At 47.2% G+C, this 121896-nt stretch overlaps 1 protein-coding gene across 5 annotated transcripts; it reads right to left on the reverse strand.

Annotated features, from left to right (window-relative positions):
• Window positions 1-18928: 18928 nt before the first annotated feature.
• On the reverse strand, window positions 18929-120775 carry DENND2A (DENN domain containing 2A). 5 transcript variants are annotated; one of them, XR_016037083.1, is made up of 21 exons: window positions 120483-120775; window positions 89908-90007; window positions 85422-86579; window positions 68671-68798; window positions 66985-67106; window positions 59558-59755; window positions 54581-54674; window positions 54153-54203; window positions 52865-53052; window positions 47480-47589; window positions 46229-46298; window positions 45089-45166; window positions 41553-41693; window positions 40070-40218; window positions 27026-27203; window positions 25310-25351; window positions 22270-22387; window positions 21637-21888; window positions 20170-20256; window positions 19429-19570; window positions 18929-19271 (listed from the first exon to the last, which is right to left on the reverse strand). XR_016037083.1 is itself a non-coding variant. In XM_055421371.2 (20 exons), exons 3-20 carry the CDS (start codon window positions 86447-86449, stop codon window positions 19240-19242), a joined length of 3069 nt encoding a protein of 1022 aa, XP_055277346.2. In that variant the 5' UTR covers window positions 86450-86579; window positions 89908-90007; window positions 120483-120762; the 3' UTR covers window positions 18929-19239. The 5 variants fall into 5 exon arrangements, 2 of the variants coding, with proteins under 2 accessions (XP_055277346.2, XP_088690820.1); XR_016037081.1 differs by having other exon boundaries at window positions 59558-59758; window positions 120483-120773; XR_016037082.1 differs by lacking the exon at window positions 89908-90007 and having other exon boundaries at window positions 59558-59758; window positions 120483-120773.
• Between the last annotated feature and the right edge of the window lie 1121 nt (window positions 120776-121896).

Raw genomic sequence — 121896 nt, forward strand, 5'->3', positions numbered from 1 at the left:
GAAGTGCAATACTAACTTTCCCAGCATCCCTTGCAATAAGTGGTGGCCATAAGACTGTTCATGCGTGCTTAGTTGCTCAGTCATGTCTGACTCTGTGACTCCATGGACGGTAGCCCACCAGTTCCTCTGTCTGTGGGATTTCCCAGGTAAGAACACTGGAATGGGTCATCATTTCCTCCTCTAGGGTGGATTTTCCTGACCCAGGGATCAAACCCACATCTCCTGCATTTCCTGCATTGGCAGGCAGATTCTTTACCACTGAGCCACCTGGGAAGCCCAGTCACATGACCAGCTCTGGCCAATGAGCTGTGAGGGGACGGATGTGAGCAGGCCCATTGCAAAGATGTCCTGTGTTTTCTGGATAAGTGACAGCCTTATGTTTCGTCGTGTCTGCCTCCTAACTTTGAAAACCATCCTGATGTTTAGAGCTAGACCGACAAGAGACCCAGCTGGAGCACAAGAAGTAACATACAGAAGACGGTGGAACAGAGAGTAGAAAAGCCTAAAAGACAGACTGCAGCAGCTGGCCCAGTGCCAGCAACACCAACTCCATATTTCCTGTTGTGGCAAAAAATAAAATGGTTTAAGCCACTGGCAGTCAAGATATTCCATTTCTAACCAGTGTATATGACGTGAGGCTTTGAACATGCTGTTCCCTGTTTCTGGAATGTTAGTCCCTCCTCTCCCCAAGCTCAGCTCAAGTATCACTTTCTTGGGGAAATGTTCTGTAAGCTCCTGACCAAGTCCCACCCCTCTGATCCACTCTCACCCTCCAATTCCCCATCCTTCATAACACCCATTATGATGGCCACAGTATGTGTGTTTGTATACAATTATTTGAATGTCAGTCTTACCCCCAAAATCTCTTGAGAGTGTGACTGTATTTATATTTGTTCACTGCGGTACCTCCAGTATCTATCACTCAGTATGTGTAGAAAGAATGAGTGAATGATAGTCAACAAGGCACAATCCCCGGGCATGCTTTCATTCAAACTAGAACGGCGTGAGGCACGTCATTGCCGTTCATGAGTATGTGTCTAATGAGTGAATGAATGGGAGAAACAAAGGCCAAAAGAAGCAGCACCTGTTTTCAAGGAGTTTAGAACTGACCCCAAAGCAGGATGTTTTACTGGGAATGTGCAGCCCTAGAGGCATCTGCAAGGTGCTTCAGGAGTCACAGGGGCAGCCTTGATGCCAAACTGGTTGAGAGCAGGGTTAGCAGTGGCGGGTGCTACCGGGGCTGAGTTTTGAGTGAGCTGAGTCAGATGGCAGACATATAGGCGTGGAGCTCAGGGATGAACTGGTGGAGGAGGAAGCTGTGAGGAGTTCCACATTCACTTTTGGAGGCTGCAGCCAGCCTGTGGGGAGGTGGGGAGGACACGGCGGGGGTTGGACACGGTCCTGCAGGCAGTGGGGAGCCCCCCACCCCGGAGCCTGGTGCCAGTGGACAGATCACAATCTAGCGGTGGGAGAAAAGGACCTCCGAGTCCTGCAGCTGTTAACATTCACCGTGGGTACCTACCCTTTTAACTGGATGGTTCCGAGTCCCAGGCAAGTTTTCTCCATACATGCTGTCCTGGAAAACAGATTAACCCTGTTAACTGAGGGAAACAGGGCCTGACCGTTCATCAGAGACTCTGGACTTGCCCTGCAGTTTCTCTTCCCCAGGCCAGACCAGAAGGCCAGGTCTCTTTAAAATCCACAGGAACCATGCTGACTCCAGTTTTCCATGCATTCACCCTCAGGGGTTATCTCCTACCTTAAAAAAAAAAATCCCTACTATATATAAAGTAGATAACTGACAAAGACCTTCTTATAACACAGGGAACTAAAAAAAAAAAACACAGGGAACTACACTGAATATTTTGCAATAACCTATAAGGGAAGAGTCTGAAGGAAAAATAGATACATGTTGTATAAGTGAGTCACTTTGCTGTACACCTGAAACTGACACAACACTGTCAGTTGACTACTCTTCAATAATATTAATATGCATCTCTCCGACTTAAAACAATCCCAGATATCTTTTGTATGTTTGTTTGTTTTAATATTTATTTATTTTATTTGGCTATGTGGGATCTGATTTGTGGCATGTGGGGTCTTTAGCTGTGGTATGTGAACTCTTAGTTGCGGCCTGAGGGATTTATAAAGTTCTCTGACCAGGAATGGAACTCAGGACCTTGCACTGGGAGCTTGGAGTCTTAGCCAACGGACAACCCAGGAAGTTCTTCTCTACTGTTTATACCCAGGCCTTTCCAGAACCCATAATTGCTGCGCCTCCAGCCACTGCTCTTATAGCCCATTCTCTGACCACAACCTGTATCTCCCCTTCAGAATTCTCAATCCTGGGGATTCAGGGACAATAATCCTGTGAGCCTGAGACACCCCCCCCTGCTCCCCACAAAACTGCCATTTGTCATAAAATCTTCTTGCTAGGTGATCAGTTACTGCTGTTTACTTGTGTCTGACTCTTTTGTAACCCCATGGACTAAAGCCCAGGCTCTGCTAGCCATGGGATTTTCCAGGCAAGAATACTGGAGTGGTTTGCCATTTTCTTCTGTACTGCTTATCAGATCCTCCCCTAAATCAATGAAAGGCTGCAATCTTTAAATAGAAAGCTGTCTGATTCCTTTCAATTATACTCTGGTAGAGGGGATTCTGGTTCCAACGCTGCATTTGAATTGCAAAAATGTGTGGTGTGATCCTAGTGTCCATCGACAGATGAATGGATAAAACAGAATGTGTTTTACATTCCCTGGCAGTCCAGTGGTTAGGACTCCACACTCCGACTGCTGGGGGCACCAGTTCCATTGCTGGTCTGGGAACGAATACGATGGAGCGAATATGATTCAGCTTTATTATTTTCTTTAATATTCATTGATTTATTTGGTGACATTGGGTCTTAGTTGCAGCACTTGGACTCTCTAGTTGTGGCTTTCAGGTTCAGTAGCTCCTCGGCATGTGGGATCTTAGTTTCCAGACCAGGGATCAAACTCGCATCCCCTGAATTGCAAGATAGATTCTTAACCACTGGACCACAGGGAAGTCCCTGATTCAGCTTTAAAATAGGATGAAATTCTGACACATCTCCAGCGTGAATGTACATTGACGTTATGCTAAGTGAAATGAACCAGTTTCAAAAGGACGAATACCGCATGATTCCACTTATATGAGCTACCTAGACTAGTCAGATTCATAGACAGAGTGGAGAATAGAGGCTGTAGGGCCAGGCGGAAGGGAGGAGAGGGGAACTGGGAGAATGGGTACCAGTTCTCAGTTGAGGATGGTGAGAAGGTTCTGGGGATGAAGGATGGTCATGGTTCCACAGCAGTGTGAATATGTCCACCATTGGGAACTCCACACTCAGGAATGGCTAAGATGCTGGTTTTATATTCTGTGCAATTTTAAGTATTTTTAAAATGTTATTTTTGTTTATTGCTTTTGGGTGTGCTGGGTCTTCGTTGTTCTACAGGCTTTTCTCTAGTTGAGGAAAGCAGGGGCTTCTCATCGCAGTGGCTTTTTGCAGAGCCGGGGCTCTAGGGCACTCGGGCTTCAGTAGTTGTGACAAGTGGGCTCAATAGTTGTGATTCCTGGGCTCTAAGCCCAGGCTCAGTAGCTGTGGCGCATGGGCTTAGCTACTCTGTGGCGTGTGGCATCTTTCCGGCCCAGGGACCGAACCCACGTCTCCTGCATTGGCAGGAGGATTCTTTACCACTGAGCCACCAGGGAAGGCCCTGTTTTGTGTAATTTAACACATTTAGAAATTAAAAACTATGAATGGGTTTAGGAGTATTTGGAACAGACAACACACACAGTTGCATGCCTGTTCTGTGCAAAGCCCTGTGTGAGTTAGACCTGCACAGGAGTCCGGTGTGCTCGCTTGGAAGACAGACATCACGGCAGAGAGGATGCAGCCGGTGCACTGCAGGCAGCTATGAAACTCGGAGGTGCAGGAGCTGTAAATAGCTGCTAAGAATGGCCGAGGCATGCCCTGACTTCCAGATCAGCTCAGCTGTTCACTGCCTGGGAGACACTCGTGTTTCCTCCGCCTCACGCCCCAACCTGTCCTGCCATGGTCCCCAGGTCCCCCTCCCTCTTGCATCTTCCCAATGGCCCCATTAGCTGAAAACCCTGGGGTCCTGCCTTGACCGGGCTTCCAGGCCACTTTTCTGGGTTGCGGCTGCAGGCGTTGCAGCAGACAGTCAAGTCTGGGGTCAGAAGGGACCTCTTCACCTACTTTACAAGTGGCGAGACGGAGGGGCAGGAGGTGAAGAGTTGTCCCCCAAGTTCCACAGTCACTTGGAGGCAGAGCTGGGGGAAGATGCTCTGTGCCTCCCTCCTTCCAAATCTCACTGTCCCTTGGGTGCCAGGGCCTCCCCAGGGGACAGGCCAGGATCTGGAGCGGTGGCTGAAAGTAATCTCTTTCTCTTCCCCAGGTGAGGCTAGGACGCTATCAGTTTGCCGTGAGGAGTCCATCTGTTCCCCACCCCCGCCCCAAACTAGTGCACACATGTCTGTGTGCTGTGTGCTCAGTCGTGCCTGACTCTTTGCGGCCCCATGGACTGTAGCCTGCCAGGCTCCTCTGCCCATGGGGTTTTCCAGGCAAGAGTACTGGAGTAGGTTGCCATTTCCTCCTCCAGGGGGTCTTCCTGACTTCTGGGTCGAATCTGCGTCTCTTGACTCTCCTGCATTGGCAGGTGGGTTCTTTACTGCTGGCGCCACCTGTCCATTTTGAATTGAAGGCAGTTGCCGAGAATGAATAGATGCGGGCAGGGTTCTCTGCCCTTCTGCTTCCTCTCCTCCCAAAAGCAGGGCATGCATTTCCTTTGTGAAGTTTCTAGGAAGAGGGTGCGACTCTCATTCTGGAGATGGAAAGGTCAGCGCGGACATGAGTCTGCACAACCAGATCGTATAAGAGAACCCCCATCTGTCATTAGTTTCCCGCACGCATTTCCTAGTCATTTCTCTACAGTTTATCGTCCCTTGAAGCCCAAGCCATGTTTCCTTTGTTACAATGGCATATGAACCCCTGAGTCTCACCATTTCTCTAATTTTCACTTACTTTTGTGAACTTTCATGCACATAAATATCAACAAAAATGGAGTGTCTTTTATCCTGTCCATCTGCCTTTTGCAAGTCTAATTCACAGCCCATAAGAGTGTAGAGAAAGTTTTTCCTCCAACAAAATACACCCAGACACCCACATCAAGAAGTAGAATGTCATCATGTTCGAAAAGTCCAGTCCTGTGTGCCTCTGGTGTTTTGCTTTTCTTTCAGGTACGCTAGCTTAGCTGCTCTGAGGCATGTGGGATCTTCCCGGGCCAGGGATCGAACCCACGTCTCCTGCATTGGCAGGTGAATTCTTTACCACTGAACCACCAGGGAAGCCTGTTTTCTTTTTTAAATTAATTTATATTGGAATGTATTCATAGCTAGTTTACAATGTTGTGTTAATTTCAGATGTTCAGCAAAGTGAATCAGTTGTACATAGACATATACCCCTTCTTTTAAAGATTCTTTTCCCATCTAGGCCATTACAGAGTATTGAGTAGACTTCCCATTTTTTTGAAGCTATCTTTAAAAAATTATTTATTTAGTGCTGGATCGCTCTCTTTTTTTTAAATAATATTTATTTATGTGGCTGTGCCGGGTGCTAGCTGCTCTCTGGACTTTTCTCTAACTGCAGAAAGTAGGGGCTGCTCTCTAACTGCTGTGCATGGGTTTCTCCTTGCCACGGCTCCTCTTGTTTTGGAGTGCAGGCTGAGAGCATTTGGGCATCAGCAGTTGTGGTACACAGGCTTAGCTGCCACATGGCATGCAGGATCTTTCTGGCCTGGGGATTGAACCCAGGTCTCCTGCATTGGCAAGTGGATTCTTTACCACTGAGCCACCAAGGAAGCCCGGCTGTGCTGGATCTTAGTCATGGCATGCAGGATCTAGTTCTCTTACTAGGGATTAAACTGGAGGTCCCCTACACTGGGAGCATTGATTTGTAGCCACTGGACCACCAGGGAAGCTCCCACTGCTGCTGCTGCTAAGTCACTTCAGTCATGTCCAACTCTGTGTGACCCCATAGACGGAAGCCCACCAGGCTCCCCCGTCCCTGGGATTCTCCAGGCAAGAACGCTGGAGTGGGTTGCCATTTCCTTCTCCAATGTGTGAAAGTGAAAAGTGAAAGTGAAGTCGCTCAGTCGTGTCTGACCCTTAGCGACCCCATGGACTGCAGCCTACCAGGCTGCTCCATCCATGGGATTTTCCAGGCAAGAGTACTGGAGTGGCTTGCCATTGCCTTCTCCGGGAAGCTCCTAGCTACCTATTTTATATTTGAAGTGAAGTGAGGTCGCTCATTCGTGTCTGACCCTTTGCGACCCCATGGACTGTAGCCCACCAGGTTCCTTGGTCCATGGGATACTCCAGGCATGAATACTGGAGTGGATTGCCATTTCCTTCTCCAGGGGTTCTTCCTGACCCAGGGATCGAACCCCGGTCTCCCACGTTGTAGGCAGACGTTTTACCGTCTGAGCTACCAGTATCTAGTAGCATGTATATGTCAGTTCCAAGCTCCAGTTTATCCCCTCTCCATCCTGTGTGACTCTTCTATAACACATCCTGATCCTAAGCAAATCATTCTCCTGAATCTTGAGTTAATCTTTTCTTTGGTTTTCTTTACATTTGCTTTTACCTACACATGGATTCCTAAATAGTACATTACTAGGTCTGCCTGTTTTAAAATTCTGTTTAAGTGGAATCTAACTCATATCCTCTGTTTCTTGCTGCTTTATCTTGTGTTTGTGAGATTACTCTATATTGATGCATGTGGCATAGTTTATAGGTTTTTCACTGTTGCATTTGAAGACTTCCCTGGTAGCTCAGATGATAAAGTGTCTGCCTGCAATGTGGGAGACCTGGGTTCGATCCCTGGGTCAGGAAGATCCCCTGGAGAAGGAAATGGCAACCCGAGGAGTCTAGTAGGCGACAGTCCGTGGGGTCGCAAAGAGTCGGACCCAATTGAGAAACTTCACTGGTTCACTGATAGCCCAGTTGGTAAAGAATCTGCCTGCAATGCAGGAGACCCTGGTTCAAATCCTGGGTTGGGAAAATTCCCTGGAGAAGGGCTCGGCTACCCACTCTAGTTATTCTTGGACTTCCCTTGTGGCTCAGCTGGTAAAGAATCTGCCTGCAATATGGGAGACCTGGGTTTGATCCCTGGGTTGGGAAGATCCCCTGGAGAAGGGAAAGACTACCCACTCCAGTATTCTGGCCTGGAGAATTCCATGGACTCTATAGTTCATGGGGTTGCAAAGAGTTGGACATGACTGAGCGACTTTCACTTTCACTGTTGCATAGTGTTCCATTGTACGTCAGCCCATTTTACAGTTGATGAACATTTCATTGCCTCCAGTTTTTGGCTATTACAAATGATGCTGCTCTGAATATTCCTGTACATGTCTTTTGGTGCACACATGCATGTGTTTTGTTGGGTGTATGCTTAGGAGTGGGCTTCCCGGGTGGCTCAGTGGTAAAAAATCTGTCTGCCAATGCAGGAGTCGCGGGTTCAGTCCTGGTCTGCAAGATCCCCTAGAGAAGGAAATGGCAACCCATTCCAGTATCTTGTCTAGAAATCCCATGGACAAGAGGAGCCTGGTGGGCTACAGTCCTTGGGGTCGCAAAGAGTCAGACATGACTTAGTGACTAAACAACAATAGTGCTTAGGAGTGGAATTACTGGGTCATTGGTAACCCATTAGTTGGTAATGTCAGTTTTTCAGTGTCGATACTATTTAGTCCTGTCATATCCTGCTGCTCCACATTCTTACATTTTAAACCGTATATCCCAGAGAAACTGAACGCTCCCAAGTCCCTGTTCTTACTCCAGTCTATGGCCCAAGCTGCTGCCCTCAGCAGTTTAAAAAAGATGTAATCTTTCTCAAGTGATCAAAGTGTTCTGGAGTTAAACAGTGCTGAGAGTTGTACAACTTTGTGACTGTGCTAAAAACCACCAAACCCTGTACTTGAAAAGGGCAAATGGTACAGTATGTGAAGTGAGTTACATTTCAATTAAAAAAATTGTCTGACTTGAACTTTTGATCATCCATGAGGTTGGCAATGGTAACATATAGTGGTTTGAATATGTATTTTTCTGATTAATATTGTATTTGAAAACACTTTCATCTGTTTATAGAACATTTGTGGGGCTTCCCTGGTGGCTCAGAGGGTAAAGCATCTGCTTACAATGTGGGAGACCCGGGTTCGATCCCTGGGTCAGGAAGATCCCCTGGAGAAGGAAATGGCAACCCACTCCAGTACTCTTGCCTGGAAAATCCCATGGACTGAGAAGCCTGGTAGGTTACAGTCCATGGGGTCGCAAAGAGTCGGACATGACTGAGCGACTTCACTTCTTCAGAACATTTGTACTTCCTCTTCTTTTGCCTATTTTTACCTTTTGCCTATTTTTCTGCTAGATTGTTTGCCTTTTCTTATTGATTCCTAGGGGCTATTTATATATTTTAGGTCCTAATCCTTTGTTGATTATGTGTACGTGAGCTCAGTTTCTCAGTTGTGTCTGACTCTTTGCGACACCATGGTTTGTGGTCTGCCAGGCTCCTCTGTCCATGGGATTTCCCAGACAAGAATACTGAAGTGGGTTGCCATGCCCTCCTTCAGGGGATCTTCTCAACCCAGGTATCAAACTTACATCTCTTTCTTTGGCAGGCAGGTTCTTTACCACTAGCGCCACCTGGGAAGCCCCCTCAGCCACAAAAGAATGAAACAATGCCATTTGCAGCAACATACATGAATTTAAAGATAAATGAAGTCTGCCAGACAGAGAAAGACAAATGCCATATTATATATTAATGCATATGTGTGGCCTCTAGGAAAATGGTACAGCTGAGCGTATTTGCAGGGCAGGGACAGAGACAGACATAGAGGATGGACATGCGGACACAGGTGGAGTAGGGGAGGGTGGGACGGATTGGGAGATTAGGATTGACATGTACACACTGTGTTGTGCTGTGCTTAGCAGATTCTTTGCAACCCCGTGGACTGTAGACCACCAGACACCTCTGTCCGTGGGGAATCTCCAGGCAAGAATACTGGAGTGGGTTCATATATACAATATTATGTGTAAAGCAGATAGCTAGTGGGAAGCCACTGTGTGACCCAGGGAGCCCAGCCCAGTGTCCTGTGACAACCTGGGGGGTGGGATGGGGTGTGGGAGGCTCAAGAGGGAGGTGATACAGATACACTTACGGCTGATTTCCATTGTACAGCAGAAACTAGCTCAGCGTCGTAAAGCAATTATGCTCCAATAGAAACTATAAAACAGTGAGGGGCCTGTGGAAGTGTGGGGTGTGGTCTGGGACAGAATGTTCAAGCTGTTTCAGGTTTTATTTCAGGGCCAAGATTCAGCGAACTATTTGAAGTCTGGATCCAGCCAGTTGATGAGTCTCTGGGAGGAGGATCCATCTGGGAGATACTGCTGGGAGTTTGGTGTGCGGAACATGCGGTGACGCAGGGAGTGGAGGGTCGGAGGAGACGATGCTATCAGCTGTTGCAGTGAAAACAGGCTTCTCTTTCTCTCTCTTTTTCAATGTGTTTTTGGCCGCTCTGCCCAGCTTGTGGCTTGTGTATTCTTAGTTCCCCTACCAGGGGTTGAACCTAGGTCCTCTGCAGTGGAAGTGCCGAGTCCTAATCATTGGCCGGCCAGGGAATCCAGAAAACAAGCCTAATGAGCAGCGTATGAGGGAACTGTTAGTAAGACTTTGTGGTAATTACGTTATTGGTCACAGGAGTTGCTGTGACAGTAGCCACCCCACTCCCAGAGCCGAACACTAAGAAGGTGGAGGAGGGGTTCTCTCTCCTGATAGTGGGGTGTGAGCAGTGCTGTTTCTAGTTTCTGCAGCCCCTTGGGTCCTGTAACCTGGGGTGGCTGCGGGCTCAGCTTACCCCATGCACCAAGCTTACTCCCCTTTGTCCCCCAGTGGCTGCTCTCGTCTTTTAACTGAAATATAGTTTACACACTACAAAGTTCACTTTTTTTTTGGTCTTATTTATTTTAAATGAAACAAAGATGAATCTTTTTAATAATTAAAGTGTACCCTCTGGGGACTTCCCTGGTGGTCCAATGGTTAAGACTTTGCACTTCGAATGCAGGGGGCACACGTTCCATCCTTGCTCGGGGAACTAAGACCCTTCAAGCCTAACAATAAATAAATAATAAAACTAAGGGTACAATCCGGTGGTTTGTAATATAGTCGCAAACCTGTTGCGACCCTATTAGTTGTGTAGCCATCACCACTGTCTAATTCCAGAACATTCTTTCATCACTTCAAGAGCTTGCACCTCTGTTCAGCTGCTGTGGCCAGCAGCTTGGGCAATGCTGCAGTGGAGGAGCAGGGCTTCGGGAGGGCTCAGACCCTCTCCCCTATTCGACTTCAAGTGAGGAGGTTTCAGGGCTGCCCTGAAGGTCATTGGTGTCTGTACGGGGCACCCAGGCAAGCTGTGTGGCCTCAGACTTTGGCAGGTGTGGGTGCTGGGAAGCTGCTTGGCGAGGCAGGCATGATGGAGAGCGGGGTGGGATGGCAATGTCCCAGTGGGGGCTGACCTTCAGGACAGACCCTCTCACCAGTGACATCTTCCCCCCTCCCCCAGCCCTGGTCTCAGCTCTGGGATCCACACTTGTGGGGTTATAGCTTAAGAGTCAGCAGTTGAAAATGCCTTGTGGGGGTCATTCTCTAAACAGTTATCACCACAGCCTGATTCTCTGAGAGAGTTTAACTCTGGGCCAAGGGAAGGTGGAGCTCTGAGGCTGAGAAAGGAAGGAGGAGGGACTGCCTTCTAGAAAGCAGAGGAAGGAGGGAAGATCAAGGGTTAGCAAAAATTCCGCTGGGCCATGCAGACCACATGCACTTGGTCTTGTCCTCAGCCTCCATCTGTCATCCCCACATCTCTGAAGAAGTCATTAAAGGGCTCCTTTATCATCTCCTGGATCAGTCCTGCAACGGTAAGAACTCAAAGTTTTAAGAAGAACAAATATTACTTTCCTGGGCTTCCCAGGTAGCTCAGTGGTAAAGAATCTGCCTGCCAGGCAGGAGGCACAGGTTCAATCCCTGGGTCAGGAAGATCCCCTGGAGAAGGAAATGGTAATCTGGTCCAGTATTCTTGCCTGGAAAAATCCCATGGACAGAGGAGCCCAGTGGGCTACAGTTCATAGGGTTGCAAAACAGTCAGATATGGCTTAGCGACTAAACATCAGCAGCAACAGTATTTCTTTCCCACGTAGACTTAGAAAGTGTTGCCAGGATCAGCCTCTGCAGAGTGAAAGGAACCAGTTGCATAGAGGAAGAAGTTGGTGTTCATCCTGTAGAAGTACTGTGTGGATGATACGCGTGTGTGTGCTCAGCCATGTCTGACTCTGCATTTCTATGGACTGTAGCTCCTCTGTCCATGGAATTTCCCAGACGAGAACACTGGAGTGGGCTGCTATTTCCTTCTCCAGGGGATCTTCCCGACCCAAGGGTCAAACCTGCGTCTCTTGCATCTCCTGCATTGGCAGGCGGATTCTTTACCACTGCAACACCTGGGAAGCCCTTGGATAATATATTTGTTGTTGTTTAGTGGCTCAGTCCGGAGAAGGCAATGGCAACCCACTCCAGTATTCTTGCCTGGCAAATCCCATGGATGGAGGAGCCTGGTAGGCTGCAGTCCATGGGGTCGCGAAGAGTCAGACACGACTGAGCGACTTCACTTTCACTTTTCACTTTCTTGCACTGGAGAAGGAAATGGCACCCCACTCCAGTGTTCTTGCCTGGGGAATCCCAGGGACAGCGGAGCCTGGTGGGCTGTCTATGGGGTCGCACAGAGTTGGACACATCTGAAGCGACTTAGCAGCAGCAGCATTGGCTCAGTCATGTTTGGCTCTTTGTGACCCCATGGACTGCAGCCCACCAGGCTCCTCTGTCCATGGGATTTCCTAGGCAAGAATACTGGAGTGGGTTGCCATTTCCTTCTCCAGGAAATCTTCCCAACTCAGGGACTGAACCCAGGTCTTCTGCATTAGCAGGTGGATTCTTTACCATTGAGGTTAATTTAATTGCACGGAATATAAATCCATTGCAAAGTTATTGCTATGGGCTTTTTAATTATTTTTCTAAGACAGCAGACACATGACATAAAATCTGATAGTTTAATCATTTTTAAGTTTACAGTTCAGTAGCGTTAAGTACATTCACATCGTTGTGCAATCATCACCTGCTTTCTGTTTTTAAAGAGCAACGTTTTGATGTGGCTAGAAAGTGCACGACAGGGACCGTCCCCCTTGGTATGGCAGGACCCTTACCTTCCTCATACCCCCAGAAGGCAGAGGGAGTTTTCGACAGCCATCTGCTTCTACAGCTCCACCTCCACACAAAGTGAGGCTTGACCAGCCTCGTGGGGCCATTTGGGTGGCCAGAACCAAGGATGCAGAGCCCATGGACCCCACGCTGCTGGGAAGGCACCGACCCCTGACCCTGTGAGTCATCCAACTTGGCTGACCCTGGCTTGGCCTTGGCAGGGCTGCGTGCCACCTCAGCTCCCGCCCAGAGCTTTCCCAGGCTGGATAAACCAGGGCAGAGAGGGGAGAAAAGCGTCCTCAGCCTGGAAATCACTGGGGCTCCGGTTGCCCAGGGCAGCTGTCAGCTGGCCAGGCCCTGCCCTTCTCAGGACCCACGTCAGCTGCCCCCTGGCTTGTCAGGTCCGCTTATCCACCCGGAGCCCCTTCGGATAAGAAGCCCTTTCACACCTGTCCAGGGGCCACGAGAGCGAAGGGTGGATCCGCCTGAATCTGCCAGAAAAACAACTCGGCCCACATTCCGCCCATGCAGGTCAGGGAATTAGCTCCGTGGTAGGAAGGACAACCCCTTGTGAGGTTTGGTTGCAGGACTCCTGAACTGTGGGCTCTCGGGATTATGGTCAGGTGAGGAGGGGAAGGTTGTGGGCAAGGAGAGTCAGAGGGGCAGGTAGGGAGCCCAGCGTTGATCAATGGTGAGATGGTTCCCTGGCCCAGTGTCAGGGAGGTTGGCAGCAGGCCTCTGCTCACTGTAGCCTGGAAGAAGTTACAAGCTGGCAGCGCAACCCCGTGCAACAGCCGGGTGGGGGTGAGGCGCGGTTGCTGGACAAGCCAGGGAGGGAAGTTAATTGGCCTTGACAGGTGCCAGCAGTTAAGCGGCCCTTCTCACCTGCCTGTTGCTTTCCTTACTAACCTTTGCTCGGCCAGGCATCTCCCCTTCCTCCTCTGCCTGTTCCAGCCGCTCCCAAGCACCCAAGTCTGAACTCTCAGCTCATGTCAACCCCCCTGAACTCTGAGCTGAGGCTCCAGCTTCCGCCCGCCTTGCCCTCCTCTGAGTTCACTCTCACAGCCATCTCTCCTCAGGATTTTGGGGCAGTCTAACCTGTACTGCGGTGGGCTTGCTTTTAAGCCTTGGCAAGATGATTAATGTGTGTGCTCAGTCGTATCCGACTCTTTGCGACCCCGTGGACTGTAGCCCATCAGACTCCTCTGTCCATGCAGCTTCCCAGGCAAGAATACTGGAGTGGGTTGCCATTTCCTTCTCCAGGGGATCTTCCTGACCCAGGGATTGAACCTGGGTCTCCTGCATTGACAGGTGGTTCTTTACCACCGCACCCCCCAAAAAAACATAACCTGAATTTATCAGGTCTGTGGACTCTTGTAAGCTTTCATCAATATTTTTGTTCTTTAAAGCATTTCAGCTCTTATGTGGGCTTCCCTGGTGGCTCAGAGGTTAACGCCGTCTGCCCCCAATGCAGGAGACCCAGGGGAAGATCCCCTGGAGAAGGAAATGGTAACCCACTCCAGTATTCTTGCCTGGAGAATCCCATGGATGGAGAAGCCTGGTAGGCTACAGTCCACGGGGTCGCAAAGAGTCGGACACGACTGAGCGACTGAACAGAACAGCTCTTATGTAATACTGAACCTGGGCCATGCGTGCAAAAGTCTTAATTTCAAAACTTGGCTCTAAGATTACTCTCTGTCAGTGAAACTTACAAGATAATTTACATATAAGGGAGGAGATTGGGTCATCTGAAGAAGTGAGTCATCTAAGACAGAGACCTGTAAGTACTTGAAGATATTTGGGAAACTTGCAGCCAATCAAGGGCTCTAGGGCCTTAGTCCCAGATAAGTCAAGGTGGATTCCAGGCAGCTGTACTTAATATCCCAGGTGGATCTGATGCACGTGATGCCAATCACCCCTGAGAAACATGGTGTCCCCTCCGAGAGGTATGGCTGGAAGGTGATGGATATAGCTAAGAAAGCTGGAATCTGTTTGAAGAAAGGGAGGGAACATAGGAAAAGCGGGCAGGAGTATAAAATCCTATAACCTCTGTGGAAAACACTTTGATGGTGCTTCAAAAATTTAAATGTAGATACTAACCTATGACTTGGTGATTCCACTCGTAAGTGTATACTTAAAGAAATTGAAAACAGGTACTCAAACCAATGGGTTTCCCAGGTGGCTCCGTGGTAAAGAACCTGCCTGCCAGTGCAGAAGACACAGCCGATGTGAATTCCACCCTGGGTCAGGAAGAGCCCCTGGAAGAGGAAATGACAATCCACTCCAGCATTCTTGCCTGGAGAATCCCATGGACAGGGCAGCCTGGAGGGCTGCAGTCCATGGGGTCACACAGTCAGACACAACTGAGCACGAACAACTCAGTCCACTATTTAAACAAATACATGCGTGTGTGTGCATTAAGTTGCTTCAGTCGTGTCCGACTCTGCGACCCTGTGGACTGTAGCCTGCCAGGCTCCTCTATGGAATTCTCCAGGCCAAAATACTGGAGTGGGTTGCCAAGCCCTCCTCCAGGGGGTCTTCCTGACCTGGGGATTAAAACTGTGTCTCTTACATCTCCTGCATTGGCAGGCAGGTTCTTTACCGCTAGCACCACCTGGGAAGCCCAAACAAATATATGAACACATGTTTGTTGTAGAACTATTCACAATAGCCAAAAGGTGGAAAAAACCCAAGTATCCATCGAGTGATGAATAGACTTCTGTGTTGTGTGAATTTCCCCCCAGTAAAATAAAGAAAAAAAATGGAGGGCAGGGGTGGGGGCAGGAGAAATGTCCAGGGGAACAGACACTCTGTAAGACAGGGAAGTTTGTTGAGCTCCCCTCCCCTCCTGGGGAGATGTCCCTGCAGACTCTCCAACACCTTTGCTCTGCTTTCCTACTCACCAAGCAACTTTCTGGTTATTAATGTGGTCTCCTAGGAGCTAGATGCTTGTGCTGAAAACAAGAGCTACCGGAAGTGGCTGTTACAGTCAGGAGCAGGCTGACGTCTCCTGATGAAGCACTCCTTTGACTTGGAGGGGTACCCATGCATCTCTGCTGAGCTTGCTGCCTGTGACAGAGTCAGTCCAGTCCCACCTTAGTACTACTGTGGGAATCATTGCTTTGATCAGCAAACATTTATTGAGAGACGACTCTGTGCCAGGCACTGATTTGAGGTTCTGGGAATTCAGCATTGAACGTGATGGACACAGTCCCTTCCCTCATGATGCTTACATTCAAGTGATCAAATAACACACATGAACTGAACACGTGTGCATGCACGCATGCATGCAAAGTCGCTCAGTCGTGTCCAACTCTGTGTGACCCCATGGACTGTAGCCCACCAGGCTCCTCTGTCCATGGGATTCTCCAGACAAGAATACTGGAGTGGGTTGCCATGCCCTCCTCCAGGGGATCTTCCCAACCCTGGGATTGACCCGCGTCTCTTGCATCTCCTGCACTGGCAGGTGGGTTCTTTACCACGAGTGCCACCTGGGAAGCCCGAAGTGACCATAGTAATGGGCAAAAATAAATAATAAATAGCAGATCTTCTCATTGTTCTTGGTCTGCGTGAGAAAAGGTTTGTGTGATAATTTCTAAGAACTCACTCTCCCTTGTCTCAGCAGTGGTGACAGCTGCCTTCTCTTTCAGATTCCCTATCTCCGGCCAGGTACCAAGACATGCCAGCCACACCTGCTCCCACTCATCCCTTCCCTTGCCCACCAGTGTCTCGGATGGTCTACAGCAATGGAACCCTCCCAGAAGTCCTGCTCCAACGGGTTTTCGTGACCATGTGACTGACCCTGAATTGAAACACGATGATGGAATGCTTCTAAATACACATTCTTCTTGGAAAATGTATGAGGTTTTTGCCTTAATTTTTAAAATGGAATCTGAGGCCTTGGTTCTTGGATGGACTGTTGGTGAGAGGTAAGACGAAAAGGTTGAGTGGCTATGTTCTAACACACTCATGCTTCCTGGCCCCACATGGTTTCTAAACCCAAATAACATTGTCCATCCAAGGTCTGCCCTAGACCGTGAGCAGGGAATCATAACCCTATTTTTTTCTCTGGTTTCTGATGCTCCCCGTCCTCAATTACCACTTTGCAAAATGAAGGCACTTCCTTAGCTGATTTAAACTTATGGGAGGGAGGGAGGGATATTGGTAAGGTGAGCTGCATCCAATGACGTTCTGCTCCTGGACTTGGTACCTGGATGTGGTCCTTTGTGAAAGTTTGTCAGGCTGTGTATTCATGATCTGAGTACTTTTCTGTATATATATTTTACTTCAAGCAAAAATGAAAATAGAGGGCTTCCCTGGTGGCTCAGTGGTAAAGAATCCACCTACCAATGCAGCTGACACAGACTGGTTTGATCCCTGGTCCGGGAAGATCCCACAAGCCATGGAGCAACTAAACCCGTGTACCACAGCTACTGAGCCCGTGCTCCAGAGTCCATGCTCTGTGACAAGAGAAACCGCCGCAAGAAGAAGCCCGCGCACCGCAGCTAGAGAGTAGTCCCTCCTCGCCACCACCAGAGAAAAGTCCGTGCAGCAACAAAGACGCAGCACAGCCCAAAATAAGTAAATAAATAATCTTTAAAATTGAAAACAAGGCATATGTACTAAGAAACTTTTACAAAGATGCTTTTCTTAATGCTCTTTATGATATTAAAAATTGGAAATATCTTGCATTCATGAGAGGATTGGTAAAATAACGTTTATCATACCTGCAAAACAGAATATTACATAGCCATTAGAAATATTGACAAAAGTGTATATTTATTCACTGAGAGGTGTTGAGTAAACAATATAATATGAAATAAGTTAGAAAAGAAAGTATATTCCAAAATATTAAGGAAGTAATCATCTTTGGGCAGAATATTGGTGTTAATAAAGTTAACTAATCTGAGGCGCTTGTTACAAATTCCTGAGTCCCCACACCCAGAGATTCTCTTTCAGTCTTCCCCTACCCCCAACCATACACGTCTATACACCTAGGTAATTGTTATGTTCCTATCCTTTTGGGGGCCCTTGGACTCCTTTCAGAATCTATGGAAACTATGGATTCTTGCCCCCAAAATGAATGGACACGCCAAATCTTGGATACAATTCGGTGGACCATGCCTTTAGTTAAGAACCCCTAGTATGGGGTGAGAGGCTGACCTCATTTTCCTCTCGTTCTTATTTTTTCTCGGAAGACTCTTTGCTCCCATCTCCTTAAAGGTCAAGAACCTCTGCCAGGCAGCCCAGGCCCCAGGGTCATTGCCAGGGTCGGAGCACATTCCTTTTGTGTGTTTTTGTAGGGTTCCTGGAGCCACCCAGAGGGAACCTACCTGGTGGGATATTAGGCAGCGGGTTGGCTGCAGGGTGGCCCTGAAGCCTGCTTTGAGAGCGTGCCTGTGTCACCCAAGGCTGTCTTCCCACCCGTGCAGGATAGCGCCCCCCGGAGTGCGGCCTTCTCTGCTGTACAAGTCTGAGGAAGCCGTCTCCAAAGTTTTGATGCTCCATTTTTTCTTTTTCTTTTTAAACTTTATTTTGTATTGGGGTATAGTTGATTAACAAAGACAGTTAGTTTCAGGTGAACAATAAAAGGACTCAGTCATGCATAAACGTGCAGCAGCCATTCTCCCCCAAACTCCCCTCCCGTCCAGGCTGCCACATAACACTGAGCAGCGTTCTCTGCGCTGCACAGTAGGTCCTTCGTGGTTATCCACTTTAACTATAGCAGTTTGTACATGTCTGTCTCCAACTCCCTAACTGTCCCTCCCCCACAACCTCTCCCCGACCTCTCCCCGACCTCTCCCAGCAGCCACAGTTTCGGTCTCTAAATCTGTGAGTCTCTTTCTGTTTCGTAAGTTCATTCGAATCATGTATATACCCTACATTGATGCTGCTTCTTGATGACAACAGAAGTCCCTCCATTCATCCTACATGTGTGCTGTTCTGGGCCCTACACGGAGATGGGAAAATCTCCTGCAGTAAAACAGGAATGGGGTCGAGGCCGTGGCTTGGCTTTAAGGTGAGCAGCAGCGTAAACTTTAGAGCCCTAAGAATATTTTATTAACACCTTACGAAGAGAGAGCCTCTTTTTGTGTATATCTGTAGAAGCCATGGACTCGCAGGCAGGGGCAGGCTCTGTGGCCTCTGAGGGGAAAAGAGGCCGTCCAGGAGAGTCAGGTCTGTTTGGGACCAGAGGCGTCGGTGACGTGAAGACAAGCGGGCTCGGCCAGCAGGTGGCGTCACCGGCCGGGCTGGGAGAGCAGCTCATCCCAGGAAACCAGATCCTGCTGCTGTCCTCCTTTCCAGCACAGACCTGACTCCACTACTTGCGAGCCGATCCTTTACCCGAGAGGACTACCGCCCTGACACCCGCGGCGTGGGGTCTGCAGTGCCCGTGGGCGTCACCACGGTGCTTCTCCCTTGACCCCCCAACATGTCCCCAGTTCTACCCCGGGGAGCATCTCGGTTTCAAGTCCCTGGGGGCCGCTCCTTCCCAGTCTCCTCCTCTTGGCTCCAGGGTGAGCTGCCAGGCAGGATGAACTGGGAGGGCAGGACAGCTGTCTTAGCCTTGGCATAATAAAAAGAAAACCCAAACACTTTTCTTCTTTTTTAATATCTAAAATTAAAAAAAAATACCAAACACCCCAAATCCAACAACCCAAAACAATCCCTTTGAACGTGCCTGGTCCCAGGTCCCATTTCCAGTGCTGTTCTGAAGAAGCTGCCTGCTGGCAGCTCTGGGGTCCTGTCCCTGGGGAGGACCCAGGGGGTGGGCGGAAACCATCCGCCTTTATCCCAGCACCTGGGACAACCAAGGACCTGACTTCTCAGGAAGACTGCCAGGACTGTTTTAAAGACATGTGGTTGCCCTGGGAGGAAGTTTTCCCTGGAGTCTGGGTTGAGGGCTATTTCTTGTGGAGAAACTTCATTTTATTGCCTAAAAGAGAAAATAAGAACATTGCACCAGGCAGACAAAAGAGCTGAGTTAAAATCCTGCCCTTTGCACACCAGCTGTGGTGTGGACAACTGGGGCTCCCACACCACCCCCGAGCTTCACCCCAGGGCTCAGGAGAAGTTGGGGGAATTTCCCTTGCCTGGGTGCCCCCTGCACTCCTCATGTGCCTCCCCTGTGAATAGGGATCTTTTGAAGGGAAGACTGTCAGAGCTGCAGACTGTCAGTTGCGTCTGAAATGGTGACACAGGAAGCATATGGACTGTCACGCCTCCCTGGGAGCCCTGAGGGGAACAAACACCCGGCCCTGTGGAAGGTCAGTGGTCTCTTCCCAGGCACCGGCCCCCCTGGGTGAGGCTCTAACAGGTCCTCCGAGGGGCTGTCCTCACCGCAGCTCTTCCTCACTGGGGCCTGCTCCCTCCCCCTCTCATGCTTTTTGCTTTCTCCTCCTCCATTTCCTACCAAGGGCCTTTTTGGCTGGTTAAACTGCAGTCTTTGTTGAAATTTTTACATTTCCACTTCTCAGGGTTATCTGGAGACTGGCCCAGGTCTCTACCGCCAGGCCCCCTTCTCTGGTTCCATTCATCATACTTCTAAGCCCCACTCCCCGGAAGACTGAAGATGTGGGAGGTAAGAGTGAAGGAAGAGCAACACAGCCAGGGCCCAGGAGGGCAGGGAGAGGGCCGTGTGTCCTCAGCTTCTGCTCCGGGGACAGGGCAGAACAGGAGGGTGGGAAGATGCCGACTGGGCCCAGTGGGCGCAGGCCTCAGAGTTCAGCATCATGAGCCCTGGCTCCAGTGGCAGGAACTGGCCTGGCAGGAACTGGCCAAGACCCCGTGGCCCCGGGGGGCTGCTGCCAGGAACCCAGGCCCCTGGGCCTCACCTAGTCCCTTCAGGAACCTGTTGACACCGCTGTGCTCTCCGCTGGGGAGTGTTTCCAGGTACTCCTGGGCTCGGACCTCAAACAGACCTGTTGAGAAATCCCCACCACTTTAGCTCCCTCTCTTGCTGCTCCTACACGTGTTCGGTTCCTTACTGCCGCAGACAAGAGAAACCTTGCCGCTGAGACGGAGCTGCTCTAGAAACATGCTTTGAATCGTAACATTTAAAAGGGTTTTTTTTTCTGACCTTATAATTGCCCAGCCTCGTGCAGTAACTGTCTTTGGAAAGCTGTCAAGCTAGCTCGTACGTGAAGTCCTGCTTTTCCTCGATGAACACCTTCCAAGCACCCGCCCTGTGTCAGGCCTGTGGTTTCAGAGAAGAACCAGACGGTCCCAGCCCTTCCCTTCTCCTTGAGATCTCCCGTAAGAGGGCCCCTGGCCAAGCGGCCTGCCTCCTGGGAGCCTGGCTGCCATCTAGGGGCTCAGCTGGGCGGGGCATGCAGGTCACCTCAGCGGGCAGGGACCGTCAGTTCTCGCCCAGGGCTGGAGCCTCAGGCTACTGTCTTCATCTCCCTCTGATCTTCTATCAAACAGTGATCCGTGTGTGTACCCGGCAGGTCTTCTAGTGAATTCTTTCCTCAGGAGCTGTGTGCCTCCTCCTAGGCTTTAATCCACCTTCTCTTGTCTCTCTGGATACCCTCATCAGAATCATCCGAAGCCCCTTTCTGCATTGCACAGAGCTCTGGGGACGTGGAGCTTTGCTGCCTTAGCTCAGGGTCTGCAATCGCGGCACCAGAGGACACCCAGGCCTGGGTCAGCTGCTCCCACACCCCAAACCCTCGTCACTGGGTGGCCTCTCCTCAGGGTTAATCATCTATCTCTCCGGTCCTCTGGCCTAGCTCCTGCCTGGGCAGCCTTTCCTGCTATTTCTAGCTTTCAGATTCCCCAAAGGACTTAAAGAGCATGGAAGAAAGAGACAGGAACGGCTTCATCCTCTTCCGCACACTTCCCACTCCTGATCCCTAGCGGCGTGATGGAACCCAGCAACAGGGACAGGGACACTGAGGGAGACAAGGGGAACCTGAGGAGCAAGGGACGGGAGGGGGTGGAGAGAGGGCCCTCAGACTCCCCAGGCCGGGGAAGGGGGTTCTCTGCCGTCCTCCTTCCCCATGTCCAGCCCGCTGGGCACTGGTGGCAGCACACGGAGCGGAGGGTGCGGGCCAGCCTCTTCTCCTGTGCATCCCCAGGGCCCTGCGGAGAGGGTGAGGAAGGAGGGCAGAAGGGACAACAGGAGGCCTGAGGAAATGGAGGAGAGACGGCCCAGAGAGGGGAGGGAAAGGGTGTCCCTGGGAGTCTGGTCAAGCTGGGGAGGCGTGGACACAGGAGAACTCGCACTGAACCGGAAGCAGGGTTCTGGGCGTGGGGAGCAGAGGGAACGCGACACCCGAGGAGACGGCAGGGCCCCCGACCTTTGGCGTCCTGCCGGCGCAGCTCCCGCTCCTGGATGAAGCCCCGGAACGTCTGGGTCTCCATGAAGACCTCCAGGAACCGGCGGAGGCTCTTGGAGGAGACGGCCTTGCGGAAGGCCTCTCGCTGCAGCTGCAGGGTCCTCTCCTCGCGCTCACCCGCCGTCAGGAACAGCGAGTAGTGGCCCACGATCTCCACGAAGAAGCGGACAAAGGCTTCAGACACCACCTCGTTCAAGGGGCTGGACTCAGGGCCTGAGCAGAGCAGGGGAGGACCAGGACCGCTGAGGGTGGAGGCAGAGCCTCTGGGACGAACCAGTCAGAAAAGACAAGGATGCTGTTCCAGGCCCCTGGAAGGCCGACTGTGATGATCCATGAAAGAGGTTCCCCGCAGTAAGCCTGTCATTTCTTCCTTACCTTTAAACAGACCTTTTAGGGCTAAACTGGGGGTGGGGTGGGAAAGGTTTTTCCTACAACTCGCTGCTGAAGGGGATGAGCGCCAGCCTTTCCCCTTGGACACCTTGCTGCTCGTTTTCCGACTTAACCCCATGTCAAGTGGACATGCCCATAGTCCATTGCTCCCTGACTCCAAGGATGGAGGCGGGGGTGCAGTCTGGGAGGTGGTTGAGCATTTACCTCGCTTGCCGTCCGGGGGCCCGTCATCCTGCTCACTAGCCAGGTCATTTCTCTGCTCCAGAATGTGTTCCAGGGCTACCTGAAGCTTCCGGGGCAGAATGGAGTCTTCATCGTCCATCTGTAAAGCAGAAAAAACGTGAGTCATTGTCCCAGCATTTCTTGGGACAGTGGCCGCACCCTGGCCAGAAGGACACAGCGGATTCTGCAGGGCAGGCCCGGCACGATTCCTGGTTTAGTGGAAAGAACACAACTTCGAACCAGAGGCTTGAATCTTGATTCCACTCTTAACAAGCTACAGGGCCTCAGCTTCCTCATTTGGTAAAACAAGTTACCTCTCTGTGAAGATTATATGCAACAAATAAGATGGCGATGAATGAAACTGAAGAAGATACAAAATAAGTGGAAAGATATTTTGTGTTCATGGATTGAAAGAATAAATAGTTAAAATGTCCATGCTACTCAAAGCCATCCATAGATTCCATGCAAATTCCTATGAAAATTCTAATGATCTTTTTCACAGAAATAGAAAACAAAAACCCTAAAATGTGTATGGAACCATAAAAGATTCTGTGTAGCCAAAACAATCTTAGGAAAGAACAAAGCTGGAGGCATCCCAATTCCTGATTTCAAACTTTATCATGGAGCTACAGTAATCAAGACAGGATGCTTGTTACTATTGTTCAGCCGCTCAGTCCTGTCCAGCTCTTTGCAGCCCCACGGACTGCAGCATGCCAGGCTTCCCTGTCCCCGCCCCCCCTTCCCCGCCCTCTCCTGGAGCTTGCTCAAACTCACGTCCATTGAGTTGGTGATGCTATCTAACCATCTCATCCTCTGTTGTCCTTTTCTCCTTCTGCCTTCAATCTTTCCCAGCATCAACTGGCATAAAAACAGGAACACAGACAAACAGTGGAGGACAGGGAAGCCTGGCGTGCTACAGTCCATGGAGTTGCAAAGAGCTGGACACGACTGAGTGACTGACCAACAAGATAAACAGAACAGAATCGAGAGGCCAGAAATAAACCCATTCATATGTGGTCAACTAATATTTGACAAGGGAGCTGAATATTCAATGGGAAAAGGGTGGTTGCTTACCTAAATGGTACTGGAAAAACTGGACATCCACATATGAAGGAAAGAAATTGAACCCCTATCTTGTACCTCTCCCCCAAATTATGTGGATTTAAAAAAAATGGATTACAGACTTAAATGTAAGACCAGAAACTGTAAAACTGCTGGAAGAAAATACAGGTGAAAAGCTCTTTGACACTGATTTTGGCAACGATTTTTGGGGATATGACGACACCAAAAGTACAAGCCACAAAGGCAAGAATTAACAAGTCAGAGTCCACACTGAAAAGCTTCTGCACAGTAAAACGATCAATCACCAAAACAAAAAGGCAGCCTCCAGAATGGGAGAATGTACATACATAGACACAGACATATACACGCACGATGGAATATTATTCAGCTTCAAAAAGAAAGACACACTGATGGACCTTGAAGACACAATGCTAAGTGAGGTAGACCAGACAGCAAAAGATAAATACTGCACCTTCTCACTCATATGTGGAATCTAAAATGCTGAACTCAAAAAATTAATTAAAAAACTGAACTCATAAAAACAGAGAGTAGAGAGGTGGTTACCAGGGGCGAGGGGTGAGGAAAAGGGCAAATGTTGGTCAAAGGGCACAGATTTCCAGCTATCAAACGAGTACATTCTGAGAAGTCTAATGTCTAGTTTGCTGATTATAGTTAAAGCATACTTAAGGTTGGTCCAGTGGCTAAGACTCTGACCTCCCAATGCAGGGGGCCCAGGTTCGCTCCCTGGTCAGGGAACTAGATCCCACATGCCATAACTAAGAGCTAGCAGAGCCAAATTAATAAATTAAAAAAAAAAAAAAGTAAACTTAAAAGTTGTTAAGAGAGTAGATCTTAAGTGTTATCCCCCCATACAGAAGTAATTATGTGAGGGGATGGAGGGGTTAACTGATCGTATTGTGGTTCTAACTTCTCAATGTATACATATATCAAATCATCATGTTGTACATCTTAAATTTAAATATGTTATATGTCAATAATAGCTCAGTAAGGCTGGGAGGAATTAAATGCAACACAATTAACTTGTGAAAGTTCCCTGCACCTAAGTGGCTACTCAATAAATGTTTCCCAATGCCCCACCCCACAAGGTGGCTAATTCTTATCAGGGGGCTCTGGACAGGGCAGATGACCGAATGATTGAAAGCTGGCTTTATGATCTGGGTCTCAGAGCAAGAGGGCGGTGGGGATGGGCCTACCCAGAGGGCCCTTGGAAAGTGAAGGTAGATGGAACTAATGATAAAGAACAGCATTATCATGCATAACTTTTCAGTGGCCACTCCAACTTTATTTTATTCATTTGGCTGAGCCAAGGAGCATGTGGGTTCCCCTACCAGGGACTGAACTACACCCAACCCTCAGTCTCTGATAATGAAAGCAGTTTATGAACATTATAGAAAATGTATGAGAATATTAAAACAATCTAAAATTGCTCATAATCTGTCTCCTTTTCAGTCTCCCACTCTAAGACAACCAGAATTGATGTTTTGGTGAGTTTTCCTTTCTATCTTTCTATATATATATATATATATTTTTTTTTTCCCCCTCATTTCTATCCTTCAAAAAAAAAAAAAGATCAGCAAAGTAATGTATATAATTTTTATCCTGATTTTTCCTCTTCATATTATATCATGAACTTTGCTGTCAAATATGTAAAGACATGTTGAAAAAGGTTAAGTGTCTACTGTTATAACCTACACAAAGATTCTGTCAGCAAACCATTTTGTGACAGAGCCCACGGGAATCAATCCTTCGTCCAAACCCCTCTTCTCTGGCCGCTGCCTCCTGTCCTGTCCTCAGTCAAGCCCTGGCCAGGGACCGCCCCGGCCTGCTGGCCTGCCCTGTGATTCCAGGCCTACCACAGGGCTGGAAAGGTGAGCTCCAAACAACAAAGAGGTGAAAACAGAGCAAGCAGTGGGTTGAAGCTGGGAGGCTGTTTACTCACCTGTCTGAGGAACCGATCGTTGACGAGGTCGACCACAAGGACCTAGGAGGTGAGGAAGAGGGGCTGTTACTGCAAGCAGGGAGGGCTTCCGGAGTAGAGACGGGCTGTGAGCCTTCTTCCTGCCTGGCACCGCATGGGGGTGGAGGGGGCCAACTGTGGTTTCCTGACACTGCCACCGAAGCCACAGATGATGACGGGGGAGGAGGGAAAAGCTTTCCAGACAGGCATGCTTTCAACGCTGTAACCGCAGGCTAGGACACGTGTGGGCCCAAGGCTGGACTTCTGCCCTGTTCCTGGACTGGCTAAGGCAGAGCCGCTCCGGCTGGTTTTTAGCGTGTGGGTCGCTGAGACAGAGAGACAGGCGAGAGCCCCAGCTTGTTCCCATTCCACTGGACTGTGCCACCCCCGCCAGGCCTCCCCCTCCTACCTCCCAGTTACCCACTTAGTCTTGTCATTTCTCTTAATGGGATAAAAGGGGAGAGACCCAGAGGACCAGACCCAATGGGACAGTAAGCCAAGCTGCAGGAGCTGGGCTTCCATGAGTCAAGGCTTTCAGGTAAAGCACGTTCGTCTTCCTTGCTCAGAGTGAGGCTGAGACCCGGGGCCACAACTAGGGAGAGACAAGTGAAGGTCCAGGGCGCAAAACTTAAGAAGGTGGCCACTCACGGGATCACACCGTGTGGACCGCTGGCTAAGATGGAGGATGAGCAGGGGGCCTGCGTGCCCACCATGTTTCCACAATAGCAGGAACCACGGGCTCTAACACAGGGGCCGGGAGCTGAGAGGGGCTGTCCTTCCTTCTCACACCCTCTCCTGGGGGTGGAACTGAGCCGTCTGCAGGCTCACAGGGCACCCAGGGAAACCCTCTGCAGTTCACACTCACACACTCAAAGACCTGAGTCTGCTGGTTAATCTTTAACGAGACTGTAGGACCACCTTGGCAATTAGAGGAGCTGCGTCTGGGGACACTGGGAGGGTTCAAGCCTGGCGGTTCTGTGCAGCATCACTTAGTCCTCACGGTTCTGCTCTGACTGCTGGAAGCTCTCAGTACTGGAGACAGAAACCGTTTAGAGGAAGGGGCTGGGACTCAGGAACCACAGAGACGCTAAGCAGGACTTTTGTCATTTGGATACAGAACTCAATCACTGAACACATTTAGCTTATTGCCTTTTTAACTGATATGAAAAAGGACCTACTTATAGGGACACAGTCCTTCTCAAGACTTTGTTATTGGCCCAAAGATGAGTTCCAGTTACCATTAGCTCTTCATGTGCTTTCTTCCCATGGCAGAGGGGTGGACAGGGGAAGGATAGGGCAGATGGCTCTTTACCGACTAGGTGTATTAAAATCTAGTAAATCGTTGGTTAGGCTTCCCTGGTGGCTCAGAGGTAAAGAATCCACCTGCCAATGCAGGAGACATAGTTTTCCATCCGTGGATCGGGAAGATCCCCTGGAGAAGGAAATGGCAGCCCACTCCAGTATTGTTGCCTGGGAAATCCCGTGGACAGCAGTCCGTGGGGTCACAGAGAGTGGGACACGACTCAACAGCGACAAACTGTTGACTGCAGCCCTTCTCAATGGGTGCTGGTTCCTTTAGAGGGGAAACTGAGTCTGCAGTCAAGAGGTTCTGCTGAAGCTGACTTGGTGGGGGGGTGCTGACTCACGGACAAAGCTGTGGGGTCCCTTCCCCCGCCCCTGCCCCCACAGGGAGCTCACCTCCTCCAGCGGCAGCTCCCTGAGCAGCGGCAGCGAGCTGGTGAGCAGCCCGATGAGGAAGGGCGTTGGCGAGCACACGATGTCGATCATGGCGGGCGGCAGCACGGGGATGTAGGTGTGCTGCCAGGCGAAGGGGTAGATGGCCGCCACCATCGCGTGGCAGCAGGTGGACAGGGTGCTGCGGCGGGGAGCGGGGGAGAGAGGGCCGCTTCAGGAGGGCGGGCCGCCCCCACCAAGACGCCAGCCCCCTCACCTCCCCCACCCACCGCAAACCCCCGAACAGCGAAAGCCGCCTTCCTCATGGGTGCTGCTTCTCTTAGAGAAGAGGCTTTGTACTGGAACCCACGTCCTCTCCGCCGAGTGTGGACACCTAGGTGTCGCCAGGGCAGACAGGGTGCGTCCTTCAGTGCTCAGGTGCAGCCGTCCGCTCCCAAGGGCTCAGTTGTGTAAAAGGGAAATTCACATACTTCTTGCCCAGGTTTCAAAACACAGAGAAATAACGACGTTGAGAGGCAGACTCAGTCTCTCTTAAAGCGGGATGATCATAATGTAGCCATGTACTGGCGAACGCTGGGCCTGACAGTTGTGTGGGATCCACAAGGCTTTGCTGCACGTGTGCTCGGTTTGTGGAATGAACGGGAGGGAGCATCGCCTTTATATCATTTCTGCGGAGCTGCAGCGCTGTGACGACTGGTGGCTTCCGAGAAGAGTGAGGGCAGACTTTCTCTTCTGCCTCGAAATCGCTTCTGATCACTAAGTGAGCCTGCCCCCAGCGGTTCCCCCTCCTCTCATCCCGATATGCTGTTTCTAAAGTGGTATGGGCTTGGAAACTCTAGAAGCTTGTTAGAAGTGTCTAATGCAAGAGTAAACCAAAGTGAGGGCCCAGTGGATTCGCCGGAGTATACCGGGTCATCTTCGGTTCCCTGTAACCAACACCGCATCTGTTAGGACACCTTCTGAATGTTTGCCCCGGCTCTCAGCTGCGCTCTGTTCACGTCAAGTTGCAAGGAAGCTGAGTTCTGGATGGATGAATGCTCCTTTACTGCGTTCCCATGATGTCACACACCTATAATCTCGTTGCCATAAAACTTTCCTGAACCCATCGAAAAAATCACTTCGCTCTGGTTCACTTAAGAAGAAGTGGACTAAAAAATAATGGCTAGCAAGTGAACTCCACCAGGCAGAACGAGACACGTACTGTACGATTCCAGTTACATGAGGGACTTAGAATCAGCACATGCATCGAGACAGAGTAGAAGGGAAGTTAGCAGGGGCTGGAGGAAGGGAGAGGGGCACCATGTTGCTTAGAGAGGACAGAATTACAGTTGAGATGATGAAAAAACTCTGGAAATGGAGAGTAGTGATGGCTGCAAACACTGTGAATGTGCTAAATGCCCCTGAATTGAACACTTAAATATTATTAAAATGGTAAAATTTATGGTTATGTATATTTTACTGCAATAAAAAAGGAACCCTCCCCAAATCATTTAGATTCCTCTGAATCTAGTAAGTTCCTCTGCATCTAGCACCCCCTGAGACATCCTTAACATATGCACTAGCCCTCGTTTCGATCCTGCTTCCATTTGGGGGCTCCTAACCTAATAAGTGAAGGCAATGGCAAGCCACTCTTGCCTGGAAAGTCCCATGGATGGAGGAGCCCGGTGGGCTGCAGTCCATGGGGTTGCTAGGAGTTGGGCACGACTGAGCGACTTCACTTTCACTTTTCACTTTCACACATTGGAGAAGGAAATGGCAACCCACTCCAGTGTTCTTGCCTGGAGAATCCCAGGGACGGGGGAGCCTGGTGGGCTTCCGTCTATGGGGTCACAGAGAATCGGACACGACTGAAGTGACTTAGCAGAAGCAGCAACCTAATAAGTGAAAGTGAAAGTCACTTAGTCACGTCCGACTTTTGGCGAACCCATGGACTATACAGTCCGTGGAATTCTCCAGGCCAGAATACTGGAGCTGGTAGCCGTTCCCTTCTCCAGGGGATCTACCCAACCCAGGGAGCAAACCCAGGTCTCCCGCATTACAGGCAGATTCTTTATCAGTTGAGCCACTAAGGAAGCCCAACCTAATAAGAGCCATGTTGAATCTTGTCAATTTATCAGTATGTCTCCTGATCTTCCTGTTCTCTATCTTAGCAAATAATCAATCTCCTAATACTCACTGGAGTCATGAGATACCTCTCAGTACTGGAGCAACCACATATTTCACTGATACTTGGTCTTATGTTTTCTTTCAAATGATCACCCTCAAAATGAGAAAGATGATACCCCAACGTTTTGTTTGTTATCACTACAATGGCTTCTTTATTAGCTGAGTAAGGGTGAGACAGACTAAAGTTTGGACTTATACCAAGAGAGCAACATCAATAATTCAGTCAGCAGCGTGCAGTGAAGTGACTTCTGCCTTTTAAAAGATCTTCTTGTACGCCATTTAGCAACTGAATAACAACAGACACCTCTCAATAGCACTCTGAGGCTGCAACTATTATTATCACCATTTACTCTTTAAGAACTACTAACGGCCTCTTTCCACAACTGAAATATTAGGTTACACTATAAAAATACTAGCAAATGTAGTTTTTAAACCTGTAAATAAACCCTACCCATTATGTTAAATTAAATCCTAAGGCATTGAGACATGATACACACTTTTTTTTTCCATTCTGTAAATCATTGTTTTCTCTCTGGATTCAATAAACGTAAAGACTTTTTAAAAAAATCGTCTTGAAAAGCACAGGAGCTTTATTTCTTAAGGCATCACTTTCTACCAGATAAGTCAAGAATGTTGATACTTTTAGTGAATTGCTGATCATTTACGTTTAATTTCCTTGATCTATAGATCACTGAATGTGCTGAGTTTACTTTGTTCTAAAACTTTGATTTTTTATGGCTCAGAGGTTAAAGCATTTGTCTGCAATGCAGGAGACCTGGGTTCGATCCCTGGGTTGGGAAGATCCCTTGGAGAAGGAAATGGCAACCCACTCCAATATTCTTGCCTGGAGAATCCCATGGGCGGAGGAGCCTGGTGGGCTACAGTCCACGGGGTTGCAAAGAGTCGGACATGACTGAGTGACTTCACTTCACTTCACTTCAAGCTGTATTTGTGTGTGGCCAGTCTACAAAGCTGATCTGCTCAAGTACTATGGGTCATGACTTAGAAAACTAGAAGGACATCATAATATAAACAAGAATAGTCATGTGTAGAGCAAGTTTTTGCAGACTATAATTTGCACCCTATTGGGGGTCCTGAAATAATTTCAGTGGGTAGTGATCAGCATTAAAAACAACTACAACAAAAATAATGTAATAGAAAATAAGAGAGTATGATGCATTTTTCCACAACTGTAAATGACTATATGTATGTATTATGTGGGGTGTATATTAGGTCTGAATATAAAATGTTTTTCTAATTGTGGACTGTAGTAAAAAGGCTTGGAAGCCAACGATTTTGACTAGAGAGCTGGGGGTGGGGTGTGGAGGGGAGTGGGTAGCAAGTGATGGTTGAGCTGGAATTTTGATATGTTACACCTTTTACTGGGATGTTGGCTTTCATTTCCAAGTGGCTAGTAGGAGTTCTTTAAAAGAGACCCTAAGAAGGAATTTCCTGAAGGAAGCCTTGTGTATGAAATCCACCGCTTTTTATAGCACATTTGTTATTAAGCTCCTAAATAGCACTTGGAGAAAGAGTGGATCATGCAATGGTGTAGGTCGTGGACTCCGTCATCCATGGTCCCTTCAGCAAGTTTCTGAAATTCTCACTTTTTTAGTCAAGGGCTCCTCAAGTGGCACTAGTGGTGAAGAACCTGCCTACCAATGCAAGAGATGTGAGAGACTCGGGTTCATTTGCTGAGGTGGGAAGATCTCCAGGAGGAAAGCCTGGCAACCCATTCCATTATTCTTGCCTGTAGAATTTCATGGACAGAGAAGCCTGGCCGGCCACAGTCCATAGGATCACAAAGAACTGGACATGACTGAAGCAAGTTAGCACTTTAGTCAAGTCACTAAAGGAGAATAAAAATGCAGCACTCCTGTTTAAGAGTGCATTTACATTTCAGAGGTGTGGTTTAAGCATTTCTGACTCCGGGGAAGTTACAGAAGCACAGAATTTTAGAGCTGGAAGTGATTTTAGAACTCCAGATGGTGAAGGACAGGGAAGCCTAGCATGCTGCAGTCGATGGGAATCGGATGCTCCTGAGCAACTGAATAACAATAACGAACCCCAGACTAAAAGAGGTTAAAGTAACTTCTGCATTGGGGTGAGGGCAGGGTGGGGAGCGAGGAGTATTGCGGATGGGAGAAGGTAGAGAGATTCAAACTGCGGAATGGAGGCACAAAGAGGCATAGCCAGAGCCTTTGGGTTTTTCTTGATTAATGCAATAGAAAAACAAATCTGTGGATTTTGCTAACGGTCCAGTGGTTAAGACTTTGGGCTTCCAATGCAGGGGGCATGGGTTCGATCCCTGGTTGGGGAACTAACATTCCACATGTCGGGTGGTACCACCAAAAAACCCCAAATAAAAAGTTTTTTTAAAAAGTCCAATTAAAAATGAAGAAAAAGAAATCTATATAACATTTAAACCAATTCAGAGGAATGGCCTCCTGCCCTTTTGCCTTCTTTTGGCCTCAGCCCTGGAGGAAGCAGGTCTGCGGGGAATCTCCCCTTCTCTCCAATGCTCCTGTACTTTGTGTCTCTGGCTGAAGCCCAGGGGTCTGGGGAGGGGAGGGTGTGTGGCTCAGCTGCAGCGAGTGTGAACCAGCTGGGAGGGGAAGGTAGCTGGAACAAGTAGAGAATACAGTGATAAGCAATGGAGCAGTAGATGCACAGGGCAGGTAAAGAAATGTCATGGAAAGAAGAAATGCATTCATTTAACTGGAATGCAGGGAGCTGAGGGACACTGGTACTCAGTCTGCTGTTGCTGTTTAGTCGCTAAGTCCATACTCAGTCTTGATGGGGACAAATGACAACTCAACTGTGTCATCTGTTGGCCATGTAGGTTGGTACTGCTGCTGCTGCTGCTAAGTCACTTCAGTCGTGTCCGACTCTGTGTGACCCCATAGATGGAAGCCCACCAGGCTCCCCCATCCCTGGGATTCTCCAGGCAAGAACACTGGAGTGGGTTGCCATTTCCTTCTCCAATATGTGAAAGTGAAAAGCGAAAGTGAACTCGCTCAGTCGTGTCCGACCCTTAGCGACCCCACGGACTGCAGCCCACCAGGCTCCTCCATCCATGGGATTTTCTAGGCAAGAGTACTGGAGTGGCTTGCCATTGCCTTCTCCAATGTGTGAAAGTGAAAAGTGAAAGGTTGGTACTACCACTGTTAATTCCGCTAACAAGTGTTTTTTATCTGTTTGCTTTTTAAACAGTCTGATTGCTGTTGCAGCTGAGTCCCAATGTTTCCCACCTGGTTTCTACTGCCACCTGGTTAGGTGGCACCTGTGGAGCACAGGGGTCAGGAGCCACCCAAGAGGTGGGCGGTGCAGGCAGTGTCGCATCCCTCTTGTTCTCCAGCCCTGTCCAATATTCTAAAACAAAATTCTGCCTCTTGAAACACTAGAAGGAAAGGTCAGATTCTGCAAATTATACAGTAAGTGGCAGCTGTTCCTTCCAAATAAATGGTAGAAGAGGGGCTTCCCTGGTGGTCCAGTGGTTAAGAATCTGCCTTGCAATGCAAAGGACACCAGTTTGATCCCTGGTCTGGGAAGATCCTACATGCCGATCCTACATGCCACAGAGCAACTAAGCCTGTGCGCCACCCACAACTACTGAGCCTGTGCTCTAGAGCCGAGAGCCGCAACTACTGAAGCCCGAGTGCCCTAGAGCCCGTGCCCTGCAACAAAAGAAGCCACTGCAATGAGAGGCCTGCACACCACAATGGGAAAGTAACCTCCGTTTGCCATAACTAGAGAAAACCTCCGTATAACAACGAAGACCCACCACACCCCAAAAATAAGTGAATCTTAAAAAAAAGAAGGGATTATTCTGAGTGTAGCTTGTTGAGATTTTATTCCCCCACCCATAAAGGCTAGAGGAGCTCCCATGGGGGTGGGCACTGCTAGGACTGGTGGTTTCTTAGGAACACGCAAAGTACAGTCTACAGTTCTAGGGATGCTAAGGATGACTTTTCAGGCTCGCTTGCCACTTAATGTGGAGCCTTACTGAGCATCTGCTGGTTGGAGGAGAGGCAGAGTTTTTGAAGGAAGTTCTAGGAGGGAGCCCTGGCAGCTGGCTCGAATTACAGTGGGGGTGGAGGAAAGGAATGCTGCGCGCCCCCCCCCACCCCCGCAGCTGTGATCAATTTGCACAAAAGCGAGGGAGGGAGGAGATGCCCCAGTGGGAGGTTGGCTGGGCCACAAGGTTAAAACATGGGCACAGGGGAGAAGGGTCAGGTCCCAGAATGCTTTGCTACTTGGTGGTGGTTCCTGAGGGTTTAAGCATTAGTCCAGAGACACCAGGATACAATTCTGAGCACTCAGATTCTCTTGGAGAAGACGCTTCGGTTCTGGCTGCTACAAAGCCCTTGTGCCCTATGTGTTGTTGTTGTTTAATCCTCAGTCGTGTCTGATTCTTTCCGATTCCATGGACTGCAGCACGCCAGGGTTTCCTGTCTCTCACCATCTCCGGAGTTTGCTCAAGCTCACGTCCATTGAGTCAGTGATGCCATCCAACCATCTCATCCTCTGTCTTCCCTTCTCCTCATGCCCTCAATCTTTCCCAGCACCAGGGTCCTAGCCCAATTTGCAGTTAGTTATTAGGATGCTCAGCAGCCTCCCAATTCACCCAGCAACCAGAAAGAGTCAAGCACAGAGCCTTCTCTAAGATGCTACCAGAAAAGCGAAGGATGAGTTTCCAGAATTGGAGAGACCCCAGGAATTTGCAGGATGAAACCATCAGCATCCTTTAGGAGTCCTGGCAAAGCGTCTCTCCCTTTGTGCATGGTTCCCAGGAACCAGAGCGAGTGGTGACTCTGATGTGGTCTGGTGCCTGCTGAGAGCTAGTGGGAGGTGGCTGCCATGCTTCCATTACTGTACTTTCAGACCTTGAAGAAATGTGTCACCGAGTTAAAAAAGAACCCAGGCTGGACCTCAACAAAACTGGGTCTGCTACTCTCTGTGTGATCTCAGGTAAAGCTCTTCTCCAGGTCTCAGCTTCCTCATCTGTAACATAAGTGGGCGTTCCAGCTTTAATGTCTGCCAGCTACGAACTATGAGAGAGAGACAGAAAGCCAGGAACTGGAAGGAGGAGCCAGGAGCTGAAAGTAACTGACGCTGAAAAAACCCAGGCCTGGAGGGCAATTCTGGAGCTCACTGATGGAGACAGGACAGAAGAGCAATGGTGACATCTCATCAGAGGAATTAGGGGATACAATGTTGGACAGTTTTTAAGTTGTCGCAGTAAGCCCCGCAGTAAGTGTCGAAAGACTGCACTTAGAGCCCGCACATCCTGGAGGGACCTGACTCCAGAAGAGAGCTGGAGTATGCTATATCTGAGATTCTGTTGGTGATGGGTTTGGAGTCAAAGACAATTTGTGGCTATGCTATTGTCTAAACCTTGCTTCAAAGTTATCTTGGTGTTCATAGGCGAAAAAAAAAAGGTAGTGAATACTTAATGTGTAATCAGTCTGATGGCATTTTCATAGCACTCTGCTGAACTAAACATAGGTATCTCCCTGTTAGCTTCTTGAGGACCTCTGAAGTAGTACTCTAGAGGTCGGACCACCAAGGTGGCGGCTACTCACACTCTCAAGTAGCCCTTGGCAAAGTCACTTGCCTGGAGAGGGTGTGCCACAAACCCAACCTTTTTCTGAAACACTATGGTGCAGCTGATTGAGACAGGATACAGGGCCCCATTTAAACCTACAGAAACTGATTAAAAATGAACTAAAAGGAACACACAACAAGATGTAGGTGTACAGCTACACATGGACTTATTTGTGTAGTCACCCCATGTCAAGGCCAAGGTTCAAGCTCTACTATTTGTCTAGATTTGACCACCTAATCCCACTTGTCATTAGCTAGAAGTCTGTTGTTTAGCTTCTGGTGTGAATGCACTATGGAAAGATAAGTAAGTTTCTCGAATATTAAAAACCGTTGTCCTGCCTAAAACTTTTACACAAATTTTTTATGTGCAGCTCTGACTCTCTTATTCAGCCTAGTGTGTAGATTTGGCCAAAACCTTGGGAACTGAAATTAATAAACGAAAAAACAAAATGTTTATCATCAGGGAAATGAAGAAAGGGGTATAGGGAAATATTTATTTAGGTTGTTATGACAACAGAACAAGCGATCACAACAACATTCTTTCTTTCCCATCTGCTAAACTTTGGCTTGACAGAGCCTTAAGAAACACTCAACGTCCACTGTAAAGATGAAACGGAGCAAGAATGTTATTCTAAATTTGATAGATTTTTGGCTCCACTTAAAACCCTTTTATAACTCATACAATATTTGCCACAACTCCCAGCTATTTCCTCTTGCAGTGGGCAGATGCACTTGCAATGATGAGGAAATGAATTGTGTGGTGGGGGAGGGTGCTGGTGGCAGTGACCACAGGCCTCCGCTCCGGCAGGCTGATGCTCACCCCGGGATGTCATGGGGCCACTCACTGAGTCTGCGGCGTGCCCTGTTCTCATGCCCTGCTCCGTGGCCTCGAGAAGATGGGGGGCTACAGATGGGAACCTGGAGCAGCAGCTGCTTCCACTTCCAGCTGAGCAGGGCTAGAAATCAGGGCATGCACAGCCCATAGAGAGCAAGTGGTGCCCGCTGATGAGGATGAAAGCGCGGGCTGAACTTAGGCTGAAGGTTTTCTTCAGAGACTTTCCCAGGTCAGACGACTTGCAGCCAGCCACTGGTTTGTCATGGCCTAGCTGAAGAATGCTTCAATTCCCTAGAGCTATTTTCCCATAAATCAGAAGTAGGTGGAGGCTGATTCCTCCCAGAGGAACCCCTTAGGTGGAGCAGGCTGGAGAAGAGAACACGGGTTCTGGCTTTCTCACTCAGGAACTTCACACGCACCATGTTCTCTGGCGGCGTTTCCGTGCTCTGATCATTAGCGAGGTCCCTGTTTCATAGGTGAGCCAGACTTCCTGTGCGAGCTCTCTGTTAGGGGAGGGGGCAAGTCTGAGGGTCAGAGAGACCCCCAAAGAGGAGGCTGTGCTGAGGCCCCCTCAGAAGAAAGCACTTAAAGCTGCAAGAGGAGGTAAAGATGGTGCCCTGACATGTGAGCACAGGCTAGCGCAGAGGCCTGGGAGTCCTGGGAGAGTGGATCCGTAACACAGGGTATATTTATTTATCTTCAACCCAGATAAGGTTAAACGGGGTGTTAGAAGGGTACTCACAGTTAGTTACCTTGGCATCTCACCATCCTGAGGTGCCTATGTTTAGAATCACTCTCAGGAAAATGCTATCCAGATGGTTTCTACTGAATCAGACCCCCTGGGAGAGGAGTGGGCCATGTGAGGGTGGGATCCTGCAGCATCTGAGCTGGAGGGGTCCTATGAGAATCACACAGCTGTCCCCTGGGGGACTGGAAAGCACAGGATGCCTGAGATGGATGAGTCCTGGGTCAGGAATGGGGGCAGGGTACTTCAGCAGGTCCGGGACCAAGATTGCTGGGTGGGCAGACACCAAGGGGGTATGGCAGACACCTGGGGCACCCCAGCCCATGGACTCGGAGAAGGTCAGAACTGGGAGAGACTCTGGAGGTTCCCTCAGCCACCTGCCTCCCGGGGGTCCCGGAGGGAAGGGTGGGTGGGGTGGGTGGACCCAGGAGAGGAAAGCACAGATGTCTGAGCTTCCTCAGGAGACAATTCTGGCTAGACTGCCAAGCACGTTGTGATGGCATGTTTTTAAAAAGACTGTCCCTATGTATCTAGGTAGACAGACAGCCTCACAGATACTCCTCTATTCTACCCAGACCATTGGCGGCCTGCTCGCCGCTCATCTTCTCTGGAGCCAGCTACCCGTCTGATCCCAGCTCTCCCACTGACCCTTCCTTGAGCAAAGTGACTTCACTTCCGTGTGCTTCTTAGTCTCCCACTAACAGAACCGAACTGATGAAATTCTCGAGAGGCTGAGAGAATGGGGGAGCCCAGCCCAGGGCAGCTCCCCAGTTCCCTATCTCAGGGCTCAGCTATTGCTATTCTCATTAGGTTTACGCACTGTGCTTTCTGCCTCAGTGCTCTCAAGGCCTTTCTTTCTCTCTTTTCCCGCCTCTTCAGATCTGCACTTAACTAGTGTTGGCTGAAAAGAAATTTATTGAGCGAGAGAGAGAACACTTGAAGCCATTTGTAATGGGACAATCATGGGCTACTTCTGGGGACAACGAGACACCGGAGCCCTAGCAATTCAGAGCTCTGAGTGGCTGGGCACTTGTTTCCTAAATGAGGAGACCCAGGGCCAGCAGCTGAGGACGTTCAGGCCTCCCCACTGCCTGGGAAGGCCCCTCCCATGGGATGGGATGTGTCAGCCTGAGTGTTGTCAAGGGTCTGCAACGTAATTTCAGTATTTCATACACATATGCATGCACATGCCCACACTGGCTCTGGACCCAAAGAGGGCACCCAAGTTATCCACGTCCCCACCCCCCACCCGACAAAAATCCTGCCTCCTCAGTGCCCCACGGCTGGCAGCTGCTGCAAAAGAAAACAGCCAGTGGGCAGTAAGAGCCTTACGGCAAGAACAGCGTCCTGAAGCCATGGCTGGCATTTTACCCTCTTGTGGGTGTTTGCTGCTCCAAGAGACTAAATCTCTCAGGGCAGAGTGCCAGGCACCCTGGGAAGCGGGGTGATGACAGAAATCCCAAAGTCCCTCCAATCAGACCACTGCAGTGACTTGTCTCCTGCCAGGGCAGGAGGGGAGGGGGCTGGGAGGACTGAGCAATACCCGGCAGTGGGTGGGCCCTATGCTCAAGGAGGGCTTCCTTTCATTGTCTCTCATGACAATAGCTCTGTGTGAGTCCCACCTGTCAACACAGAAGTCTCTCCAGGGACAAGGTGGAGTGGCCAAGTCCTTCTCCAGAGGTCTCTGTCCTAAGCCCTTCCGGGGCTTAGCAAGCCTCTGACATATGCCTGCTGCTGCCCTTCAGGGATGCCTGTCTTTGATGTGACTCCCTTCCTTTCTATTCCCACCTTCTCTTTTCATCGTCCCTTTGTGAGAAAAATAGATGCTATTATCCCTTCTCCTTCCCCCCTGAAGAAAGCCTGGGTTAGAGCAGGGGGCCACAGGTCCTGGTCCCCTGCTCCTCTTGAGTCACGTCCATCTTCTCAGATATTTGGGCAGGCGGGACCCTTCCTGAGCCAGACATCTTTAAACCAGAAGCAAGCGCCCCTCAGGACTATTTGCCCCATCTCCACTCCCCAGAGGGCCTTTCACTCCTGACCTGGGTCTGTCGGAGATCCATCACTTTCCCGTCCTCCCAAGGAAAGCCTGAGAATCCGACAACTATAAAAACGGTGGAGAGTGGGGGATGGTGAGGCTTCCAGAGAATACAGAGAGTCACTAGAACACTGTGAAATCTGATCCTGGTCACGGAAGGTTTATTCCTCATCCTCAGCTTGCAGGCCCCCACCTTGAGAACTCCCTGGTCCGAATCCCCCAGTGCCCAGGGATCTTGGAGGGCTGCCCGCAGCACCAGCTGCAGGCTAGAGGCAGGGCCTGCTGACAAGAGTGCACAGAGAGTACAATACCTGTGACATTAAACGTGAATAGCTAACTCTCAGGCAGGCCGGGAGCAGCCTGGGAGGAGCCCGGTGGCTGCGGTCCAATGACCAGCGTGAGCAAGGTGACCAGATGGGCTGCGGTGGAGACAGGGCTGGAGTCCATCTCCCACCGCGCCTCCGGACGGAATCCACATTCACACGCTTTGTCCTTTGCACTCTTCTTTCCCTTTTCTTCTTCTTCCCTTTTGTTTTCTAGAGTCGAGAGTCATTATTTCCTCTCCAAGCCGATTTTTACATGTTTTTGGCACGGCTTCTTTCCAGATGGAGTCTCAGCTGGCCTCTCCCGCTTGGCCGGCTCATCTCGAGCCAGAACCCACGTCTCAGCCCTCCCTGGAGCAACAGCCACCACTTGTGCCTCTGCACCCTCAGTCCCAAAGTGAGGAAGGCTCTGATTCAGTATTTTGAAATGATGAAAATGCCAAGAATTCTTTTTCTTTTTTAAAATTCAGAATTAACCCCAATCCTTACCAGCATCTTCTTCAGGATCTTCTTTGATTTGTGACCTGGGCTTTGCCAATCACCAAATGTGACCACTAGGATGTGGGTGCACCCTGCTGGGCAGCGGGTCCGTGTGTGTGTGTGTGTGTGTGTGTGTGTGTGTGTGTGTGTGTGTGTGTGTGTGTATGTGTGTGTGTGTGTGTGTATTCTGTTAGCATGCGTCTGGCTCTGTCTGTGCTCCCGCCTGATCCTGCAGCCCTCCCGGGAGCCGGGCCCTGCCTGCCTCTGCCAGTTCCTGGCTCTCCTTTCTATTTCACTACACTGAGCTGCTCTGCAGTTCCTGAGGAACTCTAGGCCTCCCCTCTCCCTGCTGTTGTACCGACAGCTCCTTTTGCCTGGAACATGCTTTCTACTTGCTCTTGGCCTTAAGATGCAGGGAACTCGTCTCGTCTACGAATGAGAACGCTGTGCCTCTAGTCGGCCTTTACAGCATGGTACTGGGTGGTCTCTCTACTTCTCCATCCCCACCCTGGACTGAGGCCTCTTGAAGCACAGCTCTGTCTTTTCCCCGTTTCCCCAGCACACGGTAGGGTGCCCAGCACCTAGCAGAATTAGTGAACAGCAGGCCAAGTACCAGATGAGCAGAGTGCAGAAGTGCAGGCTCAGCTCATGTTACACAACTCGGGGGACTCACAAGCCTCCAGCCTCAGCTGCCCGCTGATTCTCACTCCTGCAGAGGAGCTGCCTCTGAACTCCAGGCGATCCCCCGCTACAGGTTCCACCCCGTGCGAGACTGATGGTCATGCAAACACTTTGGAGACAGTGCGAGACTGACCGTCGTGCAAACACTTCAGTGGCAGTTGCCAAGGTTTGATACCTGAGCTTGTCTGCGATGAAGATGACCCTCCTTTCCAGGAGCAGGGAGGCAAAAACGCAGAGCAGGTGTCGGATGCTGAGAGAGGAAAAGAGAGACTCAAAGTCCACGTGTTCGAGCCGGGAGTCCAGTGGACGGCACAGTTCAATCACCTGCCGGGGAACACGAGCAGCATGAGGGGGCCTGCCTGGTCAGCCAGGCCTCTCACGCACCAGGCAGGCCTGGGGCTCTGTGGTCCTCAGCATGGAGGCCCACTGCCAGGGGAGGAGGGAGAGAAAAACAGGAAAACCAAAGGGACTGGGGAAAGAAAGATGTCAGGAGATTGGGAAAGGAGGTACGTTTGGTAGGGACTCGGTCTCACAGGTGCGTGTGAGGGTAGCTGGCATGGAGGCGGGGAGACAGGACACAGAACCAGAGCCCCTCGGGCCATGATGGCTGGGGTCCACCCCCTCCCACCCCATCGATGACACATGTGAGCCCCCACAGGGAGTTTTGAGGGCCGGTCCCTTGCAGTCCCACAGCAGAATGTCTATCTCACAAGGGACTCCCAGGCTCACAAAGAAGGACGAGCAGATCCAAGCACTTCTTTCAAGGCTCCCCTCCTCTACAAGGCAATTCTTAATGAACTCAACCCCGCTCCAACCCCTCCCCAGGGATGGCTCCAGCTTGTACGCTTAGCGTGCACATATCTCCTAACTCTGTACTTGTTGGCATGTTCCTGAGTTCATCTCAAGTCACTGCTCATGTGCATGCTCTTTGTGGTGAGCAGAACCTGGCTTCTGCTCTCAGCGTGCACCGGCCTGGTGCTGCCTGGACTGAGGGGCTCACTAGGGTCAACATCCCCGTGGCCAAGTCACCTGCATCCGTATGGGGTGGTTTAGGATTCTCCAGCAGCAGGGAGACCGCTGCTCTCTGTGCTGGGAAGTTGAGCGGTTCCAGAATATCCCAGACACATCCTCGTCCTGCCCCCGTCCCCAGAGGTGACCTGCTTTTCCGAAGGCCTTTAGAACTGGAGGCTCAAGGCTGAACAGGTCACATACAAGGACAGGAAGATGAAAACAAGCTCTGGTATCAAATCCCACCCAGCCAAGGAAAGGGACATGCTTCAAAGTCTGGGATGAATGAAAAGTAGCACCTGAGCTTGTCTTCCCCTAAAAGAATCTGCTTTGCATATTAAGTGGTAGTGGTGATATAGATCAAAACCCGAAAAAGGTTCAAATACGATTTATGAAGGTGGTGGGCTATTACGAGAAGCTAAAGATGTTCATTTCCCTGGCACAGTTTTCTCATCCAGCAACCAACGGATGGACTGGAGTTAGGGTGGAATTTATGACTCTCTCACAGATGGATGATCTGGGCCAGCTTGAGGAGCAAGAAGCCACCACTGAATGTGACAGCCCACTGAAAGCCAGCCCACAGGATCACTGGGACCTGATCACTGTCAGGGCTACGCCCTCTGGGACAGGAGAGGACTCTGACGGCATACCTCAGTTCCTGATCCGGGCAAGAAGTTCTTGACCACAATGGTTTTGCCTAGGGCTGGGAAGGGGGCTTCCATAACGCTCCTCATGAGAGGCTGGACGAGGGCAGGAGAGATGCCTCGTCTTTTTTCCACCTCATCCAAGATCTGCAAGGGACAGAAAAGCAGCTGAGCTACCCTGAAGTCAGGCTGCGAGGTGGAGCTCTCTTCCAGATGAAGGGGGCCTGCCACCGAGGCTGAGGAACCGTGGGGAAGCCAGGGGGTCCTCATCAGGCCAAACCTACAGTCTCTTTCACCTTGTGCGTTAAGACCCGGGCTCACCCTCTCTGCAGCCACTCTTTTTCCATGTGACTCTATAGCTTCTCCCACTTAAAGGGTGAAGTATAGTTCCTGGCCCCCTTGACTTTGAAAACTGTCCTGTTCGTCAGTTTGCATACCCCTGTGACATTGATTATGATCTACATTCTCAATGGGAAGAATAGCGCCCCCCAAGGGGTAAAAATTGGTTGGGGGCTCGTGAAAAAACTTAGGTATCGTGAGGGTTTGTGCCCTTCTAAGGGGCCAAAGTACATAAACAGGTATGTGATATATCTATGGAATTGAATTTTCTCTGGGGGGAAGCCATTAGGACAACACAAACCAAAACCAATGAGATACCACTTGACAGCCATTAGGATGACTGTAATAAATAAACAGGTAACAGGTGTTGGTGAGGAAGTGGAGAAACTGGAACCCTCATACACTGCAGATGGAAATGTAAACTAGTGAAGTTTTTCTTTTGAAAATAGTCTGGCGGCTTCTCAAGAAATGAAACATATATGACCCAGCAAATCCACTCCTAGGTATTTAACCAATGGAAATGAAAACATGTTCACACGAAAACTTGAACGTGAATGTTCCCAGCAGCGTTATTCACAGTAGCCAAAAAAGGAAATAACCTAAACATCCATTAACTTATGAATAATAAGCAAAATGTGATATCTATAAAATGGAATATTATTTAGCCATGAGATGGAATAAAATATTGACACGTGCTACAACATGGATGAATTTTGAAAATGCTGCTAAGTGAAATAAACCAGACACAAAAGGGACAAATATTATGTGATTCCACTTACATGAGATCCTCGAGTCAAACTCATAAAAGAGACAGAAAGTAGAGTGGAGTGGTGCTTGCCAGGGGCTGGGGGAGGAGAGGACAGAGGGTTAGTGTTTAACGGGCACTGAATTTTAGTCTGGGGAGATGACAGAGTTCTGGAGACGGATGGTGGTGATGGTGGTACCACACACTGAATAAACATAATGCCAATCAACTGTACACCTAAAAATGGCTGAAATGGTTAATTTAATGTCATGTATGTTTTAGCACAGTGAAAAGAAAACAATATGACAAAAAGTTAAACATAATTTCATGGGGAGGAGAGGCAATTGAGGAAAAAAACATCTAAAACGGCTGCTCACTAGAACAATAATGAAAAAAATGTTGAGGACCACTGGGCAGGCAGGATGAGGCGGAAGTGACCATGTGCCAGTGCTAAGCCCAGAGCTTAGGAGGCAAGCAGAAACTTGCCTTACGTGTTTCTGCTTGTCTCCCTGTGCATGCATGGGACAGCTTCCTGTCTCAGGGGGTGACAGACCCGCATCCAGACTTGCAGCCTGAAGCACAGCCCAGCCAACCCCCAGCCTACTGGACGCACAAGAGTGAGTGAGCCACGGAGTCCAACAGAGCAGAAGCCCAGAGCCCTGTCCCTCTGTGGGAGTCAATGGTAGCTGCTTTAAGCCACTGTGGTTTGTTAACACAGCATCATTGCAACAATACTTGTGCTTTCTTCAGAGATTCTGAGAGCTGTTCTTATCCATTATCCTTTTGTTTGTACTGAAGGACAATTTGCCATAATGGTCCTTGCCCCTCACCTGGAAATAGCCTGAGGCCTTGGAATCAGTTAGCCAAAGCTCTGTCTTTGGTTCTATGCTGAATATTTGCTGTGTGGTCTTTGGCAAGTCTTCATACTATATTCTTAAAAAATTCAGTCACAAAACTGACATGAAAATGCAGGATTGTGCATCACACGAGTATGTTAGGATGTTTGCTTGCTCTGTATCTCCTGCCCATGACACAGCAATGCAGCTTATACGAACTTCAGAGCCGCCGCTGGAGGCTGGCCTACCTCGCAGGAGCCGTTTACTCCTAGATTCATAAGCGTTCTCACAATAGGGTCTCTGACCTACAGCCTCCTTCCCACGTTGAAACAAACCCTGATGAAGACTGGCATGAGCAGCAATGCAAATCTGAGCCAGAGCTTGTGAATGACTGACTGTAATGTACAAGGGCCACCTTCTCACGTGGAGTGAAGGCCACGACTCAGGTGACACTGGTACCATTAATTACTTCAGACTTGCGTACAAGTGCAAGCTCTACCACAGCCAGAGCTCACACTGCATCAGTCTAATTCAGGCTTCCTCTGAGCTCAGGACAGAGTGGGCAGGAGCGGGAATTTTGTTTCAGAATGCTGAGGAAGTGCTGCTTTCATCCATGGACAGTAGATGCAGGACTTCAATTTTCCAAAAGAAAACTTGGACTGAAATACATGCTTAAGGACTTAAAATACATGTGTAGATTATATATTTATGTCTCGTTAACAAAAAAAACAAATGTTGAGTTATACCTAATTTTTGAGATTGGCATCAAACAGCATAGTAATTATATCCTACATGCCAATCCAGAATACTGGGGTTGCTGAGCCAATTCACCATGGCAATTCCTATGTCCTGATATATTGCTTCATTTTCCAAAAAGAAGGACCAAATTATACTAAGATTTTGATAGAGGGTTTCCCCGATAGCTCAGTTGGTAAAGAATCCACCTGCAACACAGGAGACCCCAGTTCGATTCCTGGGTCCACTGGAGAAGGGGATAGGCTACCCACTCTAGTATTCTTGGGCTCTCCTTGTGGCTCAGCTGCTGACGAATCGACCTGCAATGTGGGAGACCTGGGTTCGACCCCTGGGTTGGGATGATCCCCTGGAGAAGGAAAAGGCTCCTCACTCCAGTATTCTGCCCTGGAGAATCCCATGGACTGTATAGTCCATGGGGTTGCAAAGAGTTGGACACGACTGAGTGACCTTCACTTTCACTTTACAGACTTAGAGTAGTCTTACAATAACAAATCTCACACACACACAACAGACACACACACATAACACACATATACAACACATAATGTGACAAAAGATAATGCTTATGAGAGGGGAAGCAAAACACATGGAACATTCTGGGGAGAGCTTTTGCCCCTCCATCCTCAACTGCAATTAGTTTGTCCTTTTCCCCTCCCTCACTTTCTGGGCCACAGCCTTCATCCACTCAATTCCTGTCCCAGTGATTATCTCAGTGAGGCTCAAGGAAGGGAGGAGGAGGATGTGGCAAGGAAAATAGTTGGGGAACAAGAAGATAAAAAGTCCTGGGAGTTGGGGTGTCTCCTGAGTCCTCCTGGGCCCTGCAACTCCCACACGCTCTTTCCCTTCTCTGGGGCCCAAGTCCTCACCTTTGAAAAGAGGCTGAAGCATCCCAGACGGCTCACGATGCAGTAAACTTCAGGGAGACGCTTTCCTTTGCCACCAGGCTTTTGGGAGTGAAACACAAGGAGATTATGAGTGACCAGTCTCAGGGGAGGAAAGACCCCAGATGTTTTTAACTTGGTGCCGACTGTTTCCACACACCAGAGTTTTTGAAAATCAATAAGGTAAGCAGTTACCAATACCCCGTCTTACAGGTGGAACCACTTCTGGTTATGCAGACATGTGTTAGAATTCTCCCAAAGGGACCAAATCAAGAGTTTTGTGCACACAGTAGGAGCTCAATGTGGCCCACAGAACCATAAATTGAGGAATCTTAACTTGTTTACTCATATCACTCACATCTCTGTGGTTTTTCTCAAGGAACTTATTTATTCCTTTTATAACTCCAAATGAGAAATCTTTTCTAAAAATCCTTTTTGGAAACTATTACTTTTCAAAACAAAAAAGGAAAACAATCTCAATACTTAAACTCCAAAGTAGTTATAGTAACAGAATTTATTATCCCACTTAATTTTTTCGATTATTATCCATACATTTTTTATTCACGAATTCAATAAATATTTACTGAGCAGCCACTATGTGCCACCCATTATTCTTGCTCTCAGTGGAAAATGATTTGCCACTACTGAAGGTGCTCCCAAAAATGGGCCTCAAAAAGACAAGTTCTATTGGCATGATCATCTCACTGAAGTAAGTGTCTGACTTTTAAAGGTTAAATGTTCTGAAGGAGACACTTAATTATTTGCGTCATGAACCGTAAAGCCATCCTTCTTCGGCCCTTACCACTATGATGAAAGCTCTCTGTAAGCTCTCGGAGTCTGTTGAGCATACTTTATTAGAAAAGACACCTGCCTTAAGGGGGAATGGTCATTTCTTTGGCAGGGAAAACAGTGGAGAAAGAATTTTCTTTCCAAGGGAGGCAGGCAGTGTTTCTATCCACAGTGAGGCTCATGTGACCCCCAAACACTCCTCCCTGTGTTTAATGGCCCTGACGAACTCGCTACACCTCCTGTCCCTTCTCTTGTGGCCTGTGGCGAATGAGGTCCTAGGAGGCCAGTGGGGGCTCTGCACGGAGCTCTTGCTGCCGGAGAGCAGGGGATACTGACCAGCAGTCTTCGGCAGTAACCAAACCTTCTGCTCCCATCTTCTCCAGTTAAGACAAACGAGAAAGTTTCACTGTGGTTGGGAAAATGAAAGGAATGCGTTACTGTCCGACCACAGGGCTATGAGACTAGGTATCAATTACAAGAGAAAACTGTAGGAAACACAAACACACGGAGATTAAACAGCACGTTTCTAAATACCAGCAGGTCACCGAAGAAATGAAAAGGGAAATAAAAAATTTCTAGAAACAATTGACAATGAAAACACAACAACTCAAAACCTATGAGATGCAGCAAAAGCAGTTCTAAGAGGGAAGGTTATAGCAATACAATCCTACCTCAAGAAACAAGAAAAACATCGAATAGACAACCTAACTTTACATCTAAAGCAACAGGTAAAAGAAGAAGTGTGTTACAAAACAGAACAAAAGTCGCATCATGCTGAGCCACCAGGGGACATTTGGGAGGAGGTTGTCAGAAAGCGCGGCTCCCTGTCCCACCTGTCCAACTCTGGGCTGTGGCTCCGGAGTCTGTCAGGGACACGGGGATCTCAAGTGTCGCTGTGTCCTGAGAGGAAGTGAGGACTTTTCTTTCCACCCTCAGCCCTCATATAATCCTATCACCTGGGCCATCCCATCGAACAGACACAGTGGTCATTGATCCTCTCCTGGGGTGAGCCCGGGAATGACTCAAGACTGGGGGGCGGGAGGGGAGCTGGGTAGCAGTAGGCAATGGTGGTGCCCTTCCTGGGCACTGAGGCTGCAACTGTCCTTAAAGACTGCTGGGCCAACTTGGAGGTACTCAGTGTCCCTCAAACACTTAGGATTTGGAGCCTCCTGAGTTTGGTCAGTTGTTGAGATCTCTGATGAAAAAATATTTCCACCCAACAACATGCGCTAAAGCAGAAATGTAAACTTGATCACAATCTGAGTAACGGCTGGATGTGTTGCTGAAGAAATATTTTCACAGCACTGGACAAGGTTTTCTTAGACTACGAATTACCTTATTGCCCATCACGTCAGTTTATGAAACACATTCCAAGATGGAGTGGGAGGTCTGGGAACCTGCACATTTGGCAAAATGAGTCTTGTCTTCAGACATGCTTTATAAACACCCGTGGGGGAAATTTATACACTCAGGATCACTTACCAGGAGGACTGACTTACGTACAGGGTCTGCCATCAATGACCTCTCTCTAGCTCTCACTTTAGTCTTGGCGGGGCCAGGGGAGGGCGGGGAGATGCCAGCACATACCTGGTAAACTGCTGGACCGGAGTCCAGTCCTTGGCATCGGGGAAACAGAACTGGGGGATAGCCTTCAGCTGGTCCTCAGCTTCTCTCATGAACTTGAAAGACCTTTCCAGCTGCAGGGAGAAGGGCGAGAGGAGGCTGGAGAATAAGCCCCGGTGTGAGCAAGACAGATGCTCATCTTGCTCGACAGGCGCACAGCCCCCACAGCCCTGAAGTCATAACTCTCGCCTTAACCTCCACACTGAGGAGGGGCTTGCAGCTCAGGATTAAGCTATTTTCTCCCTCAGGGCAGTTTCAACTATAGTCTTATGCGGGAACAAGGAGAAAAAAATAGTGTGCTTTAGAGAAATGTTCTCTATGCCTAACATTCTGGAATATAAGCATTTTAATCAATAAGAAAGAGCTGTCATAGCAACAGCTTCCGAATCTGAGACTCACAAATGTGCAAGGCAGAGCTGCAAATCTAGTCGTCTGACGTCTGGACCCAGGCAAAGCTGGCCCTCTTCAATTTCGGCAGAGACGTTTTACAGCCCTTTTTAGTGAATCCATCCAGGTAAATTACATTATACAGTGAAATTTAATTCATTTCAGGAAGTCTTTGAATATCATTATTAAAGGAAAACTAGACACGAGGCTGACATTCTTAGAAGGAAATAAGCCCGGAGAAGTTAAGTGATTTGTCCATGATCACACAGCTAGAACGGAATCCAGGAAAGAATCAAAATGATCTTAATTTCTGTCTTCTTCTTGTTCTCTGATTTATCTGACACATCACAGACTGGAGGAATATCATCTCACTTCAAAATGGAACGAACGGGTGAAGTCTGACTTAAGAGATTATATTTAAAGCCGTGACTCTGCTTGTTTTGTGTCTGAATGGGTATCTACTTCAAAAAGTACTCTGTTCTGGGGAATCTGTTGGACAGCAATGCACCTGTAGTTAACCACACTGTACTGTACATCTGGAGATGTTGGGATGCTGAATTTTATGCCACGTGTTTTCTTGTTTTACTTCAACTGAAAAAAAAGGCACTCTAGATATAAAGTTTGGGATACAAAAAAATAGTTTATCATTAGCATAGTTTGCTTATAAATTGATGCTTCTAAAGTGCTGGGAAGAATTGTTGGCTTTTTGTTGTGTTGTTGTTGATAGGTTTATACTTGTTACATTTCCCTTATAAACAATTAAAGAGAAAATAAACCATGATAAAATTGCCTTCAGTCATCTAAAATATCAGCTACTTGAACTGAGTGGAGTGTGAATTTCTAAAATTAGGAAATTGTAACATCTAACTTAAAGTCTTAATATACTATTGTCCATAATTTCTTATTTTGTTTCTCATATCTTTCTACTCACCTTCACCTTAAACCAGGGCTTCCCAGGTGGCCCTAGTGGTAAAGAACCCACTTGCTAATGCAGGAGACTTTTTAAGAGACGCAGGTATGACCCCTGAGTAAGAAATATCCCCTGGAGAAGGAAATGGCAACCCAATTCAGTATTCTTGCCTAGAGAATCCCATGGATGGAGGAGCTTGACACGCTACAGTCCATAGGGTTGCAAAGAATCGGACACGACTGAAGTGACTTAGCACCGCACTACCTTAAACCAGCCTGGCAGTTTCTGAGGTCTGTTGGCCAACGGTACTCCTTCACAGAGAATCCGCAAGCCTTCCCAAGGCCATGAAACGTCAGAGAGAAGAGGTCTCTGCAGACAGACAGCATCCAAAGGAATAGGACATTGGGCTGATGGTTTTCAACTTGAAAACCCACTTCTAGTATGATCCTTATTCGGCCAGATCAGAAGGCAATGGCACCCCATTCCAGTACTCTTGCCTGGAAAATCCCGTGGATGGAGTCTGGTAGGCTACAGTCCATGGGGTCGCGAAGAGTCGGACACGACTGAGCAACTTCACTTTCACTTTTCACTTTCATGCATTGGAGAAGGAAATGGCAACTCACTCCAGTGTTCTTGCCTGGAGACTTCCAGGGACGGGGGAGCCTGGTGGGCTGCCATCTACGGGGTCGCACAGAGTCGGACACGACTGAAGTGACTTAGCAGCAGCAGCAGCAGTGGCCAGATCAAATTTAACTGAAGCTGCTGCTAATATAACATTCACGCTCGAGACGACTGTTGATGAAGGAAACACTGTCGCCTTCGTAGACGTGGAGCCAGTCATTAGGTGCTCCTCAGTCTTTCTTCTGCAGGATAAACATCACTCTTTCTTTGCTGTGTAACGGTTCTCTTCCATCCACGACTCAGAAGGTTCCAGCTGGTACTGGAACAGTCTTTGAGTTGACAATTCACTAGCTCAGACTGTTGCCAAAGCAATAGTTTTTTATTACCCTCGGACAGTCTTGCAAAGAAGGAAATACCAGCCGGCTGTAGTTGTTGGGGGGGGATCATTAATCACCATGGAGTGATGGACCCAAAACAACAAATAATACAAAAGGAAGGAACAATGACATTTTTCCACAGTGGAAACAGCATTAATTAGAGAACTGAAGAGCCAGCCTTGTAGGAGAGTGAGTTCCAGTGCTTTCAACATGGTCCAGTCACCACCTGAACACACCTGCCCTCAGACCACATGCACGACGCCCACAAACATACACACACATGTATGCACATACACACTGTCACCAGCACACGAGTTATCAACCCATATGTGCACGTACGGGCTCGGACACACACAGGAGCACATTTACAGGAAGAGACGCACAGAGAGCTCTCTTACAATCAATCGCAGGTGGCCAGGAACAGCCTGATCTCCGTGAGGTGTCACGAAAGGTAACTGTGAGGTGTCAAGCATTTTAATGGAATATGGCAGGCGTGATTGCTAGTGCACAAATATGGAGTGGAAACCTGATCAAGATGTCTGTAGGAGTGGGGGATAAAACTCAAGAAAAAGAGTTAAAAATGAGGAGAAAGAAGAAGAAAAAGGGGCTTCTGAAAGACGGAGCAGGTGAAGGAAAGGAGATATATATAGGAGCCTGGCATGCAAAAATGCCTACAAGAATGATCACCAGAACATCAAAGATAAACACCTAAAGAAAAGCTGGTAGCAAGATGCATTTCCAACAGAAAGAGAGCTGCTAAATAGATCAGGGTATACCCACATAATGCGGCATTATGGAATTTCAAAAATGAGGTTTTAGAATTTGTATGAAATATGTTTGTAAATAATGATAGGTTTGCAAAACATGACACGGAAATTACACAATGTCCAGCCTCAGTTTTGCAAGAAAATTCTACTCTGAGAAGACTGGAGAAAGACAATAAAATGCCAACAGAAGGACCTCTGTGGGACTGGAGATGACTTTTTCTCTAAACATTTCTGTATTAGTCTCCCTTTCCACAGTGACTAGGCAACTTTCCACTCAAAAAAAAAGCTTTAATGTGATGTCTAGGAGGCTGGAGAGTCCATGTTGGAAACTCAAGCATTTGATAGGTAGGGTGGTTCATTAATTAATTCATGGGACACTGACTTTATTCCTGGAACACTAAGCATCACCGTATGTGTAACACTGTGCTAGGCCCCGAGGGAAGTAAATAAAATAACAGGACCGTCCCTCGTGTCTTGGTGCTTGCTCTGTGAGGTCCCCAACTAAACAGGGGCATACGTAGCACTGAGTTTTCAGGGATCACCCCTGGAGGAGATGGAGGAAGTGAGTCAGTGCCCATGTGGAAGGCTGGTGCCTATGGCTTATCTCCCTTACACATATTTCCATCCTAAACTCCAAGCTGAGGACACGACTGCTCTGCTGGTCTCCAGTGGGCAGGATGGAAGGAAGTATGGCTCAGGAGGAGGAGAGGGACAGCTGGACCCTAGGTCTTGGCAGATGCCGGGGTTATGCTTGGGTGGTGGCAGCGAAGGGAGGCTCTGAGGGGACCCGGACATGAGCGCCCCTCCCCTCTTCCCGTCTCTGAGCAACACTGTGTGCACTGGGCAGAGACTGGCACACTTCACCTCGTGAGGCTCTGAGTCTCTCATGCCCTCCTATCAGAGGGTAAGCTCCCCAAGGACAGGAGACACATTCTGCTCATCTTTGTAATCCCCTGGAGCCAAGCAGAAACCAGCTGGAATGTAACAGGGTCTCAGTAAATCCTGGCTGAGCTGCATCAGAAAGTGATGAAAGCTCTCTATCACTGATGTCAAAGCCTACGGGTCATTTATCTATGATAGGCCATGGCAATGGCAACCCACTCCTACTCTTGCCTGGAAAATCCCATGGATGGAGGAGCCTGGTAGGCTGCAGTCCATGGGGTCGCACAGAGTCGGACACGACTGAGCGACTTCACTTTCACTTTTCACTTTCATACATTGGAGAAGGAAATGGCAACCCACTCCAGTATTCTTGCCTGGAGAATCCCAGCGATGGGGGAGCCTGGTGGGCTGCCGTCTATGGGGTCGCACAGAGTCGGACACGACTGAAGCGACTTAGCAGCAGCAGAAGGCCATGCCACTTTAGGATTTATTGTGCACCATTTCATTTTAGGAGCCATGATTAATAATACAGGATGCCTTTCCTGGTGACTCAGACAGTAAAGAATCTGCCTGCAATGCAAAAGACCCAGGTTTGATTCCTGGGTTGGGAAGTTACCTCGGAAAAGGGAGTGGCTATCTACTCTAGTATTCTTGCTGGAGAATCCCATGGACAGAGGAGCCTGGTGGGCTACAGTTCATGGGGTTGCAAAGAGTCGGACACAACTGAGCGACTTTCACTTTAATATATGGCAAAGCCAAATCTACACAGGAGTGACCCATGTGAGAACAGAACAGGATTCTTGCACGCACACACACACACAGAGGCACACAGAGAACACGGGCATGTACAGCATGGACACAAATGTGATACTCCTTGTGCAGTTGATGGGGAAGAGGCTTCTAGGGTGGGCTGCGGAGAGATGTGGCCGGATAAGGAGACGGGGAGAGTGGATAGAACGGTACCGTCAGCATAGTGACCACAGGAAGGGAGTATTTCTGTCCCTGCTTGAGTCATGTATTGAGGGCAGGAGGAGAAGGGGACGACAGAGGAGGAGATGGTTGGATGGCATTACTGACTCAATGGACATGAGTCTGAGTAAACTCCAGGAGTTGGCGATGGACAGGGAGGCCTGGCATGCTGCAGTACATGGGATCACAAAGTGTTGGACATGACTGAGCGACTGAACTGAACTGAACTGAGTCATGTATCTCACATCCCTCGGACTTCCCAAATTCTCCAGCAGCGTTTTTTTTAATTGATATACTTTAATTAGGACCCAGTTTTGAAATTCTGCACACTGAATGTTCCTTGGGCTCCTGCACCTCCTTGAACCATAAGTCCCAGTAAGATCTTCCCAAGAAAGCTGCAGTCCGTGCAGGCCGCGGAGCCTGGCCCACCCCATACCTTCAGCGGGAACTGCTGGGTGAGTTCGGGCACATATGCAGCCCCAGCCTGTTTCTTGTGCAGGGACACGACCACGAAGTACTCGAAAAGTTGTCTCTCCTGGTACTCGACCAGCTCCCGGTCCAGCGGTGGGTATCTCGGAGCCTGCTTCAGCCGTGACTTCACGTTGACCAGGCGCTGGCTGTGGGCTGGAGAGGCAGCAGAGAGAGGCAGAGAGCGGAGGACCGCCTGAAAAGGACTCACTCCCAGTGTCGAGCTGCACAGAGCTGCGACAGGTTATGGAACTCCCAGCTCAAAGGACATTTCCTAATCCCACAAAAGCGTTCCCACATTTAATAAATTAGTACAAAGCTCTTTAATGGGGATTCTTGCCAAACTTCTAGGAGCAGCAACCCGCCAGCAGCCTGGCTGGGGTGCAGAAGCCTGGAACGTGGGGCCTCCATCCCACCATGGATTTGCTGTCTGGACTGGGGGCAGGGCCTGAGTGACCCTTGGGCTCCTGTGTCAGATGGGGTGGGGACTCCTCCCTCTAGTCACTTCCTTCACATTTCCTCTTGAGGGATGTGACAAAATCCAGACCCCAGAGCTTTTGGAGCTGGGAGCTTTGTAAACATCCCGTGTGGCTCAAGAGGCAGACTCCCATCTGCCTTCTCTCCTGCCAGTGTTGTGAGCTGCGGACGGTCGGCCTCATTCCCGAGATGGGTCGGGGAGCAGGTGGGGGCAGAGGCCGTAGAGGCAGGGCCACTGAGCAAACGGGTGGGGCGCCATCACCTCGCTGAGCAGCCCTGGACTACAGCGTTCCCGCTTGCCCCTGGGGTTCTGCAAAGTTGTGGAGAACTCCTGAGACCTAGTCTAAGATCACCAAGTTTAGGTCCACAGGGACCAATAATTTCAGCGACTTCATTTAACAGATGAGGAAGGAGAGGTCCCGGATCTCAACGATTTCCTCCAGATCACAGAGCCATTTTACAGGAGTAGGGCAAGGGCCCCAGGTCTCTGGAGTCCCAGGCCAGCACGCTGTACCTTTCACAGGTGTGAAGAACACCCATAACATAACGGATCAGTGCGGGGACAGGGAGTCACCACAGCGGTAGCTACCCTGAGTTTCTGGAGTGTAGCCAGAGGCTCAGGGACTGGACAGGCCCACCCTGGCTGGTTTCAGACATCCACGCCTTGCCCAGCAAGCTCCTGCAAGGACGCTGTGTCCCCCCTCACACTGAGCAGGAAGGGCCACCTTTGCACCTTCCCAGTCACCAGCACACACCACGCACAACACGGCTCTTCTCACCTTTCAGCTTCTCCTCGGTGTCGCTGTCAGACTCACTGTTCTCATCTGTCACTAGACAAAAAAACAACAAAAAATCGCAAATGTGGCTCTTCCTAATGCAGGAAACTTTTTCACGTGGTGGCACAAATCCGTGCGTTCTAGTTCAGAGGGGCTGTTTTCTATTTTTTCTGTTTAAAGGTCATGAACAAACTATGTCTTTGCCCAATTGCATGTGTTTCCAGATTAACTTGGCTGTACTTTAGACGGTACCTCTAGCAAATCCAGTCAAAGATATTGGCCCCTTCGTGCAAATTAAGCAAAGAAGGTGGCTCCCCTGCTGAGGTCAGAGCATGCAGCCCTGGGCTGACATGATGGATGGACAAGGAGAGGGGAAGGGAGATTCTGTTTTCAGATTCTTGGGGGAGGAGGGACAGTAGCAAGGCCCCTACCTTTTCCTGAGTTGCTCTCTGTGGACTGGGACAGCCTCTTCACGCGTTTCTTTCCTCTCCGGGCTTCATAGATGGCATTGATTCGCAATACCAGCTGCCACACATGGGGAGAAGGGAAGCCAGTGTGAGCAGTCTCCTCCCTGAGAGTGGCTGGGATGTCCTCGCTGCCCATTCTCTTTGAGGACCGTGGTGGGCCAGGGCCAGGGGGCAGGAGATGGGGGAGACATGTCCCACTGGCCCGCTGGCATCTTTCAGTCATTCTTCTTGGCCAGATAGAAGCCCGACCCGTCAGGAGCACGGCCAGCCTCTTTGGTGGGGGGTGCTGTTGTCAGAATCTAACGCATCTCTCAGAGACACAGAGGGAGCCATTTCACTGGCCAATGGTGTGATGGCTGCGCCCCTTCCGGCAGTGCCATCTCAGTGTGGTTTGGGAAGGAGCCTTTGCCCCCAAAACAAAACAAGAAAAGGAAGAGACAGGAAAAAAGCTGTTCCCAGGCAGGGCCCCTTTCATGGGAACCATGCCAAAGTGCGTCTGAGCAGCAGGCAGGAAGGGAGCAGGGTTGTCGCGGCTCTTGAGTCCGAGCTCGGGTCGGCAGGGAGTCAGGCCGGCCCCCAGCATGCTGACCTTCCTGCAGGCTGGCCAAGGCCTCTCAGAACCACCCTGGTGCTCAGAAGCTGAGCCACTCAGCAGATGCCTTCCTAAGCGGCACAACCTCCAGGCTGACTATGGCAGAGCCGTTGGGTGATGGAGGCCCCCAGGTCACTTTCCGTCCGGCTTTACAGCATCACCTGTAACTTCAAAGAGCAGAAGCTTCCTGGGTTCCACCTGGTTGGGAGAAAGGGAGGTCTACCCATGCATAATCGAGGCGAGCCAACTACTGATGTTAAGGGGAGCGGGCTGTAAGCTACCTTGGAAAGCCTGAAATTCTTTTGTGCATTGGGAAGAATGGGGGGGATGTGCTCTGGTAATCTGGGTGATGGGTCCCGGGTGGGCACAGTTGCCAGTATCCATCTCTAGCCTCCGCTCTTCTGATCTGTTCCCTAAAGGAGCTTGCTGGTTCTTCTCTGTAAGCATGGGCCTGGCAGGGAGTGGGGGGCTTATCCTCAAGGTGGTCTCGTGGTGGGTCTGGGTTTCACGCCCCCAGCTCTGCAGAGTGCTCCTGACACGGCCCTGCTGCATCTCCGGACACCTGTGTTCTCTGGCTCCTGACGAGTAGCCCAGCCCCGGCCTTGCCCACTCTGTGTCCGCTTCTCTCCCTAACCAGGAATCTGACCTGAATGAGGCCTCTGCCTTCACCCCCAAACCCCTGCCATGTGGCGGCTCTTTCTGTTTGCTCTCACTAGCCCTCCATCTCCTTGACAGAACACCCGCTCTGATGTGGACTTCTCTTCTTTTCAAGCATGTTCTGACTGGTAGGATACGACACTAACCCCATTTCTCCAGCTGTCACACAATTAAACTTCAGCAGGAGATAAATTTTTGTTTTTTTGAGTGTTCTGAAAAAAAATAAAGTGTTCTGTACTAGAAGTACTGGCCTCTTTAGAAGCCATTTTTAAGTTGAAAAAAATATTTTTAACTATAAGCTCATTTGGAAGATGGTGTGTTTCAGAGAGTCATGTGGTGCTTAATTCTGCTATGGTGGCTGCCAAAGAAACAGGGCTCCACACAAACCTGCCGTGTGCGCTGAGCAGGAGCTGGCTTCATTAGAAAGGCCAGCGCCGTGATTCATGAATCCTGAGGACATCACACCGCTGAGTAAAAACTGCTTGGTTTCAGCTGCGGCGTTAATGAAGGTACAGGGCTGCTAGGAGAACACGGGAAGGATCTCTTTCTCTCTCCCCTCCTCCACCAGGACCTTCATTCCTCTTAGGGCCAAGGTGGGAGAAACCAAGCGGAGCATCCATGCTTCCAGAAGGGACTCTATGTCACACGGTTCAGCAGAGGCAGCTGAAGGAATGCCAACCAACCCACTGTCTCATCAGTTGTGAGTAGACCGTGAAGTCCTTTTTGCTAGATCAAAACACAACAGCCAGGGTTTTGGACAGCAAATGCTTTAAGGGCCCAAAATCTGGAAGTCATGAATGTGCCTGAAAAAGAAACTTTGACTTCAGGAAAAGGATTCAGAGTATCTAAAAAGAAGCTTCATACTCAAGAGACGCAGTAAGTCTAGGTTAAGATTAAGTAGCAAGTGACAGAACTGAGGATTCATGAAACTTAGAATAAACTATAATTAGTCATTTGTTTTCTTTGTAGACATTCCTTGGGACTTCCCTGGCGGTCCAGCGGTTAGGATTCTATGCTTTCAATGCAAAGGGTGTGGGTTTGATCCCTTGTCAGGGAACTAAGATCCTACACACTTTGCGGTGCAGCCAAAAAGTAAAAAAAAATAAGCATTCCTTTGAAGAATTGTGTACTTCACCTTTATGATTAAAGTTTTAATAGGATTTTGTTGTTGTTGTGAAAGTGACAGGTAAAACACGGTGATTTTTCTCTGGATTTGATCGTATCTTGTCAAAGCTGATTTTTTTCCAGATTTGATTATATCTGTCAAAGCCTATTTGAATAAATGCTTGGGCACTATTTAAGTGGGTGGCAATTCACTTTAATTTCAGGCAATAAACTAAGAGGAAACAAACTGTTGCTTGTAAATTAAACACATAGAAACTGGAAGAAATAATTCTACTTTTCTTTCTGCCTCTCTACTTTCATATAAAATATGCACACATATTTTCCTCTCCTTAATAAAAAAATCTTTTCTAAATAATAAAATAATATGAAGACAGTGGAAGACAGAGGTTAAGTACTTATTAAGAGATCACACAGTCAAATTTAGAGTTGTATCAAAGCTCTTTTAACCTAAAGCTGATTCATTTGATTGTTTCTGTTTTATTTGCTAAAATAATGGTGAGGTTGTATAGATGTTATTATCCATTTGTGCAATTATTCCACAATAGCAGGTTTTTGACAGTACAGATATGTGTGAGCCTTGTGAGAACAAGAAGAGAAGCATTAAGGGAGTGATTCAAGACCCCACACTTTGGGGTCCCCACGAGCAGCCACAATGACAGCACAGAGCAGTGACTCAAAGTCAAAATGAGACAGAGAGTGACTCTGCCAGGGGCGAAGGGGACTGGGATCCACATGCTAGTGGGAACTCATCCAGCAAACATGCGCCGATCAATGTGCAATGTGCACTGCGCCCTGGGTGGGGCAAGGCAGAGCCAGGAGACAGGGAAGGGGTACGAGCCCTGAGTCCTGCCCTGGGCCCTCTCTCTGCCCTCTCCCAACCGCCGGCTGCAGGTGTTAGGTCACCTGACTCTAACTGCCCTTACCCTTCAGAATGCACTCTTGATTATCAAGGTGACTTAATTTCACTTGAAAAAGAATGTAAGGGATGGAGGTGGTATTAATTGGCTCAAAATACTGATGAACCAAACTGAGTCAGAAGGGACCAGCTGGTGAATATGTCCCTTGACTTTTAGGTCAGTGGGTCACTTTGAAAAATCTGATGAAACCTATAGACAACCCACCTCCCTTCCTTTTATCCCCTCAAACTCATCCATGCAGCTTTACATGATTTAATGTGTTTCATGATCCCCTGAAGTCCATCGGCGAACTCTGAAATGAAGAATTCCTTCTCTAAAAGTTCCTGTAGTGGGGGCTTCGCTGGTGGTCCAGTGGTTGGGACTCTGCCTTGCAATGCAGGGGACACTGGTTCGATCCCCCTGGTCGGGGAAGATCCCACACGCTCTGGAGCAACTAAGCCCGTGCACCATAACTACTGAGCACAAGAGCTGCAACTGCTGCAGCCCGTGTGCCTGGAGCCCATGCTCTGCAATGGGGAGGTCACTGAAATGAGAAGCCAGCATACCACAATGAGGAGTGGCCCCCATTCACCGTGAGAGAAAGTCCACGTGCAGCAACAAAGCCCCACCGCAGCCAAAAGAGAAAAATTCTTTATATATATTTAAAAAAAGCTCCTGTAGTAAGTTGGTACCGAAGTGGCCAGTATGGAGTGACAGGCATTGCAGGGGCTGGACTGAGCAAAAGGAAATATAACACCAATGTAAGAAAGAGCAGCCACAGCTCATGCATACCCAAGCCATTGGGGCTGTTTTGCCTTTGGGGCTGAAAAGAGCCAGAAAAGATACATATATATTTTAATATATATGTTTTAAAGAAGAGAACCTTGTTCACATAAGCCCTCCATTGTTTAATTATTTTTTTGGTCATGCCACAGGGCATGTGGGATCTCAGTTCCCCAACCAGGGATTGAACCTGCACCCCGTGAAGGGGGAGCTGCACAGAGCCTTAACCACTGGACCATCGGGGAAGTCCCAGAAAAGATGCATTTCTGACAAGAGCTCCCGCAGAGCACAGGCTCCATGCGGTGCCCCTCTGCAGTGGGAAGTGAAGGAGTCTGAGTCAGAGCACAACGGATGGGGCTCTGCTTTTGAGGCCATGAAGGAAGGAGATATGGCCTTTTTGAGGCTGGGCATTGGAAACACAGTTTGGGATCATGAGTCGTTAAGCAGGGAAAGGAAGGGCTAAGAGGAAGGCTGTGTGTGTGCATGCTCAGTCATGTCCGACTCTTCGAGATCCCATGGATTGTAGCCCGACGGGTTCCTCTGTTCATGGAATTTTCTAGGCAAGAATACTAGAGTGGGTAGCCATTTTCTTCTCCAGGGAATCTTCCTCACCCAGGGATTGAACCCATATCTCCTGCTGTGTCTCCTGCATTGCAGGCAGGCTCTTTACCATTAGCACCACCTGGTAAGCCCTACAGGACCCCAATTATTATGACCAAGGCCCAGCTAGCTCAGCTTCTGGCTTCCCCATGTCTACCTGGCCTGTGCTGAAGCAGGTAGGGGGGCCCAGTGATTTGATCTCTGCCCAGACTCCTCTGTAGCCTTCCTTTGCAGAGAAGTGAGTGTGTGGGGTGCACCCCCGAACAGGAAGCTTGTTGCAAGCCTTACCTTGGGTATTTTTCTCTTCTTCCTGCCATTCTGCAGGTCCCCGAGGTTAAAGAAAGTGTCATCAGGGCTGCTGGGGGTGGAGGGAGGGCTGATTTTGGAAGGGGACCCAGTTCCATCCCGACTCAACTTCCTTGTGTCCAGCAGTTTGAAGTTCCTCCTTTCTGAATTTTGCCGTAAAAAGGCAGGTTTGGACAAGGACTGCTGTGAGGGGAGAGGAGGAAAGAAGAGCAAATAAATACAAAGAGACCCCCTGAGAGATAAGTGGTGCTGCCAATGACGGAGACCAAGAAGGTCAAGAGGAGAAGCTAGTCTAAGTCCCCAAGGGTACGCTGAGGTCGTCCATGCTGTTAAGGGCCTAAACACTTATCATCCAATTATGGAAAATGAGGATGATAAAGGATGCAAGTCTAATCCACTCTCTCTTTTTAGACAAGTGGAAACTCACCTGGCTCTATGCCTTACCTTTACAAATGAGGTTTTCTGACACCATGTACTAGGGGTTACAAGACTTAAATTTAGCTTTATCCCTGTCACTGGCAAGTGAAATTCCTTCTAATACAATTTCACTTCTCTGAGCCTCAATATCTGATTTTTAAAAATGAGCTGTTCTAAGGTCAAAAGGCCAACAAAAAAAAATTTTTTAATCTGCAACTTATAGAACTCATTGTTTCTAATACATGCTACAAGTTAATGAGAAGACTAACAATTCAACAGAAAAACAGGCAAAAGATAAGGACTGAAGGTTTACAGGAAAGGAAACAATAATTATCAGATATATATAAAAGATTCTTAGCTTCGCTCATCAGAAAAAAAAAAGAAAATGCCATTGAAGAAATATTTTTCTTTTCTCTGGAAATCTTTATTGGAGTACAGTTGATTTATACCGTTGTGTTGCTGTACAGCAAAGTGAATCCTTATTAATTAGTTATCTATTTTATATATAGTAATGTGTATGTATCAATTTCTGTCTCTTAATTTATCCCTTCCCCCCGATCCCCCTTAGAGAGGAGCGGGTGGCGAGGAAGCTACGTGCCTTGTGCCTCGAAGACGGAGCTGACCTGGACTCAGCCAGGGGTCATTCACCCTTCCTGTCTGTGAATGTGGCTGGTGGCTTAACCCCTTCCAGTCCTCGCATGTCCCTGTCTTACTGCCCCAGGAGACTGACAGCAGGAGACTCAAAGGGTCCTTGATATAAAATATCCCACCCCCTCTTTACCTATCTCAACCTCACTCCTCCGCTCGCTTACAGAGGACTCCCCCAGGAAGCACGGGGATGCCATTCACACACATACAGTTGTTCACCTGCGCCCACAGGTACACACATTCACATGAACACTCAGACTATACACCCACAGGAATACAAAGGCAGGAGTGCGTGTTCTGACAACTGGGGACACTACACTAACGTACCACTGTGGCATTACATTAAAACAATGGCATACCTTGCAGGCAATACAAATCATTTTTTAAAAGAAATTAATGGCTTGGGGAAATATTCATGATAAATGTAATAGATCAGCAAAAAAAGTATATACGAAAAAAATGTATATACAATATCGTCTCAAATCTTTTTTTTATGTACACACACATGCATATACACACATGGTGTGACATGGTCTGGAAGGAAGTAAACCAAAGTGTCAACAGTGGTTTTCTCTGGGTGTTGGGATTACATGCAATTGTTAAAAGGCTTTTAAAAATCACATACACACACACACATATATACATAATACCCATCTGTTTTAGAAAAAAAATACAGGTGAGTATAAAGAAAAAATACAATTTCCCAATTACAGATGATTTTTTAAATTACACTTCTTGGTATTTAAAAAGAATTTTACAATGAGAATGTTCTGCTTTTAGAAAATGAGGTAATTTTTTAAAAGGACATATATTGAAAGCCTAATTCTATAGCTTAAGCAAACATACATAAATAATAGTTATGCTGCAGGCACTAGTCTAAGTGGTATACAAGAATTAATTTGATTACCCTTCACAAGATCCCTCAATTGTTCGGTCGCTCAGTCATGTCCGACTCTTTGTGACCCCATGGAGTGCAGCACGCCAGGCTTCCCCATCCTTCACCATCTCAGAGGAGTGTATTATCATTCCCAACTTTTACCGGTGACATACGGATATCTAGCGATTAGATCATTTGCTCACAATCACACAACTAGCAAGCAGTCTAGGTGAGTTTGAATGGAGGCATTCAGGCTCCAAGACCCACACACTTGAGCAGACACTGCCCCTACATAGCCACACGAGGTGACAGATGGTTTGTTGGTGGAAGATGGTGTGGGTGAGCTACCCAGGTCAACTAGCAAAGAGTCAGACACGACTGAGCGACTGAACTGAAGTGTCAATACATAAGAAAGAACATTAGGTTACCTTTATTACAAAAAATAGTTTCTACCATATTCGCTGTGCTGTTCTACATGGGGGAATAACAAGAAAAGAAAAGTAAACAGCCCCTTCTCAGGAGCTTGCCTCGTGTGTTTGTAAGCGTCAGCATCGGTCCCCAGCTGTATATCTCTCGAGAAAGAGGCACAATATAGTTAAATAACCGCCTCCTCCAAGATGTCTTAGGACCCTTCTGTGGCTGGTAGAGGAGGGTGTCATGGAAAGACTGTTTCAGTAAGTTCTAAGTCCCAGATGCAGCCCAGATGTGGCAGACGCTCCCTGAATACTGGTGCGCTAATGGAGGTGGTTGAGAGGACTGCAACTGTGCCCCAGGACAGGGACACAAACCAGACACCCAGATGTGGGAAAGCAGAGGACTGCACATGACGCACAGTCTTCCTGATGACTTGCAAAGGCCCCAACGGCCTGCACATATGAGTGGCAATCAGATGTGCATTGGGCAACTGGGTTATCTTTCTGCAGGACAGCGCCTCTGGACTTCAAGTTCTCATTGACAGGATTACTTACTGTGTTTCACTGCTTTAAAAAATTTTTTAATTATTAAAAATTATTAAAATTTAATTATTTTATTTTTGGTTGCACTGGGTCTTGGTTGCTGCATGCAGGCTTTCTCTAGTTGTGGCTCAGTAGTTGCAACTCTCTGGGTCTAGAGTGCAGGCTCAGTAGCTGAGGTGCACAGGCTTAGTTTACCCCTGGTACGTAGATTCTTTCCAGACTAGGGATTGAATTTGTGTCCCTTGCACTGGCAGGGAGATTCCAACCTATTGTACCACCAGGGAAGTCCTCTGTTGCACTATTTTAGGGACAGAGGACCAAGCTTTTCTCTAGCTTGGTGGGAAGGGGAAGAAAAGAGCTGCTAAGGGACTTCCCTGGTGGTCCAGTGGATAAGACTTCACCCTTCCAATGCAGGGGGCCTGGGTTCGATCCCTGATTGGGGAATTTGATCCTGCATGCATGCTGCAACTAACAAGCCTGCATTGCTGCAACAAACTTCCTGAGAGCTGCAACTAAGATGCAGCACAGCCAAAATAAATAAACATTTTGGGGAAAAAAAGAGAAAAGGGCTACCAAGCCTTTATTTTCTGATACTAGGGAGAATCACCCAGTTCTGCAGGCAGGTCTGCTTTGGGTAGATGTTTTCCATTGTTCTCAAGAGGCCACAGAGTTCACTCCCTGCATGAAGTGGGGTAGAGCCGAGTAAGATACGAGCGGGTCAGACTGGGTGTGACAGCCTTCTTTTTCCTTTTTAAAAGGTTTTTATTGGAGTATAGTGGATTTACACTGTTGTGTTAGTTTCTGCTGTATAGCAAAGTGATTCAGTTATACATATACATATATCCACTCTTTTTTAGATTCTTTCCCCATCTTGGTCATTGCAGACTATTAAGCAGAGTTCCCTGTGCTATACATAGGTCCTTATTAGTTAACTGTTTTATACACAGTAGTGTCTATATGTCAAACTCAACCTCCCAACCTATCCCCTACCTTTCCCCCCTGGTAACCATAGGTTCACTTTTTACATCTATGACTCTATTTCTGTTTTATAAATAAGTTCATTTTTACCTTTTTTTTTAGATTTCAGTTATAAGCAATATTATATGACATTTGTCTTTCTCTGTCTGATTTACTTCACTCAGCACGACAATCTCTAGGTCCATCTATGTTTACTGCAAATGGTTATTATTTTGTCCTTTTTGTGACTGAGTAACATTCCATTGTATACATGTACCACATCTTCCTTATCTATTCGTCTGTTGATGGACTTCATGACCGAGCTATTGTAAACAGTGCTACAATGACCATTGGGGCATGTATCTTTTCAAATTATGGTTTTCTCTGGATATATTCCACTCCAGTACTCTTGCCTAGAGAATCCTGTGGATGGAGGAGCCTGGTGGGCTGCAGTCCGTGGGGTCGCTAAGGGTCGGACTTGACTGAGCGACTTCACTTTCACTTTTCACTTTCACACACTGGAGAAGGAAATGGCAACCCATTCCAGTGTTCTTGCCTGGAGAATCCCAGGGATGGGGGAGTCTGGTGGGCTTCCGTCTATGGGGTCACACAGAGTCGGACACGACTGAAGTGACTTAGCAGCAGCAGCAGCAGCAGCTGGATATATTCCCAGGAGTGGGATTGCTGAATCATATAGTAGCTCCATTTTCAGCTTTCTACAGAAACTTCATACTGTTTTCCATGTGTGTTAGCTGCTCAGTCATGTCCGACTCTTTGCAACCCCATGGACTATAGCCCGCCAGGCTCCACTGTCCATGAAATTCTCCAGGCAAGAATACTGGAGTGGGTTGCCAGTTCCTGCTCCAGACTGTTTTCCATAGTGGTTGTATTGATTTACGTTCCTATCAACAGTGTAAGAGGGTTCACTTTTCTCCACACCCTCTCCAGTACTTATTGTTTATAGACTTTTCTCCAAAGAAGAAAGACAGATAGCCAAGAGGCACATGAAAAGATGTTCAACATCACTAATTATTAGAGAAATGGAAACCAAAACTACAATGAGGCATCACCTCATACCGGTCAGAATGGCCATCATCAAAAAGTCTACAGACAACCTTCTTCTAAGCCAGACTCATTCACTGAGAGAAATGAAGGATTCCCTAAGTGCTGAGCACATCCAAATTCCAGTGAAAACACAAACAACACATTTCAAAGGCAAGCAGAAACTATTCGTCAATTAACGGTTGTCATGGATTATTCATGATCATGCTCTTTTCCACAGGAGGAGAAGACAGCAGTTAATTGGTTCTGGCAAGTACTGTAGCAATTGATTTGGGCCAGTAAGATCCAGCTTTCACGAAAGGTTCAACCTTCCACTCTCTTGAGGAAGATTCCCTTTGTGATTATCAGGCCTTATGTGTATACCCCCTGCCTGCCAGCCAGTGCTGACCTTGAGCGGAGCCTAGAGAGGAAGTTGGCTTCTTTTCTTAGGCTGGAAACAGATCCTTTTGATGGGATTTAAACTGACACTTGTAGCCTGGATTTGGTCTCCATTTAATTTCTTCAACAACTAAACCACTGTATAACAACTACTTACGGGAAACACAAAGAAACCAAATACATACTTTCTGACCTTGAGGAGCCTACAGTCTAGTTGAGGAGATATTTTTAAGACATGTTATATGAATTAATAGATGGTTAGATCGCATCACTGACTCAATGGACATGAATTTGAACAAACTCCAGGAGATAGTGAAGGACAGGGAAGCCTGGCGTGCTGTTGTCTATGGGGTGGCAAAGAGCTGGACACGACTTAGCGACTCAACAACAACATGACTTAAGTCAGACTTCAAACCATCAAAGTAAGAGATGTCATAAGACGGAATATACAAATTAGTGTAAAATGAATGCTTGGCCTACTGAGTGTTACAGGAGAACAGAGGGGAACAAGTCCCAGGGACTAAGGTGGCCGGGAGGTTTTCTGAAGGAGGCATGGTTGAACTGGGCCTTACAGGAAGGGAGAGGTCCAGGCACGAGCCAAGGGCAGAGGTAGAAATGACCCAGCGCAGGGGTGGGCAGAGTACAGCCTGTGGACCATATCTGGGCCACCACCTGTTTTTGTACAGGCCATGAGCCAAGAACAGTTTCACTTTTAAATGACTAAATATATATTTACGTGACTTGTGAAAATTATATAAAATCAAATTTCGGTATCTGTAAATAAAGTTTTATTGAAACACAGCCTTACTGACTGGTTTACATGTAGTCTGTGGCTGCTCCACACCACAATGGCAGCGCTGAGCAGTCTAAACAGAGACCATATAGTCACTCCCTGGCTCTTCAGATAAAACATTTGCTGCTCGTGGGGCTATGGCTTCAGAGGCAGTTAGCAGGCTTTGGCTGGAGAGAAGATTTTATATGTAGGAACTGTGGGAAATGGGTGCCCAGGGATCCATTATGAAGAATGTGTAATGTTATGTTAAAGAATATGAATTCATACCAATGTGTTCTCTGTTTCTTTAACTTTGTCATTTCAAAAGTATATCAATGAACTCATGCAGTATGTAAACCTATGAGAGTGGCTTTGCTCCCTTGCCATAATTCTCTGGAGATTTATCCAGGTTGGCATACATCAATAGCTCATTCCTTTTTAATGCTGAATCATATTCTATCATATAAATGTACTGCACTATATATAACCATCCACCCACTGAAGGACACTGGGGTTGTTTCCAGTTTGGATCATTATGAATAAAACGACATGTGTTAAAAAAGAAGAATATGAATTCAGTTCCCAGGCAATGTGTTGAAGTTATCATGTATGAGAATACAGTAATATTATCTATATGTGCATACTGCTGCTGCTGCTGCTGCTAAGTCACTTCAGTCGTGTCCGACTCTGTGTGACCCCATAGACGGAAGCCCACCAGGCTCCCCCATCCTTGGGACTCTCCAGGCAAGAACACTGGAGTGGGTTGCCATTTCCTTCTCCAATGTGTGAAAGTGAAAAGTGAAAGTGAAGTCACTCAGTCATGTCCGACCCTTAGCGACCCCATGGACTGCAGCCTACCAGGCTCCTCCTTCCATGGGATTTTCTAGGCAAGAGTAACAAAACTGCAAAAGGTTCAAAAAGATATTCTGAGAAAATGTCAGTGTTCTCTCCTGACCTCTAGATACCCAGACAACTCTGCAGAGGTACCTGCTAACTCATTCTTAGGGACCGTTACAGAGACATTCCTGTGCATTCACAAACATACATGAGTTTGTTTTATGTCTGGAAGTTCTTCTTCACAGCTGTGTAACGTGGATGTACTATCTTATTTACAGCTGGGGAGAATTCTGAGCCGGAAGCTACAACACTACTTTAGGAAGCCTTGCTGAGCAGAGGGTTCCAGGAGAACTAGAGGCAGGAAGTGGAGGCAGGCCGCTGACGGACAAATCCAAGAGCCTGCAGTGAGGATGCCTGGCATTCCCGTGTAACCCAGAACCCCAGCCTGCTCAAGGCCACAGTGCTGGGGACCCCCTCCCTGCACCGTTTCTCTGGGGGCTCATACCTTGGCAGGTGGGTCAGGGATGGGAGAGGTGGGAGAACCTGGAAAGTTCAAGACACACTTCTTCCCGAGGCAGCGACCGTGTAACTCAACGTCCTCATACGGGTTTTCCTTCATGGGCGGATCTGCGGTCAAAGGCAATGAACAGATCAGAAACTGGGAGCACCAAGGAAGCTCTCCTTATCAGATCTCTAGCCAACACCTTGGTCTCTCCTTGTGGGGACGCGTGTTGTCCTGCTATGCATTTAGCCTTCCTCTTGGTAATGGATCTCGGTTTTCACTGGGTTAAGTCTCTGCCTCCCCATTCTCGGAGGTGTGAGCAGAACTCCACTCCCGGTCTCAGAGCTTAAGCCAATCTGAATATTCTGAATCCTGGCCTCGGTGGCCACTCATGGAAGGGCTCATGTTCCAGGCCTAAGCCCACTGTTGCATGGCATTCCTGGACTCTGAAGGTGAACAGGGACCTAACCCCGCCTAGTGAGAGTGAACCTCGGGGTGTTTGCTGGGACTTGCAGGAGACAGGCTTTCCTTTTCGCTGCAGGCAGGGGCCCTGGGGAACTGATGGCAGCCATCATGGAGATCGTGGGACACCTGTGGAGAAGGGAGCTAAGCTGAGAGATAAGAAGGAAGAGAAAGCCAGTTCTGGTCCCACGAGCCAACGAACTCCCTTTGTTGTTTCAGCTGGGTTTTCTGTTCCTTGTAACTGAAAGCTACCCTGCCAGGCACACACTAACAGAAATCCAGATCTCATACCCATTTTGGATCTGGGACATCTACTGCATTGGCAGGAACCTGTCTCTGGCAGCTTGGACTCAGTAATTCAAATAGCTCTGCTTAGTATTCTGGCTTCTTCAAGTCTCACGTTTCCTCCCACCTAGGAGTTTATTCCAGTGCTGAGGACTGTGTGCATGCAGGAACGCATGTATCTGCCCAATCTGCCCCTTGTATAGGCACACAGATGAGTTTTTCCCTCTCACCAGCTCGTTTCTTCCCTGACCCATCCTGCCCCAAAATATGCAGACATGGTCTGAGTGTACATCTTACTGAAACTGTGATCCTCCCTGAAGATTTTAACTCACCAAATCTAAATGCACACAAGCTCTGTGAATCTGAGTCCCATTTTGGAATCAGAGAATCCTTGGGAGCAAGGCCAAAGTTACTTTTCAAATACATTTCAGTCTGAAGTTTGATGGCGTTCCTGCCACACCTACAGTTTTGGAAAGAGTGCGGTGGTCTTCAGTTTTCCTTCATTTCGTAATCACTACAATTCACCAAGAGTCTGTCATAAGCCAGATATTTTACATACCATCTTCTCCAGTCCTCTAACAACCCTGTTAAGTATCTATCATCCTCCTTAGGACAGAGATGAGAGAAACGAAGTTCAGAGACGTTAAGTCACCGGCTTAATGTCACACAGCTAACAAGTAGCAGAGTCAAGATTCAGTCATAGACACTGAGGCTCCAGGTCTCGTGTGTTTCCCACTGTTATCTCGCTGCCTCCCTGGACATTCATCGCCAGTCCTCTCATTTTCTCTCTCATATTTCACCCTGGGTCACTCGTCCACCCACCTACCTGGCTCTCTCACTTGAGGACATGTCTGTCTTCCAGTGTGTGTGTGATTCAAGCAGACGGCCCCACCTCCCCGCCCCTCCTTCTCACAGACTCACGCAGGCATTTCGGCCTCTTACCTAGAATGTCTTCGTAGACGTTCTCCTCCGATAAAGTGCGTGTGAGCCCCAGCTTCGTCTGTGCATACCAGTCCACCCTGCTGTTCTCAGAGGAAGACTGAAGTAAGTCTTCAAACTCATAGGACTTCCTGGGTTGTACAAGGTGAGAAGAAAAAAACCCAAGGCTGGTTCAGAGAATATATGCCATAAAAGTTTTTTTTTTCGTGTAAAAATTTCTAATGCCAAAATCAACTCTGTTTCTCGTGAGACAGTGTGAAAATCTTCAAATATGAGATGTGGCTTTTACTTGTGAGAATGTTTATGTTATTATGCCAACTAAAGATTGTAGAGTATACATTTAAATACAAACCCAACTTTGTAAGTAAACATATGTAAGGAGGAGATAAAGAAGAAAGGAAGTGAAACACAGAGCTGCTGTCTCAGGACTGAGGGATGGCCTCTCTTCATTTTTGCTCTTCTCGATTTTTCAAATGTTCTACAGAACACACATGAATAACCAGAAAGGAGCAGTGATGGCCAGTTCAGAGCAGAGGAGAGGCCTGGGTCCCTTCCCCTTTCTTTCACCTAAGTGGTTATAATCAGACACCCATAGGTCACCTGAGGCACCCCACCGAACTCTGAGATCTGTATAAACATGGCTGGGTCTCTGTCTGGGGCCTGGCTTTTTACCACTCTCCCCTCATCCTACATCCGCATGGGCTGTTCTAGGATTGAATAAATCTAGACACAGATCCTGAATCCTTCATTCACAAGTTTTTCCTTCTTGGATAAACTACCTGTGCTGAAACCCGTGTTCTGATTTGTAGATAGTAATTAGGACAGTAGATAGGACTGTCCAAAAAATAGAAAAGAGAATGTTTATAAAATCCTTGGCACCTAATAAGCATGCAACAAATGTTAGTTATAGTGGGAGGGGGGATAAATTGGGAGATTGGGATCGACACATCCACACTACTATATACAAACAAGGTAACTAATAAGAACATACTGTACAGGAAACTCTACTCAGTGCTGTGTAATGATCCATATGGGAGTGGAGTCTAGAAGAAAGTGGGTATATTCATATGCATGGCTGATTCCCTTTGCTGTACAGCAGAAACTAATACAACACTGTAAATCAACTATCGTCCAACAAAAAAATTAAGACCTAAAATGATACTATTATTATACCTGCAGTAGGAATTAGCAACTTACTCCAGTATTCTCACTGGAAAGTTCCAATGACACAAGAGCCTGGCGGGCTGCAGTCCTATGGGTTGCAAAGAATTGAACCCAACTGAGTACCTGAGCACACCAGCTATTTTTATTATTGTTGTGGTGCTACTAATTATTTATGTAGCCAGTGCTGTATTTACTGAGGGAGACACTGTGCTCAGGGTTTGAAAATGAAGGACTAAAACAGTCAGAGTCCTTGCCTCAAAGAGCTTACATTCTAAGGAGGAACACAGATGTTCAACCAGCTCACACACGAATAAGTTCAATGACAGAAAAGCACAGGTTGGAAGGATATGGAGGAAGGTTCAGTTCAGGTTGGGGATGCATTAGGGGAGCTCTCAAAGAGAAAGTCACTAACTGCAGCTGAGATTTGAAGAATAAAAAGAACTTGGGAAAAGAGTATCCCCAAAAGAGGGATGGGCGTGTGAGAAAGTTCTGAGGTTACAGAGACCTCGGCACATTTCAGGGAACGGCAGACAGACAGACAGTCAGCTCGCTGGACTGCAGGAACAGGGTGGAGAGTGCCGTGCAACAGAAGGGCAGAACCAGGCAGAGGCTATCTGCCTACTTGCCAAGCTTTGGGGATTTCTTGCATTTAAAATGTTTCCTTTTCCACTAGCTTCTTTCTCTTTCTTTAAACACGCATGCAGCACTCTTCTGTCATTGGAACTTTCCAGGCAAGAATACTGGAGTGGGTTGCCATTTCCTTTTCCAGGGGATCTTCCCGACCCAGGGGTTGAACCTGAGGCTGTGGAATCTTTACCACTGTGCCACCTGGGAAGCCCAAACATGCATGGGACTCCTCTACCTTAAAAAGCCTTCCTTTGAAGCAAAGTCCCTTGCAGTTCTGCTATTTCTCACCTTCCTTCCTTGTCAACACTTTTAGCTGGGGGGAGGGGAGAAGCAGAGGTTATTCTCTTAGTTTACCATAGTTCTCTGGTTTTTCTTTCCTTTACTCTCTCAACCTGTCCGTGAGCATCCTTTTTCTGAAATTTCTCCTAAAGGTCACTAGTTTCTGGTAAAACCTAACCACTCTGCTCCTTTCAGTGCATGATACCACTTTACAGTGAAAGGCAGCAGTGCTCAAAGTGTGACCCATGGGTCAGGCCTGGGGTGCCAGTTCTTACCAGTCCTTGCTAAGGTAAGTACAGAAATTGACAGTAAGTGTTTACAAGCTTTTCAAGCAATCTGACAGAATGGACTTACAAAAAAACAAACTGAGGTTTGTATACTGATGAGAGTTATTTTCATTTCATACCTCTTGTAATCCTTTCTTACTATATTTTACGAAAGTGTAGTGTCAGACTTTATTTTTTTGGGGCTCCAAAATCACTGCAGATGCTGATTGCAACCATGAAATTAAAAGACGCTTACTCCTTGGAAGGAAAGTTATGACCAACCTTGATAGTATATTAAAAAGCAGAGACATTACTTTGCCAACCAAGGTCTGTCTAGTCAAGGTATGGTTTTTCCCATGGTCATGTATGGATGTGAGAGTTGGACTGTGAAGAAAGCTGATTGCCAAAGAATTGATGCTTTTGAACTGTGGTGTTGGAGAAGACTCCTGAGAATCCCTTATACTGCAAGGAGATCCAACCAGTCCATTCTAAAGGAGATCAATCCTGGGTGTTCATTGGAAGGACTGATGCTAAAGCTGAAACTCCAATACTTTGGCCACCTGATGCAATGAGTTGACTCACTGGAAAAGACTCTGATGCTAGGAAAGGTTGGGGGCGGGAGGAGAAGGGGACGACCGAGAATGAGATGGCTGGATGGCATCACCGACTCTGTGGACATGAGTTTGAGTGAACTCCGGGAGTTGGTGATGGACAGGAAGGCCTGGCGTGCTATGATTCATGGGGTCGCGGAGAGTCGGACACGACTGAGCAACTGAACTGAACTGAACTGTTCGCATTGTTCAGCAAAGAATGGGGCACACCTCTGGAGGGTCTGAGGAGGCGGATGCAAGGCGGCCCTAACTCCACACGCCCTGTCAGACCACTCTTCCTGGCCTGCACTGGCAGTTCTCTTCCTCTTCCTCTTTCTGGGTGTAGGAGGTTCCCAAGGCTTCTCCTCTTTAGGATCTACACTGTTGATTGATTGATTGGCTGTGCAGCTTGCAGGATCTGAGCTCCCTGACCAGGGATTGAACCCAGGCCCCAGAAGTGAAAGTGCACTCCTAACCACTGGGTAATCAGGGAGTTGCCTAGGCCCTATACTTTTAACCTGCACATCTTAATTCATCGCCCCTTATCTCCACTCCACCCTCATCCCTTAATACTTTCGGCACTTAGGAGTACAAAGACAGGCTTCTAGGCTGGATCTCTATGGCCTTAAGTCAGGCTGGGAGGCTCAAACTGTCACCTGGGGTTCTGGGCTTAGGAACAGAAGGTCACGCCCCAAAGGAGGGGATATCAACCCACAAGCCCCTTCTTTTTCCCCTTGAGGTGTCCAATGAGGAGAAGAAGGACTGAGCTTCAGAGCTCTGGTAGAAGGGGCTTGGGGAGGGGAAGCAGGTCTGAGCTGTTTCTCTAAGATGGGACTGGGCTATGCTGTGAACCCACCCTGAACACTTCCTAGTCTGGGCGCCGTTAGCCCAGGCTGGCAACAGCCAGCAGGTGGACTGGGGCTGGAGGTGTGGCCCAGAGCACAGTCAGGTAACTGGCCTAGAGGGGCCAGAACTCCTGGGTTTCCCCTGCTGGGCAGAATAAAGTTTACATCAGCTAGAGTCCTTAGTACGTACACTATGTGGTAGGGAAAAGGCACACTGTGCAGAATCATTCATTTAGTACTTACTGAGAGCTGACCGAGTGCCTGTCTTGGATCAGCACGTTCAAACTTCACAACAACCTTGTGGCGGATTGCTGTTATTACACACATGTTATGCATGAAAAAACAGGTCCAGAGACCTAAGATAAACTGTTCCCAGTTACAGCAGGAGAACCCGGGGAATCTGGTTGGAGGAGAGCTGCAGTCACAGGCCCCAAATTAAAATAGGCAGTTTCCAAAGGTTTTTGTGTGGAATCTGAACTAATTTAAAAAATGTATTTGCTTATTTATTGGCCTCATGACTTGTGGGATCACAGTTCCCCAACAAGGGACTAAACCTGGGCCCTAGGCAGGGAGAGCTCGGAGTCCTAACCACTGGACCACCAGGGAATTTCCAAATTAATTCCTATATAAAATGACATTACGCATTACTGAGCACTGCCCAGGTAAGCCCTCTATCACCCTCTATTTTCCATAATGCAACTAAACTATATGATGAAGAGATGCTATGAACCCTCACAGGGAAGAGGGGACACAGGCAGGGGGCACTTCACTGGGAGCTGAGCAGTTTCTGCCACAGCGGCAGGAAGCTCTACTCCCAGAAGCAGAGGGACAGGGTGGTGGCCACTGCCCACAGGTAAAGCCTTGACTGCCTGGGATTTCAGCACGACCCTGGCTAAGCTAGGTCTTTTCTTTGGTCGCAGAAAGGGGCTACAGCTGGGCCTTGCTTTGCCCTGTAGAGAGCTCTATCACTGTCTGCTGTTAAACACCTCGCATCTCATTTGAGGTATCAATGAAGCAGTATTTGTATAGGTCAAATCTTAAAATAATAAAATTATTATAAAGTATTTATGAAATAGGGTGCTTCCCAGGTGACATAGTGGTCAACAATCTGCCTGCCAATGCAGGAGACACAAGAGATGCTGGTTTGATTCCTGGGTTGGGAACATTCCCTGGAGGAGGGCATGGCAACCCACTCCAGTGTTCTTGCCTGGAGAACCCCATGGACAGAAGAGCCTGGCAGGCTACAGTCCATGAAGTTGTAAAGAGTTGGACACGAATGAGTGACTGAGCATGTACACATTTATGAAATAATATCTGAGTAGTTTAAATGTTTTAATAATAATAAATGCCCTAACAATAAAGATGTCTGTATGCTAAAGGCTCTCCAAGTCCCAGCGGATGGCTCCCTTACTTCCAGCATATGTGACACAAGAATCTGGATCATCTGTTGGGGTTTGTTAGGATGGGATTAGCCTGTAATCCAAGTAGCTGCTGTCGGACACTCTGGGATTTCAAGCTATAATTTGAATGTTATTTATGATCTTTCCAAATTTTCAAGAATAAGAAGATAATACAAGGTATCAGCTGTATTTTGCATTTGATTACCAACACAGTCTAAATAGTATTAGAAAAGCCCACTTTTAAAATGTTACAAACTTCCATTAAAAAAAAAAAGCTGACTAGAGGACGATTAATCACAGTGCAAAACTCTACTATGCAAAAGAATTCATCACAGAATTTCTTAAAAAGAAGTTCCATTTCTGTATTAAAATGATGCTTTTCAGGAGGCTAATTCTTATATAGGAAGCCTGAAAGACAAACTTTAAAGCAACATGAAGCTACTGTCCACACATGATCAAGAAGAAACCAGAAATCTTTACATGCTCAGCTTCCAGAGGCAGTGGGAAAAGAAAATTCCAATCACAGAGTTCCATTTCTCATTGTCCTGTGTTGGTAACATATTTTCACTAACATATAGCTTTATTAGGTGGCTGGTTCCTCCTCAGCACTATTTCTATCATCTGCAGAAATGCCCCCTGGGACTGCAGTCCTGTTGTTCTGAGGCTCATTGATTAAACTAATCATCCTATCACTTAGCTGAGTCTCTTCCATGAAAATATTTTTTAACTCAGCAAAAGGTTTTAATACCTTTATTTACATATTAACTTTGAAAGGACATTTTGAAAGGCTAATGATAACCACATCTAGATTGGCTTCTTTCTCCTTTAAACACTTCCATGTTTGTTCCACATCCAGTTGCGTGTTTCATAAGAAAGAAAAGAAAGTGAAGTCGCTCAGTCGTGTCCAGCTCTTTGTGATACATGATGGATTGTAGCCCATCATGTTCCTCCATCCATGGAATTTTCGAGGCAAGAGTACTGGAGTGGGTTGCCATTTCCTTCTCCAGGGGATCTTCCCAACCCAGGGATCAAACCCAGGTCTCCCACATGTCTGGCAGATGCTTTACCATCTGAGCCACCAGGGAATGTTTCATAAGCACCTTCTTAAAGAGTGGAATTGAACTCACAGCTGGTGATGCAAAGGTAAGAAGTCCCTGGGACTTCGCTGGTGGTCCAATGGTTAGGACTCACACTTCCACTGTGGGGGACATGGGTTCGATCCCTGGTTGGGGAACTCAGATCCTACATGAAATGTCATGTGGCCAAAAACAAACAAACAAACTCCAAATCCCTGCAATTTCAAGTAGTATTTTGGACGTCATTTGTGATTGTTTCATATTTTTGTAAATGAAATACTAACGTAAGAGCTTATCCCATGTCTCCTTTATATGACGTGTGGGTACTTTACCGACAGTTCAGTGGTTCAGAATCTGCCAGCCAAGGCAGGAAACATGGGTCCTCTCCCTGGTTCAGGAAGATTCCGCATGCCTTGGGGCAGCTAAGCCTGCGCTCTAGAGCCCAGAAGCCACAACTACTGAGCCTGTGCTCTGGAGCCAGTGCTCTGCAACAAGGGAAACCACTGCAATGAGGAGCCCGCATACTACAACTAGAAGAAAGCCCACACAGCAGTGCAAACCCAGTGCAGCCAAAAATAAAACAAACAGATGATGCAGGGGAAGCTCAGAATGAACGGCAAAGGCTGTCACCATCCATCCAAGTGTTTATGCCTTAAACCTGGAAGTCCTGTGCAGGTTCTTCTCCATTACTGCCCACATCGAGCCAATTAACCAGAGTTCTACCTACACAGTATCCCTGGGATCCACCGGCTTCTTTCAGTCCCCTCTGTAGTTACACTGCAGGGTGACCCCAGGTGTGTGATCTTCCTCCCACCCCCCACAACTACCCACACTGTCCCCTGGTGCCCCTGCCAGTGTCCACACTGCTGTGGAGTGGAGGGGCAAGCTCTTGAAAAACACAAATCGGACCGTGTCTCCCCTCCTTCTTAAATGCTTCTTCAAATGCTTCCCGTTCCTCTTTAGTAACAGGCCCAACGGTTGCCTGGGCCACAGTGCTTTTTCAGAGCTGACTCTAGAGGTCCCTGGGTCTCAGCTCACACCCTTCCTATCCCTCTGGTCCAACCCTTGCCTTTCACGTCCTCCAGTGGGCTCAAGCCCTTCTTGCCCCAGGGTCTTTGCTTGTTTGCTCACTCAAAATGCATCTCTAATCCCGCAGCCCACCCCCGTGCCTGGGGACCTGAGGCCCTGTACCCAAGCCGGCCCTGTTTCCATGACAGGCTAGTTACCCCTGCTGAACATTCCCACAGCACCATCGGCTTCCTCAGAGCGCTGAGAGTGGTGAATAACAGAACTAGGTGTGTAGTTCTATTACTAGCTTGTAAGTTTCATGAGGGCATGATCTCAGTCTACCGTGTTCCTTGCTATAACCTAATACTGCATAGAAAGAAGAAAGAAAGTGAAATCTCTCAGTTGTGTCTGACTCTTTGCGACCCCATGAACTGTAGCCTACCAGGGGCCTCTGTCCATGGAATTTTCCAAGCAAGAGTACTGGAGTGGATTGCCATTTCCTTCTCCAGGGGATCTTCCCGACTCAGGGATTGAACCCGGGTCTCCTGCATTGCAAGCAGATGCTTAACCATCTGAGCCACCAGGGAACCCCCAATACTATATAGGTACATAGCAAATATTCATTGGCTGAATAAGTGAGTGAATATTTTAAAAGCTGGTTTTAATGGCCATCTTTACTGCTTAAAATTCATTCCTATTTGGGGGTAAAAAAATTTTTTATCTGTATTCTGAGAGCTGATTTTTTGTCAATTTTTTGAACACATTTCGCCCCCAGAATTATTTTTGGCTGTATTTAAATTTGCTTGGATGGCCTGAGACCCAGCACCTACTTAAAACATGAGCTTGAAACCAGGGATGCCGTGCTCTGAATCCCTCACCCCCCGCCCCCAGCTGCCATAGACCCTGCTTCCCTCCATGCCAGTGGGCATCCCTGGTGGCTCAGACGGTAAAGCGTCTGCCTGCAATGTGGGAGACCTGGGTTCAATCCTTGGGTCGGGAAGATCCCCTGGAGAAGGAAATGCCAACCCACTCCAGTACTCTAGCCTGGAAAATTCCATGGATGGAGGCGCCTAGCAGGTCCCAGTCCATGGGGTCGCAGAGAGTCGGACACGACTGAGCGACTTCACTTTCCCTCCATGCCTGGTGACCAGCTGCAGCTCTTCTTCTTGGGAAGGACATTCATATCACTGTTACCGACCAGGGTTCTTGGCCTCCTTCACCAACAGAAATTGATCAGGGACCAGACAAGCAATTCAGGCAACACTTTATGGGGCTCCTGCTGCAGCAGCCAGAGGGAGAGCAAACAGCAGGTTCCCTTGCTTGCTCACTCACTGGGGGAGGTGAGCTGGTTTCTTCTATGATGTGAGGGGAGGGGTTTGTCCAGGGGTTGGGCCAGAGGGGCAACTTAGGTGTTCTGCCCATCCCTTAGGTGTTATTGTGTGCCGAAGACATGCACAGTACCCTGCTTTTGCTCCCAGTTCTTCAGAAGTGGCAGTTGCGTTTTTTGGTCTCTTTGGACCTTTTGTTCAGAATTTGCCCCAACAGTGCAGTACTTTGTTGCTTGAGAAGCAAGCATTGCAGCATTGTAGCAAAGAGTTCCAGGTGCCAGCCTGTCTCACCACCAGGTGATCTGAGTAGGGGGCTAAGCAAGAGTATGCTTATTTCAGCTCTAAGCTCTTGCTCTGTTACTGGGTATCTCCTCTGTCCCATGCTATGACTACACATGTTGCGTTTCCGCTTATCTCTATCCTGGATCCAAAATAGAAACATTAGAAGAAAAACTATCCCTGGAGAAGGAAATGGTAACCCACTCCAGTATTCTTGCCTGGGAAATACCATGGGCAGAGGAGCCTCACGGGCTGCAGTTCATGGAGTCACAAAGGGTCAGACACAACTGAGCACACACACACACACGCAACCTTACTGTGGCTATAGGAGAAACAATCTACCTTTGATATGCAACCATTAAAACTGTTCACCTAAAAATAATTGGAAGCCATCACTGGTGTCACAAACAGCTAAAGTCTGGAGAAGATTTTAATAGTGTTCTAAGAACAAGACTTGGATATTGGTAGTTGATCTAAAATGAACAAGCTGAACGACACTGTCAAAGTTAGTCTGGGTACCAGTCCTTCTGTCTCCTTATTACCTCTTCAAAGGATTTTCAAATCAATAAATAAAATATCAAGCTAATTTTACTTCTCTTTGGAGTTAAAAAAAATCATCTTTTACTCAAGGCCCTTATTAGGTATTGAATTGTTCAGTACAAATTCATATTGCTTTAAGGAAATTGACCCCAAAAAATGATATTCAGATACAGACATCCTCAATGGGTACACCATATTAGAAGATTCTCCTAATACTTTCAGGATGGGGGGGGATTTTGGAAAATAAAAAGTTTATGGACAAAGATGATCTATTTCGACCATCTTCATCAAATTCAAAGCTAATATAGGACATACTAAGGATAATGAAGCCTAGAAGGAAGCACGAACTGAATCACCCTGCACATTTTGACGCACGTTCAGTATATCCCCCTAAAAAATGAAAGGGGAAAATACAGCTCAGCTTATGACGGTCCTCATCATCACCTAGAAAAGCTCTTCAGAGATCCTTTCTTTGAAAGAGATGGTTATTAATTTCAAAGTAACATTGAAGCTGGGTCAAACAGAAAAATGTAACTATTTCACAGAAGAAAGTTTTCCTAGAATGTTGTCAGTCATCATGGAATGCCTAAACTCTTCACAAAGAAGGAAAACTATCTTGCAGACTGTGGAACAGGCAGGACTGTAGCTTTCTTCCTGAAGTGAAAAGGTTGATTCACATTACCCTCACTTTAACACCTACCAAATGCTTGAGTTTCAAAGAGAACTACTTTTCATTTTAGCTTTGTTATCAATTTTATATATAACTTTGCTCAAATTACAGACCTTCTATGTCTCTTGCTTTTTATATAAATGCAAAAGTCTACCTTTGAAAGATGAACACAAATTGTGTGCTATTTTCTGCAAAAATGTTAAAAGTATTTTATGCTTACAGAAAAAAAAAATATGACGCTTTTAAAAAGATATAGCTAAAGAGATGGGACTAGTCAGATGAGAAAAACTAGATATTTTCAATATTTGCTTGATTGGAAATCTGTAGCTTGATTGTAATAAAATTATCTTGAATCATAAAAAGAACTATCCTTAGCCACTATTGTGCCTAATCTCCCTCATTTCCACCTTCTCATGAGAAATAAAACATGACAATTGCTTCTCTAATGAAGAATAATGACCACTCTCTCCACTCTCCTCTTGTTGTCTTCCAACGCAACTGCTACTGAAATTTTTAAACGAATTTGCAAAGTCAAGCTTCTCAGATGCTTTCAGAGTAACTTTTGCTCTAGATCTCAAATGAGTCAAACAACTTGCCCCTTTGAAGATTTTTAAATATTGTTTTCAGGCATGGGAGAGTTGCCTCATGGATGCCACGGTGACCGAGACAGACTCATAATGACAGGGGCAGACCACAGCGTGGCTGGTACATGAGAGACTACACTCATGCTAGCTGAGGGTGGCTGCCCGGCTGGACTGCTGAGGGGGTCCCCATCAGTCCTAGAGAAGATGGAAATTATAGAATCGATAACAGTACCATATGATTTGGCAGCCATTTAATGACTGAGGTTTCATGTCCTCAAAAATTTCTCAAAGTCTTACACTAAAGCCCCAAGGAAAGGCTGAATCTATGTGATGCCAAGATAATCAGTTGAAAAGTTGAAATTTTGGTCATCATGGCTATTTGGTTTTAAAAAGATCCAAAAACTCTGTCGTGTGATCAGATTAAACTAAAATAAAAAAATCTGAAATCAAATTAAAACATTTTGGGGATACAGACACATGTGAATTTGGGATGCTGCTTACACTTAAAAAATAATAACTTTTCTTGTTAAAATGTCAGCCTCAAGGCATTCCTGCCGAAGTTATTAAACGTATGCCATAAAACATACATAACCAAGTTAATGCTGCTGTAGGAACCTTATCTTTGGAATTTCCTGACATGTGAGGGTTTCTCGTGTTCCATTTTAGGATTGAAGGCGTAAGTCCTTGCATTTAATTTCCTGGGGCTTTAGAGAAATGAATAAAGAAGAGAGAAGAAGGGGAAGGAGGAAAAGGAGAGAAAAGAGGGGGGGAAAAAGAGCAGGAAAAAATAGGAAGAGAGAAAGAGAAGAAAAAGAAAAAGACATCTTCTCAAACCCGGAATCGGAATCCATTGGTTTGGCTCTCGCTGAGGTGGACTAATCGGCATACGAAAATAAGCTGGATACATTCTCGGCAGTGCACAGCCTGGCTGTGTAATTCTAAACCCTCATAACCTCAAAATCCTTAATCATTTCTTTCTCCAACTTGGCGTGACTTTCCTGCCTCAGAGAGGACAGTAAGTCTGCCAAATTCAGAGTTAAGCCTTTTTCTCTCTCTCTTTTTTAAGTGACAGGACCACAATAAAGAGCATATTTTGTTTTTTAAGAGTAGAAAGTGAACCTCTTGCCCTCATCACCTCCATTGTACAATTTCAAACAAAATGAGAACTCCAAAGCCAAAAGTTCTTTAAACACAGCTGATGCAACCATATCCAAATTGGCCAAAAAAAATTTCATCTTTGGACTGAAACAAAGTAACTTTAGCTGGTTTTAGAGAAAATGCTAGAGGACTGAAAAGAGCAGATGGTAGCTAAGAGAGAAAAGATAATGGGAATAACTGTTCACCAGGTTGATCTGTCTGCCCACAGATGACACAGTTCAAAGACTCCAATTTCCCAGGACGAACCTGCCCCTGGGAAAGACGCCCTCTTTGGAGGAATAGCCCAGAAAGGGCACAGAAGGGCTTCTCTGGAGAAGCACGGGGGACAGAAGCAGAAAAGTCACGAGAGCACCCAGGGCTCTCAGGTTGGCGCTGGTTTGGGAAAGAATTTAGAATTAGAGATGGATTCAAACTTTCTCAGCACATAAAGAAGGAAACCTATAAATTCTTTTATCCTTCTCCTCCTGGATGCTCAGTCATGTCTGACTTTTTGTGACCCCATGGACTGTAGTCTGCCAGGCTCCTCTGTCCATGGGATTCTCCAGGCAAGAATACTGGAATGGGTTGCCATGCCCTCCTCCAGGGGATCTTCCTGACCCAGGCATCAAATCCATGTCTCTTATGTCTCCTGCATTGGCAGGCGGATTCTTTACCACTGAGCCACCTGGGAAGCCCTCAAATTCTTTTATAGCTATCACAAGACACTAATACCAAAGCTGGTAAAGTTAGTACAATGAAATCCAAGTATAGACTAGTCCCATTTACAGAATACTTATACAAAAATCTTAAATAGAATATTAGCATTAATAGGCCAAAGAAGAACCATATGATCATATAAAGTTTCTGAAAAGTAATTTGACAAAACCCAATCCTAATTTTTAAAACTCTTAGTTAGAAAAAACAAAAAAGGATTACCAGTGAACACTACCTTGATCGAATGAAAATGTAAATCCAACAGGAGTGCTTGAAAGTAGAACAGCAGAAGAACTATCATTAAAGTTAGGGTGAGACAAGGCTGCCCAGTGCTGTCAGCACTATTATTTCACACTGTTATGAAAGTATTAGTGCAATTTAGTAAGAGAGAGAATTTGGAGATATAAATCAAAAAGAAAAAAACTTAAAATGATAATTCTTTGCAAACAATATTATTATATACATGGAAAGTCCAAGAGAATCAGCTGATAATTAGAAACAGTAAGAAATTTCTTCAAGGGCTCTTTTAAATGAGTAATATAGAAAAATAGCTTTCTTAACTACAAAGACCATATAATGAGAAAAAAAGATTCCATTAACAATGGCAACAAAAAGATAAAATACCGTATACTTAGCAAATGGATGGAATCCCAATTAAAAGCTGATATATTTACTATGTGTGAAATTTCACAGTGATACATAGAATACTTAGAAAAATACATCCAAGAATATTCAAGACATTTTTGAATAAGGAGAATAATCAGGAAATAAATAAGAGCTTTATAATTATTAAAAAGGAGACCAAATGATCATTTGTGTGTATATTACATGACAGAATATGTAGAATGTCCAAAAGAATCCACTGATTAATTATTAGCAACAATAAGAAATTTTTGTTAAGCTCTACTAGATAGTAAAACAGGTTATGAGGTTAAAATATTTACAACTGTTTGGTCCTAGAAAAGAAATACATACCCTGAGTAATTAAACAGAACACAGCCAGAAAAAAATAACAGCTAACATTTATCATGGAGAAAGCAAGAGAGTTTCAGAAAAACATCTATTTCTGCTTCATTGACTATGCCAAAGCCTTTGACTGTGTCGATCACAATAAACTGTGGAACATTCTGAAAGAGATGGGAATCCCAGACCACCTGACCTGCCTCTTGAGAAACCTGTATGCAGGTCAGGAAGCAACAGTTAGAACTGGACGTGGAACAACAGACTGGTTCCAAATAGGAAAAGGTGTACGTCAAGGTTGTATATTGTCACCTTGCTTATTTAACTTATATGCAGAGTACATCATGAGGAGCGCTGGGCTGGAAGAAGCACAAGCTGGAATCAAGATTGCTGAGAGAAATATCAATAACCTCAGATATGCAGATGACACTACCCTTATGGCAGAAAGTGAAGAGGAACTCAAAAGCCTCTTGAAGAAAGTGAAAGAGGAGAGTGAAAAGGTTGACTTGAAGCTCAACATTCAGAAAACAAAGATCATGGCATCTGGTCCCATCACTTCATGGGAAATAGATGGAAAAACAGTGGAAACAGTGTCAGACTTTATTTTTTGGGGCTCCAAAATCACTGCAGATGCTGATTGAAGCCATGAAATTAAAAGACGCTTGCTCCTTGGCAGGAAAGTTATGATCAACCTTGATAGTATATTAAAAAGCAGAGACATTACTTTGCCAACCAAGGTCCTTCTAGTCAAGGCTATGGTTTTTCCCGTGGTCAAGTATGGATGTGAGAGTTGGACTGTGAAGAAAGCTGATCGACGAAGAATTGATGCTTTTGAACTGTGGTGTTGGAGAAGACTCTTGAGAGTCCCTTGTACCGCAAGGAGATCCAACCAGTCCATTCTAAAGGAGATCAATCCGGGTGTTCACTGGAGGGACTGATGCTAAAGCTGAAACTCCAATACTTTGGCCACCTCATGCGACGAGTTGACTCACTGGAAAAGACTCTGATGCTGGGAAAGGTTGGGGGCGGGAGGAGAGGGGGACGATGGAGAATGAGATGGCTGGATGGCATCACCAACTCTGTGGACATGAGTTTGAGTGAACTCCGGGAGTTGGTGATGGACAGGGAGGCCTGGCGTGCTGTGATTCATGGGGTCGCGGAGAGTCGGACACGACTGAGCGACTGAACTGAACTGAACTGAACTGACCATTTATCAATCATTTACTATATACCAGACTCTGTTTTAACTTATGTTGACAAATATCTACTGGTCCAATCTTCACAATAAAGCTATGAAGTGGTTACTATAATTATCTCTATTTTACAGATAAGTAAAATGAGGCTCAGACAAATTCAGTAGCTTGTCCAATGTCACACAGCTAGGATGTGGCAGAGTTAGTAAGTTCTCTGGCTCTAGAGTCTTCTCTAATGCTATATTCTGCTCATCACAACATTATTTGTAAACTGGAGACAACCTAAGTGTAAATCATCAGGGAAATGGTTAATTGAAATATGGTTTAGCCACATGATATAAAGTTGGTAGTTAAAAAAGGAAGGTGAAAAGAAAAAGGTGGCAACATGGAAATATCTCAATGATATCTTCAGTAAAACATGCCTGGTATACAGCATGATTTCATTTTTGAAAGGATATAATACATATGTGTGTATTTCTAGAAATTCTAGAATAGACAACCTTTTTTCCCCTAGAAGAGAACATAAGAAATTACATTTTTGGCACCCAAAGAATCCTTCCTGACAGACCATGTTGAGTAGGAAACCGATATGATCGAATCTGTATTTCCAAAAGACTCCTCTGGCTGCTGGGAAGGAAAATACTGGGGGTAAGGGGCAGGTAGATACAACTGACTAAGGAGACAGCAGTGGAGGAGATGTAGTCAGGTGTAAGAAAATGCTTTAACACTAGAACCAGAGGACTTGCTGATGAATTAGACTGGTGGTGTGCGAAAATAAGAGAAATCACTCCTAGGGTTTGGGGCATAAGCAAAATGAAGGGTGATACCATTTAACCAGAGAGCATCTATCTGGGGAGAAGATCATTTTAGTAGTGGCCTGGATTGAGAATTTAGACATATTAAGTCCAAGCTATTAGATAACCAAATGGAGACACAAGCAGGAGATGACTATACAAACCAAAAGCTAGGAGAGGGTCAGGGCCAGAGACACACATTCGGGAATCATAAGCACACAACTAACATCTAAAAACAGAAAAGTGGGTGAGGCCAGTTTAAGGGAGCGCATGTAGATGGAGGAGAGGAGACCTGCTCCTGGGATGGGGTGTCGATGGGTTGAGGGGGGTGTTACTCAAGAGGTAGAAGGAGAGGAGGAGCAGCCAGTGAAGTGTGATGGTCAGGAAAGCAGGAGGTCTAGAAGCCTACAGTGAACATAGGATTTCAGGGGGGGTGTGAGTCAAGCTGGTCCGCAAAGGCTAAGTGAGTCAGTCAAGAAAAGCACAGAGAACTGACAAATTGGATTTGGCAAAGGTGGAGGTCGTAGGTGGACTTGGCCAACAGAAGTTCTAGGATTAGTAGCAAAAGCCCTACTGCAGGGAGTCAGGCTAAACCCAGGCGGGAAGTAGTGGTGACGGCAGGTACTGACGGCTATTTGGAGGAGTTTTCCCCCAGTAGAGGGTTTCCAGATTAGGAGGTACCAAACCAATTAGCACATTACAGAAACAGACTAGAGATCAGGTTTCAGAACAGAAAATAAACTGTCTCCAAAGCACAGATTTTACCTTTAAGCATTCACAGGTTTTATTATCTAAGGTATTTTAATATTACTGAATATTTCCCGTGTGAGCATCTGTATGTATAAATGAGAAAACTGAGGCCTCGAGACGTTAAGTAACTTGTTCCAAGTTAGACAGACTGTGAGAGGGCCAGGCAGTGTGTTTCTAGAGTCAATACCAAGAAAAAACGCGAAAGCAAGAGGGAGGAGAGACTTGGAGCAACACGCACAGGTGGGGGTGGTAGTGGCAGAATGAGTATCAATTAGCAGATTTTGCTGGTGTTAACCAAGTTTTCATTTAATCCTTGGTTACTGTCTGAATTACAAGCACTCATTCACATCTGCAGGGTGATTGAATACTCTTTTTTTTGAGGACAAGGAACAAGCACAAGACACCTGTACATTAGTTACCACGTCTTCAGGTTTAATCAATGAACCATCTTAAGCTATGGACAGTCTTGACTAAGTACAAGATCCGACGGCTTAACAAACAGGCTGAGAACAGATAGTTGCCATGGGGCATAGAGTCACTGGTCACCTACCTGTGGTCAGCACTGGCTTTTGGTCTCCCGTTCCACAGTCTTCTGTTCACCGAGGGGGGTGGGGGAGAGGAGGGCAGGGGCGGGGGAGGCAGAGAGGGCAGGGGAGGCAGGTTCCTTCTGTCCTTCCGGAGGCTCGTGCCCGGGTTCCCATCCTTGTCCCCTTCTCCATCGTGTTTGAAAGTTCTCCGGGGTTTGGGCAAGGGGTTGATGAAAGGTTTTGTGGGGGGGTCCTCCAAGCCTCTGTACACACTCTCCAGGCTCTGGTCACAGGGCCTCCTGCACAAGCCTTTCCTTTCCTCGGCAGCCTCGAGGGTAGGCTCCCTGGTTTCCAGGTCCAAGCGGTGGGCTCTGAATTCTGAGCCGCTCCCACCCCCACGGTGCTCAGGAAGGGTGGGCGCCTCCTCGGCCTTGTCCGGCAGGCAGTGTGGGGAATAACACGTGCCTGGTAACTGGGGATCCAACCCGGCAGACCCATCCTTCAGAGCCTGCTCGAGTTTCTTGACCTGCTTCAGCACAGAGAGGCTATCGTTCTGAAAGCGCTGTTTGCCGAGCCTGGGCTCCCGGCCTCTGCCCAAGTCGGGAGCCGGCTCCCGGGCTGACTGGCTCAGGTCCGGCCTCTGCTCGGCATCCTGTGCTCTGACCTTCACTCTATTCCGCTCATCCTCTCTACTTTCCACATCCAGCCTCGTTCCATTCTGAGCCTCGGTGACCCGAGTCCTCGAACCGTCACTGCTGCTCCTCTCCGTCACACAGGACATCAGGTAATCTTCCTGGCCATCGGCCTTCCTGCCAGGGCCAGGAGTGGGCAACTCCCTTTTCCCTTCCCATTCGGATATCTTGTCCTTTATGCTGAGGGACGTGTGCCGGGCCCTGCCTTGGGTGGGAGGGCACGGGTCCTGAACACTGCCCAGCTGCCTCTTGCCGGCCCTGCTGGCTCCTTTAGCGCTGAGATCTGAAGCTGGGTCACTGATGATCATATCTGAGCTGAACATGTTCTGCTGAAGACAGTCCACTCTTGGCTCTAGCATCAGGTTATGGAGGCTCTCCAGGGGGCTTCTTTGGAAGGCTGGATCCCGATCAGTCTCTAGGAAAGGGATGGAGGACCTAAATGTCTGCCTTTGAGGGTCTTCTCCAGTCTTTGGACCGTCCACCTTGACCCTAAACAAGAAAAACAAACACTGGTGAGGCATTCTTGATTATTGTTCTTGACACGTCATAGCGATTTGCTAAAACTTAGATATAAATTGTCAGGCTTCCCTTGTGGCTCAGCTGGTAAAGAATCCACCTGCAATGCGGGAGACCTGGGTTCGATCCCTGGGTTGGGAAGAACCCCAAGAGAAGGGAAAGGCAACCCACTCCAGTATTCTGGCTTGAAGAATTCCATGGTCTGTATAGTTAGTCCATGGGCTCGAAAAGAGTTGGATATGACTGAGTGACTTTCACTTTCACATAAATGTTAGATACTAGTTGCAAGCCACAAACATTGAAACCACCATTTAAAAAATCACTTTATGCTTTTCTCCTCGGGAGACAGCAAAATGGAATGAAAGGAGCTATTGGACTGTGGCGTTCAACAGACTTGGGTGTAAATCCTAATTCAACCACTGACCAGTTGTGTGACCTTGGTTAAGTTGTTTAACTTCTCTAAACCTCAGTTTCCTCATCTGCGAAATGGGAATAACAATAAACATACATACCAAGGTGGCTGTAAACATTTAATAAGCTAGCTCATATTAAGTATCTAGAATGGTGTGAATACACAATAAATGGCAATTATCATTATTGTTAGCTTTTTCCCAATGAAAATAGAAGTTTCATGAGATAGAAGATTATACCAACAGAAGAGCCTTTGGAATGATTATTTAAAAATTAAAACAAATGCCATAAGTCATGAAGTTTTCCCTGATTCTGGGCTTGATAAATTGTACTGATTTGAGTGGGTAAAGCCACAATGATTAGCTGCATTTGACTGGAACCTCCTCTAGAATGTGAACCCCACTACACTGGTTTCTCTGGGAGGATAGGGATCGTTTTGTTTTGTCTATCGCTTCATCCCTAGCACCCCTAACAACACCCGGCAGAGTAGGTGGTCAATAATACTTGGTGCATGAATAAGCAGATTCAGATTTCCTGCATGGCCTAGAACTGCACTGTCTGGTACGGTAGTCACTAGCCACATGTGGCTATTTAAACTAAAGTCAAATTAAATCAAAGCTTTGGTTCCTCAGTTGCAGCAGCCACATGTCAAGAACTCAGTAGCCACGTGTGGTTAACAGTTACTATGTGGGGATATAGGCCTCCAAATGTGATTTCAGAAGATCAGTTAATGCCATGAAGATGTTAAAAATTATTTAGAAAGAAAAACAGAAGCTCCAATACTTTGGCCACTTGATGTGAAGAGCCAACTCATTGGAAAATACCCTGATGCTAGGAAAGATTGAAGGCAGGAAGAGAAGGGGACGACAGAGGATGAGATGGCTGGATGGCATCACCAACTCAATGAGCATGAGTTTGAGCAAGCTCTGGGAGATGGTGAAGGACACAGAAACCTGGTGTGTTGCAGTCTACGGCGTTGCAAAGAGTCAGACACGATTTAGTGACTGAACAACAATGAGCATGAGAGTATTGGTGTTTTGAAATGCAAAGCATTTCTTCCACCAGCAAAGGTCATGACTGAGCACAGTGACCTTAAATGTGCCAAGATGAGCAAGCGTGCATGGACCGACTTCATGGTGCATGTTTTCTAAATACACAGGCTCTCGGAAACTCCAGCTAAGGTTCACATGAGGGATGAGTAACTAGCAATTTCACGCATCCTGTTACTATCTAGCTTTCTCGTCCAGAGACTAATGGTTGTTTACATAAAGACTTCTTCCTGGCTTGAGATATTAACATGTAAATTATGTTGTTGTTCTTGGTTGCCTAGCATAAATCAGAAACTTGTGAAATTGCAAACAAATTTTCATATGTTAAATATGGCTATCAAAGCAGATTTCCTTATTTAAATAATCAATTACCATCCATAACAGAGCGCTTACAAAAAAGAAACCCTTTTTTAATAGTTCTGTCACCATTGAGGACATTAGCATGAATTTAAATTTTAGTCAGAATCAGAGTTAGAATCAGTTAGCTATTCTACCGAGAATTCAAAAGCCAGAAATTTAACTCCTTGCTCTTACTGTCTAGAGGCAAGATGAAGAGACAGGACACATAAAAACACAATTCAAGTTAGTTCACGCTTAGTGAGAACTGATGATATAATATATCATCATTAACATCATATGCACTAGTAAATAATATTGACAGTAGATGAATATATGACTTTGGAGTTAAAGGGACCTAGGTTTGGACCTTGATTTCATTTTTTTTCACCTTACAATGAGAATACTGAAATTTTATTGGTGCAGAGGCCAAATTTATTTTGTTCGCTATGCTCAATACATAGCAGGTAGTCAATAAGTTAAATGATTGAAAGGATGTGTTAACATATGTAAAGTACCCACCGTACAGCATACATTATAAATCTTGATAGCAATAAATGGTAACTAGTGTTATTGTAATAGTTATAGTTATTGTCTAAGATCCCAAACATCTGGAGTGACTTTACAATCACTGAGGGTCCATCTAAAAACTGAAGAGGGAAAAAGGCTAGTCTGTTAGAAAACTACCCTGGAATTACAAAGCTCAAGCAGCAGTGGGAAGCATGATGAAACTAGGGGCAGAGTGCCTTCTGCATGTGTTTGCTGGACCCAAGAACTTCTCTAGTTCCTGTTTCCAGGATTCTGTGGCCCTTGAAGGGGCTCTGGACTAGGGTGCACAGCTGTGAACAGCTCAGTGACTGCCAACTTCACTGCAGAATGTGAGACAGGGGACCAGAGGAGAGGGCTCCATCAAGGGAGAAAACAACCCTGCTAATCTAAGTTGGGTAAAAAGGCCATGAGGACAGGTGCAGCTGCAAAGCCTTAGGGCTCAACAATAGCTGAAACACCTGAACAAAACAGATAACCAACAGGACCAACTGTGCAAGCACAGGGGCCTCTGCTCAATGTTCTGTGGCAGCCTGGATGGGTGGGGGGAGTCTGGGGGAGAACGGATACATGTGTGTGTATGGCTGAGTCCCTTTGCTGTTCACCTGAAATTATCACAATACTGTTCACTGGCTATACCCCAATACAAAATAAAATAAAATGAAGTTTTTAATAAAGAAAAATAAACTCTGGACTGGAAGGCATACATGGGGACAAGGCCCGAAGTGGAACCTGGGTATCGGCCAGGCCTTCCCTTGGCCACTGTGGTCCTGTGCTGTTGACTGAGCACAGGGCATGGAGATGGTTTACAGGGGAGGGCGCTCATCACAATGCCTTAGACCAGAAAGCTTGCCTAGTTCAGGGAGGTGGGGTTCGTGAGGAGGGAAAGGCAGTGGAAAAAGGAAGGAGACTGAGAATCTGGGCCAACTGCTGCAGTGATGGCGGAGAAAAGTTCTTACTTGTCAGCCAATCCGTAGCCCAGGTTTTCAGTCTGGCTGTGGCTGCCCTTGGCTGGCCTGCACAGTCATCATGTCAACACCAAGAGGAGCTCCGAGTTGCCTGGGGGAACAGGGGGGCACGCTCAGTGAGGGCACGCTCAGCGAGCATGGCAGCAAATCCAGGGCCCACACCCCAAACTATCCCTGGCGGATTCCACCCCGGGATAGGGGGTGACAGGGTTGCACTGTACAGAATTCCTGATGCAGAGAGGGCTGGGGTCAGAGGCACAGAATCTGAGGTCCACCCAGATTCAGCCCCCATGCCAAGCTTCTCATGTGTGCAGGCATGTGGGTGTGTGTCTTTTAGATAAAAGTAACCAAAAATTTTTAGAAAACATGTAACCTTAGAAAGTAAAACAAATACCAGCACAACTTGACACTCTTTCAAGGCTCTGTAAGAACCAGTGATGTGCTAACAGACCCCAAAGAAGAGAAGAGTTGTTACTTAATTTGAAACAAGAAATAAACCATCTGCTCAAGTGGCAGTGCCTACACAGTTCAGTTCAGTCGCTCAGTCGTGTCCGACTCTCCGCGACCCCATGAATCACAGCACGCCAGGCCTCCCTGTCCATCACCAACTCCCGGAGTACACTCAAACTCATGTCCACAGAGTCGGTGATGCCATCCAGCCATCTCATTCTCCGTCGTCCCCTTCTCCTCCCGCCCCCAACCTTTCCCAGCATCAGAGTCTTTTCCAGTGAGTCAACTCGTCGCATGAGGTGGCCAAAGTATTGCAGTTTCAGCTTTAGCATCAGTCCCTCCAATGAACATCCAGGATTGATCTCCTTTAGAATGGACTGGTTGGATCTCCTTGCAGTATAAGGGACTCTCAAGAGTCTTCTCCAACACCACAGTTCAAAAGCATCGATTCTTCGGCGATCAGCTTTCTTCACAGTCCAACTCTCACATCCATACATGACCACGGGAAAAACCACAGCCTTGACTAGACGGACCTTGGTTGGCAAAGTAATGTCTCTGCTTTTTAATATACTATCAAGGTTGGTCATAACTTTCCTTCCAAGGAGCAAGCGTCTTTTAATTTCATGGCTGCAATCAGCATCTGCAGTGATTTTGGAGCCCAAAAAAATAAAGTCTGACACTGTTTCCACTGTTTTTCCATCTATTTCCCATGAAGTAGCTATTCTATTCTGCTGCTGCCTTGACGCTGGGTGTAAACCTACTGTCTTTGGCTTTAGAGCCCTGTATGGAGGGACTCTTTCAGAGGCTCAGAATCCAGGAGCGGCAAACGCCCAGCCACTAAGGCATCTGTCTGGTCTATGAAAACTAGGAGATAGTCCTAGCAGACCCAGGCTTCCCACGGAACATCTCAAACCTGCAAGATGCTAAGGGCCACGTGGGTACCAAAGGAGCAGTCTCAGGGGAGAAGCAGCAGTTTTATAAAACTAAAACTTCAGGGCCTGACATCTAAATGAACTGAAGTAACTGATTAAATGTACTACTTCAATAGCAAGTCCCTACAGAACTCTGTGTCTCTCATCACAAGGACAAACGAGATGGCTTAGGTGGATGTGGCTAGGAAGATGAGACCCGTCGGTGAATGCCAACAGGATCCGCCCTGCAATTCTTCTGTAAAGCATGAACACGAGGGGCTGGGGTCCCACTTGATGGAGAGAAGGTGACTCCTTGACTAGAGGTTTGGAGAATACTCAGACTCTGGAGATTCACACATCTTCTCCACTGAAAGTTAAAATTGCTCAGTCACGTCTGACTCTTTGTGACCTCATGGACTATACAGTCCATGGTATTCTCCAGGCAAGAATACTGGAGTGGGTAGCCTTTCCCTTCTGCAGGGGATCTTCCCAACCCAGGGATCGAACCCAGGTCTCCCGCGCTATGGCGGATTGTTTACCAGCTGAGCCACAAGGGAAGCCCAAGAATACTGGAGTGGGTAGCCTATCCCTTCTCCAGGGGATCTTCCCGACCCAGGGTCTCCTGCATTGCAGGCAGATTCTTTACCAACTGAGCTATCAGAGAAGCCCTAACTGAACCTCCCAGGAATCCCATTCCCAGCTTCTTCGCACATTTCCAAGATTCCTATCCCCTCTCCCAGGATGGTTTACCTGCCAGGTGACAGCGTGGCTGCCCAAGGCCAAGCCTAGGCATCCCCTTCCCCCAAGAAACCAAAGGGCCAGGCTTTAAGACATGCATATAACTCTTAGGAATGAGGAGAGGAAGTCTAGAGGGAGAAAGAGAAAAAAAAGAATGGACATGGGCAACAAATTAAAAGGAGGGAGGTTAGGAAATGGTGAGCGAAAACATCAAGAGAAGCCATGTGTTTAGGGAGGAAGATGGAGCTTGGGCCTGGGTGCGCAAGGAACCCAGCTGCCCCCTTTCCCAGAGAGTGGCACCATGCATTTTGGGATATGTCAGTGCTGAAAGCAGGCTCGGTTCTTGAAAGAAGCCAGGCCCCAAGGCTCTCCTCCCATTAGAAAGGAGAGTCCTAAGAGGCCTTTGGGGGACAGGAAGGAACTCACTGCCCCTCTCATGATGCTCTGCAAAGCTTCTGGAGCCTCTCCACTCTGCTGGGCTGACAGACACTGCTCTTCTGTCCTGATTCTGGCAGAGGTCCCGTTGGACTCAGGGTAACAACCACTCCCCACTGCCCTCCATGTGTTGGCACTCCGCCTCCACACAGACCGAGCCCCCAGCGACGGAGCCTTGTTCCATGTGAGCTAGCAACTCTCGCCGCCCACCCTCTTCTTTGAGGCTGGCACCCTCTCAGTGGCACTAGGAATAGGTGCCAGGCCCTGTGCCGGATGCCGTGGGGATTCACAGGTGAGTAAGGCATGGCATCTGCCCCCAGGGAGAGAGCGCCAGGACTGTGCTCGGGTCACCATCAGCCCTACAACTGCCCTTCTCCCCAAAGGGAACGGTTTCTCTGAAGTTCCCAGGAAGCCACAGCTTTTTCAAAAAGCACAAAGCCCACTGTGTCTAATGCACAGAGAACCATGGGTGAACTTTGAGGTTAAAGATCCAGAGACACACTTAAAAAACATGGAACTGAAGTGAACTTGATTCCCATCAGGCAATAATAACTTCCAGTCCGAAAACCACAGTCTCTAGAGACTTAGCTGATACCCTTGTCTGAGAAGCAAGTTCAAGTGGGCTTAAGGGGCTGGAGCTGAGCGGGGCACAGACCCCGGAGCACACGGCAATCAGCTCACCAACTTTTCTGAATTCATAGAATGGAAAACGCTGCGCGAACAAAACTTTGACACTTGCCTTTTGTTTCTGATGTTTCAAGGTCATTAATTAGGCGACAAGCCCAGCCTAATTTGCTAGGTGGGAGTACTCTGCAACTTACGTTACCAAGACAAACTTCTCTATCAATTTATAGGTCTGGGATTGCAAGACGGAGCTGTTTTCTAAAGTGTGGTCCACTGAGGATCTAATCTTGTCAAACTGGGAAACTTGTCAGACATGTAGATTCCTGGGCACCAACCCAATGTTCCAAAACCAACTGTCTGGGGCTGGCCTGGAACCTGTATTTAAATATGGTAAATCAAGGAATTCCCTGGTGGTCCAGTGGTTAGGATTTGGAGCTTTCACTGCTGAAGCCCGAGTTTGATCCCCGGTTGGAGGAACTATTAGTAAGATCCCACAAGCCTCCCAGCACAGCCAAAATAAACAACAAAACCATAAATATGGTAAATCAAAGGCCTCGGGTGATTTTTACACAATCCAAAGTTTCTTTTATTTCTTGCTAGGTAATTTGGCCTTATGATCTAAACAGGCTGGTTTGCAGGAGGTATTATGAATGCATGACTAGTAATACATTTTCTCATTCAACTGCCACAAAAATAAAGAACTTCCCATTCACTAGATGAGCTTAATTAGTACCAATAAACTTAATTAGAATAAAATGTCACACAAAATTTTAAAGCTAGGTGATAGGCACATGAAGGTTCATGTGTTTTGCACATATAAACATTTCCAGAAGTTTTTAAATTGTTTTACAAATTGAAGAAGATATTTTTTTAAATGCCAACATCTATCAGTTCAGTTCAGTTCAGTCGCTTAGTCGTGTCCAACTCTTTGTGACCCCGTGAATCATAGCACGTCAGGCCTCCCTGTCCATCACCAAATCCCAGAGTTCACTCAAACTCATGTCCATCAAGTCGGTGATGCCATCCAGCCATCTCATTCTCTGTCGTCCCCTTCTCCTCCCGCCCCCAATCCTTCCCAGCATCAGGCTCTTTTCCAGTGAGTCAGTTCGTTGCATGAGGTGGCCAAAGTATTGGAGTTTCAGCTTTAGCATCAGTCCTTCCAATGAACACCCAGGATTATGTTTATCAATCTAGTCCATAACTGAATCCTGTTTTTCTCCTTGCTAAAGTGAATACTGTAAAATCTGTTCTTGACTCCTGTTTCTCTTTGGGCTCAATGTCAAGTTGATTGGAGGGCTCAGGTGAAGTTAAGAGGTGGTGGGAGAGTCTTCTAAGCTTTTAATCTGTTAGGAACTCCCTTCAAATGTCTCAGCCTGTTACTCCTAATTACTTCTCTGAATTACCTTTACTTTTTCGAGAGAAAAAGAGAGATTATAGTGAGATGTTTCTGTGATGTGAAGTCACTCAGTCGTGTCCGACTCTTTGCGACCCTATGGACTGTAGCCTACCAGGCTCCTCTGTCCATGGGATTTTCCAGGCAAGAGTACTGGAGTGGGTTGCCATTTCTCAAAAGCCCACAGAAAATTTCAACTGCTCCAGACTGACGTTAGTAGATCAAAATGCTATATTATTGTGTGACCCCTTTAACTTTACCCACTAAGGCTTAAAATTTCAGCCTGATCTCTGAAAACACTTTTTTGAAGGGGGTTTGGAGTACTAACTGTGAGGTCGTTAATTTAAAAACAAGTATTGCCCCCAAAAAGGGATCAAGACTTTCAAAGAGATGTAGTGTTTTTCCACAAACAGGAAGGAGGTAGTTGACTTATCAGATCTTTCCCTGAGAGCAGCTCTTACAGGAGAACCCGAGGGTGCCTGAGAAAGGAGAGGAGCAGCCCTGTGTGAAAAGCAGCGAGGAGCCCGCAGCTGGCAGACGGCAGCTCCCTTAGAGCCCGGCCCGCGGCTGCCGCTCTCCCTGGTTCGCTGCTGCTGAAGGGACAGCAATGGCAGGTGGGAAGTCCATCTGCTGAAGCCAGCCAGCACCGTCTTCAGTGCCAGGAGCCCGGGAAGACCGCCGCTCGTGGTCCGAGGCCTGGCCTCTTCCAATGAAGCACTGCTCGTATTTTGTTCTGGGCAGTAATTAATTATCCATTTGTGATATTTAAAAATTAAATAGGATGCTACTGATTGTTGACATCACCCAACAGTAATAACCTTCTTCCTTTTAGCTCTGGTGGGGTTTTGATGTTGGGAACAGGGAGATGATAGTAATATATGGTGGATAGAAATTCTGCTATCAAAGTCACTTAAGAAGTTTGGATAGTACTGGTTCAGTGACTGCTATACAAAAAATCTGGACATGTTTAGTCACAGGGAGAAGGGGTGGGGATGAAGGGAGGAAAAACTGATTCTCCCTAAATCTTTCTTTTTAAAAGAAAAATATTTAATTTCTTTGGCTGCACCAGGTCTTGTTGTGTGGGATCTCTGGTCTTTCGTTGTGGCATGAGAGATCTAGTTCCCTGACTAGGGATCAAATCCAGACCCCTTGAAGTGGGAGCGTGGACTCTTAGCCCCTGGACTACCAGGGAAGTCCCCTCCTCAAATCTTATAAAAACAGTGATTTAATTAAAAATTGAAATCTGGAAATGTCGATCAACTGATGAATGGATAAACAAACAGAATGTGGTCTAGCGACACAGTACGTTATTCAGTTCAGTGTTAAAAGGAATAAAGGGTATGCTACACGCTACAGCATGGCTAAACCTTGAAAGCACACTAAGTGAAAAAAGCCAGATACAAAAGGAATACTGCATGACTCTATTTACATGAAATGACCAGAATAGGTAAATCCACGGAGGGAAGGGGGAATTGGGATGATTGCTGATAGGCAAAGGTTTCTTCTGAGGCTGATGAAAGTGCTCTGCAAAGAGACAGTGACGATAGCTGCAGAACACTGTGAATACATCACAAATCACTAAACTGTGCACTTTTACCCTTTTAAATTTTTGGCTACGCCAGGCAGAATGTAAGACCTTAGTTCCCTAATCAGGGATCAAACCTTCCTCCACACTAGTGGAAGTGCGTAGTCCTAATCACTACATCCCCAGGGAAGTCCCTAAATTGTGTACTTTTAAATGGTGAACTTTATGTGAATTATATCTCAACTGAAAATACAGTAGAGGGATATTCAAAGGAAAGAAGTAAATTTGGGCAGCGGAGGAGGTGAAGTAAGGAATAAAATATATATAACTGTAATGTTTCCGTGCCTTTAGTGTTCTAAGGCTAGTATGTTGGTTCCAAAATATAGGTAAACATATATATATATAACTTGAGTCATAAAACAGACTTGAGATACTGAGTGAAAAATACAGTTTATATCATAAATGATATCATGCTAATAAAACTAAATTTTCAGTGGTTTTTATTTCTGTTGCAAATAAAACAAGCTCTTCAGCTTTAATGATTCTAATAACTTAGTTTTATCAGCTTATAAAGAGCAGGCAACAGAACTGAGAAGAAACTATAATAATTACAGCAGAACAAAAACAGTTATTTTCTCAACTGAGTGTTGTTTTTTTTTTTAACCAAGCAGTTTGTGGGATCTCAGTTCCCTGACCAGAGATTGATCCCAGGCCACAGCAGAAAGCCCAGAATCCTAACCACTGGGCCACCAGGGAACTCCCTGAGCATTTTTCTTATTAGCCAGCATACCCAGAAGGTGTCTGCTTTCAGAAAATATGTAGGAAGGCAATACACACACACATAATCACATAATACAACTCTTGCTGCATCTAATTGCTGAGTGACGCTCATTCCTCAGCCTCTTGATGCTTCATTTTTATTATCTTCAAACAAACAAAAATAATTTTTAAAATTAAAACAGGCTGCTCTGGTTCTTTACATAACAGCTTTTCTGGGGAGTATTTTCACACAAAAAAAGCAATTTTTTTTTCTCACATTTGGAAGAAGATAGGGGATTCTGAAATAAACTGAAACCAAAGCCTACATGCTGCCTCAAAACCACACCCAGGGACCATTATTTGGCAAAATCACAGTCTGCATTCTTGGACCAAATGCTTAAACTGTGCCTCACACCATGAAAAGACACCAGGTCCTCGGCACACACACCAGGTAAAGCCAAAGTAATGGCTTTTCTATGAACCAAAGTCTTCCTATTTCCAGGAGTTCTGCTTTGAGCCCCGAAGATTCCCCCAAATCAAGTAAGAGTATTCAAGGAATGTTTGCTGAATGAGCGAACACATATACCATATCTTCTTATACTTAACAGATGACTGGATAAACAAAATGTGGTCGAGCCATACAATGGAGTATTGCTCAGTTGCTTCAGTCCTGTCTGACTCTTTGTGACCCTACGGACTGTAGCCCACTAGGCTCCATGGGATTCTCCAGGCAAAAATACTGGAGTGGCTTGCCATTTCCTCCTCCAATGGAGTATTATTCCATTATTAAAAAAATGAAGGACTATTACATGCTACAACATGGATGAACCTTAAAAACATACTAAGTGGAAAAAAGCCAGCCACAAAAGAAATGTTGCATGATCGCATCTACATGAAGTGTGCAGAACAGATAAATCCATTGAGATGGAAAGTAGATTAGTGTTGCCAGGGGCTGTGTGACGGGGGAGTGGGGAATGACTGCTAATAGGTATGGATTTTCAGGGGGAGGAAAGTGATGAAAATGTTCTAAAATTATATAGTGGTGATGGTTGCAATAAATAGTTAATATGATAAAACCACAACTGTATGTTTCAAAGGGGTGAATTTTATGGTATGTGAATTATATTTCAATGAGGCTGTTATTATTTTTTTAATCAGCAGGGACAGCTGCTAAAAGTGAGGAGTGCTGGCCCCACCCAGACTGAGTGAATCAGGCTGCTAGAACAGGGCCTCGAAATCTGCATTTATAAGTTTCCCGGGGAATTCATAGGCTTAGAGTTGAACCCTGGAGTTTATTTTCCAGTCACTGGCACTGTCAGTCAGCAACAGATCTACTCCCCTTTGCCCTCTCCTTTGTAAGGCAGCCTTTTACTGTGTCTATTTGCTCTTGTTTTTCAGAGCATCTCTGAAATCTGATGGAGGCGTTATCAGCACAGAGCAAGTTGCTCCTGTCCCTTGAGCCTAGGTGTAAATGCTCTAGGATGCTCTTTCATAGATCTTCCCTATACAGGCAGGCGTCAACAGCAAGGCTTGTTTTCACTCTAAGGGGTGGCCTCAAGACCAAGAGCAAGATCTGAGTAATTGAAGGCTTTCTATGGGTATGAATACCCAGTTACCGACAATAACGTTTACTTTGAACAACTTGATCAGTATTTTCCTGACCCATACCTGTCCGTTTTGTGACAAATGAAACTAATGGGAATTTGTGGGCTAGAGCCTGTAGATTGGACCACACTTTGTGATGCTCTTGAGGCCAGAGATAGCAAAAGATGTTTACTGTTCTCGCTTTCAGTAAACCTGGGAAGGAGTTTTTCACATCTGCAGAACATTCTTACATAGAGAGATGTATTTGGCCACCTTAGTAGGATGGAAACACATTTTTCACTTGACAATATTTGCAAATCATGCGTTTCCCCTCACTCACTTACAATGTGGAAATACTTCCATATGTTGCCTTTGGCTTCACCATTTTGTGGGCGATAAAAAGCGAAAAAGTACAATTAGGTGGCCATTTTGCCTATGAACACTAAACTACTGTGCATATAAGATTTTAGTGGTGTCAGCCCTTCCGAATTAAGGTTTCATTACTACTCATGTCACCTGTCTAGAAGAAGTGTGAGTTTGCCATAAACCATAACAGTAGGAGTTATGAGAGGTATAAAATATGCTAATACTGCCAAAATATGGTTTAAAATCTGGATTCAGGTAAGTAGTTTTCTTTTAAGTAAAAAAGTACACTTCTTTTTGCTTTTAGGTATTACAGGTTACCAAACTGGGAAGAGTCAGGTTCTAACTTCTTTCAGCTCCCAAACAATTAAACTTGTTTTTCCATCTGTGTTTGGCTAGGCCAGAAGCCACTTCTTATTTCTAACCTCTACAGAAGTCAAGGTCAATGCTCCTACCATTTTTCTGATGAGGAAATCAAGCTGAGGGAAGCTGTCATTTGTTTAAGTTCATACTACAGCTCTTAAGTGTCAGAACCAGGAATGAGTCTATGTTTTGAGCCCAAGTCTGATGCTCCTTAGACAGTATCTCCGTGGCCTCATATTACATTATCTAAACCAGATGCGAGTTAGACTCTAGCTCATTATTCTGGGTGCTGTTAAGCTCTTCGAGAGCAGCAATTGCTTTATCCTTTTACACCAGGCTGAATTGAATAAATACTTACTGAGTGAGCTGGGAGGGAGACTGAAGGTCTTTTTGTGGGCCTCTCTTTTCATGGTTCTGTGATTCTACATTTCTGTACTTTGGGAGTCTACCTAAAGAACAATCCTGTATACAGAAAAATGTACGCAGAAATGTTCATGACTATCTTATTTAAAATACTGAAAACTACAAATAACTCAAGTGTCAAGCAATGTAATGATAAACTATAATATATTCAATGAAATATTATGAAGCAAATTAAATTAAGACTACTATAATTCTATAGAAAGAGAAAGTAGATTAGTGGTTGCCTAGGCCCAAAGTGGGTGGGTGTGAAAAAAGGGGAGTGACTGCTAACGACTTTGGAGTTTCTTTCTGGACTGATGAAAATATTCTAAAATTGACTGTGATAATGGTTGCATAACTCTGTGAATACACTAAAAACCAATAAAGTGTAGACTTTAAATGGATAGATTGAACTATATGTGAATTATATCTCAATAAAGCTGTTATTTTTAAAAAGGAAATTAAGAAGCTAAAGAAAAAAAAGATTATTACTAAATGGAAAAAATGTTCATGTTGTGATGTTAGCCAAAAGGAACAAGATCCAAAAGCTTGCATACAATATGAATAAAACATGTTTTTAAAGAGGGTGGCGGGGGGAGAATCAATTCCTATTTAAAATCTCACACGTAAGAATATGACTGGAAGGAAATACAACAAAGGATTAACAGTAGCTGTCATCAGTGAAGAAACTTTGAATAATTTTTTCTTCTGTTCACTTATCTATATTTTCAACAACAAAAAAATATATTTCCAATGTTTTTATAATAAACATACATTATCATGGGGGTTCCCAGATGGCTCAAGAAGTAAAGAATCCACCTGCAATGCAGGAAACTCAGGAGCCGCAGGTTTGATCCCCGGGTCAGGAAGAGCCCCTGAAGGAGGAAATGGCATTCTTGCCTGGAAAATTCCATGGATAGAGGAGCCTGGCAGACTACAGTCCATGGGGTCACAAAGAGTTGGACAAGACAGAGCAACTGAGTTCACACATGCATTATTGTCACTGTCGGCTTCCCTGGTGGCTCAGTGGTAAAGAAACTGCCTCCCAATGCAGGAGACATGGGTTCAATCCCTGGGTTGGGAAGATGCTCTGGAGAAGGAAATAGCAACCCACTCCAGTATTCTTGCCTGGGAAATCCCATGGACAGAGGAGCCTGGTGGGCTACAGTCAATGGGGTCACAAAATTCAGACTCGAATTAGTGACTAAACAGCATTATCCCTATTGTAAATAACAGGGGAAAAATGTAAACTCTGCTGTTATCTGCGGGTGTCTGGTCTGCCCTGGTGCTCCCAACAGGCCACACAGTTGCTTTTCAGCCACAACCACAACTGCAGGGCATGGGTCTCAGCTGAGCGCATCACTTCATTACTTGTTTGGCTTTGCCACGGTATCTCCTGAACAGAAGGATAAGTGGTACTTTATTCTCATTACCTCTTTTCCCTTAATGACCACCAAGACTTTGATCCTGGTCTCCAGTAATCACTTCCTAGTACAGAATCCATTCTTTCAGTGGGTTCAAAGAGATTATATGGGGACCTGTGGCTATTAGGGAAATTACTCATGTAATTCATTCTTCCAATTATTAGTGTTTACTTCCCACAGGGAACTAAGTGAAACTAGGGAAAATGTGAAATAAATCATTTTTCTTGCCCTCTGAGAGCTTCATCCTCATCCTGTGAATGTCATTTCATTCACATGACAATACTGTATTACATACTTGGAAGTTACTAAGAGAGGAGTAGATCTTAAATGTTTTCACAACACAAAAAAAGTCACCTGTGTGAGGTCATGGCCGTGTTAACTAATTGAATATGGCAATTATTTTACAACATACACATATATTGAATCATCAAGTATATACTTTAAACTTAAACAATGTGTGTGTTAGTTGCTCAGTTGTGTGCAACTCTTTGCGACCTCATGGACTGCAGCCCACCAGGTTCCTCTATCTATGGATTCTCCAGGCAAGAATACTGGAGTGGGTTGCCATTTCCTTCTCCAGGGGATCTTCCTGACCCAGGGATCGAACCCAGGTCTCCTGCACTGCAGGTGGATGCTTTATCATCTGAGCTACTAGGGAAGCCCCTCGTACACAATGTTAAATGTCAATTAAATCTAAAAAAAACCTGATAGAAAAAAGAAGCAAACAAATGTCTCTAATACAAAACATGATATGATAAACAAAACAGGTGACAGCAGGTTCCTTTGTGTATCTGGGCTTAGAGGCTGGGCTGAATTTCCTTTGGGGTGTATGGGTGAAAAGCACAGATGTTTGCATAATCTTCAAGTGGCTAAATATTTAAGGAAGGACAAGCCACTACATGAAAAGCAGTACTGATTCTTTAAGGAATGACACCTAACTCATTTGCTAGATTTCCTCATAGGAGTTAATCAAGATGGGAACTAAGGCAGAATCTGAACACAACTTGCACAGGTTTCTGATTTTACCAAATGTTACCAGAAGCAGGATGACATTAATTTTTTTTTATTTCAAAAGCATTTCAGGTTTACAGAACAGCTGCAAGAACAGTACAGAAAACTCACGTACTCTTTTGTCTAAATTCACCAAGTTTTAATATTCTCTTTCAATTAAAGAGTGTTCTGAATTGCTCTTTTGGAGCTTCAGGGAATATGAGTGCTATCCAGCCACTAGAAGACATCAGTGCTTATGAATCTAAAAGAAAACAGAATCTTACAAAACCAGTTTACTGAAGTAAGTCAGCACACCCAGGTCCAAAAGACAACTCAACCACAACTCACTCCTCATCCTCCACCAGGACCTCTCAGGAGGACACTTAACTCTTTAAAACCAGATTACCAAATATGCAAGAAGAACTAGGAAAACACAGGAAAATAAAAAAACTGAGGGGCAGAGGTGACTGGCCCTACCAGATATTCACACATACTATAAAGCCTCTACAATTAAAACAGGATGGTACTGCCATCGTGAAGTCGCTCAGTCGTGCCCGACTCTTTGCAACCCCATGGACTGTAACCTACCAGGCTCCTCCTTCCATGGGATTCTCCAGGCAAGAGTACTGGAGTGGATTGCCATTTCCTTCTCCAGGGGATCTTCCCAACCCAGGGATCGAACCTGGGTCTCCTGCCTTCCAGGCAGACACTTTAACCTCTGAGCCACCAGGGAAGCCTAAGAATGGATAAATGGACTGACAGAACAGATAGTCTAGACATAGAGCTAAGTACTCATGTGTGTGTCTGTTAGTCACCCAGTCATGTCTGACACTTTGCAATCCCTTGAACCTTAGCCCTCCAGGCTTCTCTGTCCATGGAATTCTCCAGGCAAGAATACTGGAGTGGATTGTCATTTTCTTTTCCAGAGGATCTTCCCAACCCAGGGATAGAACCCTGGTCTCCTGCATCGCAGGCAGATTCTTTACCGTTTGAGCTACAGGGAAGTTCTCCAAGTACTCATAGGACTTTATATATGATCACGGGGCTATCTTAAATCACTAGGGCAAAGATGGACTTTCTCATAAATGGGGGAATAACTGACTGGCCTAAAGGTGTTCAAGTTAACACCCTGCAGATCTGATGTGCCTGCGGTCCTGGTAAACTGAGGATGACCCGGGTCTTTCTCAGAGCCAGAAATCCAGCTTCAGGCAAGAGCTAGTTCCACAGAGGGGCTGCAGCCCTGAGGGATTGACAGCAGCCCCTGAAGGATCTGACCACTGCCACTCAAGAGCTCCAAATGCCCTCTGAACTTGCTATGATTTGAATGCAGTTTCAAAATTCTGACTTTTTCCCCCTAGAGTTTATCATACATTCATACAGCACCCAATTTTCACATCATATGCACATTATAACATACATAAGCCCCTGCCTTCCTCCAAATTTTCAGGTGTAATTCTTGTTATGCTTATTTTGAAGAGAAGATTAAGCTTCAGCGACTGGTTTAAGATCACAGTGTTTAAATAGCAGAACAGAGAATCTTACGATTTGTATCTTTCTACTTCAAATTTTATATTTCTCCCCCAAACCTTGTTATCTGCTCTCTTAGTACCTTCAACCAGAACCACCCATCAACGTCTCTCACAAGTCTGCTGCAAGAATCTGCTACTCAGTGGTGCCAGTACCCCTGGGGACAGTAACCTGAAGGCCTGACCCCTCTTCTTTCAAGGGCGGCTAGCAGGAAATAGCTTTCATTCATAACCTTTGGGAAGGTTAGGGTCAGGAAATGAACGCTGTTTCGTCCTGTGATCTGTCAGGCACTGCATTAAGTACTTAACCAATATAATCCTAGAAATAATGCATCTCCCAAGAGAAATAAGTGCTTCTCAGGTGGCACTAGTGGTAAAGAATTCTCCTGCCAATGCTGGAGATGCAGGTTTGCTCCCTGGATTGGGAAGATCCCCTGGAGAAGGAAACAGCAACTCACTCCAGTATTCCTGCCTGGAGAATCCCATGGACACAGGGGCACAGCGGGCTTCAGCCAATGGGGTCGCAAAAAGCTGGACTATGACTGTGTGCATTTGGACACACACACCAACGCACACGCACGTAAATGAGGAAACGCATCCGCCTACGTCCTTGTATATTAACATTGGAGCACATTAGTTTTGATAGCCATAAAGTGGGTACAGTCCAGGTGCCATCAACTGATGAATAAACAAGATGTGGTACACCCATACAATGAAATAATATCCAGCTCAATAATTATTTGAAATAATATCAAAGGAATGAAGTACTGACATATGCTACAACACGGAAATGGAGACATGGAGTAAGACACTAAGCTAAAGGAATAGAAGCCAATCATAAAAGGCCACATAGTTATAAGTACATTTATATAAGATACCTAGAACAGAGATATCTACAGAGACAGAAAGTAAATTAGTGGTTGCTTAGGGCTGAGGCAGATGGAGCTGGGGTGCAGAGTGGTGGCTAAGGGGTATTGGGCTTCTTTGTCCAAGTGACAAAAATGTTCTAAGACTGATTGATGATGGTTGCACAACCTGTGAAAATACTAAAAATCATTAAATTATACGCTTTAAATGGATTAATTTTTATGGTATGTGAATTATACCTCAATAAGACTGTTATTTTAAAAAGAGAGAAAGGAGGGAGGGCGGGCGGAAGGGAAGAGGAGTGGGTAGGGGGTGGAAAGAGACAGAGACACTAAGCATCTGGCAAGCATGAACCAGGTACATAGTCAGTTCAGTTCAGTTCAGTTTTCAGTCGCTCAGTCGTGTCCGACTCTTTGCTACCCCATGAATCACAGCACGCCAGGGGCCCGGGCAGCCACGTTTGAATGATGATCCCACCCCCAGCCACAGCTGATTGGCTCTAAAGGAGGCCTAACTGAAAGTCGGGCCAATCAGGTTGTGCTGCCAGGGAGTTGCGTCAATGTGTTTGGCCAGAACACGGAAACATGGCGCTGTGAGGCAGCCATTTTCACCCTGCAGACCAAGGAGAAGATGGAGCTGGGCTGTTGGGGAGAAGCGTGATACCCGCAGAAAGAGGGCTTTGCGCTCCCTCAGTCCAATCCGCTCTTGGGGCCAAGCTGCATTCCTGCCCACAGGTTCCACAAGATATCTTTATACCCTTGTTTGCTTAAGCAACCAAAAGAATCCCCACTAACACAATGCCATGTTCAATCTATGTCAAGTACTCTCCCAAAATGAAAAAAAGCTAGTGTGCATGTGAGTTTTAAACATGAATCTGCACCCATATGGCTGAAGCTGAGCCAACTGCAGCTACTAAGGAAACCAAACCCCCATTAGGTTTGCCTCCAGCCTGGCACAGAAGTTGCCTGTGATCTTATCATTCCTGTTACACTATTGAGGGTCAAGAAATTCCTTCCTCTTCCTGGGGGGACGCATCACTGAAGGTATTGGGAACATCTGAAGCTTTAGCTCATCTTTTTAAAATCAGATGGGTAAAATAACTTTTAAAAAAACAATAACAATATATTTAATATAAAGGAATCAAAGCCTTAGTAAGGCCATGACATGAGAACTAACTTTTCTAAGAACCTGAACAACATATTATAAGCATTGATACAAGAGGATCTGCTGGACTCTAGGATGAAGTTTTAAATAGGACATGGTATCAGAAGGCCTACAGTTTCCTTCTTTCCTTCCTAATAAAACCTCACTGAAAAAACTCTGGCCTTACGTTGGAGTGGACCAATGAGAGGTCACTGTGGGTAAATGAACAAATAAAGGATTGAATGCCCTCTTCGGTTCTTATTTCGGATCTGCAGTATACAAGAAAGCGGATCTCACATCTCTCCCCCACACACACTGGCAGGGACACATCTGAATGAAAAGCATTTAGAGAGGTTGCATTGTCTGCACTCCAGAAGAAGAGCTGAGTTGACAGTAGGAAAGGGACAGACGAGTCCTTTTCCCATCCCTCTGTCTATTTATGGGAGTCATTTCCCTTCAGGAAATGCTGAGCCCCTCTCCCAGGACCCTGTTGGGAATGACGCCTGCACTGGCTGACCCAGCCTTCCACATCCTCCTCCTGGCCTCAGCAGCTCTCCCCTCGTGACCCCCATCAGTCACTGGGAACCCAGCCTGCAAATGACAGTGCTGCTTACAGTCCTCAGTCTAGTGTGGAAATTCAAAGAGGAAAGGGGGGATAAAGATACATAATGAAGCTAGAAAAGCCCCTGGCATGGAGAAGCTCTTTAATATGAACAGAGGATGGTAGCAGGCAAGAAGGGCTAGAAATGACCACAATATGGGCCAGGATTTTGTGGCTCATCTAGCCTCAGTCACCTGTCTGGGGGGGTGGCAGAGGCAAGAACAGGACTCAAGGCTCCTGTCACCCCATGTGGGACTCATTCACCTCCTCCATACTCCTTTCTCTTCCCCAGAAAAATATATAGACTCATGTTTCTATAAGGGGGCTTCCCAGGTGGTGGTGGTAGTTTAGTCGCTAAGTCGTGTCCGACTCTTGCAACTCCATGGACTGTAGCCTGCCAGGCTCCTACCCACGGGATTCTCCAGGCAAGTATACTACAGTGGGTTCCTTCTCTAGGGGATCTTCCTAGCCCAGGAATTGAACCTGGAGTGGGTTGCCATTTCCTTCTCCAGGGGATCTTCCTAACCTAGGAATCAAATCCTGCACTGCAGGCAGATTCTTTACCGACTGAGCTATAAGGGAAGCCCAAAATCCCAGGTGGTGCTACTGGTAAAGAACCAGCCTGCCAATGCAGGAGACTTAAGAGACGTGGGTTCAGTCCCTGGGTCAGGAAGATCCCATGGAGGAGGGCATGGCAACCCACTCTAGTAGTCTTGCCTGGAAAATCCCATGGTTGAAGAGCCTGGTGGACTATAGTCCATGAGGTCACAAAGAGTCAGACATGACTAAGCGACTTTAGCTCACACACACACATCTCTAAAGAGAAGTTATTCCAGGGGAATCTGGGTCTACTAATTACATATACTTCTTTTCTTCTTTCTGGGGTTAGCCCTGGCCAAACCCCAAACTGAAGTTCTTCCCCCTGTCCTCTGAATTTCTCTGTATATTTTTTTAACTTATCTACATTAGGTAACCCTAATAAATGTGCATAACCATATGGTATCTCTTTCATGGTTGGCTTCAACTGTTATTTATATGTTTGATTTAGGATTTCACGTAGTTATGTTTGACACCTCAGATTAAACTGCAGCAGTGAATGAATGATGAACACTCATCAAACACTATTTTCTAGGCAAGATTCCACATAGATTGCTTCACCGACTCCTCACACCCACCCTGCAGTTGCCTCGCCTTCACAGATGTGGGAAGCAAGGCCTGGAGAGATGAACTTTCCCTAGGCCACATGGATGCCAAATGAATTCAGGTTGTCAGATTCAAGTCCCGGTGTCTAACACCAAGTCGAGAGCTTTGGGGGCAGGTTACAGGCCTTCCCCTCCTGGATACAGACTAGCTCCTCAGGAAATTGTTTAGATTGGGTTTTATTCACCCCCTCCTCTCCCAGCACACCCTGGCCCCAGGGCACCGCCTGGCCATCCTGTCCATTTCCAGAGGCAGCCCTTGAGCTGTCATTTTGGGATTTATTTTTCCCTCTGAAGGGTTTCCTCATGTTCATTTTAACCTGGCCTCACTGATAGTGGGGCTTCCCTGGTGGCTCAGACAGTACAGAAATCACCTGCAATGCGGGAGACCTGGGTTTGATCCCTGGGTCGGGAAGATCTCCTGGAGGGCGTGGCAACCCACTCCAGTATTCTTGCCTGGAGAATTCCATGGACAGAGGAGGCTGGTGGGATGCAGTCCATGGGGTCGCAAAGAGTCGGACATGACTGAGCGACTATCACTCATGAGTTGGTCAGTAGTACTGAGGTGGGGAGGCGGGCCCCTGGGTACCTGGCGCTCACCACCAGAAGCAGCCACTTGGAGGGGATGCACAGAAGGCCAGGCTTTACTTCCTTCTGGCAGCCCTCCCCGGCTCTGGCTGTCTGCCCCGCGCCTCACCCTCCACCTCCTCTCCCTCGCCTTGCAGCCCTCCTCTTCCCTTCCTCCCCCTCAGACCCTTCCCACCCCTCTCTTTGCTGGCTTCTGTTCTCTTTCTTTCCATGAGCAGAGAGTTTCCAACCTGGCTCCCGGCCAGCACATTTGGACAAAAGGCAGCAATCTTGGAGGGAGACGTCATCTCCCATCCCCTTTGCCGGGGGCCGGCACCATGGCTCCCCGAGCCCAGAAAGGGAGCCGCGGACTGGGACTGCTCCACCCCACTCCCAGTTCTGGGAAGGAGCTTGAAAGATGGCGTGTCGTGGGGGTTAAAAGCAAAGGGTTTGGAAGCACACAGCCTCAGATTCAAACTCCAGCTCTGCTGCTTGAGAGTCACGGAACCTCGGGACAGTTATTTTGCTAAGCCTTGGTTCTCTCTTCTGTAAAGTGGTGACAGGAACAGCTCCTGCTTTGAAAGGTTTACCCGAGATGGCACCTGGAAAACAGTGGGCACAGTGCGTGTCCTGTGAGAAGCTCGACATAGCTTCTGTTGTTATGAACTGAACTTAATCCTGCCAAATAATACAAGTAAAAATACAGGACTTGGTTATGATATTGATATTAATAATGACAATACTAATACAACCTCCTCATCTCATCTGCAGGGCTGCAGAAAGCGTTAGTCACTCAGTTGTGTCCGACTCTCTGTGACCCCATGGACTGTAGTTCGCCAGGCTCCTCTGTGCATGGAATTCTACGGGCAAGAATACTGGAGTGGGGAGCCATTCCCTTCTCCAGGGGATCTTCCACAATCTAGGAATTGAACCCGGGTCTCCTGCATTGCAGGCGGTTTCTATACCATCTGAGTTGCCTGCAGACCCAGCCTCAATTGTTTGCAAGTGTGGTAAAGCTGTAAAACCTCTCAAACATATCGTTACTATTACAGTGTAATCTGCAAAAACTGGTTTTGAAATTGGAAAAGGAGCTGACCCCCTTCCCTTTTCATTAAAGTCAGGGCTCAGCCTCGAAGTCAGAAGTGCAAGTTAGGAGGAACCCACCCCGTTAGCATGGCCTGCTTGCCCGGACTCTCCTCCCCTCCCACCCTGTTTTCTGGCTCCTTGTAAGCTGAGGCTCCATTTCTGTTTGTTTACTATCTACGCTTGGTGTTTTGTACTCAGAAGTTGTGTAATGCCTGGGAATGTGCTCTGTTTTATTTAGCTAAGTTTTGAGATATGGGCAATTTTTATTTAACTAATCTGAGCCAGCATGGATGGGTTTGAAATTAATCCGCAAGATTGATCAAGGAGCTGAGCACATGAGGTGCTGCTGGGAAATACACACATGTAGAAATGGTCCCTAGAGCTAGGGATAAAAGATGCAAACCCAATCAACCAAAGGCAATGAAAGATTACAACTGTTCAACACCAAAAGATCAGTTTAAAAGTCTAGGGGATGCCAGACAACATGTTTAACAAAAGCTACAACGTGAGAGGGGTTTAGGGACTAAATTCAGACCACAGTGGTAAATGTTATGAGAGAAATATAACTGGAGGAATTCAGAAGTGGGCAGGCAATGAGAGTCAGAAGGGTCACTGGCTGCTTCAGAGAAGACGTAGCATCTGGTGGCCCTTTGGAGTCGTTAGGCGAGGCAAGAGCGTGAAGAAAAGGCGACAGTACGTCCTGCCCTGAACACGAGACTGATGGTGGGACGGCCGCTCTGGGACATGTGGAAACATGGAGAGGGGGATGGAAGGACTGGCAGATGAGACTCGGAGACGTTCTAGAATCAGAAAGCGGAGGTACAGTTTGCTTTCCACAGAATATAAACAGGATACATGATAGAAGGGGCTTCCCAGGTGTCTCAGTGGTCAAGAATCTGCCTGCCAATGCAGGAGATGTGGGTTCAATCCCTGGGTGGGGAAGATCCCCTGGAGTAGGAAATGGCAACCCTTTCCAGTATCCTTGCCTGGAGAATCCCAGGGACGCGGGAGCCTGGGGGGCTTCCGTCTATGGGGTCACACAGAGTTGGACACGACTGAAGTGACTTAGCAGCAGCAGCAGCCAGAGGTAGAGATCTAAGAGTCTGGTGACAGAACCACCCTGGTGGGACAGGCGGTGGAGAAGAACTGGGGACACAGCCGAAGAACCAGTGAGCGTGGACAAGCTCTCCCCAGGGAGAAAGTGAGGCCAAAGAAGAGAGTGAGGAGTGAGGTGTGGGGGTGACTGTCTCTTGATTGAGCTCTTTACACTGTTTCTTCATCTGGGCCTTCCAACTGGACAGAGAGGTTTGATGGCAGAACACCTGCCTTGGGCTTCTTTTTATTCCTCCACAATGTCTATTTGGACCAGATCTTGGTGTATTGTGGGTGCGGCGTGAATGCTTGTTGAATGAGAAGAAAAGGAATCAGTGAAGGAGATCATCTCCAGAGACAATCAGCATAACCCAGATGGTGTGGTGTCTCAGGGGAGGAGGCATTATTCAAAAGACTTCATAAAGGTGGGGCCTGGCCGGCCAATTGCCAGGGCCTTACTGTTGACCCTTTGGTGGCTGGATCTGGTCGTGGGGGTCCCAAAACGGTGGGACACCAGGAATGACTATTCAGAGAAGCCTTTCAGCCTTTTGACAAGCGGTACAGACATGTCACCATAGCAATTTTGTATCGACTGTGACCTGGGTCAGGTAAGTCACGTATGTTAGGATGCTCAGAAATAGAGAACAGTGAACCAGCTGTACAGTGGCCGCACCATCGGTAACAGGATGAAGTCTCTGTAGACAGACGGGGATGGAGGCCAGATCTCAGGGACGTGAGGAGGAGCTTGTGGTCCTGCCCTGGGGGCTCGGGCAGGTGTCTGTCTCCCCATCCTGAAAGCAGCCTTCTTCCCCTCTTGTTCTCCAGTCAACAGGCGGCCTGAACCTGGGCTATTTATGTGTCTAGAAACACTCTGACTCTTTTCCCTGTCACTCTTCCCTCTGTCCCAGGCCAAGGATCTTGGATTCCCTGAGTGCAGGTGAAAGGAGAGCCTGGAACAGGAACCTCTCTTGACTCTGCCCATGTGGTGCCGGAACTGCCAAGTCGCATCACTTGGGGAAGCATCAAGGCGCCCCTCCTCTCTGATGTTTTCCTGTCCTGTTAGATGCATCAGTTCAGCTTGTGGGTAAACACAGCACTGGTCCTTGTTTGATGTCCTGGGAGCTGTGTGTGTTTGTTGATTGTCACAGACACAGACGATGAAACGGACCAGATGGAAAGGGATGTCAGGCGGCCAGGGATTTGTATGTGGGGTTGGCTGACCACACACTTCATTTCACATCTGAACGACTCCCACCTCCAGCTCAGAACAGCAAGTAGAGAAATCCCTCTGGACCTTCAGCGAGCTGGGAGAAGCCCAGCGCCCCAGCATGCTGCTTTGGTGGTCCATGTCTTCCCAGCCACCGCCCTGACCAAGTCTATGCCTGAGAAACTGGTCCCACTCCAGCTGCAGGGATGCAGGTTCTTCGTCTCAGGCTGCCCCAACGCTCCTGCCCAGTGACCGAATCAGTAGTGCTCTGTGGTTTTTCCCCCAGCTAACTTCTCTCCTGACCATGCAAGGCCAGTTTTAATCCTGATTTGTGGCACAATTTCCCACAAATACCTTGCTCGGTCATCTGGGAGGCTGAGTCTGTATTTCCCAGGGACGTGAGAAGCACACATAAAATTCTAGAATGTTCTGCTTTAATGGCTCCAATCTGCTGGGAAAAGGCAGCTGTATTTTCTTCCACAGTGAGCTGTGCGAAGTAGCGACAGTGGTACCCATCTCCTCCGACTCGCTGAGTGGGAAGGATTTGACACGCAGCACTGAGTGAGCCACCGGACCCCTCCTCCTTCCCTGCACTCAGGCCTCTACTCTAGGGGGGAGTTAAGAAAAGCTGGGGGGCAGAGGGATGACATGGAATCATGAACCCGGGTTGGTGCACTTAGACCTGCAGGAAGAATAGATGGGCATGTCCAGCCCTTCGCCAGGTGGCAATTTGCAGGAACGGTCCCAGGACAGACTGGCTGGCTGTATAGCAATTAACAATTTATTTTATGTTTGTTTGTTAATGGCAAAATAGCAAGAAACAAGTAGAAAACAATATATACCAACCCAGCCAATGTGGTAGATCATATCCTTCCGTTCCGTCGCTCAGTCGTGTCCGACTCTTTGCGACCCCGTGGACTGTAGCCTACCAGGCTTCTCCGTCCATGGGATTCTCCAGGCAAGAGTACTGGAGTGGGTTACTGTTTCCTTCTCCAGGGGATCTTCCCGACCCAGGGATCGAACCCAGGTCTCCCGCATTGGAGGCAGACGCTTTAACCTCTGAGCCACCAGGGAAGCCCATAACCTTAGATATAACCAATTCTACTATAAGAATTATTTTTATATTTAAAATTTGATACCGTCCTTTCCCCTTTCAAGTACTTTCATGAGTACTTTAAGAAAAAATGAAGAGAAGTGTATTTAAATCAAACAAACAATTTATCTTTAGTGCTCCTTTTTTACTTTCCAAGGGTCCCACTTTGTATATATAGTTACCCTATCTGTGGTACAGAGTGGATTTGCAGAGAACTTAGGGCTAAATCAAGTCCAACCCTATTACACAGACAGACAGGATTAAAATGCAGAGACATCACTTTGCCAACAAAGGTCCATATAGTCAAAGCTATGTTTTTTTCCAGTAGTCATGTATGGATGTGAAAGTTGGGCCATAAAGAAGGCTGAGCACCAAAGAACTGATGCTTTCAAACTGTGGTGCTGGAGAAGACTCTTGAGAGTCCCCTGGACTACAAGGAGATCAAACCAGTCAATCCTAAAGGAAATCAATCCTGAATACTCATTGGAAGGACTGACGCTGAAGCTCCAATACTTTGGCCACCTGATGTGAAGAGCTGACTCACTGGAAAAGACCCTGATGCTGGGGAAGATTGAGGGCAGGAGGAGAAGGGGGTAGCAGAGGATGAGGTGGCTGGATGGCGTCACTGACTCAGGGGACATGAGTTTGAGCAGACTCCAGGAGACAGTGAAGGACAGGGGGCCTGGTGTGCTGCAGCCCATGGGGTTGCAGAGAATCAGATGTGACTTAGTGACTGAACAACAGTGTGATGGAGAAAGAGGAAGACAGCTTGAACTCTCTCCCCGGGCTGGCTCCTACGTGTAACCCCCTCTGCCCACTCTGGGCTTCAGCCTGCATAGTCATGTGAGCTCGTGGTCATATGAGCTCAAGATTGTCGGAACACAAACCAACAGCAAGAGGCAATATTGGGACAGTTTGTTGGATGACGAGCTATAAACCATAGAAAAATTCTTAGAAACTCTAGTTTCAATACGCTGCCTTGAAAAATTTAACAAAACTCAAAATAATAGATTGCCTCTATGAATGTACCACAAAATTTCTAACTTAAATAGAAATTCATAGTAAATTCAGTGGGGAACGAGGGTGAGAGAGGTAATACTATTTTACAATTTTTGAAAAACTGAGTATCAAAATCTCATTTTATACATATACACAATGGACTATTCAGTTCAGTTCAGTTCAGTCGCTCAGTCGTGTCCAACTCTTTGCGACCCCATGCACGCCAGGCCTCCCTGTCCATCACCAACTCCTGGAGTTCACTCAAACTCATGTCCATCAAGTTGGTGATGCCATCCAGCCATCTCATTCTCTGTCGTCCCCGTCTCCTCCCATCCCCAATCCCTCCTCGCATCAGACTCTTCCATTGAGTCAACTCGTCGCATGAGGTGGCCAAAGTATTGCAGTTTCAGCTTTAGCATCAGTCCTTCCAATGAACACCCAGGATTGATCTCCTTTAGAATGGACTGGTTGGATCTCCTTGCAGTCCAAGGGACTCTCAAGAGTCTTCTCTAGCACCACAGTTCAAAAGCATCAATTCTTCGGTGATCAGCTTTCTTCACAGACCAACTCTCACATCCATACATGACCACGTTACTCGGCCGTAAAAAGGAATGCATTTGAGTCATTTCTAGTGAGGTGGATGAACCTAGAGCCTATTACACAGAGTGAAGTAAGTCATAAAGAGAAAAATAAATATCATATACTAACACACATATATGGAATCTAGAAAGATGGTGCTGAAGAATTTATCTGCAGGGCAGCAATGGAGAAACAGACATAGAGAACTGACCTATGGACATGGGGAGAGGGGAGGAGAGGGTGAGGTGCATGGAGAGAGTAACAGGGAAACATACATCATCATGTGTAAAAGAGACAGCCAATGGGAATTTGCTGTATGTCTCAGGGAACACAAACAGGGGCTCTGTATCAACCTAGAGGGGTGGGATGGGGAGGAAGATGGGAGGCAGGTTCAAGGGGGAGGGGATATATGTATACCCATGGCTGATTCATGTGGATGTTTGATAGAAAACAACACTATTCTGTAAAGCAATTATCCTTCAATTAAAAAATAAATTGGGCTTCCCTAGTGGCTCAGCTGGTAAAGAATCCACCTGCAATGTAGGAGACCTGGGTTTAATCCCTGGGTTGGGAAGATCCCCTGGAGAAAGGAAAGGCTACCCACTCCAGTATTCTGGCCTGGAGAATTCCATGGACTGTATAGTCCATGAGATCGCAGAGTTGGACAAGACTGAGTGACTTTCACTTAAAAAATAAATAAAAAGAAAGACTCTTATCTCATTAAAATATCCATTACTGGGCACAGATATATTAGCGATTCCACCTCTGGGAATTTATATACAGAAATGTTGAAGGAAGTGCTGGAGAGTGTTTACAGTGGCTAAAATCAGAAGCAACTAATTACTTATCAATAGACAATGCATTAAACAAAGTCAATTCATACAAAGGAAGACTATGTAGCTGTTAGAAAGGAAAGGACTATGTTATGTTCTGCATAGAATTATTCTCACATAATACTGTTCAGCTATTCCATTTTTCTAACAAACAAATATAGTATATTACTTGTAAAGAAAAAAAGTCTAGGGGGATTTAATATATATATACCAAACAGTGATCACCTCTGAGGATAGAGTCAACATGGGGAAAATTTTTACTGTGTTCTTTTTGTTGTTGTTCAATTGCTAAATCGGGTCCAACTCTTTGCGACTCCATGGACAGCAGCTGTCCTTTTTATGTATTGCTTGGGGCTTCCCTGATGGCTCAGCTGGTAAACAATCCACCTGCAATGCAGGAGACCTGTGTTCGATCCCTGGGTGGGGAAGATACCCTGGAGAAGGAAACGGCAACCCACTTCAATATTCTTGCCTGGGAAATCCCATGGACCCTGGCAGGCTATAGTCCACAGGGTCCCAAAGAGTCAGACACGACTGAGCAACAGCACTTAAATGTTTTATAATAAGGATAGTTTTTATAGTTTACATATAAATACATACACGTGTATATAAAAGCAATCTTAAAGTTTTACTTCTTTAAAAAAAAAAGTTTTGGCCACATCATGCGGCAAGTGGGATCCCAGTTCCCTGACCAGGGATCCAACCCCTGTCCCTGCATTGGAAGCACAGAGTCCCAACCACTGGACCCCCAGGGAAATCCCCAATCTTTAAGTTTTAAAGCACACTTTTAAGGAAAACAAAAAAGGAAATGTGTTTGCTAGTCTGCTTGAACTGGTCTGACAGCCCTCCTGATAAGATACGCAAGCTCTTACCATCCTGCCCTCCTCTCCTGCTGAAGGGAAGCATGGATCCTCAGGTTCCCCAATACAATACAGATCCTCTTCCCTAAACTCACTGCAAGGGTGACTCACCCCTTCCTTCTCTAAGGCTCGGGGAGGGGAGAGTGTTGGGAGGGCACCATAACTTGACTGTTAGTAGTTCAGCCAGTTAGAAAACAGGGTCTCAGACTCATCCCTCTTTCAGCTGACCACAGGCCAAGGATGAATGTGTCAAAGGGAAGCCAATTCTGGGCTCCCGTTGGCAAAGGGTTTAACTTTTAGGCAAACTGAGCTGGGATTAATTTTTGCCTAAATCAAACAATGATTTTAACACAAGGGTCAAGGATAGGCTGACTCCGGCTTCCCTTCTTTTGGGGCCAAATGTAGAGAACTGAGTCAAAGAACTGAGTCAGTCACTCACTCACTCCAGTCCCGGCACTGACTCGCCTCCCATCATTAAAGGGGCAGTTATGTCTGAGTCCCTCAGCTGGGCGGCCAGTGCAGGGGTTTCAAAGAGCCCAGGTGCCTGTGGCAGCTGTCTGGTTCTGGCGGAGGAAGAAGCGACCACACCTGGGGCACAGGAGACTGGGCATGACACGAGGCCCAAGCAGGGGTCTTGTCACTCTCAGTAACTGTCAGACATTCCGTGGAAGCAAAATAAAGGGGTAGGTTCCAGAGAGCGTGGGGGAGGCTGAGTCAACTTTGCCCACAGCCGAAGAAGCAACTCCCTGCAAGCTATACTTGAGGGTTTTGGGGAAAGCCTCAAAATACTACTCCTATTATCCTATGATAGTTACTGAAATTCAGCTCTTAGAGATTCCTTCCTTTTGACTGAGACTTTATGCATGTTAAATGCCAAGCTACTTCTCCCAGCTTCTTTCCAATCTAGAAGACAGAGGTCGGAGAACACATATACTGGACTATCAGGAGGGAAGTAGAAAGAATCTAAGAAAGCTTAGAGGCTCAGAAATCAAGACAGACAGACCTACGTGGGTCCCAGGCAGAGAGAGAAAGGTACCAGGGCCTTTCAGGTTTGGCTAAGGTGAGCCACTGCATCCAATAGTATTAGACCAAGCAAACCTAACTGTAGAAGGCCTGTGATTATGCTTTTAGACTTTTTGTTAAGAAGTACTTTACACACATATATATACTGGCCTCCTTACCTGTATCTGTTCAAGGTGGCTTTAGATCTTGATGGTGAAGGCTGACTAGCCAGCTGATTTCATTGTAAGGAACAGACTTCCAAATTTTAAATTCTAAAAGGTCTTTGCTTTTGGAATCTGTGATTTCAGTACCCTCTGGTGACGAGCCCTCTAGGTGATGGCTAAAAGCAACCTTGCTCAACCGTGGAAGTACCTTAAAATCACCTGGGAGGGAGGAGGGAGGTGGGAGGGAGGTTCAGGAGGGGGAACTCGTGTACACCCGGGGTGGATTCATGTCAATGTATGGCAAAACCAACCAATATAATATTGTAAAATAATTAGCCTCCAATAAAAAATAAATAAATAAAAGAAAAAAAAATCACCTGGGACCTTTAAAAAATACTGATACCCAGGGCCTGTTCTTAGAAATTTTGATTTACTTGGTCTGGGGCGGGGCCTGGGCATCAGTTGTTTAAAAAAATGCCTCCCCTCAGCATTTAAACATGTATTCTAATGTGTACCCTGAGTTTAAAATGTTAAGAATTGTGATGGGAGGGCAGATGGGGTAGATTATCGTGCAGTTCAGTTCAGTCGCTCAGTCGTGTCTGACTCCTTGAGACCCCATGAATCACAGCACACCCCCGTCATTAAATTACTTACTCAACTGAAGACTTCTACAACGGGCAAGAAGTGTTCTAAACTTTGGAGGGCATGTTAAGAATGCCTTGACATAGATTCTGCAGATTCGCCCTTCTGCAGAAACCAATAGGAAGGGCCTGGCCAGATGAGCGGCTGAGTGCAGAACCACCCAGCTCACACCCCCTGTTCTTCTGCAACATTCCTTACGTTGCAGTGAACCGTTTTCCTGCCCTCCCTGACCTCGGCAGAGTGGATCTCTGGTGTCTTGAGCCCCACCCTTTCCCCCACCCCTAGGGGCAGCCTTAACGTTAGGTCGGAGGGCACGAAGACTTGGACAACTAAGGGAACTGGACTTGCCCAGCTGAACGGAATCCTCAAACGCTCCTTTCACTCTGCTTCTCTTTGGTTAGGATTTCTGATGCCAATCTTCCCCGCACTCCGCCTTACCAGGTTCCTTCTCCAGATCAGTCTCAGGGCACCTGCCTATGGGCTACACTGGGATTTTCCTGCTTCCCCCTTCATGGTTGGGCACTGGGATGCTGTGCTCGCTACATTCATCGGAGTAGGTATGATCTCTTCCTCCATTTGAGAGCCCACGGCTCCTCCATAGGATTCCGTGAGCCCACACTGCCCTACATCGCCACTGCCCACAGGCCTGAGCTGCATTCGACCCCCCACAAAAATGCAGTATGTCCTCAAGTCATAACAGGAAGATGGTATAGGAAAACGGTCATGTGGAGATTCATCTTCCCGTCTTTTGTAACACTGACAGTGAAGGGTTTTTTTTTTTCCTATGTTACTCTTTAGTCTTTACACAAACTTCCACGTGACAAATTCCCAGTTGAGTTCAATTCCAGGAAAAAATTTGTCCTGAAAATGAATTTGTATGCTTTCTCTTGTCCAAAATCCCAAACTGTGCAATCCAGAGTATTTTTGTTTGTCTCTAAGCTGCCAGAGAATTCCGAGCCAAATTCATTGTCCAAGTGTTGTAATCTGCTAAATTCAGGCCATTCAAAATCTCCATTCCTTTTGCTTTGCTCTGTTTTCTCCTGAGTGTCTCTGCATTTAGTTCTCGTCTAAGTCATCTGACCCTGTCCCCAAGTCTGCCACCAGGTCCCACCTCTTTATCTCTGGGCTCTTTCCATCCACGTCACCACTGCCGTCACCCTGCGGGTCAGTAACTGCAGCTTGGGTGCTGCAAGGCTTCTGTCTCCTCCTCTCTGAGCCTCCACCCAGTAAGCAGAGTGAACTTTCTAGAATACAGAGTGATCTCGTGGCTCCTGCTTCAGGGAGATCCTTCTTCCCTCTGGGAATTACAACCATGAATTCTCCCCACACTTGCCTGTTCCTCTCCCTCCCCCTTGGTGACACTGCACAGGCTGTTCCCTCAGCCTGAAGCAACCCTCTCTGCTTTTGCTTTGTTGGTGACGAGGTTTTCAGGGCTCAGCCTGGCCTTATCTATTCTGTGGGCATCCCTGTTCTGGGTTCCCCGAGTACACAGCACTCACAGTGAGGCCAGATGCCAACTAGATTTAGTTTTTTGTCTGACTATCCAGCTAGGATGGTAAGCGCCTGGAAGGAAGGCAGATACCTTATTCCCTCAGCCTAGTGCTTAGAGTTGCTAAGTGAATGAATACACAAGACAGAGAAAGTGAAAAGAAGGGAAAGCGTTTGTCGCTCAGTCGTGTCCATGGACTCTGTGACCCCATGGACTGCAGACTACCAGGCTTCTCTGTCCATGGGATTCCCCAGGCAAGAATACTGGAATGGTAGCCATTCCCTTCTCCCAGGGATCTTCCCGACCCAGGGATTGAACCTAGCTCTCCCACATTGCAGGTAGATTCTTTACCATCTGAGCCACCAGGGAAGCAGGGTTCAAATCTTCCAGAATGAAAGGACTGAAAGAAGGCCAGCCTTTTCACTGCCTTTCCTAAGAACAGTTACTCTTTGTCCTTGACTTCTTGTAGAATTCTGCTCATTGTAGGCAGCCCACCCCAAAGACCTTCTGCTTCACTCCTCAGGTGTGTTTGATGACTAGCAAGCAGAAAGGATATTGTTCTTTTCTCTTATGTAGTAACCACCGCAGGTGTAAGTTTAGTAACAAAATTACTGTAGCGCCTATTACCACTCTAGGGCCATTATTACGCTGGGATATCTAGAACCTTAGAGAAGTCATAGTTCTAAAGCCTATCTCAACACCAGCTAAAAATCCGCCGCTCCTTCCCCAACTTGCTGTTTTAGTCGCTCAGGCCTGTCTGACTCTGTGACAGCATGGACCGTGGCCCGCCAGGCTCCTCTGTCCCTGGGATTTCCCCGGCAAGTATATTGCAGTAGGTTGCCATTTCCTTCTCCAGGGGATCTTCCCCACCCAGGGATCGAACCCGACTCTCCTGCATTGGCAGGCAGATTCCTTACCACTGAGCCATTGGGAAGCAGCTGGTTAAAAACAAAGTCGGTGCCCTTCCCCTGCCCCAATCTCTGCCCCTGGAGGGCAACGTCCAGATTCCCCACCCGATGCCCTCCAGGACAGGATTCCTCCGCTGAGGTCTAGCTCTCTGCTGTGGTTCGAATCCAGTTCTTGTGACCCTCCTAAATATCCTTCTGTCCTGTGTTAAGAGACTGCCCCTGGATTCCATCTGCTGCCAACCCCATCCTGAGGGGGAAAGCGGGAGAAATAAGATCATGCAATCATCTTCACCTTTCTGCTTTCTCAACACTGCAGAATGTCTGACCACAGTGAGGGGCGGGGGGAGGTCCGGCTGCTCAGCTTTACTCCGTTCTTGCTAAACACACACACACACTCACGCCCCTGGGACTCAGCTCGGCGGAGGGCGGGGGCTCTGCCCGGTTTCTGCCGGTTTCCCGAGCGCGGGACCACGGCCACGGGAGCTCCCGGAAGGACGTCCGGACAACACTTTGCTCTAGTCCCGCAGATCGGGCTGCAGCGCCTCTGTCCCCACGTCCGCACGCGGGAAACCCCGTCTTTGGTCTGCAAAGAGCCACTCCGCGGCTCGGGGTCGAGGCAGCTCCGGCCGTCGTCTTTCTCCCGCCGCCTAAACGCCCTCCCCGCGCGTCCCCTCCTCGATCGCCCCCTCCCCGCGCGTCCCTTCCTCGGACCCCGCGTCCCCTCCAGCGTCCCCCGGCCCGGCCCTACCTCCTGGCTGGCCGCGGCTCCGCGGGCTCCGAGGCGCAGCTCGGGGGCGCTCGGGCGGGCGGGGGCGGCGCGCGGCGGGGGCCCGGGGCGCCATGGCCCGCAGCCCCCCGCGCTCTCGTCGGCCGGGCCTCTCCCCGCGCCCCGCGCTCGCGTGCCCGCCGCCTGGCCGCCTCTGTGGGCGAGTGGAGGGCGGCCCCTTCCTCCGGCTGCAGCGGCTCTGAGCCGGGCCGCCCCCCGCCCGCCGGCGCTCGGTGAGCTCACCCGCAGCTGGCGGGCGCCCGGCCCGTTGCCACGGCAACGCCTCTCCCAGGGCAGCGCGGACCCTAGAGCGGCTCCCGTAAACAGGACCTTCTGCCGGACTCTTCCCCTCGCCCTTTTTTTGCGGGGTGGGGAGATGGCGGCTTAACCCTTTCTTTGCTGGAGACCACCGAGTGGCCGGCTGCGTCTCCACCCGGCCGGGGGGTTGATTCGCGCTCAGCGGGGCCCTGAGCCCTTGAGACAGATGCTGCGGAGTGGCCGCGACACTCCCTGCCCTCAGTTCCCTCCAGTCGTTGTAACGCGTTGGTGGGAGCGCCGACTGGGGTTCGGGCGCAGGACTGGGGGTGGGACGTCCGAGGCAGAGAGTCAGCCACCACCCTTGGCTCTGCAGCTCCAAGTCCGTCTGCACCGAGACGCTGACCGAGAAAGCCCAGGGCCCCTGAGCGCCGGGCACGAGACTCCGAACCGGGCGCGCGTGGCGGGTGGGGAGGGGTGGGTGTCAGGAAAAGCTTCCCAGAGGAAAAGCGACTTTATGGCGCCTGCTGCCACCTCTCGCGGAGGACAAAAGATCAGGGGACAAAGCTTGATCTTTTGATTTTGATTTAGAACTGCCAAAGAAGTCCACGTGAAAATGCTGTGGGCAGTTGATGCTGCGGGCCGTGCCGGGACGGCGGAAAGTTGATGAGCGGGAGTTCTCTGCTGAAAGGGAGATGGAGCTGGCAGTGTGACTTGTGGGTGTTGGGGAATGCTCCAGGCCCATCTCTTATCTCCCAGGAAAGTCGTTCTTGTCTTCAGTCCACGGGTTCCTAACAGTCGGACTAAAGCCTACACAAGGCAAGAGAAGGGGAAGAGAGGCTGAGCCTATGCATTCAGAGAAGAGGTGTGCAGGAGACAGGGGAAAGGGAAAATAAAGGGTTGTAGAAAGTGGGGAGCACTAAATACCGCCCAGGCAGTTCCTGCAGACAGAGGACCTGAGGCCTGAGGGGCTTATTCAGATATCACAGTAAAGCCGTCTCCTCCTTTGCTGAGAGGTTTGCTCATTCTACAAGATCTTTGAAGCTTTTGTAGACTTCCTTAAATCTCCCCAAACTCCACCATACCATACCCATTTCAACTAAACATGTTAAACATGCTTGTATAGAATGTGGAACTTCCC

This window comes from Moschus berezovskii, chromosome 3 (genome assembly GCF_049115385.1).
Source record: "Moschus berezovskii isolate FMDL1 chromosome 3, NW_MosBer_1.0, whole genome shotgun sequence".
Classification (NCBI taxonomy): domain Eukaryota; kingdom Metazoa; phylum Chordata; class Mammalia; order Artiodactyla; family Moschidae; genus Moschus; species Moschus berezovskii.

Coding starts and splice junctions, on each gene's coding strand:
- DENND2A (XM_055421371.2), bottom strand. CDS start 86,449: ATGCTAGAGCCAAGAGTGGACTGTCTTCAGCAGAACATGTTCAGCTCA. Junction 67,107..68,670: donor CGTCTACGAAGACATTCTAG/GTAAGAGGCCGA, acceptor CTTTGACCGCAG/ATCCGCCCATGAAGGAAAAC. Junction 19,272..20,169: donor CAGGTTCCTGAAGGGACTAG/GTGAGGCCCAGG, acceptor TTTCTCTTTTAG/GCAATAAAATGAAGTTTCTC.